Consider the following 120,813-nt stretch of genomic DNA (forward strand, 5'->3'; position numbering starts at 1 on the left):
ATCATTGATGAATTGGACTAACCTGTTGATGACACAGGGCCCCAGAATGAGCAACAGAAGAAGGAGTACTAGGGGCCCGGCGATGGTTGATAGTAGGGTAGTGAACCAAGGGGAGCTATTGAACCAACCTTCAAACCAGTTTTGATCTTTTTGGCGCTCTAACTGTCTTTTATCTAGTCTTTGTTTGAGTTTGGCCATGGTGTCTCGTATCACACCTGAATGGTCTACATAAAAACAGCACTCCTCTCTGAGGGCCGCGCAGAGGCCTCCCTCTCTTAAAAACAGTAAGTCAAGGCCTCGCCTATTTTGGAGTACTACCTCAGATAGAGAAGTCAATGAGTCCTCTAACTTGCTGACTGAATCCTGGAGGGCCCGGAGGTCAGTGTCCATGGCAGTCTGGAGCTCGGTTAGGCCCCGCTGGAGGTCTATAGGTCCTTTAATCAGAGCAGCCGAGCCGGTACCTATACCTGCCACAATTCCCAGTAGGACAGCTAGGGTAAGTGTGAGAGGTTCTCTCTTAAACCTGGGATGAGGGTTGTCATAGGCCTGCAACAAAGTTTCTTCAGGATGGTAATAGATGCGAGGAATCAGCTGAACCTGGACACAGAAATCCTTAGACTGATTAAAAACTGAGAGGGAAACGCAAGGGGTGAGACCGGTGCTGCAAGCCCACCAGCTATGGTTGGAGGGGAGAAGGTACTGATGGTCCCCGGAGGAATTGATGGATAGGGTCTGGTTGCAAAGATGTTGATGGGTAGAAGGTATTGTTCCTATACATAACCCTTGTCCTGTGACCTCTGTGAGAGTAAGCTTTCCCTGGGTCCCCCAACGGCAACTCTCGGCGCTGGTATAATTGGCCTCTCCCAAAAAGGCTATTCCTTCATAGTAGGGGGGGCTTATGGCCAGACAGAGCCAGCAATGCTCTGTGGCGTTCGGGTTGGTGGCATTTAGAGCTAGGAAGGCCCCCTGTACAAGACCAAAGAGCCTGTCACCCGTGGTGGGGGGTAGAGTGCCTGGTGATAGGAGGCTCTGTGTAGCAGTGCTCCTTTGTGCCGCGGGGGGTTGCCTGCTAGTCATTGGGAACAGCTTGTTGCTAGGAGGTCCCTGTTCTGCAAGGACGGGGTCGGGGCCCACTGCCACAGTTGGCATATTGGTGATATCTAGGCGAATGGTGAACAGTACACCTGGATCGTTTCCCGTCAAATAGAACCTTAGTCCCCAGGTTCTTCCTTGTGCCCAATCTCTGGAATTTTTTCCTTTCTCTGTGAATTTTATTTTAAGGGGGTTACACCAGCCGGAGTTGTCACAGCTTTTACTGCTACCGTTACGTTCTACAGTTATGAGGTCCCATGAGGAACTAGGTCCCCAGTAGACTGTCCCCGTGGTTTCACAACCCCATTCTTTGCAATATAGGGATTCCAGCCCTCCGCACCTTCTAGCTTCTGAAAGGGTCCGGCCATCCCGGGGGCACACGTAGAAGGGGGAAGCGGCAAGCCTGTTTCTAGCTCGGGGATAGCTGCACCCTGGGACCCCCCAGGTGATCTGATTATAAGCTTTTGTATAGTCTGAGTCAGGGGGTCTGATCTGGGCCTTGGAGGCCGATACACTGGATCCCGGGATATCCCAGGTTTCAATACCCGCCGCCAGGGCACATACATCAGGTTTAAGATCGGGCCACCAAGTCCAAGGAGGCTGGGCAGCCTGTTTGACCCAGACAACGTCTCCAGTTTGGGACAGTACCTTCCAGGTGAGGGTCACAGGCCGGTGAGGGTTCTTACCCGGTGGACTCATTTTTCCGCCGCCGAATACGCAGCTTAAGAGGATGATCAGTCCTTTCCAGCTCCCAGGTCTCGTTTGGTGCCGGGGGTGGTGCAGGCTTGAGATGGGAAGCATGGACCCAGGCAGCGATGCCATCAACTTTTACTGCGGTCGGGGTGGTCAGCAATACCAGATACGGGCCTTTCCACCGAGGCTCAAGGTTGCTGGGTCGATGGCGTCTGACCAGCACTCGGTCTCCGACCTGGAACGGGTGGGGGACAGCTATGGTACCGGGCTGATATGCCTCTTTGATCTGGTCCCAAATCTGGGTCTTCACAACTTCTAGAGCCTTTAAATGGGTAAATAAGACAGGGAGAAAATTATCATCGGGACCCAGTGTTTCTCCCAACTCAAGTATGGGGGGGGGTCCCCCGTAGAGGATTTCATAGGGAGTTAGACCGTACTGGCCAGGGGTATTCCTGGCTCTGAACAGCGCTAAGGGAAGGAGGGCCACCCAGTCTTTTCCACCGGTCTCTAAGGCCAATTTAGTTAAGGTCTCTTTGATGGTTCTATTCATTCTCTCTACTTGACCTGAGCTCTGGGGCCTATACGCACAATGTAACTTCCAATTTATCCCCAGTTGTGTGGCCAGTCCCTGGCTTTTTTACTGGTAGCAGAGGGGTGTTCCAGGGCGACTGGCAGGGCACTAAGACCCCTAGGTCTAAGAACCTTTGGATGTGGGGTCTGATGCCTTCCCGGGCTTCTTTAGTCATTGGATACTGTCGGACGGCCACCGGTGAGGCACCCGATTTCAGCTCTACTACCACTGGTGGGACTTGATTGGCTAGCCCCATGCCTGCCCTTTCTGCCCATACAGTGGGAAAAAGCTGGAGCCAGGACGGGTCGATAGAGGAGGGAACTGGCTTTTCATGTAGCCGGTATTCTTCTTCTAGGTTTAGGACCAGGCACATGGTAGAGTGATCTCCCCATGTTACTTGTGGGCCCTCTGTAGAAAACTGGATTTGAGCTTTTAGTTTGGTCAGGATGTCCCGGCCCAACAGAGGAGTAGGGCACTCAGGTATGACCAAAAAGGAATGGGTCACTTGCTTATGTCCGACCCTTAAAAGTCTCTGTGTGGTCCAGGGGTAGACTTTGCTGCCGGTCGCTCCTACTACGACTGTCCGCCTGGACCCTACCTTCCCCATGGGTTGGGTCAGTACCGAATGTTCAGCCCCGGTATCGACCAGAAACTCGATGGGGGTCCCCTCCACAGTCAGTGTTACCCTAGGTTCGGGGAGGGGGTCCGAACCCCGACTCCCCTAGTCATCTAGGGATAGAACCTTGGCTTCTCTGATATTCTTTTTCCGGGGACATTCTCTTGCCCAGTGACCCTTCTCTTTACAGTACGCGCATTGGTCTTTGTCTAGAGGGGGTCTTCCATCCCTAGGTGTTTTCTTTGCCCGGTTGCTCAGGTTCCCTGTCTGCCTATCTCTAGACCCTCTTTCACCTACCACTGCGGCCAAAATCCTAGTCAAGTTTTTTTTTTTTTTTTTTTTTTTTTTTTTTTTTTTTTTGGCGCCTATCGCGCCGTCTCTCTCTCTCTTCTGTCTCTCTTTTTTCTCTTTCTTGTTTTTCCTCTTCTGTCTCTCTCTTGTGGTACACCTTTTCTGCCTCTCTCACTAAATCTTGTAAGGAAAAGTCTTGGAGCCCCTCTAGTCTTTGTAACTTTTTCTTGATATCTGGGGCTGACTGGCCGATAAAAGCCATGGCAACTGCCGCCTGCTGTCCCTCAGAAGAGGGGTCAAACGGAGTGTATCTCCTATATGCCTCCATCAGGCGTTCCAAGAAAACCGAGGGGGGTTCTACCGGTCCCTGCAAGACCTCTCTTACCTTAGCCAAATTGGTGGGGCGCCGGGCTGCCCCTTTGAGACCTGCCACTAGAGTCCGGCGGTAGACCAGGAGACGCTCCCTACCTGCAGCTGTGTTGTAATCCCACTGAGGTCGGTTGAGGGGAAAGGCGTCATTAATGAGGTTCTCGAGTTGAGTGGGGGCCCCGTTGTCCCCAAGGACATTTTTGCGGGCCTCTAGGAGAATCCTTTCTCGCTCCTCAGTGGTGAAAAGAATCTGTAGGAGCTGTTGGCAATCGTCCCAAGTGGGCTGATGAGAAAACATAAGAGACTCAAGGAGTCCCGTGAGTCCTGCTGGATTTTCAGAAAAAGAAGGATGGTTAGATTTCCAATTATAAAGATCTGCTGAGGAAAAAGGCCAATACTGCAAAGGGACCAAGCCACTTGGCTCGGCTGGGGGCCCTATGGCTCGGAGGGGCAAAGCTACGGTGGAGTCAGGACCCGAGTCGCCTTTCGGACTGCGAGGTTGGCGGCTCCTAGTCCCTGCAGCCGGTCCTTCAGGGTTGGGGTCACTGGGTGCTCGTCCTGGTGCCGATCTGTTTGGTTGAGGGGCCAGAGGGGGCAGCGGAGCCGCCGGGTAAGGTGGGGTTTCAGAGAGAGAAAATAGGTCATCTGGTGTCGGGAGGACGGGGGGTTGGGGAGGGGCGGAAGGCTTCCTTGTAGGTGGCCTTTGAGTATTTTCTGATCCCGAAACAACAGCGACTTTGCTGGAGGGTGGCACCCAGGGAGGGGGATTCTGGGCGAGGTCTTGCCATACCACGACATAGGCAACCTGGTCCGGGTGTCCTCCGGTCTCCTGAAAAACAATCTTTTTAACTGCAAAAATGACAGTAAGATCAAAGGTTCCCTCTGGCGGCCAACCTACGCCGAATGTGGGCCACTCAGACGAACAGAAAGTCCGCCATTTTCCTTTTTTGATCTCCACGGACAGATTGTGAGCCCTGGTTTTGACATCTTTCCAATGATCTAGAGTAAGGGAGAGAGGCGTAAGGGCACCTTGCCCCATCTCGAAAATTTCCAATAGGGGAACGACGACGCAAAGACCTATCACAACTAAGACAAAAAGAAACCAGAAACGGCGACGAGACCGAGTGCCGTAGAAATAGAAGAAAGAGTCCGATGGCAGAGCGCGCCTCCCGAGACGCGGTGAGACCAAAACACAATAATCCTCTGCCAAGGGGTCCACCAGGCGTCCCTGGTCCTCCCCTGATCCTGGGACGTCTCCCAGGATTGCCGGGTGGTGAGCCCCCGAACACGTCTGTTCGCTACTCACACATCAACCCGGAACAAACCCGAAACCAAAATGTGCGCACCCTGAGGGACAGTCGAAATCACTGAGTCAGACACAGAGACGAGACACAGAAACGAGACACAGAAACGAGACACAGAAACGAGACACAGAACGACTGCTGGCCAGCTTACCTCCCGTTGGTGGGTCGGTGGTCCCTGGGTGGGGGTCTCCGATCCCGGACGAGCCCCCAAATGAAAGACTCCCGCAGTGGGTAGTCAGTCAGTTCAGGGAGACCCTCCCAAGGAACAGCGAGACCACGGCTTCGGATGCAAAAACAAGAGGTTTATTGAACACACAGGTACCCGGGCGACTCAGTCTTTTGAAAGACTGGCGCGCCGAGTAGAGCTCCTGGGTCCTTTTTATAGCAAAAAGCGCGGGTACAGAAGCGAGAAGCAAGTTTAATTGGTCAGTTCAAATAAGCGCGGGTACAGAAGCGAGAAGCAAGTTTAATTGGTTAGTTTAAATCAAGCCAGGGGTGAACTTCGGTCAAGTGGGAGTCCTTGAAACAGCTGAGGGGCACTCTTGAAACTTTAACTGACTTGTCTATTTCTGGGAACTATCCGCCCTTGGCTCCGGGCTGGGGCCCAGGTGCATAACTGCAGATATCTCAGACCTGCCCTCTTGGCTGTACTTTCCCTATACCCTTGTAAAAAGCACTTCCTTCAATTTTATTTTGAGATCTGGCTTGTTAGGACTCAGTGGGTCAGAGTAGTTATATATTGCTGGGTATTCTATTCTTAATACATTCAGCCAATCTATGTCTTTTGATTGGAGACTTAAATCCATTTGCATTCAAGGTAATTGTTGGTAGGTGAAGACATACTATTGCCATTTTTTCATTGTTTTCTGGCTCTGGGCCTTTGGACAGTATCCTACATGGCTGGGGGAGCCAGGAGCCCACTCACTAAGCTCTCACTTTTCCCTGTGGGAGAAATCACACACATCTACTCACAGCTAAAAGAATTGGAGAAACATGACAAAACCAAAGGAACACAATACACTTCTAGTAACTGACCTCAAAGAAATGGAGATGCATAAATTGCCTAATAAAGAGTTTGAAATAATTGTTCTAAAGAAGCTCAGCAAGCTACAAGAGAACACGAATAAATAATTTAATAAAATTAGAAAACAATAGAAGAACTAACAAGAAGTTTAATGAAGAGACAGAAAACATAAAAAAGAACCAAATAGAAATTTTGGAGATGAGGAACACAATCACTGAACTAAAAATACAATAGAGAGCTTTAACAGAAGACAATGAAATGGAAGAAAAAAGCAGTGAACTCTGACAGGCCATTTGAAATTATCCAGGCAAAGGAGAAAAAGAATGAAGAAGGCTTGCAGGATTTATGGGACACCATCTGGAAAGCTAATAACCACATAAGTAAAGTCCTAGAAGGAGAAGAGAGAATGGATTAGAAAGTTTACTTAAAGAAATAATGGCTACTGGCCAGGTGCCAAAAAAACAAAAACAAAAACCCAAAACCAAACAAACAAAAGAAAAAAAGAAATAATGGCTGAGAACATCCCTGATCTGCAAATAGATTCAACCCAAAAAAGACTTCATTGAGACATATTATAATTAAACTGTCAAAAATCAAAGTCAGAGAATTTTGAAAGGAACAAGACAAAAGAGGCTAGTTACATATAAGTGAACCCCTATAAGGCTATAAACAGACTTCTCAGCAGAAACTGCTGGCCAGGAGAGAATGGTATGATATATTCAGAGAACTGAAAGAAAAAAACTTCCAGCTAAAAGATGCTTTACCCAGTAAAGCTGTCCTTCAGAAATGAGGAAGAGATAAAGACTTTCCCAGACAAAAAATGCTGCAGGAAAAAAAAAAAAAAAAAAAAGCTGTGGTAGTTTATCACCATTAGACCTGCTTTACAAAAATGCTAAAGAGAGTGCTTCAAGCTGAAATGAAAGGACATGAATTAGTAACATAAAAACATATGAAATTATAAAACTCATTGATAAAGTTAAATATATAGTTGAATTCAGAGTACTCTTAATACTATAACAGTGCCCCATACCAGCCACCCACCAAAACTAAAATAATACTGTAATTGTGGTATGTAAATCATATATAATTCTAGTATCAAGATTAAAATACATAAGTATTAAAAAAACTATAGCTACAATATTTATTAACGAATATACAATATAAAAAGAAGTAAATTGTAACATCAAAAACATAAAATGCTTGTGGGGATAGTAAAAGAGCTTTTATATGTGATTTAAGGTAATTGTTATGAGCTAAAAATAGACTGTTATAACTATATAATGTTTTATGTAAGTCTTATGGTAACCACAAAGCAAAAACCTATAGTATATACCCAAAAGACAAAGAGAAAGGAATCAAAGCATACCACTATAAAAAATTATTAAATCACAAAGGAAGACAGGAATAGAAGAGGAAAACAGCAAAGGATCTACATAACAAGAAAACAATGAGCAAAATGGCAATAGTAAATCTTTAACTATCAATAATTACTTTAAATGTAAATGGACTACATTCTCCAATTGAAAGACACAGAGTGGCTAAGTGGATGAAAACAAAAAAACAGGACCTACTTACATGCAGTTTACAAGAGTCTCACTTCATCTTTAAGGACCACATAGACTGAAAGTGAAGGAATGGGAAAGATAGTTTGTGCAAATGGAAACCAAAAGAGAGCAGGGGTAGCATACTTACATCAGGTAAAATAGACTTTTATTCAAAAAGTGTAACAAGAGACAAAGAATGTCATTATGTAATGATAAAGAGGTCAGCTTAACAAAAGGATATAATAATTATAAATATATATGCACTGAACATTGAAGCACTTAAATATATAAAGCAAATATTAGCAGATCTGAAGACATAGATATCTGAGATATAGATAGCCATAAAATTATAGTAGGGCATTTAAATACTCCACTTTCAACAACAGATAAATCATTGAGACTGACAACAGGAAAACACTGGACTTGAACTACACTTTAGACTAAATATACCTAACTGACATATACAGAAAATTCCATCCAATAGCAGTAGAATGGATAACACATTCTTTTCATACACACAGAGAAAATTCTCCAGGATAGATCATATGTTAAGCCATAGAACAGGTATTAACAAATTTAAGAAGGTTAAAATCATATAAAGCATCTTTTTTGATCACAACGGTATTATGGATTCAATTGTGTCCCCCCAAAAGTTTAATGTGTTGGAGGCTTGGTCCCCACTGTGACAGTGTTAAGAGAGTGGGAAATCCTATTATGGTAATTGAAAGGTAGGGCCTTGAAGAGGTGATTAGATTGTAAGACCATGCTGTAATGAATGGATTAATAATGGTGGTCAGTGGTGTGTTTCTGAAGGCTTTAAAAGAAGACTAAATGAGGAGGTTAGTTTCTCTCTCTGCTCCACCATTTTTGCAATGTGATACTCTGCCATCACTGTCATCACCACCAAGGTTCTCACCAGATGTGTTCCCTGGACTTGGACTTCCCAGCCTCAGAATCTGTAAGCAAAAAGTTTTGTTTTCTTTATAAATTACTCAGTCCCATGTATTTTGTTATAAGTAACAGGAATGGACAATTCAGTAGCCAAAAAAAATCTGATTAAAAATGGGCAAAATACCTGAATAAACATTTTTCCCAGGAAGACATACAAATGGCCAACGGGTACATGGAAAGATGCTCAATATCACTAATTATCAAGTAAATGAAAATAAAAACCACAATGAGATGTCACCTCACACTTGTTAGGATAGCTATTAACAGAAAGACAAGAGATAACTATTGGGGAGGAAATGGAGAAAAGGGAATCCTTGTGCGCTGTTGGTGAGAATCTAAATTGGTACAGCCATTATGGCAAATAGTATTGAGTTCCTTAAAAAATTAAAATTAAAATAGAAATACCATATGATCCAGCAATTCCCCCTTCTGGCTATGTGTCTGAAGGAAATGAAATCAGTATCCTGAAGAGATATCTGCTTTCTCATGTTCATTGTAGCATTATTCACAATAGCCAAGGCATGGAAACAATGTAAGTGTCCGATGACACGTAAATGGTTAAAGAAAATGTGACACACATACACACAAACACAACGGAATACTATTCATCCCTAAAAAAGAAGGAAATTCTGTCATTTGCAACAATGTGGATGAACCTTGAGGACATTATGCTAAATGAAATAAATCAGACAGAAAGGGCAAATACTGCATGATCTCATGTATATGTAGAATCTGAAAAAAGTCAAACTCACAGAAACAGAGAGTAGAATAGTGATTGCCAGGGGTTGGGGCCTGGAGCAAACGGGGAGATGTTGGTTAAAGGTTACAAACTTTCAGTTATAAGATGAATAAGTTCAAGGAATGTAATGTACATCATGGTGACTGCAATGGTGCAGCCCAGTGACCCTTAGCTAAGAAGATTAGTGCAAAAGAAAGGGAATATCAAGAGAAGGAGAAAAAGACCCTGAAGGCATTGCAGAAGGCTCTGGGACCAAAGATTCCATTTCAGGCCCAAAGACCTAGGGAGACAAAATGCTCTTGGGGAACAGGCCTGAGGTGCCCTCCACAGGTGCACCCCACACCAGCTTCTCTGGCTGTCTCCACTGTGGCTAAATTGACCGCAGGTATGGCTGGAACTGCAGCTTTGGAAAATACAAGCCAGAAGCCTTGGCAGAGTCCACATGGTGTTAGGTCTTCAGGTTCACAGAATGGCAAAGGTGGGAAGGCTTGGGAACCTCCATCCCTGTTTCAAAGGATATATGGAAAAGTCTGGGGGAACCAGGAAGAGATCTGTCACAAGAGTAGAATCACTGCAGACAACCTTTGCTAGAGCAATGCTGAGTGGAAACATGGGGTCAGAGTTGCAGCAGAGAAACCCCATCAGCACCATGCCTAGTGAAGCCATGAGAGCAGGACCACCATGGTGACCCCAAACCTGTGGAGCTACCAGAGTGGAACACCAGCCTGCAAGAGCTAAAGCACCACCTGAGACCAGGAAGGCCATAGAAGCAGAACTGCCTGAGTTGGATCCTTGGGGATCCAACCCCCACTCCAGTGTGCAGAGAACATCGAACATGGATTCAAGGTACCTGATTTGCTGGCTTTGAGATTTAATGCCTGCCTTGCTGGATTTTGGACTTGTTTGAGACCTGCTACCCCTTTCTTTTGGCCTATTCTCCTTTTTGGAATGAGAATATGTACCCTATGTTTGTCCCACCATTGTATCTTGGAAGTAGATAACTTGTTTTTGATTTCATGGACAGGACTTTGAACTTTGGACTTTTGAGTTGAAACAAGTTAAGACTTTGGGGATGAAATGAATGTATTTGTATGTGAGAAAGACATGAGTTTTGGGGGTCCAGGGGTGGAATGCAGTGGATTGAATTATGTCCCCCCCAAAACTCACTGAAGCTTGAATTATGTCTCCAAGTTTCGTATATTAGAAGCTTAATCCCCACTGTGACTGTTAAGAGGGTGGGAAATTCTACTATGGTAATTGAAAGGTGAGGCCTTGAAGAAAGGTGATTAGATTGTAGGACCATGCAGTAATGAATGGATTAAAAATGGTGGTCATGGGCATGGTTAGGAGGGCTTTAAAAGGGGAGTGAATGAGGAAGTTGTCCTGTTGCTCTCTCTGCTCTTCCATTTTTGCAATGTGATACTCTGCTTCACTGAAGTCACCAACAAAGAAAGTTTTCACCAGATGTATTCCCTGGACTTTGGACTTCCTATCTTCAGTAACTGTAAGCAATAAATTTCATTTTCTTTACAAAATACCCAGTTCCATGTATTTTGTTATAAGCAACAGAAACAGATTAATACAGTGACCATAGTTAATATTACAAGGGCACTTCAAAAGGTTCATGGAAAGATTTGTATTATCTTACATTTCTATTTTTCCATAAACTTTTTGAAGTACACTTGTGCTGTAGATTGGATGCCTCCCCCCACCTCATTAAAGTTTAGTCCCCACTGTAATTGCTGAGGGTGGGAAATCCTATTATGGTAATTGAGAGGTTGGGCTTTGAAGAGGTGATTAGATTGTAGGACCATGGCATAGTGAACAGATTAACAATGGTGGTCAGGCCATGCTTCTGAGGGCTTAAATGGCAACCGTATGAGGAACTATTTCTCTCTCTCTGCTCCACCATTTTCTGTCATGTGAGACCCTTGTGTTGCTGTAAAGCCACCACCAAAGAAGACCCTCACTGTAAGTGTTCCCTGGGCTGTGGACTTCCAAGCTTCTGAAACTGTAAGCAATAAATTTCATTTTCATACAAAGTAGCCAGTTCTGTATATTTTGTTATAAGCAACAGAAATCGACTAATACACATAGTACTGTATTAAATACCTGAAATTTGTTAGGAGAATAGATCCTAAATATTTTTACAGTGCACAAAAAGTTGTAAATACTTAAGGAGATGGAAGTGTTAACTAACTTGATTGTAATAATCATTTCACAATATATATGTGTATCAAATCATCAGGATTTATAACTTAAATGTATACTATTTTGTCAATTATTTTTTTAAATTTTAATTTATCAATATACAATATAGTTGATTTTCATGCCCCTTTACCAATTCCTCCTTTTCCTGCCTCTCCCCCCACCCCCATCAACATCATATCTGTTCACTTGTCTTAACACAGTCAAGAAATTGTTGTGATTGTTGTATCTTCTTACCCCCCTCCACACCTCCTGTTCATTTGTTTATTTTCTTATTTATTTTTATTAGCTCCCACAAATAAGTGAGAACATGCAGATTTTCTCTTTCTGTGCCTGGTTTATTTCACTTAATATAATTTTCTCTAAGTTCATCCATGTTACTGCAAATGGTAGTATTTCATTCTTTTTTCTCCTTTCACAAATGGATACCAATCACGTTTACCTTTGGACTGTGATATCTCTCCTTAAGAAACAATGCTGTTGACTGAAATCACTTTGGGTGGATCAAATTTCCTCCTTGTTGACTGCTCCTTGACCAAGTGGTATTCATTACAGGGATGCAATTTTGGTCAACATATGCAAGTCAATAAATGTGATACACCACATCAACACAATCAAGGACAAAAACCGTATGATTATCTTGGTTGATGCAGAAAAGGATTTGACAAAATTCAACATCCCTTCATTATAAAGACTCTCAGAAAATCAGGTATAGGAGGAAAGTATCTCAACACAATAAAAGCCATATACTACAAACATGCCACCAGTATCATCCTGAATGGGGAAAAGCTTTCAGCTTTTCCCTTAAGAACAATAACAAGATAAGGATGTCTACTGTCATCACTCCTATTTAACATAGTATTGGAAGTACTATCCAGAGCAATCCGGCAACAGAAAGGAATAAAGGGCATCCAGATTGGAAAAAATGAAGTCAACCTGTCCCTGTTTGCAGATGACATGATCCTATATATAGAAAAACCTAAAGACTCTATCAAAAAAACTCTTAGAGCTGGTTAATAATTTCAGTAATGTTGCAGGATACAAAATCAATGACCACAAATCATTTGTGTTTTTATTCTCCAATAATGAACTAATAGAAAGAGAAATCAAGAAAGTAACACCCATTTACAATAGTTACCAACCTCCCTCCCCCCAAAAAAAACCCCAGGAATCAATTCAGCCAAGGAGGTGAAAGATCTCTACAATGAGAACTACAAACCACTGTTGAAAGAAATTAAAGAGGACACCAAAAGACGGAAAGACTTTCCATGTTCTTGGATTGGAAGAATTAACATGAGAAAATGTCCATACTACACAAAGTGATCTACACATTCAATGCGATCTCCATCAAAACACCAATGCCATTCTTCACAGAAATAGAAAAAACAATCCTAACATTTTTATGGAACAAAAAAAGACCCCAAATAGCCAAAGCAAAATTGAGCAAAAAAATAAATAAAGCCATAGTAAACAAAACAGCATGGTACTGGCATAAAAACAGACACAGGGATCAATGGAACAGAATAGAAAACCCAGAAATCAACCTACGTACTTACAGCCAACTGATGTTTGATGAGAGCAACAGTAGCATACATTGGGGAACAGACTACCTCTTCAATAAGTGGTGCTGAGAAAACTGGGCACCCATATGTAGAAGAATGAAACTAGACCAGTACCTCTTACCATATGCCAAAATCAACTAAAAATGGATGAAAGACTTTAATGTATAAGACCCAAAACTAAAAAATTATTAAAAGAAAACATAGAGGAAACACTTCAGGAAGTAGGAGGGGGCAAAGACTTTATGAATTAAGATCCCAAAAGCATAGGCAACAAAAGAAAATAATAAACAAATGGGATCATATCAGCCTAAAATCTGCACAGCAAAAGGAACAGTTAACACAGCAAAAAGACAACCTACAGATTGGGAGAAAATATTCATAAACTATGCATCAACAAGGGATTAATATCCGGAATATACAAGGAAACCAAACAACTTAGAGGGGAAAAAAACAAGTAACCTGATTTTAAAAATGGGCAAAGAAGCTGAATAGGCATTTCTTAAAGGAATGTATGCAAATGGCCAACAGACACATGAAAAAATGCTCAACATCACTAAGCTCAGGGAAATGCAAACCAAAACCACATTGAGATGTCATCTCACCCCAGTTAGACTGGCCATGATCAAAAAGACAGAATAACAAACACTGGTGAGGATTTGGAGAAAGGGGAACACTCCTACATTGTTGGTGGGGCTGTAAATTAGTGCAGCCATTATGAAAAGCAGTATGGAGTTTCCTCAAAGTTCTACAAATAGAACTGCCATGTGATCCAGGAATCCCACTGCTGGGTATATACTCAAAGGAATGGAAATCATCATGTTGAAGGGATATCTGCACTCTCATGTTTATTGTTCTATTTACAATGGCCAAGAGTTGGAACAAACCTAAATGTCCCTTGATGGATGCCTAGAAAAGGAAAATGTAGTATATATACACAATGGAAAACTACTCTGCCATAAAAAGGAATGAAATTCTGCTATTCACAGCAACATGGATGAACTTAGAGAAAATTATGTTAAGTGAAATAAGTCAAGTACAGAAAGAGAAATACCATATGTCCTCACTCATAAATGGGATGTGGGGGGAAAAAATAAGCAAACAAAAAAAAAAGAAAAAGAAAAGAAAGAAACAATAATAACAAGAATTTGCTGAACTTTCAAAAGGAGAGAATGGAACTGAGGCTACCAGAGGTGGGAAAGGGGGAGGGGAAGGGGGGTTGGTGAGAAATTGGTAAAGGGCCACAAAAAATGGTTATATTATGTAAAGAAAAATATAGGAATAAAAAGAAAATTAATGGAGATTTAAAATTTTTTTATTTTCTTAAGGGCATGAAAAGAGAAAAGTTTGGAGATCACTGGTTTGGATGGACTGCTTTGTTTCCTTCTGGAGGGCCAAGGGCCATTCACTAGGATGTAATTTATTTTAAACCATATATTTGTTTTACCTAAGCTATTGCAATTAGAGAATTTAATGAAGCAGAAATTGATGTATACTTTACAATTTTATCTATTTTAAGATTGATGAACAATAAATGCTGCAAAAACTTAAATGCAGGGCGGCCCATGGCTCACCTGGGGGAGTGTGGTGCTGATAACACCAGATTAAGAGTTAAGATCCCTTTACCCATCATCTTTTGAAAAAAAAAATAAAACAACTTAAATGCTTGCTTATGTTACAGAGCAAGGGCTTGTTGCTGATGAGCACAGAAGCTAATAGTATGGCACCGGGTTTTGAGAAAAGTAAGGCTTTTTGTAGAGGTAGAACAGCGAGGAGACAGGAGGCGAGGCTCAAATCTGTCTCCCAGGTGTAGGGTCTGGGCATGTTTTAAGGGGTCAGGGAGCAAGGGGAAGAATGAGGAAGTCCTGAGGTGGTGCGGTTTGAGTGGCTTGCTTTAAATTTGTCATTATGGTATGCGAAGTAGTGGGCACCAGATCTTCCTTTTTGAGGGAATTCTCACTTCAGAATTGGCTCCCGCGGTTAAATTTCCAGTCTTTTGGTTCCGCTGGTCGAGAATTTTACTCCTTTGTTGCTCAAGGTCACAACCTTCCTTCCCTGCGCATGCGGAGTGGGTTTCCTGCAAAACAACATACTGGCAGTGAAACCGGTTCAAACCAGTCATGTGGCTTAAATTATGGAAATTGTGTTTAGTGTAGTAGTTTCTATCATACTCTGTCAGTATAGGAGAAATAAATATGTTTTTATGGTACAGTTACTTTTAATATTGTTGATATTTATTAATATAGCTTATTTTAATAGTAATAATTAAATCATTTTCATTCTGACGTCAGCTTTCAGTTCCTATTAATCTGCTCATGTAATTAAACTAACTCACTTATTTTTTTATACTATTTTATTATATGCTGCTGCCAGTGTATATAAAATAATTACCCTCGTGTAAGGTAAATGCTGTACATAGAGCTATTTCCCCTCCCTGCGCATACCAGAGTTCCCCCTCCGCCCTGGGAAACAACCGCCGGCCAAGGTAGTTACCAAAGGAAAGTCACATCCACTTTAAGACAAACAGAACTGTAGGAAGCAGCAGCCCTGAGTAAATGAATTAGCATGTAAATGGAGTTAGCACACGGGTGTTGACTACTCTGGCACCAGGAGGGTGTCTACTCAGCCAGGTCTCCTGTGAGCTCTGAGTCGGGTGAGGGTCTGTGCATAAGCATGCAAAATGATTTACACCCCTACTTTGATCTGTTCACTCTATAACTGTTGTATGTTTCCTGAGTCAGAGCAGATTTCTAGCTGACCAGCCGCCACCAGCACCTCTAATAAACTGCTGTCTCTACCTATGTATGTTCCCAGGTGAATTCTTTGGAATAGGCAAACACTACATGAGTGCCCTTTCAGATTTGGGGCTCCTGTGATACACCTTGTGAAATAGAAACTCATGAAAATTCAGAGAGGTAGATGTTAAGGACTGACAAAAGTGGAAGTTGGCATATTATGGCACATGTCTGACAGGGAAAAGCTTTTGTACAGACTTCAAATTTAGCTCTCTATTGAATATTCACTCGTTCATGAAAAGTGATTGGGGAAACCTTTGAAAGATTCATTTTACTACAAAAAGGAAGAGATTTTCTGAGGTCTGGAGGGATTTGTATTTGAAGACACTTTAGTCAGCAGGAGGTCATGTTGAGCATTCTGCAAACAGAACTGTCTGAAGTCTGCAGCTGCCTGGGAAACCTTCACCGTTTGGGCCCGGCCTGCAGCCAGAGCTGCTGAATGATTTTCCTCATAGTGGCCACTCTGGAGGAACCAGACATGGCCATGCGTGATCTGGGCTGATTTGCTGATTCAAAGGTTGGTGGGTTGTAGGTCAGCTGGGCCAGGTGGTGGGGCAGTGCCTGTAATCTATTTTTAATTCTGTTAATCTTCAGACGAAAGGTGAGTTTGTTTCCTGGTTTGGTTAGAAGGACTGTCAGTGAGAGGCTGGGGTCTCTGTAATAATTACAATGGTTCCCATCAGTGAACACAGCTTATAGAAGGAAGGCCAGGCACTGCACATATATTCTCTGTAGTGGTCACTACATGTTCTGGTCTGAAAATTTGTGCCTCCCCTCCCCCACCCCAGTTCATACTTGAAAATCCTAATCCCCAAGGTGACGGTTTTTGGGGGTGGGGGCCTTTGAGAGGTGATTGGGTTATGAGGGTGCAGCCTTCATGAATGGGATTAGTGCCTTTATAAAAGGAACCCAGAGAGATCTCTAGTTCTCTTTCTGCCATGTGAGGATCTAATGAGAAATTGGAAGTTTGCAACCAGAAGACAGTCCTCACCAGAACATGACCATGCTGGGACCCTGATCTCAGACTTCCAGCCTCCAGAAGTGTGAGAAATGTTTGTTGTTTAAGTCACCCAGTTTGTGGTAGTTTGATATAGCTGCTGAAACTAAGACACTACTATCATGAAAGTTGATTTTTTCTTTTTCAGTTTACAGCTGAGAGAACTGAGACTCACAGAAGTTAAGTAACTTGCCTAAGGGCACACAGCTAGTTGGTGGAGAGCAGCTGGGACTTGTCCGCTGATAGTTTGATTGAACTGTGTTTTCTGCAGTGCAATGTCCCTCTGGGCTCCAGCTCTTGGCAAAGCCTAGGGTGGAACCAAGGGAAGAACATTTGGTGGAGTCAGAAGACCTGGGCTCACTTTCCGATTCCACTTTCTGGTAAGCTGAGACCTAACAGTCACTTACCATCTTTCAGTTTTAATGTCTGTTAGAAATTCGTAGGATTATTGTGAGACTCTGTAAGACTGGCCCAAAAGTACGAATCTTACTTGTTGGGAAGGCTCATCTCGCAAAGACCAGGAGACCGAGATCATTGCAATCAAGCAAGAGGTTTTTTTATTCCAGCATGCTGGGGTCGCTCCGTCTTCAGGACAGAAGCGGCCCTGAACTCTTAACACAAGCACTTTTTATTCAGTTTGGTAGGCAGACTTTGGCAACAGGATGAGTTGTACACAGCTTATTGGTCATCTGAGGTGACTTTTAATTTCGTTGGTGGCCTTCAGTGTGGTGGTACACAGACAAGGAACTGGGGAATTGACCAATAGCCCACCCCTTTTGCGGTTAGGCCCTTCCTGGAAATGGGTGAACTTTGGGCACTTTGGAAAGTCCCTTTCCCCTGGCAATGGAAAGTCCTTATCTTCTGGTAATGGAAAGTCTCGAGCCCCTGGTAGCGGAAAGTCCTAAGTACCTGGTAATGTTTATGCAAAAAGGTTGGGGGTTATCTCTACCTCTACAACTCAAACTGTATGCAATTTATGAGTATGAAGGAGGATTATTTTATCCTATCTGCTGGCTCTTATTTTGTTATAGAATTGATGAAAAATCATGATATCACCTTTTGGTTGCAAAGGAGTTCCCAAACCATCATTTGATCTTGTGGAATTGGGAATTGGGAATTGGGTTATGTTTTTTCACCTTGAGACCAAGCAGGCAACCCTCTTCAATAAAACCCTTCAAAATCTAGATGAAAGTGAGCTGTGGCCTTGGTCCCTCAAATGTGAAGTGATTGAGAATCTGGGAACTGAGCTCCCCAACTAGCAATTAAGGAACTGAGATTAAAAACTAGCAATTAAGGGAGTACAAAAAAGGCAACTGAGCAAATAGGATGTAACTTAATCAATAAGGAGGAACATAAATCAGAGCTACCAGACTTTAAGGATCAAAGAGAATATCCTTGACATGTATCCATGAGATGTTTTTGCAGGATCTGAGACCTAAGTTTCCCACCAGATGGAAAATACTGACAAACACAGACTGCAAGGATCCTAGACTGATTGGAGCCAGAAGATCAGTGATCAGAGTCCTGAAACTGTTTCTTTGTTTCCTGAGAGTCAACCAATCAGAAACATCCACAGGCTGCTCATATAGCCCCAACCCCAACCCACAAGTTTTTCCTTTAAAAATCCTTGCTTGGCTGGCTGATTGGCTCAGTAGGTTAGAGCACAGTGTTACAAAAATGAGGTCAATGGGTCTGGATCCCCCTACAGGCCAGCCATAAAAAAAAAAAAAAAAAAGAATCGTTGCTTGTATGCTTTCACAGAGCTTGAATTTTTCCAGCATTAGCTGCCTGTTCTCCAACCACTTGGCCTTACAATAACAAATGCCTCCTTTCCCTCACTGTAATCTGGTGTCAGTGTTTTGGCTTAGCTGTGCACCAGGTGAGTGGACACAAGTTTGGTTTGGTAACAATCTCTGCTGAATGCTACAGTGAGTGGATTGTCAAAAGTTAAGAGTGTTGGGCTGCAACCACTCCACTTGCTATAGCAATTGCTAGGGTGAAAGGAGGCCACACCAAATGGCAGCTGTTTAAGTTCCCCACCCGCATGGTCCACACAAGATGGCGCCTAGAGGAAGCAAAGGGGGAGTGTCACTTTTAGTTCCCCCCAAATTTTTATTGGTAGTTGCGCTTTTCCGTGCTGGTGATCAGTGCATGATCAGTAGGCTAAGCATAGGAAAGTAAGGCGCATGCACATGTGACCTTTCCAGTGATTGGCTCTCAGTGTGGAAATCCCCACTTGCTTAGATATACATACAAGTGCTCGAAAGACAATAAACGGAACTGCTTGACAGAACCCCCGCCACCTCTGAGTGTTCCTTTGCGGGCTGAATAGGTGGGCGGTGCACTCACCCACCTTCGGGGATTCTTCTTCGGCTTATGCTGCAGAGGGCAACTTATCTGGTCCTGCCTGGTGGGGATAGGGAGTCTGCCGGGGATCACTCGGTGGCCACGGCCAGGGAAATCCGGAGCTCGGGCCTGGCTGACGGAGAGAGCACCCTGACATTAGAGGTGTGTGGAAGTATGTAATATCCTTGCCTGATTTTGGCACTGGGGAAAGAAGTCAGTGTGGACATAGGAATGTGTAGCACATCTTCTTAGATGGAGGCATATTGCCTGTGTGTGTTCCAAATAATCCATGAATTGAATGAATTTAGGTATAGAATTTCTAGGTTGTTCACATTAAACTCTGATTCTGGTTTCTATGTCTTGAGAATTACCTAAGTGTAGAATTAAAAAATAAGGATACATTTTGCATTAAGGGAAGTTCACTCATTCTTTGGATAAGGAAAAAAGAAATATCTAAGTTATAATTCTGGTGGCCTAATTCCCTACTCTAAAGAATTCAGCTAAAGCCTATGCTGACTCACAGAATTGTTTGCTTCTCCCTGATAATTGCTTCCAGTGTTTGTTCTATGTTTGTTTGCTTCTGGCTAGTCTTTTAAAAAAGAACAATTCCAGATATTAAAAATCTATAAAGAATAGTAAGGCCCATGGACTTACCATCTTGCTTAATTAAGAAACAAAGCCCGTCGTATACATCTCCCCGTCACATACACTTCCAGTGGTAAGCACCAGCCTCAAACTTGACATCTAACATTCCCATGCATTTCCCTATATTTTTCCTGCATGGGTATGTTTACCTGTCTGGCTAGGCTAAGTCCTGGAATCCTGCTAACAGTACCAATTGTCTAGCTCTTAATCTTGTTCATGATGTCAATTGTCTAGCTCCACAACCACACCAGTTGTTGGGCTCTTTTACCTGCTGGTAATCCTGCTGACTGTGCCAATTGTTGAGCCAGGGCTGGGTCTGGAGCTCCCAGACCCCTCAAGCCCATTCACAGACTGGGTCATAAACCCTTCATACACCAGGCTGGATCACCAGACCCCACACACACCAGGCTGGGTCACTAGACCCATTCACGCAGGCCTATGAGCTAGGTAACCGGCCAAAAGGTCCTTGGAAGCTGCAGGTTGGAAAGCGTGGCTGTGCTGGGTGGATGCCTGAGACAGACGCCTGCCTGCTTGCTTCACTAAAACTACCAACCTACCTCTCTCTCTTTCTCTCCCCCCCTTCTCTGTCTCCCCAAAGAACACCAGAATAGCAACAAAACTAAAAAGATACATTGGCGCACATGCACGCTAACTCTACACACACACACACACAAATTTGCTTAGAAAGGATGCTGAACCACATCCAACTGGACCCAAGGTGAGGGTCCTGACCAAGGTATTCTATTTCCCCAGCAATCTACCCCTTCAGGGTCCTCGCTGTACAATCTACACTTTCAGAATCTTCAGTGATGTTCCCTTAGCGAGGATAAATTACCCTTACATTCACACGTTACACATTCCATCCCAGTCCCAAAAGTCTTTAGCTTGCTGCAGCACCAACTTAAAAGTCCAAAGTCTCATCTGAAACTGAAGGCAAAATTCCTTTCAACCATGAACCTGTAAAGAGTCAAAAACAAGTTTATCTACTTCCAGGATACAGTGGGACAGATATTGGGTACACATACCCATTCCAGAAGGGAGGAATAGAAAGGAAAAACAGTCCTCAAACAAGTCCAAAACCCAAACAGGGCAAATGTTAAGCACACTGGGGCACCTGGACCCCTAAAACGTTGGGCAACCTCGCTCCTACAGCTCCACCAAGTGCAGACCATTGAGCTGCTCTGGTGCTTGCAGCTTTTCCAGACTGGTGCTGCACATTACCATCAGCCCCACGGTTCTGGGCTCCTGGTGGCAGTCCCACTATCCTGGCTCCACTAGACATTTCCTCAGTGGGGGTTCTCTGTGGGGGCTCTGACCCCACTTTTCTGCTCCACATCACTCCATAGATGATCTCTGCAGCAGCTCCACCCCTGCAGCAGGTGTCTGCCTGAATTTCCAGGCTTTTCCATACATCTTCCAAAATCTAGGTAGAGGCTGCCACGCCTCCACTGCTCTCACATACGGCTGACCTGCAAACTTAACACAACGTGAATGCCACCAAGGAGAGTGGCTGGGATACAGGGAGCAGTTTGCCGAGGGCAATGACACCTCAGGTCTGCCCTCTGGGACAACTCAGTTCTCCTAGGATGGGAGGGGTGCTCTCTCAAACTTCTGAAACACTCTCAGGGCCTGTGATGGGTGGGGCATCCATCCAGACTTCTCAAATGCCTTTAGAACATTTTCCCTATTGTCTTGGCTCTTACCATCTGGCTGCCTCACCTCCAAGATAATGTCTTCAGCAAACAGTTTATCTGCTTCAACCTTGCATTTTTCTCCTGCTCTCCACTTCTCTACTGCATGGCCAGGTTGTAAAAGTTTCCAAATCTTTACGCTCTGCTTCGCTTTTAAAATCTGGCTTTTGAATTACTTAAATCAGCGTTGCTTACACCGGCTACTCACTCAGTCTCAGGCAGTTTTTTGCAGTGTTCACCCACAGTTTAAACAGCTGCAATCGCCCAGTCCATCAAGGAGTGGCTGCCCTGCCTTTGTGCACATCTGCGGCCATTTTGCAGCCACTGTCTCAGGGATAGGCACGTAGCAATGGAGACTAACTTTTCCACCTTTTTACCAGGTGAAGACATACTTGAAATTCTGCAGGGGCACCCATCCTCAGGCCATCTGCCCATCTGCATGTGGCACTCTTTCCCTGGGTTTTACGGCACCCGACTGGCCATTGGGCTCAAGTGGCACCTTCCAAGCCTTCTGCCTTCAGACAAATGCAACATGCATTTACTACATAGTCTCTAGAGCACATTATACCATCCACCCCTAGGTCTCATAGCTGGAACCACCAGGGGCTCTCCCCGTTTCTGCCACTTTACTGTCTCAATTTCTTGTGCACAACAGGTCATGCTTAGAGATGCATGGTTTCCCCTAGCTCACCACTGTGTTGGTCATCTTCCCTGGTGTGAGAGGCAGGAGTGGCCAGTTGCTGCACATTGTCCTCCAGGACATTTATCCATGCTTCCAACAACTCTGCTTTCTGCCTCAAATCTTGATTAGTTTGCAGCATTGTGAGAAGCAGCCATGCTCCGGTCAGCAGAAAAGTGGCCACTGGGCACAACATGCTCAAGGACAGCCACATTTCCTCCCCTTCCCAGGCCCGCCCATCTGCTTCACTAAAACTAACTCCCTTCCTCTCTCTCTCTCTGAAGAACACCAGAATAGCAACAAAACTAAAAAGATACATTGGCGCACATGTGCACTAACTCCACACAGACACACACACACACAATTTGCTTACAAAGGATGCTGTACCACACCCAACTGGACCCAAAGTGAGGGCCCTGACCAAACTATTCTATTTTCCCAACACTACCTAAATGATACATGAGATCATTTTGCATATTTTTAAACTTTATATAAATAGGATAATACTGAATGTACTCCTTTACCTTCTTGCTTTTTTCATTCAAAGTGAAAATGATTTTCGGAGTTGTTCATATTGAGTCAGGTAGTTCTAAGGTCCCTCATTTTCACTGCTGTATGGAATTCCATTGGATGACTGCACTGTGACTAACATAATCTGTTGATGGACAATTTTGTTGTTGCTGTTGTGCTATTACAAACAATGCTGCATTGAACAAGCTTATTTTTGGCTCCTTGTGTAAATGTGGGTTTCTCTAGAATATATTTAGAAATGAAATTTCCATGTGTTGAGTATGCACATCCTCAGCTTTACTAGGTAATGTGATTTGCTTTCCAAAGTGATGGAACCAATTTACATTTCCTCCAAAGATATTTGAGTGTTCCTGTTGCTTTCCATTCTTGCTCCTGGATAATCATTTTTGGCTAGGACAGAGAAAAAATGCATGGTGATCAGCAGTTAGATCAACTCTGCAGGCTTTTGAAATTGGCACCCCTTCAAGAAAAAAACCAGCATCTGTGGAATAAAATCTCAACTCCTTACCGTAGCACTCGTGGCCCTGCCTCGTCTGGCTTCTGCCTACCTCACCAGCCTCACCTTGCACCACACTCACCCGCACTCCCAGTAGCCTTCTTTCTCTCACTGGAACATGCAGGCAAACTCACTTCCATCACAGAACTTGATGTTCTGTCTGCCTGGGACACTCTTTTCCCAGCTCATTACTCAACTGATTTTGTCTCAACTTTTGCATATTAGTCCCTCAGAGAGAAGACCCCTGATCACATAATATAAAATAGTCCTCTACTTACCTTCCTACTTATTCCATGACTCTCATTCTCATTGCTTCATTGTTTTTCTTATTGCATGGATGACAATCTGAAGTTACTTGCTTACTCATTTGTTGTTTCTCTCGCTGGAATATGAACTCCATGAAGGCCATGTACAATTTATAGTGCCTCGAATGTGCTAGATCTGTATTGAATGGGTGAATGTACACATCGATACTTTCTTTACTAGGCAAACCTGTTACCCTTTCCTATCACTTCTCTGACATGCACCATCCCAGCATTTGGCTGACCACTGGTGTCTAGAGTGAAGCGGAAGACTCTGATTGCATCCCAAACAGAGGCTCTGTCCAGTGCTGTCTTTTTCCTTCTGATATGTCCCAAGATCTCATGCATTGGCTTTATCCACAGTTGAACCTTTCTCTTTGGATTAAAGCCAGGCCATCCCCTTCTACGCTCAGTGCCTAAGATGAAACCTGTGACTCCATCACTCATCTCTCCATCTTTTTGCTGGTCATTGTGACCTCTTAAGTGCTTGATGAAGGTTGGGGTTTGTCTGAGTCATCGCTGGACCTGCTTTGCTAACCTGATGGTGTCGGCAACTTCTCAAGGGGTTAAGCATGTATTCATTTACTCATCATCTGGCATTGTGACTTCATGGTCATCATTTGAATCACCTGTGATTCCTGCATCCAGTCGACATACTCAAGGGTTAATTGTTGCTCCAGGGAGAAAAATCTATGATTATTCTGAATTGGTCATTTAATTCACTCACCTTCTTTGCACCCTCTTCCCTCCACCCTTGCATGATATCCAGTTCCTGGGGCTGGGACAGATGCTGTCTTTTTGGTGTTCCCTGTACTTCTTTCTGTCACTCCGTGTATTAGTCTGTTTCTGTTGCTTGTAACAAAATACCTCAAACTAGGTAATTCATAAAGAAACAATACTTATTGCTTACAGTTTCAGAGGCTGGGAAGTCCAGAGTCTAATGAACACATCTGGTGAGAGCCTTGTTGATGGGTAGTGACTCTTCACAGCAAAGCAGAGTGTCACGTGGTAGATGGTGGAAGCAGAGAGAGAGAGGAGTGGAGGTGCCAGTGTCCTTTAAACAACCACCTCTCACGAAAACTAATAGCCTGAGAAGTCACTCACTACCCATCCTCCATGGAAGGGCATTAATCTATTCATGAAGGATCTGCCGCCATGACCCAAACACCTCCCAACACCACCACATTGGGGATCAGATTTCAACATGAGCTTGGGGGGACCAATATATCCAAACTGTATTATTCTGTCCCTAGCCCTTCAAATTCATGTCCCTCTCAAAATATCATCCCAACAGTCCCCAAATTCCATCCCAACAGTCCCAAAAGTCTTAGTTTGTTCCAGCACCAACTTAAAACTCCAAAGTCTCATCTGAGATCAAAGGCAAAACTTCTTCCAGCTGTGAACCTGTAAAAATCAAAAATAAATTTATCTGCTTCCAAGATACAATGCTGGAGTTGACATTGAGTACACATTCCCATTCCAAAAGGGAGGAATAGGCTAGAAGAAATGATAAATAGGCCCCAAACAAGTTCAAAACTTAGCAGGGCAGACATTAAATCTTAAAGTTCCAAAATAACCTCCTGTGACTCCAAGTCCTGCATCCTGGGCACAGTGGGGGATTTGGGCCCCAAAGCCTCAGGTAGTCCCATCCCCATGGCTCTGCTGGGAGCAGCTAACCAGGCTGCACAGGTGCCTGCAGCTTTTCCAGGAAGGCACTGCATATTGCCAGTGTGGCCTTGGTGGCAGCCCAGCTCTCATGACTCTACTATACATTGCCCTGGTGTGGGCTCTCTGTGTGGGCTTCAACTGCACATTTTTGCTCAGGATTATTCTAGTAGATGCCCTCTGCAGTGGCTCTACCCCAGTGGCAGGTCTCTGACTGGGCCTCCAGGCTTTTCCTACATCCTCTGAAATTTGGGTGGAGGCTGCCATGCCTCTGCTGCTCTTGCATTCTGCCGGCCTGCAGATTTAACACCGTGTGAATGCTGCCAAGGTTTCTATCATGCACTCACCAGAGCTGGCGCAAACCACACTTTGGGCTGCTTGAGGCAAGGCTGCTCCAGCCAGAGTGTTTGGGATGCAGGAGCAAGCAGCTTCCTGTGGCAGTGCAGCAGCAGCTCCCTAGGTCGGAGGACAATTATGTCCATCTAGGCCTCTGGTCCTGTGATAAGAGGGGTACCCACCTGCCCCTCCCCCACTTCTGAAATGCCTTCAGGGCGTTTCTCTCATTGTCTTGGCTATTAGTACCTGGTGGCCTTTAGCAACCAATTTATCTGCTGCATGCTTGAGTTTTTCTCCTGAAAATGCTCTCTCATTCTCTACCTCATGGCCAATCTGCAAAAGTTCCAAATCTTTATGCTTTGCTTCCTTTTAAATTATAAATTCTAGCTTTACATCATGACTTTGCTGCCATAACTGAGGGTATGCTGTTACAAGTAGCCATGCAACTGTCTGAATGCTTTGATGCTTAGAAATTTCTTCTACTAAATATTCTGGTTCACAGCTCTTAAGGCCCACCTTCCACAAAGGACACAATGCAGCCAAGTTCCTTGCAAGTTCATAGCAAGGGTAATCTTTGCCCCAGTTTCCAATAAGCTCTTCCTCATTTACATCTGAGATCTCTTCAGTATGGCCTTTAAGGTCTACATTTGTATCAACATTCTGATTACCACCATTTAACCAGTCTCTAGGAATTCTAAACTTTCCCTTGTCTTTTTGTCTTCTTTGAAGTCCTCCAAACTTCTCCAACCTTTGCTTGTTACCCAGTTCCAAAGCTGCTTCCACATTTTATGGTATCTGTATAGCAGCACCTCACTCCTTGGCACTAATTTTCTGTATTAATCCATTTCTGTTGCTTATAACAAAATACCTGAAACTGGGTAATTTAAAAAGAAACAATATTTATTGCTTACAGTTTCAGAGGCTGGGAAGTCCAAAGTTCAGGGAACATATCTGGGAGAGCCTTGTTGGTGGGTAGTGACTCTTCACAGGAAAGCAGAGTGTCATATGGTGGACGGTGGAAGAAAAGAGAGAGAGAGAATGGAGATGCTGGTGTCCTTTAAACAAGCAGCTCTTGCAGGAATTAATACACTGAGAAGTCACTCACTAATTGCCCCCCTTCCCCCCAGGGAGGGCATTAATGTATTCATGAAGGATATGCCCCCATGACCCAAGCACCTCCAAACACTGCCACATTGGGGATCAGATTTCAAGATGAACTTCGGGGGGTGGGGAACAAATATATCCAAACTCTATTACTGCACTTACCTTGTTGTTTTGTCATGATCTCTTTTTCCCTGAGGACAGAGAACTATGATTTCTAGCTTTGTGTCACTAGTACTTGGCATAAAGTAGGTATTGAATAAGTGTTTACTAAACAGATGAACAAATGAATAAATGAAGTAAACTCTAGACCTGAAATGAAACTTTGGTTTACTAATATGTTCAGTTTATATAGAGAGTGTGTTAGCCCTGTTTCTGATAGAAACTGTTATCAGTGGCAGCTGAACTTCAGAGAAGGCGAAGTTTTCCATAAAAGGGTTGAGGTGGTAACTTTTCTTTGATATCTGTCAGTTTTAGTCTCTTCATGCCATAGTACCAAGCACTGAGTAGAGTAGCAAAAATACCCAGAATTTTGCTCCATGGCATGGCATGTATATCTCTCATAGAGATTTCACTTCATTTGTTCATTCATTCAACATTTGTCAGTTTCTAATATGTTTTCATGTGAACAAGAGAGCAAGAGGTTGATTATTTTTCCAATGTGTTGTCTCTTTGCTTACTAGTTTACCACAGAGGGCAGCCTCTGTGTTATTTTGAAAATGACACAATTAGGCATAATCTCTGAAGAGTTTGAATGGATATTAGACTGTTGTTTTTATCTCCCAGTGCTAGTCCTGTAAAGCCAATATGTAAAAAGTTGATGTAAATAGGAAGTTTTCTTTCTAGACTACTCTGTGCATTGTCTAAAGCTGGGTTGCACTACAAGGTGTAATATAAACACCAGTGTTTTTCTTACCTGGCTGTGTACACACATAATCCTTTTATCATCTGCTTTTGATTTGCCAGTTTGGCTCAAATCAAGGTATTCCTAATTCCTGGATTTCGTTCTGTTATAGAGGAAAAACTGATACAGACACCTCTTCTGCCATGTCCCCCCATGCCCTGCTATGTCCGCATCCAGCCTAGGGACAACCGAACAGCTGCTGGAAGCCCCACAGGCCCACAAGCCAGGGTGGGCCCTCCCCCCAGGGCCTCAGCCATGGCCCCGATGTTTGCATCAGCCCACCAGTGACCAGCCATTGCCAGAAACCCCCAGGGTCCCAAGGCTGGAGTGGGGGAGTCTGCAGGCCTTGGTGATGCCCGCTGCCCACCACCCTTTGCAAGCAGTCCAGGGAAGGAGCTGGCTGTGGGCCAACCCCGCCCCCCACTTCGCCTCCCAGTTGCCCCTCCCACTGTTCTGCAACATCTTTGACTGTAAAAAAAAATGTCATAATAAATAATTTTTAAGACACTTCTTTTAAGAAAACATGTAATTTGAGGAGGCTGTAATAGTTCATTGGTTATCTTTTAATTACAGATTTTCTTGCCCGAACTTTATCAAGGGTTTTAGTACTTGATGGATGCATTTTGAAAACAATCTTACTCCTCAGTTCATATTATTTTCGTATTACCTCATATGTATTCATTTAGTTTTAAATTATTTTTATTTTCCTTTGTTGAATATATTACCAAAAGGCACCTTATATCATTTCTGGAATAAGGCATAAAAAAATAATAATATTTGTTGTCTTGCAAGGAAATAAAACTATAAAATAATCAGGATAAAATTACTTGGTTCGAAGTGAAATCTATTTTTTAGTTGCCCTTGGTGTACTTTCTAACATAACTGAAAGAAATCAGTGTATTTCTGTTTTTTCAAATTATTATTAAAGTATAACATTTGCTTCTGAATGTGTTATCAGCATTTCAAATCTTACCAATTTTGTTTGTTTGTTTATTTATTTATTTATTTATTTTCAGTGGCTGGCTGGTAGTACCAATTTTATTTAAATACATCCATTGAAACAACTTATACTCTAAAAGCCTTTGCTTTAATAATTTATTCGTTCATTTTAAAAAATAAGCTGGTAGTAAATTTACCAGTGAAAATGTAAATTCTAACAGTTTCACATTTAGTTGGCTTATTTTATAGCTCTGTAATACACTTTAATTTCTTTTGGGAGTAAAAATTTCATTTACTTCCAATCTTTCAAAATTCTTATTGTCAATGACAAATTCTCCTGTTTGAAATTTAAAAAAACAACAACACACACACCCATACATAAACACAGAAAAAGAACTGGAAAGAAATAGAGCACAATATCTAAGATGGCTATCTCTATATGGTGGGATTTTGAGTGCTTTATTATTTATCTATCTATCTATCATCTATCTATCTATTTATTTATTTATTTTTATTGAATCATAGTTGATTATACATATTTTGGGGGTTTAATGTTGACAAATCAATATTACTAGTATGTATATTGTTACAAATTATACTTATTCTTTATGTCCCTCGTCCAATCTCTCCCTATCCCCATACTCCTCCCCCTCCACCCTCCCACCACTGATAACCCTAGATTTCTTCTCTCCTTCTGAAAGAGTAATGGTTACTCTGTTGATTTGTTGCTTAGATGATCTGTCCAATGCTGAGAGATGTGTTCAAGTCCCCCAATATTATTATAGAGCAGATGCTTCTTCTGTAACTCTGGAATGGGCTTTGTGCAGAGAGACATCGTCTTCTTTTCTTTGGTCTCTGCTGGTGACTCTCCTTGTGTCAATGCACTCCAGTGGCTGGTGGACCATCTGTGTGGTGGTTGTGGCATCTAGCCACTTTCGTAACAGCCATGGTTACTGTGGTGGCTGTGGTGGGCCACCCACATGGAGGTGATGTTTCTGGCATGCTCCTTGGCACTGGCAGTGTGCCTGGTTGTGGGTGGGTGGGTGGGTCCAGTCCCCAGCTCCATACCTCGGGGCCCTGGGCGGGCCCTGAGGCACTGGCAGTGTGCCTGGGCACAACTAATTTTTTGTCCTTTGCTACTTCTAAAATGGGGGAACTTCCTGTGGGCACCAGTACTTGAGCTGTGTGGTTGAGCTAAATTGCTGCTTTGCTGCTGTTTTCCTAGGGAAGGCTTTTTGTGCAGCTCAGGGTTTAATGGTTGACGTTATAGGTACTTCCAACTCTCCAGAGACCAGGTGCACCTTGGTTGTGTAGAAACTCTGATCTGGGCCTGAGTCTTTTCAACAAACCACACCCCATGCAAGTCTATATTCCTGATCAGTCTTCTCTGAGTGGTCCTGCACTGATTGAGGGGCAGATTGGCTGTCCTTGCTGTGCCCCAGTGTTCTCCTGGTGTGCCTGTCTCCCCCACCACCCATGCTCCAAACACTTCCCATGGGATGGGCTGTGTACTGGTCCCTGGGGATGACTCATTGGCCTCTGAATGTCTCCTTTTTTTCAGTTGTTGTGGCTCCTTGCTCCTGTGTGGGTCCACGGGAATACTATTAGTGGCCTTGCTGTCCTATAATCTCCAAATTTTCTACAATGATTTGGCAATACATTTGTTAGCAGAGAAAGCTACCAATGGAACATATTCTAAAATGTTTCACTCGTGTATTAAGAGATTTGCATAGACTAATATACTGGAGATGTCTTCTATGTCTCAGTCCCTGCAGGGTTTTGCCAAACACACTTTGGTGCCAAGTTTACCTGGAGAAAAAACTTTTATTTCTTTATCCATCAGTTACGTGAAAGTGCACTTATGTATGTTCTCGAAAGATGATTATTTTATTTGTCAAAAATGTATAAATAAAATCTGAAATATTTATACACAAAATAATAATAAAAGTCATAATCCTAAGATCAGGAATAAAAGGAGACAAAGGTTGGTAATACTACTTTAAGCTTTAAGTATATTAATAATTTCTTTAACATTTACAACTGGAAAAGCCTACACACTTAAAATGTTTTCTTTTCCCTCAATTAATGTAATGTTAATATATGAGCACCATAAGACTAGAAGAGTTTAATTCTTTTAAAGAGGGCTTTATTCAAAACTGAGATTACCTAAAACATATAGAAAAGCAAACATTTATATATAAAATCTCTGGCATACCCCAATCTACTTTTGATATAGATACATGCTCAAAATAAAATTGTTATTGTTATTTTTAATAATTCAGTTCCTTCAATAAATCTGCCTTGAAATATGACATTGATAGATGATAGATAAATAGAGATAGATATAAATGTTTTCCACTTGGAAACATCTTCATTTTAAATAAATTTTTAAAGAAGCAACATAAATTCCTTTATTACATGTGATAAATTATTATTTATTAAAGTAAGATAATTTGAAATAACATTCTGGCATTAAATATGAAGCAATATGGTAAAAGATATCATCCTTTTATTCTGCTAATCTCAATCTCAATTAATCAAGGACTTATTCAGTATCTACTATGGGCTCAACACCCCAAAAGTAGTTTTGTAATGATATGCAAAAAGATTTTAGTTAGGGCTTTGTTGTGATGTACAGTTATGTACTATGTTTTTTAGAGCTGTACTGATACATTAATTCATTTATCGGTTAGTTTCCTATTATCTCATTTGGTAGAAACAAAAAGTTCAATGAGAAGGAAGTGGCTAAAGGCAAAAAAAAAAAAAAAAAAAAAAGAGAGAGAGAGAGAAAGGGAGAGACATTTAGGATCGACTGAGATAAGAGTTTAGGAACCTGATTTTTACCAAGATAGCAGTGGGAATGAGCAAGAATGAAAATAAAAAAATAATGAATCTAAATCCTCAGTATTAACAAAGTTCCTAGAAAGCAAGTTAAAGCAGAAAAAAAGAAAGAAAAGAAAAGAAGGAAGGAAGGAAGGAAGGAGGGAGGGGGAAAGGGGGAGAGAGGGGGAGAGGGAGAGGGGGGAGGAGGGAGAGGGAGGGGTAGGGGGTAGGGAGAGGGAGCGGCAGAGAGCGCGCACGCGCGCCAGACGGTCTCGGGGCGGGAACGCTCTTGCTTCCGCTCACGCGTCTCCCTCCTCTGCCCTCCTTGTACCTCTTTAGTTGGCTTTTAGTAGGAAAACGATATATTGAGAACTAAATTGTGAATGGTGGGCAGGCATAATCCCTCGTTACACATTAGCATCAAGTTTGGAACTGAGTATAAGGAATGTCCCCAGAAACGAATTTCACCCTCTCCCTAGGAACAAAGAACTGAGAAGCCCCCGGAAGATCCGGAGCCTCGGGGTTCAGGGGCCCCTCGTGTGTCTTTAGGGTCCTCCACCTGCACCCCTGTTCTAGAGCAGGGGCCGTGCGGGGTTGTCACTGCAGATTCAAACCCGGCGCCCCTCCCCGCTTCATAGGAAATACGTGATTTTCTGTAGACTTTGCCGCCAGCTCTTATTGCCATTTCCCAGCGACAGGCACCTGCCTGTGGCCTGCGCGGGGGGACAGAAGGAGAAGCCACCCGTCGTCTTCGGCAGGAGGGGACGTCCGGGCAGACGGCGGTTTCCCGCGTCTCCCGCCCTGCTCCGGTGCGGACTCGGCAGCCCCCAGTGGTGTCGTGAGCCTCGGACGCTCCTGCTTTCGGCTCTGCGGGGACGCTGACCTCCCCGGCGCCTCTGCCGATCTGCTCATGCTCCAGGGTCGGGCAAAGGAGCTGTTGAATCTTCTGCCCGAGAACGGAAGCCAGGCTGAACGGGGCTCGGCGGGCAGAGCCGGCCGGGGAACGCCAGGTCACGGGCGCGGGTCCCCGTCCCCGCCAGCCACCCGAACACGTGTAGAAAAGCCAGGACTGAGCTAGGATGCGTTCTAAGTTCACCAGATGGCACATTTCAGGGCACTTCCTCGTCATTTTGTACGCTTCTGGGGGAACCTCCCAATCTCCTCCCCTCACCCAGAAAACCTCAACAGAAAAGAAAGCACGATCATTCTTAGTTAAACTTTTCATTTATTATATCTCTTACTATTGTCGTTATTATATCGCTCTTTATACCGGAATTGTGGCAGAGGGCAATTAATTTTAGAGAAAGCGAAGAGAGGTAGGAAGGTTGCTTTAATTTTTCCCAAACCTGGCTCGAGGGGAAATTCACACAAATTTCAAGTTTATGAAACAGGCGCCGAATCTTGACCACAGTGGCCAGCAGCAGCAGGTCTTCCCCGCTCAGGTGTCGGAGGGCCGGGATCTCCTCGGGGTGTGGTAACTGCAGCAAAGAGAGAGAAGAGAAACTCAGAGGCGGGACGGGGCACTGTGGAAGCGGGCGGGCGGGAGCAGCCGAGGAGAGAGGCGAGTGTGGGGCCGGACCCTTCTGAAGGCTCCGGCTGGTGTTATTCTGATCTGAACGAGGAAGGAGCTGAAATGCTGTGGAGACTTCACAGACCAAATGGAATCTGGATACTTTCCAAACCTTATCATTTATTCAGGTACTGTCACCAGCATCCACTGAGCGGAGCGCGAGGACGCCTCAGACACCGTCCCTTCCCCGGGAGTGGCCGGCGGGGAGGGTGCGGTGCTGGTGCGAGGCCGGGCGCCCACGGGGAGGGCACGGAGCGGGCGGTCTCCCTCAGAGAAGGGGGAACTGGGATGACCACTATTCCCTACCCTTCTCCTATCTGTGCCTTTACCTCCAGGAGGCCATTCCAAATTAACCTCTGCATTAACCTTCCTTGGCCTCTGCTCTGCCCACGTCCTCACAGCCTTTGATGATTCAAGGCTGATGTCTCCTTACAGCTGCAGAAAGGTGAATGGACTTGTCAGGACAGCCTTGCCTGAGACCTTTCCGCAGACCGCGGCTACAGAGCCACCCCAGGAGGAGCAGTAGCCTCCACGGGGCAGCTAAAAGTAAGCACAGCCACAGGACCACTTCCGCAGGTGTGGTGACCAGGTGACCACTTACCTGCCAAAGGTGCAGCACTTACAGCATCTCTCTGCACTTACACCCCTCCCTCCACAGAAAGGAAAGAAGGAAGAAAAGGGTATGAGATGGACAAATAAGAAAGAATGAATCAGAATCTTTAATTTATTCTTTAACCCCAAATCCCACAAAATGACGGAAAATGTTTCAGAGATTAAATCAACAATGGTTCTAATAAGAAGGATTTCATCACTAGGAATTTTCAAGGAATTCCTGAAAATCAAAAAGCTGATGAGACCATATCTACATTTATCTACAGAGAGATAAATGACCAAATGAAACCACTAACCTAAAACACATAAACTCTGAGGTCAGAGTCAACAGAAATGAGCTAGGAAAGATCCTGAGGTAAACACTGACCTGATCCAGCGGGAGGCAGCCCCTCACCTCCCCCTTTGTATTGAGCGGCAGTGACCACAGGCTGGGGTTGGCATCGGGCACAGGAGCTGGCCTTCTACCCCTCAACAGCACATACCACTTCTCCACAATTATCAGAAGCAAACTTCAGTAAACAGAACATTCAGGAAAACGGATTCGCAAATACAAAAATGAACACACAACTGGGAATCACCAAATATTTGAGGCCATGAAAGAGAGACACCAGATTTATCTATCAGAGAAACTGATACTCAAAGAAACAAAATTAATAGAGGAAGACTTTAGTATGTGTATATATATATATATATATATATATATATATATAGCTAATTATTTTCTAAGGGATTTGAGAGAAGATTGTTGTCAAGGAAAAGAAACAACTAGAGGACTTGGAAGTTAATTCTATGCAAATAGAAAAAAAGATATGTTAATGATTTTAGACTAACCATAAAAATATGGTACATTAAAAGACTGAGTCGGTTAGGTTGAGAAAAGCAACAAAATTCAGTTATATGCTGTTTGCAAGAGACACATATAACTGAAAACTATATAAAAAGGTTGAAAATCAAAGGATGACAAAATATGAATCAGGCAAATGCTAACAAAAAGAAAGCAAGTTTAGCAATTTAACAGTGGATGAAACTATTTAAGGCAAAGGCCATTAAAAAGGAAATTGGGAATAATCCATATTGATAAGATTACAATTTTTATTGTCAAAATAAACTCTCACTGATATACACTGAGTCACATAAGGGGCACAGCTAAAGAGCAAATGAGTGAGGTGGAAGATTGAAGTGACACAGGGGAGAAAGGTACAGCTTTCCAAGAAACTAGTCATTGCCTTTAACTTCCTGACCACAGAGCTTCAAAATATATAAAGCAAAACTTGATAGAAATACTAGGAAAGATGGACAAGTTCACAATCATTTTGAGAGACTTTCATACATTTCTCAGAAATAAACCCATTATATAAAGTGAAAAGGATAGAGAAGTATGAATAAAACAATTAGACATGGAATTTTGTACCAACAAACATACCTTTTTTTGGGTAAAATACACATGAAGCACTCATAAAAATTGTGTAATCAACAGCAAAGAAAATATCAATATATTCTAAATAGCAGAAAAAAATGAAAGCCATATTCCCTGGCCATTTAGAAATTAGCAAGAAAAGGATAGTAAATCTTTTTATCTATTTAAAAATACTATGACTATTGAATTGAAGAAGTCAAAATTGATATAAATTATTTAGAAGTAAAAGAAAATGAGAGCACTACATACTAAAACTTGTGACCAATGACCAAAGAGGCACTTGGAGTGCCAGGGTAGAGGTGAGGGTGGGTCTTGCTAGTTTAGTTAGATTGGTCAGGAAAAGACTCTGAGCAGAAACCTGAAGGAAGTGAAGGAACAGCCATGAGTGAGCAGCAAGTGCAAAGGCCCCATGGCAGGAACCGCAAAAAGGCAGTGTGGCTGGAGCAGAGAGAGTGAGAAAAGAGTAATATAGACAGAATACTGAAATGAGGAGGTCCAGATCATGTCCAGCATTGCAGGCCTTACGTAGGGTCTGGGCTTTTACTCAGAGTAAGGTTAGAGGCCATTAGATAGTTTTGACCAGACTTGTGTATCATTCCACCTAGGGTTAGAATAGTCTTTGGGAAGACTAGAAGCAGGGAGAATCATTAGGAGGCTATTATAATAATTTAATCAACAGATGGATTAGGTACAAGAGGCGGACCAGAGCGACAGTACTGGAGGATGTTAGAAGTGTTAGACTCTGGAGATATTTTGGAGGCAGAGTTTATGTGACTTGCAGATGAGGTGATGTGTGGTTGTGAAGCAGACAGGAGGATAACTAGTCCAAAGTTTTTAGCCTGAGCAACTGAAAGAATGCAGTTGCCTTTTTTTTTCTGAGATGGATGGAGAAGACTGAGGGAGGAGCAACTTTGAAATCTAGTTTGCTATGCTTTTATTGCCTTCTTGGACATCCAAATGGAGATGCTGAGTTGACAACAGAGATCTGCAAGTCTGGAGTTCACGGGAGATCCTAGACATACAAGTTAAAGGATTATCAGCATGTAGATGGTATTTGAGGACATGCAACTCAATGAGATCACCTGGGAGTGAGCATAGACAGAGAAAAGATAAGCCCAAGGACAAGCCCTGGGGCGCTCCAATACTTAGAAAAAGGGGAGGGGAAGAAAAATCAGCCAAGAAAAACGGGAAGAAACAGCCTGTGAGGTGGAAGGAAAATCAAGGGGGAGTAGTGTCCCAGAAGAAAGGGAAGAAGAGCTGTCAGGAGGAGGAAGTGATCGACTGTGTCCAATGGCGCTGAGAGTCATTAGATTTAGCATAAATTAACTACAGTACATAGGAAATACTATGTAGCAATTAAAAAATAAAATAGACTTCCAATATGCTTGAAGATGTAGACACGGAAAAACCTTCAATACTTGTTAAATGGAAAACAAAAAACAGAACCCCGTCCTCAACCAGCATAGTATGATTCAATTCTTATTTTTTAGAAAATATGTATATGAATAATTTATGAATACATGGAAAGGGGAAAGATACACACCAAATTTTGGGTGATGATCACTTTGGAAATGGGGGTTAGAATAGAAAAGGAGATAAAGGGGGAATGTCATTTTTTATTCTCTATTTCTGTATTGTTCAAATCCTCAAATAGGGGACGTATTTCCATCACTTTTGTAATTTTAGTAAACCCAAAGAAAGAGTGATTGTAAGAACAATGGGAAAAGTAAAAATTTTAGTGTCAACTCTTCCCCCAGCAAGGGACATGACTTCCAGGGAATGAGCTTCCAATTGAAAGTTCTTGATCAAAAGGGGGAAACGATGAAGGAAGTAATCAAAATAAAGCAGGTTTCCAAAAAAAAAAAAAAAAAAAAAAATTAGCATCAAATTCTTCCTTTTGCATCAAAATGACTCTTTTTCGGATTAAAATTCATTTCTAAAGGGGGGAAGACTGGAGAGAAGGAGTGGAGAAGAGAGAGGTGTTCATGAGACATTCCTGCCTGTGCTGAATATTGAGATCTTTTTCCACACACTTAAAAATACAGTTTTTTTTAGACATTAAAGACACCTTTATAGTTTGGAGCAACTTCTTCCTTTAAAAATGGATAAAACGAAGGTCCTCAGAGTTTAAGAGACTTGTTCAAAGTCACACAATATACATGTTTTATATATATATATATATATATAGAGAGAGAGAGAGAGAGAGAGAGAGAGAGAGAGGTACATATAGATCTCTATTTATATCTGTTTCTATACATTAAGCTACCTTGTACTGAGTACTTATTTGGTGCCAAGCACTAGGCTTATTACTTCACATTCTCATTGAGTCTTCACAGCAATCTGATAGGTAGGAATCATTATCCAATTTTGTGGATGAGGAACTGAAGTTAAAGTTTACTCACTTAGGCAAGTGGCAGAGCTGAGGTCTGAAACTCTAGAGACTCTGTGACCTGAAGTGAATGTTCTTAACCACTATGCCTTATTGTTAGTCACTGAGAGTGTACTCTGGGCCATGCCTGGGTGAGGCACTGGGGACAATAGACAGAGATTCTGCCCTTCAGGAGCTCGCCGTCCAGTAGGAAAGGCAGCCATGGGGGCGCGTAAGGCAGCATGCTTCAGCAAGCACAGGGATAGAGGCAAGAAGGTGGAAAACCCCGAGAAGGATGTGATAGATGCTGACTGGGAGAAGGACTAGGAGGTCTGGGAAGTATCTCCAAGGAAATGAGGCTTGAACATGATGAGAACCCAGATCTCCTGACCCAGCCCAGGGCTTTCTACCACAGCAGGGAGAAAAACAAACACAATACAAAATCCTAAAATAAAATCCCTAAGGTAGCACTACTCAGTCCTGGAGTAAACACTCAGCAAGTGTTACGTGGATCCAAGTCAGAACTAAAAGGAATTTCAGAAGAAGAAACAATTAATAAGGTTGCCTCAATTCCATATGAAACTTTCACCATGTGTTTTTCATTGAATTCCAAAATTCTTAGTGGATAGTAGATTATGATAAGTATACTCTCTATCGGTAATAACACTAACAAAAGTTAATTTATTTTCTCATTATTCTAAATGCTTTAAACTGTTTTTTAAAACATACCTACCTTCACTTTGGTTCCGACACTGATTCTTGCCTGTTGGCCCATTGCTAGAAAAGTGATGGAAATCTTGTCTTGTTCTAGGATGCGAACTCCAACGTAATGGTTCAAAGCCAGAAAGACAGGTTTAAATGAAACAAACGGTGAGGAAGCGATGGAACTCGACCAATTCCAAGCCCTTACTCTGTTGCCAGCTTGATCTGAATATTGACCTCCCAAGATATTGATGTACACCCTGGGCGGGAAGGAAATTAACAGTCATAAACAGTAACACTATAATTCAATGCACTTGTTAACCAAGGGGAGTAATAGCATGTACGTGGTGGAAATCTCAGGTAATACTAGCAGTGATAATACTGTGACTGAATTCTGCACTAATTTGAAGTACTTAGTCCAATTTGAGACCATACAGATAACCAAAATGTGTCCAGAGGGTGGAACTGGGATGGTAAAGGGTGGAAGGATGAAGCAGGAACAGGGAAGGTTTAGTCTGGAAGAGATACAGGAGAATAGTCTATTCCTATAAGAGGGGAGAAGACCAGTGCTTAGATTTCCACCAGTGGGTGTAAATTCTGGGGAAGCCTGAATTGGTCTCAGTACAAGAGAGTGGTTTTCTAACAATGCCCACCAACTGGGAGCCAGGCAGGCTTCCAGGAGCCCTCTCATCAGGACTGGGTATGGGCAGGAGAGGCTCAGAAGACACCTCTGATATCACTGCAGTAGAGAAGAGCTCTGTAATGGAGCAGAAGGTGGAACTTAGACCAACGGGACTCCCAATCTCCTGCTAATTGCTGAATCACTAATGGCCCACATTTTACCACATTACATACAAATTTAGACCTGCACAGTCTGAGATCTAGTGGCACTAATCACTGTGCCACTTAATTATCTCCTTCTCATACTCTCTCACCTTCTTCTAACTTGGATCACCATCCCCACCTTGAGGACAGAGAATAGGTATAGTTCTGGGAACTCAGAAAGTTGGCTTCACTTGGTAATAAATTATTATTATTATTATTATTATTATTTTAAAAGATGACTGGTAAGGGGATCTTAACCCTTGACTTGGTGTTGTCAGCACCATGCTCTCCCAAGTGAGCCATGGGCCAGCCCTGTAATAAATTATTTTTTAAAAACTAGATAAATTGTCTATGATAGCTCCAAACTAAGATAACTAACATTTCATTTCTCCAGTATTGATTAGTGGTAGTAATCTAATAGCAAAAGCACAAATGAGAAACTGAGGTGATTATTTTACTGTATCTGGGAAGGAGGAGATTTAGTTTTATCTTGAAATATGGGTGAGAATAAATTATCTAGATAAATCAGTCCTTTGTTTATTTATTAAACATTCTTTGAGTCTATACCATGCACAGATACACTGCTATGTATTGGCAAAGATTCGAGATGTGCCTTTAAGGAAATTCAGTCCAGGAAGGTAAATGGACTTGCTATACAGAGGCAGATAGAGGGTCTATGAGAGTGTCAAGGAGCCAAGTCAGAGTGACCAGGAGTTCAGTTTGTGGGTCAGGGGGCTTCATGAAACCAATCAAGAAGAACCATTGGTTTCTTATCTAGAAGCCAATGGATATTGGTGACAATTAATATAGCAATTCACCAAATGTAACATACAATTGCTATTGAATCCAAAAAAATAAGTAGAAATTTTCCAATATACATGATATGATGGTAATGGATTAACCACAGCTTTGCATTAAAACTACAAATAGCTCACAGTGTTCTAATTTATCAAGTACTGGCAGTGTCCAAATTTTGCCAGTTATTGGAGAGTTTCCCAAAATGAGATTTTTATACCTGTAAATAATTTAAAGGAAGAGACTATCTCTTCCTGAAAAGCTTAAAAGCTTAAATTGTATTTGAAGTTAGAAACCAAATTTTACTTTGTCAGGCTGAATGAAATAATATGAAGTCAAAGCGTATCTGTGAATCAGGATTTTAATTTTTAAAAATATTTCGTTTGTATGTTATTGTTGGTTGTGGCTTTAGAAAGCTTATTAGTTAGGAGTGTATCTCAAACAATCACAGTACAGTGCAGCAACTTTCCACTGACAAACTATTTCCATAGATGAAGCAGAATATCATCAGGGCACAGGCTAAAGACTGCCTGGATTCACATTCCAAATCCCTGGAGTGACCATATAATTTATTAAGATTGTTTTTTCTATTCTGCAATTATATAGTGCATATTTTCTTACTGTTAATGGAAAGAATATGAGCTTTGCTTTGTATAGTTACTTGAGATTTTTCTACTGAGAAACTTATGGAATGGCATAAACCACATTACTATCTAAAGATCACTAACTTAAATAAATCTTCTTAGAGCCATTCTTATCATTTAAGAAGAAACACTCAGTTTCAGAAAAGCAAAAATCAATCAATCAATCAGTCAATCAAATGGCAGCAGGAGGAAACTAGAAACCTACCAGACATTTCCATTGGGATGATAGCAGGAACTTCTGCCAGAGGAGTCCAGCACTGCCAGGATGGAAGGGTTAGTGGGCACATCTTCTTGGACTATACAAGTGAAACCATTTATCTTGTTGGGCACTCGGATAATGGCTAGGTTTCCAGATGGATAGCTGAGATCAGATAAGGTCACGTGAGTTGTTCTAATGATCCTTGACTATTCTGGGAATAAATTCAATTTATGAGACAGCCCTTTGAAATTATACAGCATTCTGAAAATGAGAGGTACTATTATTACAAAGGATTTTATTTTTGTTTGCTTTTTTGGTGGCTGGCCAGTATGGTGATCCAAACCCTTGACCTTGGTGTTACAAACACCACTCTCTAACCAAGTGAGCTAAGCTGCCAGCCCAGATTTTATGTTTTTTTATGGGGATCAAAATATATTTATGAGATGGAAAAATCCTCAGGAAAATACTAGCAAATTGGATCTAGCAATATGTAAAAAGGATTATGCACTGTGATGAAGTGGGGTTTATCCCAGGAATGCAAGGTTGGCTTACCATCTGAAAATCAATTAATGTAATATACCATATTAATAGAATAATGAATAATAGAATAATATACCATATTAATAGAATAAAGAGCATGAGATGGAAAAATCCTCAGGAAAATACTAGCAAATTGGATCTAGCAATATGTAAAAAGGATTATGCACTGTGATGAAGTGGGGTTTATCCCAGGAATGCAAGGTTGGCTTACCATCTGAAAATCAATTAATGTAATATACCATATTAATAGAATAATGAATAATAGAATAATATACCATATTAATAGAATAAAGAGCAAAAAACACATGATTATCTCAATAGGCATAGAAAAAGCATTTGACAGACTCCAACACCTTTTTATGATAGACTCAATAGACTTTGAAAAGAAGGGAACATTCTCAACCTGATAAAGAATATGTACAAAAAACCCACACCTAAAAATCATACTTAATGGTGAAAGACTGAGTGCTTTCCCGTAAGATCAGAAACTAAACAGAGGTGTCAGCTCTCACCACTTCTATTCAGCACTGCTCTGAATATTCTAACAATGAAAACTTTAGGAAAGAAAAAGAAATAAAGGCATACAGATTGCAAAGAAAAGTAAAACTGTATCTATTTGCAGATGACATGGTCTTGTATAAAGAAAATCCTAAGCAATCCACAAAACAATATATTAGAGTTAATCAATGAGTTCAGCAGGGTTATAGGCTACAAGATTTATATAAAAAATAAATTGTATTTCTATACACTGTTAGTGAACATTCTGAAAATGAAATTAAGAAAACAGTTCCATTTACAATAGCATCAAAAAGAATAAAATATACTGAGGATAATTCACTGACTGTTAATACTCAGTCCACACCTAGGCTGATCTGAAGTCCAGAGATGAAGTAAATACGAGATTGATTCTGAATCATTTTAAAAATCAGACACAGCCTTCAAGAAAGTTAAGAAGAATTAAAATCAGAGCATGAAATGATAACTAATAATAAAAGTTGAGTAAGTTATTTAAAATTTATTGATATAATTAAAACAAAACCGACACTCTTTTTCATAGGGCCTAGGGAACTAAGACTTCCATTATGCTTCCTATGTCATAAAAGTCATATTTCTGGTTTATTATTGATATTCGACTAAACATTTAGGAAACAATGACTAAAAATGATTTTCTTCTACAAAGGGAGGCCCTCAGTTCATGAAAAAGCCCTCCTTCTTTTCTTTAGTTTCCTCAAGATATTAAATGGCCCTTATGTTGCAATATCAAATGACCTGGTCAATCAGGCAGAAGTCCAAGTGATCAATAACTTAGTGTTCTATGATATGGCTACTGAATTTTGGTATTAAAAAATGACGTATTTCTTATGGATGGGTAAACTGGTACACATTTTCTGGGAGAAAAATCTATCAAAGCATTAAAACGTCCAAATTTCCTACCCAGAATTTCTAGTCCTAGGTATTTAATTCAAGGAAATGAGTAATAAGTATGCAACAAAGTATGCACAGAGCTGTTCATTTGTGTACAACAGCAAAAACTGAAACCACCTTTGTTAGCAGTGAGGGAAAGGTTAAGTGAGTTATAGTATAGTACATCTCTACAGTGAAATTCTGTGTGGTTATAAAAATGGTGTTATATCTCTGTATTTACTGCATACCACATATTCATACCGCATACCACATATTCATATTGCATATTCATGAACATATATATATTCATTATTTGTTGTATAATATCATTGTATAAAGGGGCCAGTTATAAAATATGAATAGTTAAATAATTGATTTTTAAAAGAACTATATATATATATTCTCATAAACAGAAAAAAGTAAGGAAATATACATTTAAAAATGCTAACAACTTCTCTGTGGGTGGCAGATTTTGGAGTAATTTAGAAAATATTTTTCTTTATCTTTCTTTTGCTGAAAAAATAAAGCTAATAAAAATAAGTTGTTGAAAGAAAAGATACAATATTTGTGTTGTCCCATCTGGAAATGAAGTCAGAAACTTGCTCCCATGTTTATAGTGCTTCTCTAAGAGTTCATTCCTCATAACCTGTTCACCACAGAAAAGAAAAGAACATTCAACCATTAATTGTTCCAAATATAAAGTATTAAATATGACAACAAAGAACATTAGTTGGTTGCTGTGGTGATACAAACCATTTCTTAATTTAAATTGGTGGTCTTGCTTCAACAACAGGCCAATCCTTAGCAATCATTTAAAGATTGTTCCTGGGCCGGCCCTGTGGCTCACTCAGGAGAGTGCAGCGCCCAGGCCGTGGGTTCCGATCCTATATAGGGATGGCCGGTGTGCTCAGCGTGGTGCGGACGATGCCGAGGCAAGGATCAAAAAAAAAAGAAAGATTGTTCCTAACCCCTGCAGTATAACTTGATAAAATCTTTCGGGTAGAAATCTGACATTATATATCTATTTGAAGGTTTTTATTTTTAATTTTTTTACTTTATACACATATTACAATAGTCCCCCCCTAGCCACAGAGGGCATGTCCCAAGACCTGCAGTAGATGCCTGAAACAGTGGATAGTACCAACCTATATATGCTATGTTTTTCCTATACATACATACATATACCTATGATAAAGTTTAATTTATAAATTAGGCATCGTAAGATATTAACAATAATTACTACTCATAAAATAGAACAATTATATCAAGACTCAGAACAGCATGCAATTTAAGACTTATAAATTATTAATTTCTGGAATTTTCCATTTAATATTTTCAGACTGTGGTTGACTATAGGTAACTGAAACTGCAGAAAGTGGAACTGTGGATAAGGGGGGACTACTGTACTGAAACAAGACAAAAGGAGATAAAAAACCAGCTCCAGTATAATGGCAGCATCCTATATCCTGATTGTAGTAGTGATGCTTACAAAACTGTCAAAATTCTTAGAACTGAACACCTAAAAAGGGTAAATATTACTATACGTAAATTTTACTTCAATAAACCTGACAAAAACAAAACAAAACAAACTCCACCATAAGCTGCAGCCATTGGTGTCTCTTCAAGGTTGCTCGTGAAGTTCATTTGAGCAGAACACTAACTAGTGAGGTATTCGAGGGTGACGAGAGACATACAGGGAGATATTCCTTGCTACATATTCAAGTTCAACTATTTATACGTAAAGCTCAATAGGAAAATAATTTTTAAAATTTTTTTTTTGTGTGTGTGGCTGACCAGTAAGGGGATCTGAACCCTTGACCTTCAGCACCCTTCTCTAACTGAGTGAGCTAACGGGCCAGCCCAGGAAATGAATTTGTACCCTACAATATTGCATAATAAACTGAAGTTTCAATTTAATTCTGTTTATTCCTAATTTTGAATTGTACTAAAGTGAATACAGGTATTCCTAGGGCTAAAAAAATGAAATAATCTAAATTTTCACATAAATGTTGCCATTTATTTTGGAAGCTAATACATGTTTTCACTTTTATGAAATATGGAATACGTTCAGATAAGTGCTAAAACATGCTGTTTCATTAATGAGTCATTATCAGGCTAACACCTGTGTAATCAACATCCAGGTCAAGAAATTGAGCAATGCTTACACTCTAGAAGCCCCCACCCAAAAGCGTTCATCCCAGTGTTAATATCCTTCCTTCCTAGACATAACCACTGCTCTGATTTCACAGTAATTTCTTTGCATTTCTTTGTACTTTTATCATTTCTAAACAGTACAGTTTAAATTTTTATATTTTACTGTTGTTCTGTATCCTTTTCAAAACTCAGTACCATCAGACTTTATATTTTTTGCCAATATGATTGATATGTACTTATTTCTAATTGTGGTTTGAATTTTCATTTCTCAGGTTACTAGTGAGGTTGAGCACCTTTTCATATGCTTATCGACCATCTGAATTTTCTCCTTTGTGAAGTGTCCAAGTTTTGTGTTTTTGGTGTTTTTTTTTTGGCCCATTTTTCTCTTAAGTTGTGTATTAGTTTCTGTTGCTTATAGCAGAAATCCTGAAACTGGGTAATTTATGAAGAAATACTATTTACTGCTTACAGTTTCAGAGGCTGGGAAGTCCAAAGTCTGAAGTCCAGGGAACACATCTGATGAGGGCTTTTTCCTCATGGTGACTATAGCTATGCAGGGTATCATGTGGAAAATATGGCAGGAACAGAGAGAGAGCGCTTCTGACATGTTCTACTTTTAAAGCCGTCAGAACCATGCCCATGCCCACCACTAAACCATCAATGGATTAATCCATTCACTATGGCATGGTCCTCACAATCTGATCATCTTTTCAAGGCCCCACCTTTCAAATATCATAACAGGATTTCCCACCCTCTTAACGCTGTCATGGTGGGTGTTAAGTTTCCAATACCTGGAGCTTTGGAGAACACAATTCAATCCATAGCATTCCACCCCTAGCCCCCAAAGTTCATGTCCTCACAGGTAAATACGCTTACTCTATCCCCTGTCTTAACTTGTTTCAGCTGAAAAATCCAGTCTCAAGATCCCATCTGTGATATCAAAACAAGTTATGTACTACAAAGGTACAATGGTGGGATAAACATAGGGTACATATTCTTGTTCAAAAAAGGAGAAATAGACCAAAAGAAAGGTGTAGCAGGTCCTGAGCAAGTCTGAAATCCATCAGGGCAAGCATTAAAATTTAAAGCTGGCAAATTGTGTACCTTGACTCCATGTTCGACATCCTCTGCCCTCTGGTGTGGCGGTTGGGCCTCCAAGTCCTTGGGCAGCCCCACTTCTATGACTTTCCTGGTCTCAGGCCACACTTCAGGCTGGCATTGCACTCTGTAGCTCTACAAGTCTGGGGTCTGCATGATGGTCCTGCTCTTACAGCTCCCCTAGGCATGGCCTTTGTGAGGATTCTCTACTACAACTCTGACCCCCCCATTTCTGCTTGGCATTGCTTTATTGAAGCTCCTATGTGGTGACTCTGCTCTTGTGACAGATCTCTTTCTGGGTCCTCAGGCTTTTTCATACATCCTTTGAAATCAGGGTGATACAGATTTGGCATTCAGGGAGACTTCAGACTTAATACCACATGGATGCTGCCAAGGTTTCTGGGTTATAGGTTCTAAAGCTGTGGGTTCAGTCATGCCTGGGGCCAATTTAGCCACAGCTAGAGCAACTGGAACAGCAAGGGTGTGGGAATCAGTATCCCAAGGTAGCCCTGGGCCGTGAGCCCATGGAGGGCACCTCTGGCCTGTTCCTTGAAACCATTCTGTCTCTCTAGGCCTCTGGGCCTGTGATGGGAGGGGAAGCCTGCAAGATCTCTGAAATACCTTCAGGGTCTCCAAAACTGTGACCTTGGGGTTATAAGCTGTGCTCTAACCAAACGAGTTAACCAGGCAGCTCTTTTTTCCATTCTCTTGATAGTCCCTTTCTTGTGTACTAATCTCCCTAGCAAATGGTCACTGGGCTATACCCTTGCTTTCCTCTCCCAAAGACACCTTTTTACTCTTTACATGGCCAGACTGAAAGTTTTCCAATTTTTTGCCCTCTGCTTTCTTTTGAATTATAAATTTTGGCTTTACATCATGGCTTTTCTGCCATAGCTCAGTGTAGGTTGTTGCAAGTAGCCATGCAGCTTCCTGAAGTGCTTTGTTGCTTAGAAATTTCTTCTACCAGATACCCTGGTTCATCAACTTTAAGTTCCACATTCCATAAAATTTTGGGCATGGACCAAATATAGCCAAGTTCCTTGCAAGTTCATGGCAAGGATGATCTTTGCCCAGTTTCCAAAAAGCTCCTTCTCATTTACATCCGATATCTCTTCAGTATGGCCTTTACTGTCCATATTTCTATCAGCATTCTGGTCACTACCATTTAACCAGTCTCTAAGATGTTCCAAACTTTCCCTGGTTTTTTTTCTTCTAAACTTTCACCATCATCTAGGCTTTTCCTAGTCTGCTCCTCCAAATTCCTCCAGCCTCAGCCCAATACTCAGTTCCAAAGCTGTTTCCACATTTTCAAGTATTTGTTATGAGCAAAATCCCACTCTTGGTACCAGTTTTCTGTATGAGTCCATTTCTGTTGCTTATAACAGAAATATCTGAAACTGGGTAATTTATGAAGAAATACTATTTACTGCTTACAGTTTCAGAGGCTGGGAAGTCCAAAGTTCAGGGAACACATCTGGTGAGGGCCTTTTCCTGATGGTGACTATAACTACACAGAGTATCACATGGCAAATACGGAAGGAACAGAGAGAGAGCGCTTCTCGCATGCTCTACTTTTAAAGCCCTTAGAACCATACCCATGCCCACCATTAAACTATCAATGGATTAATCCGTTCACTAGGGCAGGGTCTGCACAATCTAATCACCTTTTCAAGGCCCCACCTTTCAATTACCATACTAGGATTTCTCACCCTCTTGACACTGTCACAGTGGGGGTTAGGTTTCTAATACATAGAACTTTGGGAGACACAAACCAATCCATAGCAGGTGGACTTTTTAAATGTTGATTTATGAAAATTTTTATGCATTTAGTATACAAGCCCTTTGTATGTCATATGTGCTGCAAATATTTCTCCATTCTTGGCTTGACTTCCACAATTTTAATTTTAATTTATCAGATCCTTTATGGGTACTGCTCTTTTTCATCTGTTAGTGAATCTTTCCCTGCCTGAGGTCATAAAGCTATTCTCCCATATTAAAATAACTTTGTAGTTGTGCATTTCACATTTAGATATTTATTCCACTTGAAATTGATTTTTACATATCGTGTGAGGTAGTGGCTCCAATTTCATTAAAAAAATATAGATACCTTTCATAGATTGGATGCCCCCCAACCACATTGAAGCTTAAATCCCTACTGTAACTATTGAGGGTGAGAAATACTATTATGATAATTGAAAAGTGTGGCCTTGAAGAGGTGACTAGATTGTAGGACCATGCTTTAGTGAATGGATTAATAATGGTGGTCAGGGCTATGGTTCTGAGGGCTTTAGAAAGGAGAGTGCATGAGGAACTATCCCACTCTCTGCTCCACCATTTTCTGCTATGTGAGACCCCTGGGTCACTGTCACCATCTCCGAGGCCTTCACCAGCTGTGTTCCTTGGACTTTGGACTTCCCAGCCTCCAAAACTGTAAGCAATAAATTTCATTCTTCTTTATAAAACACCCAGTTCTGTGTATTTTGTTACAAGCAACAGGAACAGACTAATACAGAAAATTGGTACCAGAGAAGTGAGGTGTTGCTTATAACAAATACTCAAAAATATGGAAGCAGATTTGGAACTGGGTGTTGAGGGGAGGCTGGAAAAATTTGGAAGAACAGGCTAGAAAAATCCTAGATGCTGGTGAAAGTTTAGAAGACAAAAAAAGGGGAAAGTTTGGAATGCTTTAGAAATTGGTTAATTGGTGGTGACCAGAATGCTGATAGAAATATGGACCATAAAGGATATTCTGAGGTCTCAGATAGAAATGAGAAGGAGGCTTTGGGAAACTGGGGCAAAAATCACCCTTGCTGTGAACTGGCAAGAAACTTGGCTGAACTGTTTCCATGCCCTAAGATTTTGTGGAAGTTGGAACTTAAGAGAGTGAACCAGGGTATTTGGCAGAAGAAATTTCTAAGCAGCAAAGCATGAAGGAAGCTGCATGGCTACTTGCAACAGCCTATACTGAGTTATGACAGAAAAGGTGTGATGTAAAGCCAGAATTTAAAAGGAAAGCAGAACGTAAAGATTTGGAAAATTTGCAGCCTGGCCATGTGGTAGAGAAGCAGAGAGCATTTTCAGAAGAAAAATGCAATGGTGCTAAAAAGATTAGTACGAAAGAAAGGGATTATCAAGAGATGGGGGGAAAGGCCCTGAAGGCATTGCAGAGGCCTCTGGGGCCAACCCTTCTATTTCAGGCCTAACGGCCTAGGGAGAGAAAATGGGTCTCGGGGAACAGACATGAGGCTCCCTCCATGGGCTCGATGCCCAGCACCACCTCGAATGCTGCTTCCTGCACCCCTGCTGCTCCAGCCATGGTTAAATTGGCCCAGGTGTGGCTGGACCCAGAGCTTTGAAAGATACAAGCTGGCAGCCTTGGTGTTATGTCAGCAGGCTTGCAGAATACCAAAGCCTGGTCACTTGGGAGCCTCCACCCTGATTTCAAAGAATGTATGGAAAAGTCTGGGGACCCAGGAAGAGCTCTGTCACAGGGCAGATTCACTGCATAGAACCTTCACTAGAGCAATGCCAAGTGGAAATATGGGGTCGGAGCTGCAGTAGAAAAACCCCAACAGCATCATGACTAGTGGAGCCATGAAAGCAGGGCTGCCATAGAGACCCCAGATCTGTGGAGCTATCAGAGTGCAATGCAGCCTGGGAGAGCTGAAGTGTGACCTGAGACCAGGAAAGCCATAGGAGCGGAGCTGCCCCAGGACTTGGGGACCCAACCCTGACACCAACATGAAGAGGACATCAAACATGGGGTCAAGGTACATGATTCACCAGCTATAAGATTTAATGCCTGTTCTGCTGGGTTTTGGACTTGTTTGGGACCTATCACACTTTTCCTTTAGCCTATTTCTTCCTTTTTGAGTGGGAGTATGCACCCTATCCTTGTCCCACCATTGTATCTTGGAAATAGATAACTTGTCTTGATTTCACAGATGAGACTTTGAACTTGATCTGAAGCAAGTTAAGACTTTGGGGACAAAATGAATGTATTTGTATGAGAAAAAGACATGAGCTTTGGGGGGTCCAGGGTGGAATGCTGTAGCTTGGATGCCCTCCCCAACCTCATTGAAGCTTAAATCCCTACTGTAACTGTTGAGGGTTGGAAATCCCATTATAGTAATTAAAAGGTGGGGCCTTGAAGAGGGGATTAGTTTGTAGGACTATGCCCTAGTGAATGGATTAATAATGGTGGTCAGGAGCGTGGTTCTGAGAGCTTTAAAAAGGAGAGGGCATGAGGAAGTATCCTTCTCTCTGCTCTACTATTTTCTGCCATGTGAGACCCCTGGGTCACTGTCACCACCTCCAAGGCCTTCACTAGCTGTGTTCCCTGGACTTTAGACTTTCCAGCCTCTGAAACTGTAAGCAATAAATTTTCCTTACAAAGTACCCAGTTCTGTGGATTTTGTTACAAGCAACAGAAATAGACTGATATAATACCCCATTATTCCACCACTGTATAGTGAAAAGATGATCCTTTCTCTATTATCGTGCAGTGCCACCGCTGTCATATTCATGTATACATGGGTCTGATTCTAGACTCTTTATTCTGTATGTGAATTTCTTTGTTTATCCTGCCCCAGCACTATACTGTCTTAATTACTATATTTTGTAATAGATCTTAATATATGGAAGAGCATGTTTTCCTCCCCGCCAACCTTCTTCAAGGATGTCTTGGTTATTCTAGATTCTTTATATTTCCACATAAATTTTAGAGTCAACTTCTCCAGACCTCCCTTCCCCCAACATACACAAACATACAATCCTGTTAGAATTTGACTGAATTTGCATTGGGTCTACAGATCACTTTGGGAAGAATGTAAACCTTAAAAAAAATTTACTCTTCCAATCCATGAATAGTAGGTCAAATTTGTTAAATGGATTGTTCAAATGTTCTATACTATTACCGCCCTGTTTTTGGTGTAGTAGTCCTCTCAATTAGTGAAAGGGGTAGGTTAAATTACCCATTATGATTATGGATTTATTTCTCTTGTTACTTCTGTGAAATTTTGCTTTATATATTTTGAGGCCACGTTAATATGGGCAAAATATTTTGTAATCTTATAACTTCCTGGTGGTTGAAATTTCATCATTATTAAGTGATCCTTTTTATCTCTATTAATGATTTTTAACTGTTATAAGGATATAAATATGAGCATAATCTTTCAGTTAGTATTTTCATAATATATCATTTTTATTTATTTATATTTAACATTTTTACCTTTATATTTTATTTATTTATATTTAATCTTTTTGTATCCTTATATTTAGATGTGTCTCTTGTAAACAGTATATAGGAGGGTACTTCAAAAAGTTCCTGAAATGATTTGTATTATCTTTTAATTCTATTTTTCCATGAACTTTTAAAAGTATCAAAAAAAAGAAAAAGAAAAAAATTAGAATCTGACAGTCTTTGTCTATTAACTAGAGCATTAGTCTATTTACATATAATTACTGACATTCTTTGATGCTTTCCATTTCTCTCTGTTATGTGTTTTTCTCTTATCCTTTCATGTCATTTGGAGGATTTTAAAACAAGTCATTTTTTGTTTCTCTTATACTAGCTTGGAAGTCATACCCTCTGTTTCTACCTTTTTTTTTTTTTTGCTACCCAACAAATTTCAGCAAGCAAATTCAATTCATCAAAGTCTGAAGTTAATCTATTTATTTGCCCTTCTCCTGAACCAAGTACTTTAGAACACTGTAATTGCATTTAGCCTTCTTCCCAATTTGTGTCCTACTGTTGTTGTGCATTTTATTTTATACTGTCTTTTGGAACAACACACGCCATTATCATTATTGTTTTATCAGCCTACTTTTTGTTTTACCCATATATACTATGCACCACTTCATTTTTCTTGACTCTCAGACTAACTACCAAAGAACATTCTTTATAATTTCCTTTAGTAAGGGACTACTAGTGACAAACTCTCTGTCCTTGCAAGGAAATGGGGTGTTTTGGCACACTTTCTTGAAAAATATTTTCATTGGGTATAGAATTCTAGATTGGCCATTATTTTCTTTCACCAAATGAAAGACATTCTACTGCCTTCTAACTTCTGCTGTTGCTGTTGGGAGGTAATCTTCTAGTCTAACTGCTCTCCTTTAAATGTAAACTCAACTTTTTTTTCTCTGCTGCTTTTAAGATTCTCATTTTGTCTTTGGTTTTCTGCAGTTTCATGATGCTGTGTCTAGGAATTTTTTTTTTCCATACTGCTTGGGATTCAGTGGGCTTCTTAAATCTGTGAATTAGTCTCTTTTATCAGAGCTAAAAAATTATCATCCATTATCTGTTTAAATATTACTGTATTAGTCAGGGTTCTCCAGAGAGACAGAATCAATAGAATATGTTATAATTATATGAGAGGGATTTATTAGGGGAATTAGCTCACGTGGCTATGAAGAAAAGCCCAATGAGAGGCCTTCTGTAAACCGGATGCCAGTAGCGTGGCTCAGTCCAAGTCCAAAGGCCTCAAAACCAGGGAAGCTGATGGTGTCCTTGGTGTAAGTTCTAGAATGCAAAAGCTGAAGAGTCTTGAGCTCTGATGTCCATAGACAGGAGAGAAAAGTGTATCCCAGCTCCAGCAGATCGAGAGAGAGCTTCACCTCTTTTCTTTTTTTTTTTTTTTTTGTCTTTTTCATGACCAGCACTCAGCCAGTGAGTGCACCGGCCATTACTATATAGGATCCGAACCTGCGGCGGGAGCATTGCCGCGCTCCCAGCACTGCACTCTCCCGAGTACACCACGGGCTCGGCCCTTCTCTGTCTTTTGTTCTCTCCGGACCCCCAGTGGATTGGATGGTTCCCACCCACACTGAGGGTGGGTCTTTCCCACCCAGTCCACTCAGAGCCTCATACTAATCTCTGCTGGAAACACCCTTATGGACACACCTGAAAAGATTGCTTTACCAGGTTTCTCAGCATTCCTTCACCTAACCAAGTTGACATCTAGAATTAACCTTCACAATTACCTCTGCCTGATTATCTTTTTCCTCTCCTTCTGTTATTCTGAATACATTTTGGACCTTTCATTTTATTTTTGTGTAATATACTCTCTTCTGTATTTCTTACTTTTTTTTTTTTTAACTCTCTTCCAGGGCATTAGTTCTCTCTTTAGTTGGGTCTAACCTGCTTTTTAACTCTCATCTTTTAAGTTTTTAATTTCAGTTATTGTATTTTTCATTTCTATAAATTCATATTTTTTCTTTTTAAATCTTGTATGTCACTTTACAGTTTTCTTCTATTCTCTCCAATATCTTCAAGCTGATCTTCTATTTTCATAAATGTAGTTAGATTACTTCAGTTTCCAAAGTCTTTATGGGTATTTTCCTGTTGGGTAGTATTCCTCTGGGTTTTCAGTTGTGGTGCTGAGTTTCCTTGTGTTCTTGGTTATTTTTTACTGTGTCCTGGTAATCAAAACTGAAAATACGTAGGAGTAACTTGAAGGTTGAATGAGTGACCTTCCTCCAGAGAGAATTGGATTTGCTTCTGTCAGGCAGTTGGGTTTACTGCCACCCCCTAAATTCTATAACACCCAAGAGAAACAAACCTGGTCTCAGTAATTTAATTTCAGGTAATCTATTTTAAGAAACTATGCCTGTATAGAAATGTGCTTATCACACAAAAATTCAGAGCAGTGCTATTTATTAGTATAGCAAAAAAATTGTTAATAACCTGTGTGTCCAGTAACAGGGAAATAGTTAAACCAACTGTATGAAAAATCACATTAATGTAAACTGTATAATGTCATGGAAATATATTTTTACAATTAAGTTAAAAAAGAGACAAAAATTACATATATGATACAATTGCAAGTATATTAACCAAAGGCTATATGCAAGAGAGAAAATCTAGAACAGTGGTATCTAGTAGAACTTTTGATGACAATAAAAATGTTCTGTATCTGCACTGCACTACAGTACCCCTAGTCATGTGCAGCTATCTGGGACTTGAGATGTAGCTAGTGTGATGGAAAAATTACATTTTGAATTTTATTTAATTTAATTAATTTTAATTTAAATAGCCATATGTAGTGTTGCTACCATATTGAGCAGTGCAAGTCTAGAAAATAGTGATTTAGTAATAGTGTTGGGGAAGTGGTTGGGACTTTTGGTGATTTTTCTCCCCTTCTTTTTAATTTGCTATGGATTCCAAATGTTCTTTAATGTACAACTATCACATTTTAAAGTTAATAGGCTTTAACCAAAACATTTATGACACGGTTATAAAGTCCAGTAGAAGTTAAAAGGCCAATTCCATACAATTCTTTTTGATAGTTAAATATGTCATGTAGCCAAGCTTCATGAGAACTTTTTGGGTTTTTTTTATGGCTGGTCAGTACAGGGATCCAAACCCTTGACATTGTGTTTTAACACAGTGCTCTAACCAACTGAGCTAACCAGTCAGCCTATGAGAACTTTTATAATATTAGGTATACTGACCTTTTTAAAATAGCAAGTAAAACAATTACAAGTTAATTACCTTTCCACATGCTACCCTAGAATCACAACAAACAATGGATATGTTACTGTTTTCTAGGTGAAAATCAAGTAGTCTGTCATCAGTTGGCTCTTCTTTTGGAATATCCAGGGAAAGTTGATACGAAATAGTTTTTAAATGCTTTGAATCTAATGGGAAAAGAATTACATGTAAGTACATATATGTTACATTTTCTACAACCTCTCTTCTAAAGTGATATTTCAAACCCCATTACAAAGGCATTAATTTATCAGACTTTTTTTTTAAAGAAAGAAAAATGATGTTCTTTATTAAGTTAGTGAGGGGCTTCTTTTGTTAAAAGATGAGAACATTCCTTTGTTAAAAGTAGAAAAATGACCGTTTTCATAGGTGGAATTTTCTGGCCTTTAGTTTTAGTAAGAAACAGCTGAATATCAAGAAACTTTATTTTAGAAATTTAGTTACAAAAAATAAACAAAAATATATCTTTCCTAAGTATCTTTTCAATAGCTCTGAGTGGTAGAGGAGGAGGCTGATAATCAGAAAGATAAAGCAATTTACCAAAATCAGACAGCCTTTAAGGAGAAAAGCAAGTATATAAACCCAGGGCTTTCGATTCTAAAATCAGTGCTCCTCCAACAGTACTGTAGTTATACTGGCCAGCCAACCAGTACAACCAATGTATGAAGAAAGTAATCTGATTTATTTCGGACAGATTTTCCATACTCAAGCTTGAAAACAACATGGAATGTGTGCTTAATAAGAGACAATGAACTCAAAAGATCTTTGCAGCTATCTGTAAAGTGCTCTATAGATGTTGCTAATTTATTTCAATCAATAATAATAATGAGGTGAAGACTAAGAACTCCAAAAGCCAGATGGCTGAAACACCAGATTTTCTGAGCCATTTTGACTGATGCAAGATTTACTGTGCTTAGAAAAGAAAATTTTCAATATTATTTTTAAATATACCGATTTTATCTCTGGGTCAAACATCTGAGTTTTCTGATATTGTACAGCTGGTCTATAACAGCAATGTTGAACTCACCCGCTTCAGCGGAACTAGTCTGTTCATTTGATATTATTGCCCTTTGTCTGGCCATTTGTCGCTCCTGTTTTCTACAAAAATTTTAAAAAATCACAGATAAATCATAAATGTGGTTGAAGCTTAAAACAGCATACTACAGAGTTCAACTGCTTAACTGCTGTCCCTTGTTGTTTTTATCTGTTATTACTTGTGAATCCAGCCTACTTAATCAGAACACATGGGTCCATATTCTGTTTATTCGACAAATTTTTCCAATATAGGAATTCTGAGTTGCCCTGATAATTTAGGATTGGTAAATCTCTACTTTAAATCAGTGAGTGTGCTGAGTTTCTGGAAGCTTTTGAATCTTATGACATCTACTAGGAATTACAATAGGTTTGCTGCTTTGGCCAATTTTTATTTCTTCACAAGAAACACATCTTTAAAATTATATATTTTGGAAAAAACGAGTTTCATTTTACAAATAGCCCTCCAATTAAGTTGGCCTATCTGAGTTTCAATGTCAAAGGCTCAATGTTACCTTCGCAGGGCTTTTTCCTTTGCCTTGAGTCTATCAACTTCACTACCATGTGCTACGTGAGGATTAATGCTGATTAATTCAGCTTTAGAGCTTTTGGTTTTTTGTTCTTCCTCATAGATATAGTCAACCAGATTTTGGAAGTGAATACAACAGGAGGCCTGAAAAACAAAGAGGTCATTTTCATCCCTTCCATCCCTGATGAAGGTGATTAGAGCTGACAAAAACCAAAAATGGCTACTGGGATTTGGATAACAATCTATCATAACTTTTTTTTTTTTTCTGGAAATGGTTTTATTAAGACATAATTCACATTCCACACAATCCACTCATTTAAAGGTACAATTCATTAGTTTTTAGTGTATTTACAGAATTGTGCAACCATCACCACAATCAATTTTATAACGTAAAACCTGTACCCATTAACAGCCACTTCCCATCCTCCCCCCCTCCCAGCCCACAGCAACCACTAATCCATGTCCATCTCTCTAGATCTGCCTGTTCTGTATAGTTTGTAAAAATGGAGCCATATAGCATGCGGTACTTTTATGACTGTTCTTTCACTTAGCATAATGTTTTTAGGGCTCATCCATATTACAGCATGTTTCAGTATTTTGTATTTCTTTTTATGGCTGAATAATATTTCCCTGTGTGAATATACCACATTTTATTTATCCATTCATCAGTTGGTGGACAGGTTGTTTCCACTGTTTAATGGATCATACTGCTACGAGCATTTGTGTACACGTTTTTGTGTGGACATATGCTGTCAATTTTCTTGGGCATAAACCTAGGAATGAAATTGCTGGGTCATATGGTAACTATATGTTTAACTTTTCAAGGAACTGCAAGATTGTTTTGCAAAGTGGCTGCACCATTTCGTACTCACCCTTAGCAGTGTATGTGGGTTCTAATTTCTCTAAATCTTTGTCAACACTTGTTATTATCTGTTTTTTAAATATAGCCATCCTAGTGGGTATGAAGTAGTATCCCATTGTGATTGTGATTTGCATTTCCTGACAGCAAACACATAACTCTTTTGAGAATGGTGATGCAGGGAAAAGATGCAGAAGAAAATACTACATATGTTTAAAAACAGTGTTTAAAAATAACGCTTCCTCAGTAAACCTGCTTTAGAACTTACACGTATCATTGGTTCAGAACAAATGTCCACACTGGAAAGAAATTCACTTAGGTCACTTCCACAAAATTCACACTTAGGTGATTTCTCCTCCTCTTCATCCTTCAGAGAGAGAGAAAAAAAATGAAGATGTGCCCCTAAGGAGGTCCAGAGGCTCTGACAGCAGTAGGAGCAGGGCCCTGGGTATGGCCAGTGGACATGCAAAGGGACAGCAGGGACAATAGGATGTGCCAACTTGCACAAGAATTCCTGCCAGGCACCCTGGGAGCGCCCAGAAATACTTGGTGGGGAACTTTCAGGGGTGGAGGTCCTGTACTAGAAGGCACCAAGCCAGCAAGATCTGTATATTCCAATATGCGACATCACTTCCGTTCAAGGGCTGGTGGGGATTGAGGAGCCTGAAGTGATGTTTGAAGTCCTCTGTCTGGTGCAATTCACCAGAGCAGAGCTGGAGCCCATCAGGAGCTGTGAGGGTCCTTGGACCACCTCCCCAGTGTAAGAAGAAAGTTGCAGAAATGACTTTACTGTAGACACCAGAGTCCCTTGTAGAGGAGGAGGATGTACTCTTGTAGTGTATAACTAGATGCAAGAGATAAGGATAACACACACTTGGTTTTATGCAAATGTCCTAAGGTGTATAAATATCATTAACCCTTTCATGAATTGCCAAGTAAGAAAAAGCCTTGACATTACTGTGTAGGCCACCATGTACAATGATCAACTTTCTAAAGTAAGTGACAGTCCTTTTTCAATGGGAGTCCTGTGTTGGAGCTCTGAATCCTGTCTGCTGTGGAGGTCATTCAGGAGGGGGATGGCATGAGGAAAGGATAAGGGGAGAGACAGAGTTAGGGGCTCAGGTGATTCGGTGAGGGGTTGATACACTGTGGCCACATCAGTGGCCTGAAGTCATTACTGTGACTGCAGAGGCTCCTGGGCAGGTGGGCAGCTGAGCCTCAGCACAGACCTCCAGGAAAAGACCCAGATGATGACCATCATCAGAACATCTGGATTTGCCATGGAAACTGCTGTGGATTGATTTGTGTCCTCCAAAGTCCATGCATTAGAAACTTAGCCCCACTGTGACTGTTAAGAGGGTGGGAAATCCTATTATGGTAATTGAAAGGTGGGGCCTTGAAGAGATGATTGGATTGTAGGACCATGCCCTAGTAAATGGATTAATAAGTTGATGATTTAATGCTGGTCATGGGCTTGATTCTGAGGCCTTTAACAGGAGGAGTGAGGAGTTAGCTCTCTCTCTGCCCTGCCATTCTTGCCATGTGACACCTGGCATCACTGTAGTCCCCACCAAGAAAAGGCCCTCACCAGCTTGTTTCCCAGACTTTGGACTTCCAAGCCTCTGAAACAGTAAGCAATAAATAATGTTTCTTTACAAATTACCCAGTTCTAGGTATTTTGTTGTAAGCAACAGAAACAGACTAATGCAGAAACCATCCACTGAAACTGGTAAAAATGCCCAACATAGGTCTAAAGAGTGACAGAGGTGGCCAGTGCAGCCAGGGATTCACCACCCAAGAGCAATGACCAACATATTTTGGCTATTGGAACTACCCAATAGTAAGTACTTCACATTGCTGAAAGCAGAATGCTTGGAGAGTATTCTTGCAACAGAGAGATGCTGGTGGAAATCTAGGACAGCTATTAAATAATGGAGCAGAGCAGAAAGAGCACTTGGCAATGCCAGGCCATCTACAAGCTGTTCCATAGAAGGGACGCAGTAGTGGACTCCTCAGCTCATGGACCCTTCACCCCTTCACATGAGGGTGAAGCAAGGTGGAGATGCTTCAAAAGACCACAAATGGGGGTGGGGTCTGTAACTGAAGAGTTTGTGGCTGCTGCCCCACTAGACTATTGTCAGCACTAGACCTGAAAGTTCTGCCTGAGGAGCAGGAGGAGCCAGCTCTGTCCAGGTGCCAGTGCAGGGATATCTCCCTGGAGGAGAGGCCACAAGGCCTTCCCCATGTTCAGGCCCATCTCTGATGCAGGGGAAGAGAGTGTAAGCCCAGCTCAAGAGACTTCCCTGGATATGAGCCTCTATGGTTCAGAAAATGGGAGGTGCTTTGTTTAAATAAAGAATTTCAGGCTTCCAGTCAAGATGGCGGAATAGACGGTCCCCAGTGTCACTCTCTCCTGCAAATCAACCAATTTACAACTATTAAAAAGCAATGACAGCCAAGCTGGGGCTGCTAGAGATCAGGGGAAGAGGAGGAGAGACCTACAGAGTTCATGAAGGCAGGAGAAGACACAATGAGAGAAAGAAAGGACTGCTCCCACAATTTCAAATCCTGGCCACTTCAAGGCTGTTCTGCTGAATGCATGGAGCAGGAGCTGGCAAAAGCTGCTGCTGTGCCCTTCCTATGAAGTTGCTAGAGGCAGCAGGGGAGAAGAGGGCCTGGGGGCCACCAAGACTATTAACAGGATTCCCGTGGACCCACATAGGAGCGAGGAGCCACAACAACTGAAAAAAGGAGCCACTCAGAGGCCAGTGAGTCATCGCAAGGGACTGATACACAGCCTGTCCCATGGGAAGTGTTTGCAGCATGGGCAATGGGGAAGATGGGCCCACTGGGGAAACACTGGGGCACAGCAAGGGCAGCTGATCTGCACAGGTCCCTATCACAGCAGGACCACTCAGAGGAGACTGGTCAGTAATATAGAACTGCAGGGGGTGCAGTTTGCTGAAAAGATTCAGGTCCAGACCAGAGTTTGCACACAACCCAGGTGCACCAGACCTTACTAGACCCAAAAGTACCTACAAAGCCAACCATTAAAATCTGAGCTGCACAAAAAACCTTCCCCAGGGAATCAACAGCAAAACAGCAATTTAGCTTAACCACAGAGCTCAAGTGCTGGTCCCCACAGGAAGTTCCCCCATTTTAGAAGTAAGCAAAGGACAACAAATTAGTTCCAGTGCAGAGTTTAAGTGGTGGGAACAGCAAATAATCCAACACAGAACTGAAGGAAAAACAAAATACCCACAGACCAGAGACAAAGTTTGAAACTAGCAAAGGCCTCACTTTACCAAACAACACCTGTAAAACCTAGAAGGACCAGAAACCCCCTGGGCCCCCAAGCCAGGGAGCGGGGAGGACTGGGGGCCCCAGCCATGGCCCCAGCACCCACAACCAGCCCAATGATGACCACTGAGCTGCCACAGGAATTGCCCCAGGCCCCTGAACCAGGATGGTGGGGGGCCTCGGGCCTCGGCCATGCTCACCTGACACCTGCATCCAGCCCAGTGATGACCATCAAGCCACCACAGGAAGTGCCCTGGTCTCCCCTGCAGGAATGAGGGGGGTGCCACAGTCCTCATCCACACCCTCCCTCCTTCCTCCTTCTCTCACCCTATTTCCTTCCCCTCTCCCTCCCAGCTCCTCCTCAACAACATCTTAGAATGTCAAAACAGATGGAGCCAGGTAACGACCCCTCCTCCCACATCCAGACAAAGAGCACACCCAAAACACCACTTCCACGTGGGTGGCCCACCACAGCCACCACAATAGCCACGGTTGCCATAAAAGTGGCTAGATGCCACAACCACCGTGCAGAATGCCCACCAGCCACTCGAGTGCATTGACACAGAGTCACCAGGGGAAACCAGAGAAAAGAAGAGGACGTCTCTCTCCACAAAGCCCATTCCAAAGTGACAGAAGAAGCATCCGCTTTACAATAGTAGTCGGGGACCTGAACACACCTCTCAGCACTGGACAGATCATCTAGGCAACAAATCAACAGAGTAACTGTTACTCTTTCAGAAGGAGAGAAGAAATCTAGGGTTATCAGCGGTGGGAGGGGGAGGGAGAGAGGGATGGGAAGAGATTGGACAAGGGGCATAAAGAATAAGTATGATTTGTAATAATATATATGCTAATAATATTGATTTGATCAATATACATCAATGTTGAACCCCCAAAATATGTGTAATCAATTATGATTCAATAGAAAGATAAAAAATAAAGAATTTCAGCCTGAAGAGTCTATCGGGTGATCATAAAGCTAATAAACCTGGGTAAATATAAATAGTACATGTTTACTGATATTGTATTACATGACATATTTAATGTGTTGTCCTCATTAGTACTGCATAGTTCAATAATCTATGTACATAGTACAAGAAGGAAATGAACACTATGTCAGTGCATCTATACCGTGTCCGTCCACATGACACACGCATCTGTGATGCGCTGCCTCCCACAACTGCCATCTCTTGCTGTCAGTGAATGAACCTGCATCTTTAGCTACTCTAGATGAAGTCATCAAGGGGGTTCAGATCTGGGGACTATACAGTTCTCTCCATGTCGCCACGGCGTGCAATCCAGGTTTGGAAATAGTCACTCCACTGGTATGACTATTCCACAATGACTGACAGTCATTCCACTATCAGTCCTTCACCACTCTGGTATAGTAGGGTGGTTTGCCATCCTGTCAGAATTGCTGAGGAAACCTTTCCCTTGTCCGTCAAGCACAGGCATTAATTGGTTGCTTAACATAATCAAATATGGCAAACGATCACTGTGTTTCTAGGCTTTGTAGTCACTGTTATGGGTTGAACTGTGTGCCCCCAAAAGATATACTGAAGTCCTAATCTTGGTGTTATGAAGTCGTCCTTAAACTAAATTTTAAAAAAGAGAGAAAATAATGAAGATGGAATAGGGTATTTTTACCATGAGAATGGTGAATGTGGCCTTATTTAAATATACGGTCTTTGCAGATGTAATCAGGTTAAGATGAGGTCATTAGAGTGGGCTCTAATCCAATATGATTGATGTCCTTAGAAAAGAGAAACATTTGGACACAGACATAAAGAGAGAACACTGGGACAACTGAGACAGATTGCGGTGATGTGGCTGCAAGCTAAGGAATGCCAAGGATTACTGACAACCACCAAAAGCTAGGAGAGGCGAGGAAAGATTCTTTCTGACAGGCTGGCCCTGTGGATACCTTGATTTGAGACTTCTAGTCTCCAGAACTATGGGACAATAAGTTTCTGATGTCTTAAGTCACCCACTTTGTGGTACTTTGTTATGACAGCCCTAGGAAACTAACCCTAAGTGCTATTCCAAGTAAATGAGTTCATTGTCTCTTTTTTTTTTCTTTTGAAGAATGTTCATTGTCTATTGTACAAATCGTTATGTGGCTTTTTACATCATTTTTACAAGAATAATAAAAAGTATGAATTAAGATCACCTTGAAATTAATGCCTAGATTAGACCTTTCTTCTTTGTACGCCAGAATGGATGGTGGCCCGATGCTGGGTAATGTTCTTAGAGAAGGCTCAAATAGTGTTATGAAGTCTTCCTTAAACTGAATTTTAGAAAAGAGAGAATAATGAAGATGGAGCAAGGTATCTTTACCATGAGAACAGTATGTTAGTTGGTACAATAAACATTTCTTACCTCCAGCTCATATAAAATATTTAGTTTTGGTTCTTCTGGATTAATTACCCATTTTCCTGAAGAGAAAGGGTAGACTTAGAAGGAAAGTTGAAAACCTTTGTGCAGTGTGTTCCATTTTCTCTAGATCAGAGATTCTCCCCCCACCCCACTTTCCTTGCCCACCAAACACATGCTGTTAAAATGGCCTGCGTCCCCACATTTCCCCATCTTCTGCAAATATTCTTAGGGAAGTGCTTTTCTAAAGGGGGTGGGCACTGCGCAGGTTAAGGTTGGTTCCCTCCTGGTAATTTGGCTTTGCCAGCAAAAGGGGATGATGCCAAACGTATGTTTACCTCTTAACTTGGAAGCCAGACATTCGGGTTCTGCTTCCCTCGCTGAAGTGAGTATTTTCTTCCCTGTGAAAAGAGTGTACATTTGTCATCAAACCTGACAAAGTAGAAGTTGGATATAAAAGAAAATGTCTCTTGGAAAAATAAGTACCCTGACTGTGTTTGCTTTATCTTTGAATTTTTTGCCCTTTTCCAAATAACATTATATCAATAACAAGGAACAGACAGGAAGCTCATCACTATGTGCCACATTTAAAAATGTTTCCCTGTTCCTTTCTAGTCCTAGAATACAGTCATCCTCCTTACCTGTGGGGATATGTTCCATAACCCCCAGTGGATGCCTGGAACCGCGGATAGTGTGGAACTCTCTATGTATGAGTGTACTTCAAAAAGTTCGTGGAAAGATTCATGTTATTTTTCAGTTTTATTTTTCCACAAACTTTTTGAAGTACCTTTATAATATGCATGAATTTCTTTTTTCCTCTTCACGATTTCACTAAAAGATTCGTTCCTACCATAGATCTTAACAATCTCAGCATACGATTTTTTTTTCTTAAGTTGAGAACTTTCATCTTTTATCTTACAAGAAGCACTTTATGGCTTCTCTTTGGCATGTTCGAATTGCCAGCATCACTAGTCTTGTACTTTGGGGATATTAAGCAAAAAAAGGTTACTTGAACCACAAGCACTGTAATACCACAAGAGTTGATCTGATAATTGAGGTGGCTACTAAGTGATTAACAGGTGGGTAGTCTTTACAGCGTGGATACGCTGGACAAAGGAATGATTCACATCCTGGGTGGGATGGCATGAGATGTCATCATGCTACTCAGAAGAGTGCGCAATCTAAAACTTGAATATGAATAAATAAAATATGAACTGTTTATTTCTGGAATTTTTCATTTAATATTTTCAAACCACAGTTGACTACTGGTAACTGAAACCATAGATAAGGAGGAACTTCTGTACCACATAGATGAATATATTACTTGGTTATAATCATGCTTTGCATATCCTTTTACTTTCTGCTTCTTTTAAATACCATCTGTCCACTTTATGTTTGTTATTCCCAGTGAGATTTTTCAGGCAAGCGGGTACTGGGGGGTTTCAGGTCAAGCCAGAGAACTAAACAACCAGGAGTACTTCCTTTGTAGATTCCAGAGCAGCACTGGAAATGGGGAAGAAGACCATCAACACATCAATAATGTCTAGAAAAGAGCAATGTAAATGTCTAGAAGATTTAAAGCAGATCGGATTGGAATGATGAAAAACCAATCAGAGCAACCTACAAAGAGACAGAGGCAGAGGAGGTGGGTACTGAAAGGTAAGGGACCCATTTTTTCCAGCACAGCCAGGGACAGCAAGGGCTGCTGTTGGGAGAAAGAGATAAGGTTCAGATTATCTATTGGCGAGGGGGAGGGAGGGAGGTAACCTAGAGTATCTGAAAACTTTTAAAACATGATTTAGGCATTTTGTCCAACAGAAATTCCAGCACAGGTATAAAAAAAATTAATGCACAAAGATTTTCATTAAAGTATTACTTGTTATAGGGAGGAGCTCAAAACAGAAACAAAAACAGTAACCCTGAAATGTCCAGCAATGTGATTACTACATACTCCTAAGTCACAATAACTGTATGAGAGGAAATGCTGTGCAGTCATTTCAAAGAAGTAGATCAATCGTTCCTGACATGGAAAAATGACCATGATACACTGTTGTCATGGTCCATGTGGGCTTCTATAACAAAATATCATAAACTGGGTGACTTATAAACAGAAATTTATTTCCCACATTTCTGGAGGCTGGGAAGTCCAATATCAAGGCACTGGCAGATTCAGTGTCTGGTGAGGGCCTGTTTGCTGGTTTACTTACGATGCCTGGTGACGATGCCTTCAAGCTGTGGCCTCAGTGGTGGAAGGAGCAAGGCTACTCTCTGGGCCTCTTTTATAAGGGCACTCACTAGTCATTCATGAGCACTCTGCCCTCAGACCTAATCACCTCCCAAGGACCCCACCTCCTAATACCATCACATTGGTGGTTAGGTTTCAACATATGAATTTTGGGGGGACACAAACATTCAGACATTACCATTATTCCTCTGCTCCCCCCACAACCAAATTCATATCCTTGTTACATACAAAATACATTCATTCCATCCCAATAGCCTCCAAAGTCTTAATTTGTTCCAGCATCAACTTTAAAGGCTAAGTCCAAAGTCTCATCCAAGTATCACCTACAAGTAATATGGGTGAGACTCAAGGTATGATTCATACTTAGGCAAATTACCTCCAAGCTGTGAATCTGTGAAATCAAACATGTATATACTTCCAAAATACAGTGGTGGGACAGGCAAAGGAAAGACATTCCCATTTTAAAAGGGAGAAATAGAAAAGAAGAAAGGTGCAAAAGGTCCCAAGAAAGTCTGAAATCCATCAGGGTAAATAATATTAAATCTTAAAGCTCAAGCATGGTCTTCCTTGGCTGCATGCTCTGCCTTCTAGGCCAACTGGGGCAGAGGTCCCCCCCTCCAGACCCACTGAGGCAATGGCCCTGCTCCTACAGCTTTGAGTGGCCCTATCTCCATGGTGGGGTTCTCTGCCAGGGTCATAAACCCAAGGTTTGGGGGGCTTCTTCCTAGGAGATCTAGGCAGTGGTAGCCACACCTCCACTGCTTGTGTACCCTGCAAGTTGGTGGTGATGGCACCATGAGGAGGCTGCCAGGATTTACCACCGGTGCTTTCCAGAGGGGTGGCCACCATGGCCTGTGCTGTATCGGCCTGTTGGAGCCATACCTGGGCAGCCAAAGAGCATGGTACCAAAATGCAGGGAGTGGAGCCTTGAAATTATCCTAGGCCCTTGCTCTCTGGGCCTGTGATGGGAGGTGCAGCCCTGATAATCTCTGAAATGTCTTCAGGCTCATTCATCCATTGTCCTGGCATTTGTTTAGATGGATATCTAACCTCCCCACTTTATTGATAAATAGCTCCTGGCTTGGTTGTGATGGCCCATCCAAACTAATCTCCTTATCAAATTGGGCCACAACCTTCTTGTTCTCTCCTGACAAGCTTTCTCATTTTTTAACCAATAGGGATAGGCTGAGAATTTTCCAAATTTTTAAGTTTTGCTTCCCTTTTGATTAACAATTCTGTCTTTAAGTCATTTCTCTCTTCTCACATTTTAGTATAAGCATTCCAAAAAAGCCAAGCTGCACCTTCAATACTTTGCTTAGACATTTTTTCAGCCAAATATCCAATTTTTTAGAAATTTAATACATGCTTTATTTTATTTTTTACTTTCCTGCAGACTAAAAAGTTTTTTAAAAAAATTAACTTCATTGATTTTGAAACATTAATCTTTTCACAGCATTTGGACAGAGCCTGACTGTATGCAAATTGGTTAGTTTCAGTATTTGGATGTCGGTAGTAATATTTTTGCAAGTTTTAAGTCATCCACACAGCATGTTAAATTGTAGTGCCTCTCTTCTGACAGATTCCAACCTTTTTATTCTCTGCTTTCTTTCTTTGCTACAATAAATTGATCCTTTAAAGCATCCAGGTGCAAATGAATTGATGATCTTCTGCTGTGACTGAAAGTGATGGCATCCCTTCCCCCTCCTTCTCCACATTGAAGTCCTTTCTCCTTCTGAGAAACCCACATATCAGTTAAACTCATCTGCTAATCAAAAGCTTGTTTGAAAAATTCTTGCTGGTTAGAAGCAAAGAAAAATGTAAAGGTGTCTAAAAACAGGGGCTTTGAATGTCAATTATTTCCTTCCTCCCGAGGTCCTGGCTCTTTGGGTTGAATTTAACACTGGTAGAGAGTTTACTAATGAGCTATGTATCTTCAAAGTTTTCTTGCTGTTCCTTAGTGTTGTCTTCTTTCAGACCCAAGAATTTCTCTTCAGTATTTTTTGTAAGGTAGGTCTAGTGTTGTTGAATTCCCTTAGCTTTTGTTTGTCTAGAAAAGACTTTATTTCTCTTTCATATTTGAAGGATAGTTTTGCTGGATAGAGAATTCTTGGCAGACAGTCTTTTTCCTTTAGTGCTGTGAATATATGATCCCATTCTCTCCTGACCTATAGGGTTTCTATTGAGAAATCTGTGAGAGATGTACTGAGGGTCCATTAAATGTTATCTGTTTGTGTCCTCTTGCTGCTTTCAGTATTTTTTGTTTTTGGTTTTTGATAATCTGATTATGTTTCTCAAGGTGTTCCTCCTTGGATTGAATTTGATTGGTGACCTCTGAACTTCCTGTACCTGGGTTCTGTCATCTTTCTCCATACTTGGGAAATTTTCAGCCATTATTTTCTTGAATATGCTTTTCTACATCTCTTCCTTTTCCCTCTCCTTCAGTATGCCAATAATGCACAGGTTATTTCACTTGAGGTAGTCCAATGCTTGCTGTATTTGTTTCTTTTTTTCTTATTCATTTTTCTTTTTCCTCCTCTGATTTGATCATTTCATATGTTTTATATTTGAGCTCACTGAGTCTTTCCTCAGTTTGATTAAGTCTGCTGTTGGAGCTATCTATCAAGTTTTTCAGTTCAGATAATATATTCTTTATTCCTTGAATTTCTATTTGTCTTTTTTAAAAAATTGATTCCCTTGTCAAGTTTTTCATTCTGCTCCTGGATTGTTTTCTAGATATCATTTAATTTTCTATCTGTATTTTCTTGTGACTCTCTAAACATCCATAAGAGGGCTACTCTGAATTCTATAAGACATTTCATAAATCTGCTGTTCCTCTGGATCCACTGCTGGTGCTTTGTTTCCTTTGATGATATCATAGTTCTTTGTTCCTTCTCAAACTTTGTGTCTTTATGTTGATGCCTGGGCATTTGAGGAGACTGCTACATCTTCTAGGTTTTATAGGTGTTCTTTGGTGGTGTTAGACCTTTACTGGTTAATATCAGAGGTCGGTAGGGTTGGGTTTTTTTTCCAGTTTTACACTGGATTTTTAGATACCACTGCCACTTAAACTCTGCACTGGAAATAATTTGTTGTCCTTTGTTTAATTCCAAAATTGAGGAAACTTCTTGTAGGGACCAGCACTTGAGTCCTATGGTTGAGCTAAATTGCTGCTTTGCTGCTGATTCTCTGGGGATGGCTTTTTGTGCAGGTTAGATTTTAATTTTTGGCCTTTAAATTACTTCCAGGTCTTGAGGTCAGATACACCTGGGCTGTGTGGAAATTCTGGCACAGGACTGAGTCTTTCCAGTAAACTACACCCCCCTACAGATCTATGGCCCTGACCAGTCTCCACTTAGTGGGCCTGTGCCAACTGAAAGGCAGATCAGCTGCCCATGCTGTGTTCCAATGGTCCTTAAGCAGGCCAGCCTCCCCTTTGCCCCCACTCCAAATGCTTCCCATGGGGTGGGCCATGCACAGCCCTTGAAATGACTCACTGGCCTCTGGGTGGATCCTTTCTTCAGTCATCTGTGGCCCCTTGCTCCTATATGGGTCCACATGAACCCTGTCAATACTCTTGCTTGCCTGGGGGGCTGGTATGGTGCATTCTGAGGCCCTCCTCTCCCCTGAAAACTCCACGCAACTTCACACAAAGGGCTCAGCTATGGCTTTTGCTGGCTCCTGCTCTGTGCCACAACTTCTTCTCACCCCTCACTGGGTTGTCCCTGAAGCAGCTGGGTCTTGAAATGGTCAGAGCAGTACCTTTTCCCTCTCACTATAGCTTCTCCTGCCTTCATGAACACTATGGGTCTCTACTCCTCTTTCCCTGAGCTCCAGCAGTCCCAGTTTGGCAGTCTTTGCTTTTTAATAGTTGTAAATTGATTGGTTGTGGTGGATAGTAATGCCAAGAATGGTCTATTCTGCCATCTTGATCCAAATATCCAGTTTTCTCACTCACAGGTTCTACACAAACACTAGGATACAAACACAATTCAGACAAGTTCTTTGCCACTTTATAAAAAGGATGGCCTTTCCTCTGCTGTCCAATGACATATGCCTCATTTTCATCTGAGATTTCATCACAATGGTTTTTACCATCCCTATTTCTACCATTCTGTTCAGGACTACTTAGATATTTTCTAATAAGATTCAGGATTTCTCTACAGCTCTATTCTTCCGAGCCCTCACAAGAATTGTTCTTCACAGTCTGTTATGGTAATGTAAGCCTTTTCTAGCATGCACCTCAAAACGCTTCCATCCTCTACTCATTACCTAGTTTCAAAGTCACTTCCATATTTTTAAGTATTTGTTACAGGAGTAACCCCATTTCTTGGTAGCAATTTTCTGTCTTAGTCTGTTTAGGTTGGTATAAAAAATGTCATAAACTGGATAGCTTATAGACAATAAAAGCTTACTTCTTATAGTTGTAGAGGCTGGGGAGTCTAAGATCAAGTTGCCAGTAGATTCAGTGTCTAATGAGGGCCCATTTCCTGGCTCATGGATGGCGTCTTCTAGCTATGTCCTCACATGGTGTAAGGGTTGAACTAGCCCTCTGAGGCCTCCTTTATGAGTACACTAATTCCACTCATGAAGCCTCCATCCACATGACTTACTCATCTCACAAGGGCCCCACCTCCTAATACTGTTGGTGATCAGATTTCAGTATACGAACTTTGGGGGACACAAACATTCAGACCATAGCAACTTAGCAACTGCTAAGTAAAAGACATTAAAGAAGAGATAAAATTGCCACTATTCACAGCGAATGCAATTGTCTAGTAGATTTTCAACTGACACAATATTAGTATTAATAAGAAAGTTCAGCAAGAGGTTCAGATACAAGATTAATACATAGATATCAATGGTCTTTTATACATTGACAGTAACCAATTAGAAAATATAACAGGAAAAAGATTACAATTGTTACGTTAATTAAGGATGGCAAAATACCTAGGAAAAACTAATAACTGCATGAGTTTTATATATATATGTGTGTGTATATATATAACTTCATATACATATATATATATATGAATATCTAAAAAAAAAAATAGAGAGGCACACCAGGTTTCTACAAAGTTAGACTTAATATTAAAATGATATCAATTATTCCCAAATTAATCTATGTAGTCAATGTAATTCTGATGGACTTTTTCAATGGAATTTGACAAGTTGATTCTAAGATACTTCTAGAAGAACAAATAATTGGGAATATTTTGAAAAGGAACAAGGAAGGCAGAAATTGTTTTATCATATATTAAGTATATGATAAACCTATTGAAATGAAGACAGTGTAATATTGGTATAAGAAAATGCCAAAAGTTCAGTGGAACAGAATATACATACATATAATATATGTATGATAGTTTAGTATAGAATAAAGACACCATTTCAAAACAGAGGGGAAAAGTTGGACCATTTAATAAGTAGTATTGGGACAAAATTTGGGGTAAAAATGATGGATATTTTCTCAAGCCATTCACAAAAATAAAGTCCACATTGATTAAGGTATTAAAAGTAAACAATAAAATCCTAGAAATTTTAGAAGAAAATATAGAAAAATATGCTTGTAATATTGAGTTAGGAAGGGGCTTCTCTAAACCATAAAATACAAGAATCACAAGGAAAATATTTACTTACATCAAAATTTAAAATTATGTATGATAAATAACTACCACAAGCAAATATAAAAGAAAAAAAGACAAATGGGGAGGAATAATTTGCAACATATAGAACATTCAAAGTATCACAGACATGTAAAGAGCTGCCAAAGACAGACAGACAGACAGAGAAAGAAAAGAGAAGACAAGACTATGGAAAAATGGGCAAAACATATAAACACTTGTTTGTTTGCTTAATTCAAAGAAGATATTCAAGTTGACAAAAAACACAAGCTGGTAACAAGAAGTTCAACCTTACTAGTAATCAAGGAATATTGTATAAAATAATAATAAGATATCGTATAATTTCCACCTACCAGTCTGTCAAAAATTTTAAAGAGTGACAATATCAAATACCGAGAAGGGTGGGAAAGGGTGGTCTCAGCAACCCTTTTGGTGGAAGCGTGCACTGGGTCAGCTCTTTAGGAAGGTGACAATTAAAATGCATAACTTTTTGCCCAACAATGCCACTTTCTTGGCATCTGTCTTAAAGAAATGCTTGGACGTGTACAAAAGAGGAGGAGGCTCATTGTAACACCTTGGGTGTGACAATCTGGGAACAACTTTATGCACCAATTGGAGAATTTTAAAGTAAACAATTGTATATCTATGCTATTTACTGTTATGCAACAATTAAAAAGAATGAGAAAGACCTATAGGTACTGACCTGGTAAAATTTCCAAGGAATATTGTTAAGTGCAAAAAGTAAGTAGAACCATATATTCAGTGATACCGTTCATGTAAACACAACAAACAAAAAGGGCCAAACTATTGTCTATACTTCTATATGGACATAAAAGCTAAGAAAAAGATTTGGAAAGATACACATCAACATGATAGTCATGGTGACCTCTGAAATTGGGGGTAATGGTCAAAAGAAACTATTGGGGTTTTTTTGTATTTTTTGACTTTTTAAAAATAAGGCTATGTTTATATATTAGTTACACCATTGTATCATTAAAGGCTTAGAAATGAAATGGGAGTGTGGTGTATGATTCCATTTCTATTCTATGCTTATTTCTATTTTCTTCTCTCACTCTGCATTGAGCCCACGCCAGTCAGGTTTTCATTACAATTAAATGAAGCTGGTCCTGTCAACATCACCAATGACCTCCACATACTAGATCCAGTAGTCAGTTCTCAGTCCTCACCTTCCTGACCTCTAAGTAGCATTTTACTCAGTTGATCATTTCCTCCTCTTTGAGACACTTTCTTCCGGGGCATCTAGGACACTTCACCAGTTTACCTTCTACATCATTGGATGCTTTTTCTGAGTCTCCTCCTCGTGTCCCCAACTTAATAATGGAGGGATGTGGGGCTCAATCCTTGGGCCCTTGCCCTGTTAACATCTTTTCTCAGCAGCCAGCAGTCATTAAAATATAAATTAGGTTGTCATTCCTCTGCACAAATCCTCCAGTGACTTCTCACTTCACCCCCAGTGAAAAAGAGTTGGTCCTCATTATCTCTTCAACCTTTACCCCTAGGCTTCTCTTCCTTGCTTACTACACTGGCTGCCTGGTTCTACAAGGAGGCACTTGCTGTTCCTTTTGGTGGAACTCTTCCTTCAGAGATTGCCATGGCTCATTCTCTTGCCTTCTTCAGGTCTTTGCTCAAATAGCATCTCAGTGAAGGTTTCCCTGAGCATCTGTGTAAGCTTGCAGCCCTCCCACCCTGATACTTTCCATCTCCTTCCCTGCCTTATTTTTCTCCTTAGCACTTACATCATCTAATGTATTATATATTTACTTAATTTTTGTGTATTATTTATCTTACCATCACCTCCACCTCCTACACTTCAAGATTATTGAGATAGCAGATTTATTTGTCTTGTTCACTGCTGGTTCCCTAGACTAGGGCTTGGCCTATGATAGGTGCTTGGTATCTGGTAGATGCTCAATAAACATTTGATGAATAAGTGACATAACATAAGACTCGAATATAAAAGTTAAAAAAACTCTACTGGGATCAATTAAATTTTAATTTTTACATTATCTGTTTCTTAATGGTTTGACATTTAAAAAATAGTGTGCATATGTTACTTTTATAGTAAAAAAATAAAGATATGTATCAAAAATATAATGACAGATGTATTAGTCCATTTCTGTTGCTTATAACAGAATACCTGAAACTGGGCAATTTATAAAGAAATAAAATTTATTTCTTACAGTTTTGGAGGCTGGGATGTCCAAAGTCCAGGGGACACATCTAGTGAGGGCCTTATTTGGTGGTGACTCTCTACAGTGATGCAGAGTGTCACAGGGCGAGAATGGCTTGAGCAAGAGAGAGCTAACCTGCTCACTAGCTCTATAAGAACCATGCCCATTACTCCATGAATGGATCAATCCATTCACAAGGGTACAGTCCTCACAATCTGATCACCTCTTAAAGGCCCCACTGTTCAATTACCATAAGAGGATTTCCCACCCTCTTAACATTGTCACGGTGAGGATTAAGTTTCTAATACATGAACCTTTGGGGGAGACATTCAACCCATGGCAGCAGATTATTTCTTGATATGAACATAAATGGCATGTATTGAATACTAAGTGCCAAGGAGTTTAAATATTTAATTTCATTTTGATCTTCATAGTAATCCTGTCACAGTATTATTATTACCATGAAATGAAGAAACTTAGACTCAGTGAGGTTAAGTAACTTGCCCAACACTACAGTGTTAATTTGTGTTGGGGCTGGGATGCAAATCTAGCTCAACTGGACTTCTACACCAGTGATATTTCCAGTATGCAATCCGACCTCCCAGCTAAGAAATCAAACTACTCACTTGACTGCTTTTTACCAAATAATTCTTGAAGCCAACTTTCTTCTGTTTGTACTGATACTGGAATTCCTTGATACAAATGGGAATAGATATTTCTGAAATTAAGACAAAATGTTAGGTTTGAGTTTACCTATATATTTGTAGTAGGTCTTCTAAATATCGTATATTTAACAATCAAATAACATACCAGATGTACATAGAATATCCTGATTCTATTTTCTTTGAAATATTTTCTTCCATTCTTATCTCTTCAGTAAATTTAGGCACAGTGTCTTTGCATCAAATCTGTTTTTTGGAAAGTATTCCTAAATCCCAAAGACTTCCAATACTGTATTATTTCCCTGAGGGAGTAAATTACTACCACTATATCTGTACACATTTGGTAGCGTTGTTCTTGTTGGCGGTGGGCGTGTACATTTAAACATTCACTTGAATAAATTGTTCATTTATACTAGTTTAAAAATAATCCAAATTCTTTTTAAAGGGCAGATGTTAAATTAAATACATTGTAATTAAATAACCTGTATTCTTCCTACAAATAGTTTAATCAGTTATTTATCATTGACATAAGACGAAGGCAGGAATTCACTAGTTAAAATAACTCTTACTGGTAACAAATAAATAATATTGCTTCTCAAGCTTCTTTGCCTCTTTGAATTTCAATTTTTAAAATAATTTGCTGGATCTTCTAAAATTACCAAACCATATTTTTTTCCAAACGATTTAGTCAATTTTCAGATTGTCATTTTTTCCCCTTTCTCAGTTCTCTTATGTCTCCACCTTCCTTTCTGATGCTTCCTTCATCATATTGCATATTGCATGTGGCATATTGCAGCAGTGAAGTGTTTCTGTTTTTTTAACTCTGAAATGACTGTCCTGTAATAGGCTAAAAACTCCTCTGCTGAGGTCACCTGTGCAAGTCTCTGAGGGAATCTTGTTTATCTAACCTCCCAGAGAAACAAGTAATAGGGACTATGAGTAAAGGAACATTAAAGATAAATCCCTAGACAGCACTTAATGCTCCCCCGCAATTCAAAGCATTATTCATTTAGGTCTCTTTGCCTTCCTTAAACCAACACCAAAGACTGTTTCTGAAATTCTGTGTAAAGATGGAAGACAGAGGGAGGACAGTAACAAAATTAACTTTTACTGAGAACTCACTATGTAATAGTACCTGTGTAGGAGCTGCTTTACTCATGTGATTTAACTTATCTTTACAAAAGCAGTCAAAGCAGGTAATGGTATTTCCTTTTTACAGGCAAGGAAACCGAGGCTCATAGAGATTAGGGAACCTCTCAAAAATCACAAGGGACTCCTGTCTGGCTCCAAAACCTGTGTGTTTGCCTACATTTATCTGCTTCCTAAAGTTTGCCTCATTTTCAATCAGAATAAGTAATGAGGCATTTAAAAATAGAAGTTGAGCCAACATTGGTTGTATTTTTATGAATTTTAGGACATATTTCTTCAAAAACACTCAAATCTCACCAAAATCACCAGAGAATGCTTTAAAATGTAAAAAGCATCTTCTCAGGAGGATTTATGAGGAAAAAAGAATTTAATCTAGGAGAGACAGGTTCCCATGGATTTGAAATCATATAGAAATTCCAGTCAAGGGCCGGTCCGTGGCTCTTGGGAGAGTGTGGTGCTGACAACACCAAGTCAAGGGTTAAGATCCCCTTACCGGTCATCTTTCTTTAAAAAAAAAAGAAAAGAAAGAAAGAAATTCAAGTCAAGATGGCAGCTGAGTACATAATTCTCCTCCCCTTTCTTTTCAAGATCTTCCTGAACTAACAGACTCTTTAAACAAACAAATGAAGAACAGCCCTGGAAAATAAGAAAGGGGTCATCCATAGACAAGTAATATTGAGGAAGTCCTAAAAGAAAGAAAATTAACGGCTGTAAATTGGTGGAAAACCAGAGCAAAGAATACCACAGCTAAGTGAATAAGATTCCCCCAGAGGGAATTTTGGTCTGGCCAGTTAGCTCAGTTGGCTAACCGGCCAGCCCAGAATTCCAGGGTTTGATCCCTGTACTGGCCAGCTGCCAAAAAAAAAAAAAAAAAAAAAAAAAAACACCAAAAACCCCAAACCAAACAAAAAAACAAAGGGAATTCCTGAGAAGCTTCTAGCTCAACTCAACCAAACACAGAGAGGAGGGATCTGGGGGCTGTCATGAGAGTCCTTCAAGGAGCGAACTTGGAGCAGCTGGCCAAGGGGGATACTTCTTTTCTCCTCATACTGGGCAGTTGCTGGCAAGTGCTTTTATTTCCAAATGAAGCCCAAAGAACAGCTATTTTAAAATAGTGGGTGCCTGCCTGGGAAGGTCTTAGCGCTGAAAGGGATGTAGAGCAGAGTTTGAGTTTACCAGTCCCTTTAGGACAGTCAATAGCGTGGAAGAGAAAGAGCAAGCAAAATAAACAGAACCGACTCTGAAAGAAAAAGGAGGACTACAAGGAACAAGGGAGAACACTAACGCAAGAGCACTTCGGAGTTTGTGGAAAACAGAATTAAAGGATAATACAAATCTTTCCACAAACTTTCTGAAGTACCCTCATATATTATATTATATAGTTCCTTCAAAGAGATAAAAACAAAAAACCAACAACAAAAAACCCAAACTATTTTGAATAGCAACAATCAGAGAACAAGAACCGGTTCTTGGAAATTATGAATATGAATTCCAACATGAAAAGTTCTGTGCAAGGGCTGTATAAGTAGCATGCAAACATCAAAAATGTTGAAGATGGGCCGAGCTGTGGCGCACTCGGGAGAGTGCAGCGCTGGGAGCCCGGCAACGCTCCCGCTGCGGGTTCGGATCCTATATAAGGATGGCCGGTGCACTCACTGGCTGAGTGCCGGTCACAAAAAAGACAAAAAAAAAAAAAAAAAAAAAAAAAAGTTGAAGATACTGAAAATATGAAGGAAAAGTTATGAAAGATGAAGAATATATCCCAGAGTCCAGCAGTCTCCAGTAGGAGATATGAAAGCGAGAAAAAGGCAATGAAAGGGAGGAAATGTCAAATGTCAGAGGGGTTTGAGAATCAGACCGACCAGCAACACCGGACGCTGGGAGGCAATGTCTTCAGAGCACTGAGGGCACTGGTTTTAAACCTATTCTTTTATGCCTGGCTATGTTATAAATATATCAATTATGAGGGAAAATGAAATTTCTAGGCAGGCAAGAACTCAGAAATTTGACCACCCATAATACCTATATGAAAAAATCACCTGAGGAGTTTCTCCAACAAAAGGAAAAGGAATAAAAGAAAGGAAGTGGATGGCAATCAAGAAAGTGCGCCACGGAGCCCAGTGCAGAAGAACCGAGGACAGTGAGGACAGCGGAGAGCTGAGAAGTTCACCTCCTCAAAGACAAGTTTTATGGACATAGGATCACGTTCTCTTGTCCATGGATCCAATCACATTATTGAATTCTTACATAATGTTATGCATATTGTTTACTGGTCTTCAACTTTTGAAATCAACCTGCACCCAAAACACTAAGGGATAATTATAATTAAGTAACCACAACACAAATGCAATAAAATTTGGCAAAGTAATATATCTTTATATGAATATATTATATGTTTTAATATAATTTTAATATAATGTATATAATTTGCTGTTAATTGGGAGAGAAGAGGTGAGAGGAAAGACGGAAAGAAACAGAAGTGGATTAATGTGTTAATTTTTCATAATAGAGTCAATGATACGAAAGTTGATAAATCAGGAGGTAGAAGTTTAAATGCTTAGAAGTCCTAAATGTTAGAAAACCTAAAAATAACTATTAGAAATGGAGAGATCGGAAGTCAATAGTTATGTCAGAAAGGGATAAATCACTAATGAAAGTATGTTACTTGAAATTATAATGGAAATAAAACTGAAACTGTTAATAAGATATTAACCCTGGTAAGTGGGAGTTAGGGGTGGAGAAGGGCATGGAGAGTTTCAATTTTATACCTTTGTGCACTTTAATTTCTCTTTAATTGCACGCATTCATTATCATTTATTAAAAAGTTGGATTAAAAGGATAAGTAAAGACATGGAAGTGGGGACAGAGCAATTCTCCTTATGCTTAAGAATTTAAAAGTTGCTTATGAAAGCAAAGGTAGGGTAAACAATAATTCAAGATTGTGGACCAGGTTTGCTGTGAGATTTCAGGGAAGACTTACAAAGATGTTCCAAAAGTTGTTTCTCTGATATCTTCCTATTATAGTTAAAGTGCTTGAAGGCTAATAGCAATAACAAGAAGAGAGAGAGAAGAGAGACAGACCATAATTTCCACTCTCCTCCACAAAAGGTGTCCCTGGTCATTCTTGCATTTAGCCAATAGAGACTATGTTTAAACTTTCACAGCACTTACTATTGTACACAAGGCATATATTTATTATCTCATGTTACACTGATAAGTGGACGTGTCATCCCTACAGCTAGGTAATAAGCTGAAGACAGGCAGGGACCTTGCTTGTCTTTATCCCTACCAGTGTAGATTTTTGAAAAACCTTTTAGAATAAATAAGTTGTACATTCCCTGGATTATTTTACTCTACGTGCTTACATGTTTATCCAAAAGGTAAACATTACTAGCTTCAAAAAATAATATGAAAATTGAAAACATTTTCTTACTTATCTAAATTCGTTTCAGATGTGTCTTTCCTAAACGTATGAAATATTTTAGGAAAACCTGTTGAATGAAACATTTCAAAATTTAGTTACTCCTTCTAAATCAGTGATTCTTAAAAGGGCAATGTGGGCCCCCAGAGGACATTTGGTAAGGTCTGGAGACATTGGGGGAGAGGCCAGAGACGCTGCTTAACATCCTATAACGTACCGGACAGCCCCCTCTTTCCCCCTCCTCCAACCTTCCAAAGAATTATCCAGACCAAAATGTCAATACTGGGGAACTAGTCTAGTCCAGTCTAAGTGACTGCTCTGCCTCTCTTTTTCAGGAAGTGACTGCAGCGGCTTTAGTGAGGGAAGTTAATCTCACAAAAGGGAGCTGTTTCTTACAGGACTATTTTAGTAGCACAGAGTCCTTACGGCAGTAGGCACTACTTCTCCAGGAGCTACGAAAGTGTGTGTGCATGCGCGTGTGTGTATCTGTGTGTGTGCGTGCGTGTGTTTGTGTGCACACGCGTGTTTGTGTGCGCGCGTTTGTGTGCACGTGTGCGTGCGTACACACGCGTGTGTGCGCGTGTTTGTGTGCGTGCGTGTTTGTGTGTGCACGTGTGTGTGCGTGTTTGTGTGTGCACGTGTGTTTGTGTGCGCGTGCGTGTGTGTTTGTGTGTGTGTGTGTGTGTGTGTGCGCGCGTATGTGTGTGTGTGTGCGCGTGTTTGTGTGTGCGTGCGTGCGTGTGTGTGTGCGCGCACTCCATACAGCACTGCCCAAGTTTCATCTTTTATGAAGCGTTTCTCTGTGTCCTAAATGCCGGACCACAGCAGCTCAGCCGAGATTGCGTGCCCTGCACTGAAGACAGTGGCATTAGGTAGGCTGGGTGTGTGCGGGGTGGTGCACGCGTTTAGAAACCAGACGCGCGGGTGGACAAAGGCGGGGCCGGGCCAGCCCCGGAGAAGTGACGGGCGGGTCGGCGGCGCTGTTACCGACTGAGGTGCTGGAGGAGAGGCTCCCGCCCGGCGTAGGGCTGCCCTCGCTCGGCGTCTCTCCGGGACTCAGCGGCGTCGTGCTCAGGCTGGGGCTGATGACGCTGGCCAAGCGGGGGAGGACGCCCGGCAGGTTGTCACTGCCGTCGTCGACGCCCATGGCCTCCCAGAGGTCCTCATCGCTGAACGTCCTGGGGACCTCAGACTCCTTCTTCAGCTCTTCCCTCGCCGCCGCCTCCTCCTCGTCCTCCTCCTGCTTCTCCTCCTCCACCTCTTTCTGCTCCTCCTCAGGCCCTCGGAAGCCGCTACGCGAGCGCGGGTCGGCCATGGCGGGCGGAAGCGGGTCCCCTGCTCGCGCGGTGGCCGCCGGCCTGTCCCGGGGCGCGCGCCGCGGCCGTGCGTCCGTCTCCAGGCGACGCCCGCCCGAGCCGTCCGGCCCCCGAGGGAGGAAAAGCGGCGAGGCCCCCGGTGATGGCCCGCTCCTCTCCCGGCTCAAGTGGAGCCGGTCTCCCTTCCTTCCTCCCTCCCTCCCTCCCTCCCTTTCCTCCCTCCCTCCCTTTCTACCCTCTCTTCCCCCCTCCCTCCTTCCCTCCTTCTCTCTCTCTCTCTTTTCTTTTTTTAGTGGGGTGGAGGAAGTGGCTTCTAGCGATGGACACTCATAATGCCACTTGGTATCGCAGATGCTGGAGTTTGGTTTTTGAGTGGACAGATGCTTGTGGGAACTTTCGATAAAACTTTAGTAACGAAAACAGGTGCCAGCCCTTGGGCCTAGTTTGTTGATTTGATTTTTTTTTTAATTGCCTTAAATATTAATGATCTTGATTAGTGAGATTTTTGGCAGCTCTTAAATTTCGAGCCCGAGATATTTTCCGCCTTGCTCTAGTCTGGGTCCTGCTTGACGCATGTTCCATCCGTCCATCCTGGAGGTAGAAGAAGCCTGAGGCATCTGGCCACCTAGGTACCTCCTGCGTCTTTCAGGGGCTTTGTTTCTGTGGCACTTAAATTTTTGTAAAATATTTTTATACACACAAAAAGGTATACAGAATAATGTAATGGATATCCAGTTGACTGACCCTTAGGTTAGGTGACCAGGGTTAGGCCTAGAAGTCCTCTTGTATAATTTCAGCTAAGTCACTTGAGTCCTTCAGCCTGAGTTTCCCCGGGTGTAGACTGGGAATAATAACACATACGGTAAGATGTTTGTGGGTATCAGTGAATGTGAGATGGCTGCCTACAACTGTCAACACGTTTCATCCAAAGACCACCGGGAACACATGTGCAGTGAAATAACTAAGTTGGGTTTATTACTTGTTGCAGCAAGATGTCTCAGAAAGAGGATGTTAGAAAGCTCCTATTACAGGATTTAGGCTTTAGTTAGGTGATTTGGGAGAGGACCTAAGGAAGCATGGCAATTCTATGATGGGGTATTTTGTGGTGGCAGGTTGACCTTATTTTTGTCTGTGCTTAGTTAAAATGATGAAGTAGGCTTGTTTGTTTCATTATTTTTTTCATGGTGTCATAGTAACCTTGTTTGAAATTGTTATTCTTTGAGAACGTTTCTGTCCAACAGGAGAACAAAATGGCCTGGCTGTGTGTGTCAGATCAGCTTGTAATAGTAAGGTCTAGCTGTGAATAATAGATCAGTTCCAGGTGTCAGGGGCTTCTAGTCGTGAGCCTTCCAGCCCAGGGGATGTGTACTCACAGGGTTCTCAAGGGAGCAGAAAGTGAGAAGTTAGGTGTCTAGATTCACTGAGCAATGTTTTGTGACTGTCAAATCAAAATCCTATTTATTGAGCCCTCCAGTAGAGGCATGGTTCCTCCCCTCACTAACCTCCAACAGCACCCAAGCATTTATCTGGCAGGAGTCGAGCAAGCTATCAGAAACTAGGACAGAACAAGGGAGGGGTGGCACAGCATCGCCCCAGCACTCCAGGGAGTCAGAGAGAAATACACAGACTATTTTTGAAAGAAGAAGCGATCTTGCAGGCTAGCAGAGCAGTTGGCACAGATGAGAGGGGACATTTGAATTGCTTTGGAAGGAAGGATAAATGTGGGTGGCTGGAGAGGAACGTGAAAAGCAGTACAGCAGGCTCAGGGCAGGAAAAAGAGCCAGCACAGGGAACTGTGTGTAGGGATGTTGAGATTCAAATGAGATAAGTGGAATTAAAAAAGAAAAGAAAAGAAAAAGCCCAATACTTTCTTTGCGATAATAGTATTTTGATGCTGGAAGGGATGGTTCTTAGAGTTCATAAATTCAACTGGCTCCTACCTAGGGGAAGCAACTTGTTTAAGAGGAGACAAGTGTGTTTCTGTTTCCAGGGTCCTCAGAGAGCTGAATGGAGGTGAGGATGTGGGGTGAGGTGGCGCTGGCAGAGAGCAAGGGTGACACCGCTTGTGCTTCCTCGGAGTTGTCTGCCTCTAGCTCGTTACAGCGTTTTGTCAATTGTGTGGCAAATTAATTTTTTTAAGTCCTCCTTGTCTAGAATCTTTGTTAAAGCCTTTTTGAAAGTCGTAGGGAATCTCCTTTCCTTGGATTCACCTACTCCAGAAACAAGAGTGTCTTATTTTCCCATGAGGGGACGTCACTCTCGTGTTTTGGCCATTCAGAGATGAGATGAGGCTCGGCCACCTTGTGTTCCCTCCCCCACTGCAGCGTCTAGCTGGAGTCAGGTGCTTGGGATTCAAGAGCCAGGCACCACCTCTGATGGACTGTGTGACTCTGAGGTTTTTGAGCCTCAGTTCCTTGATCTGTAAAATGGAAATATCAGTACCTTTCTACTTACTTCACAGGGCTATTTTGACATAAAACTTAATTATTATTTTTCTTTTTAAGAACAGATCTTGCATTATATTATATTTATTTGTTTCTTTATTTATTGGTGGCTGGCCGATAGGGGGACATATTTTATTTTTTTAGGACAACATAATTATGTTTAGAAAACAGTGTTATGTAATCTTTAAAATAATGTCTTGGGTGCTTACATATAAATGGATTTTTTTAAAAAAACATTTTTTCTATCACAGGTGTATAGTATTAGGTCATTGTTCTCTATTGTCATCATTTGACACTCTGTTTTCCTTTCTATTTACCATTTTCCTTCTAAAGAGTGTCATGAATACCACTACGTTGAGAAAGGCAAGAGAGTGAGATTTTTGTCCAGTTCAAACTTTATTTACATGCAGAATATTTTGGACAATTATAGACACCTCCCTCACACGTTCGTGCAGAAAGCACAGTGTCTCTTCTGAGTGCTTTTGTTAAGCATCGCTCTGATTTGCAGCAGAGGCAAATAGTAAAGAACCATTGCCTTGATGATGGCTGATATAGAATGTGCCTGGCTGCATTAGTTGTGAGGGGCACTTTTTTTTTTTTATTGAATCAAAATTGATTATACATATTTTTGGGGTTCAACATTGAGATATGTTGATCAAATCAATATTACTAGCATATATATTGTTACAAAGCATAATTATTCTTTATGCCCCTTGTCCAATTCCTCCCCATCCCCTTTTCCCTCCTCCCCTCCCCCCTCTAATTACCCTAGATTTCTTCTCTCCCTCTGAAAGAATAATGGTTACTCTGTTGATTTGCTGCCCAAATGATCTGTCCAATGCTGAGAGGCATGATCAGGTCCCCCAATACAATCATAGAGCAGATGCCTCTTCCGTCACTCTGAAATGGGCTCTGTGGAGAGAGACATCCTCCTTTATCTCTGCTGGTGATTCTTCTTGTGTCAATGCACTCCAGTGGCTGGCGGACCATCTGTGTGGTGGTTGTGGAGTCTAGCCGCCTTTGCGGCAGCCATGGTCATCATGGTAGCTGTGATGGGCCACCCACATGGAGGAGATGACTTTGGCATGCTCCTTGGCACTGGCAGTGTGCCTGGTTGTAGAGACTATCCGATCCCTGGTTCCACACCCCAGGTCCCCATGCGGGACTTGAGGTGCTGGCGAGGTGTGCCTGATTGTGGGAAGGGGGTCTGGTCCTCGGGCCCCAAGGCACTAGTGAGGTGTGCTTTGTTGCAGGAGGGGGTCCGGTCCCCTTCTCCATGCGCTGGGTCCCCAGGTCGGCCCCAAGGTGCTGGTGCGGTGTGAGGGGCAATTTTCTAAATGTCAGATCCTCCCTCCCCACAAGCTCCTTCCAGAAGGTGATCTCTGAAAGCCCATTTATGCCTCTTAATTAGCAGTAGCATCCACTTTTTCTCTGTCCTTAATATTTTGTGTGGACTGCCTCAGGGAGGTTTGATAGGGGAAGGGAGCAATGTATCAAACTGTCTTCTCTCACTTCCTAAGTCCCTAAATCCTCTCTGCTCCCCGACTTCATATCCTCTCATTAGTTCTTTTGAAGACAAGTCCAGCTTCATCACCCTTTTGGCCCCGTCACTTTTAATCTGTAAGCCTAACTGTAATTCTTATCTCTGGACTGTCCCTGCAGTCACAAAGAAAGAGATGCCCTTTGTCTTCAATGAAACTAACAACTCCAGGGTCATTCCTCCTCTTCCTGCCTCCTACAAGACTTTGCAGTCATTCATTGATTCAGTATACTGAATAATTTGTCATTTAAAAAATAATTATTGAGGGCCGGCCCCGTGGCTCACTCGGCACTCTCCCGCCGCGGGTTCGGATCCTATATAGGGATGGCCGGTGCACTCACTGGCTGAGTGTGGTGCGAGTGACACCAAGCCAAAGGTTGCAATCCCCTTACCCGTCACAAAAAAAGAAAAATTAAAAAATAAATAAATAAAAAATAAAAAATAATTATTGAGTGTGTGCTATATAGCGACACTGTTCTCAGCTCTGGGGAAACAGCAGTAAACAAGGTTTCAGCTCTCACTGATGATGGTGCTTACATTGGGGAAGGACCCACAATAAGTAATTACTATGTCAGAAAGTCAGACGTGCTATGGAGAGGAATAAAGTGTGGGTGGGGGGGTACAGGGAGGGTACAGAGTTGTGGGCAGGAAGTTGCTTTTCTTTATTCAGGTGGCCACAGCCAACCTCTCTAGTAGGCTCCTATTTGAGCAAACCCTTGAAGGAAGTGAAGGAGTGGCTGTGAGCATCTCTGGGGGAAGACTGTCCCAGGCACAGCAGGAGCCAGTGCAGCTGGAATAGGGAAAGCAAGTGATCAGTTGTGTAGGGCTGTGGCTTTTCCTCTAGTGAGACGGGGACCTGTTGGAGAGCTTTGAGCAAGGCGTGGTTTACATTTTGAACTTAGACTCTGCTAGACTCAAGTAGGCTAGTCTATTTATTAGACTTACTAGATTTGGGGGAAGCAAAGGCTTAATTAGTAGGGAGATCCAATAGAAAGCGAATTAATTTGTTTTCTGTTGCTTATCACAGACTACCTGAAAGTAGGTAATTTATAAAAAAATGAAATTTATTTCTTACAATTTTGGAGGCTGGGAAGTCCAAGGTCAAGGGGCACGTCTGGTGAGGGCCTTCTTCTTGGTGAGGACTCTGTACAGAGTCCTGCGGCAATGCAAGGTATCCTATGGCCAGGACTGAGGCAAGAGAGCATTTCCACGTGCTTTCTTCTTCTCCTTAAAAAGTCCCCAGCCCACTCCCTGACAACCCATTAAACCATTAACACATTACTCCATAAATGTATTAATCCATTCATGAGGGCACAGTCCTCACAATCCAATCACCTCTTAAAGGCCCCACCTTTCAAATACCGTAATGGAGATTATAAGTTCTAATATGGGCTTGAGGGGACACTTAGACCATAGCAGAAGGTTATTGTACTAACAGGCAAATAAATATGTTTGAAGTGCAGTCCCAGGGGCAAAAGAAATACTGTTGGGAATACAAAGATTAATAAGGAGAGCTCCTTTCCTCAGGGAGCAGAGAGGGAAGAGAGCTATGACCAATTCCCAAATGACTCTGTCACAAGATAAAATGTAACCTGCACCACCACACAGCATAAATGATGTCCTGGAGCTCCATGAGATTCCTCCTGGGTGGGGAGTGAAGAGAGGAGAATCAGAAGATACTCAGGAAAAAAGAAAACTACAGGCCGATATCCTTGATGAATATAGATGCAAAAATCCTCACTAAAATACTAGCAAACAGAATACAGCAACACATACGTAAAATTATTCATCATGATCAAGTGGGATTCATCCCAGGGATGCAAGGTTGGTTCAACATACGCAAATCAATAAATGTGATACACCATATTAATAAACTCAAACACAAGGACCATATGATCATCTCTATAGATGCTGAAAAAGCATTTGATAAAGTTCAGCACTCATTCATGACAAAGACCCTCTATAAGTTAGGTATAGAGGGAAAGTATCTCAACATAATTAAAGCCATATATGCCAAACCCACTGCCAATATCATCCTGAATGGGGAAAAGCTGAAAGCCTTTCCTTTAAGAACAGGAACTAGACAAGGATGCCCACTCTCACCACTCCTATTCAACATAGTGTTGGAAGTACTAGCCAGAGCAATCAGAGAAGAGAAGGAAATAAAGGGCATCCAGATTGGAAAAGATGAAGTCAAACTGTCCCTGTTTGCAGATGACATGATCCTATATATCGAACAGCCTAAAACCTCTACAAAAAAACTGTTGGAATTGATAAATGATTTCAGCACAGTAGCAGGATACAAAATCAACACACAAAAATCAGTAGCATTTCTTTTCTCCAATAGTGAACATGCAGAATGAGAAATCAAGAAAGCCTGCCCATTTACAATAGCCACCAAAAAAATAAAATACTTAGGAATTGAGTTAACCAAGGAGGTGAAAAATCTCTATAATGAGAACTACAAACCACTGCTGAGAGAAATTAGAGAGGATACAAGAAGATGGAAAGATATCCCATGCTCTTGGATTGGAAGAATCAACATAGTGAAAATGTCCATACTACCCAAAGTGATATACAAATTCAATGCAATCCTCATCAAAATTCCAAAGACATTTTTCTCAGAAACGGAAAAAACTATCCAGACATTTATATGGCACAATAAAAGACCACGCATAGCCAAAGCAATGCTGAGCAAAAAAAATAAAGCTGGAGGCATAACACTACCTGACTTTAAGCTATACTACAAAGCTATAATAACCAAAACAGTATGGTACTGGCATAAAAACAGACACACTGACCAATGGAATAGAATAGAGAATCCAGAAATCAACCCACACACTTACTGCCATCTGATCTTTGACAAAGGCACCAAGCCTATACACTGGGGAAGGGACTGCCTCTTCAGCAAATGGTGCTGGGATAACTGGATATCCATATGCAGGAGAATGAAACTAGCTCCATACCTCTCACCGTATACTAAAATCAACTCAAAATGGATTAAGGATTTAAATATACACCCTGAAACAATAAAACTTCTTAAAGAAAACATAGGAGAAACACTTCAGGAAATAGGACTGGGCACAGACTTCATGAATACGACCCCAAAAGCACGGGCAACCAAAGGAAAAATAAACAAATGGGATTATATCAAACTAAAAAGCTTCTGCACAGCAAAAGAAACAATTAACAGAGTTAAAAGACAACCAACAGAGTGGGAGAAAATATTTGCAAAATATACATCTGACAAAGGATTAATATCCAGAATATATAAGGAACTCAAACAACTTTACAAGAAGAAAACAAGCAACCCAATTAAAAAATGGGCAAAAGAGCTAAGTAGGCATTTCTCTAAGGAAGATATACAAATGGCCAACAGACATATGAAAATATGCTCAACATCAGTCAGCATCCAGGAAATGCAAATCAAAACCACATTGAGATACCATGTCACCCCAGTTGGGATGGCTAAAATCCAAAAGACTGTGAACGATAAATGCTGGCGAGGTTGCGGAGAAAAAGGAACTCTCATACATTGTTGGTGGGACTGCAAAATGGTGCAGCCTCTATGGAAAATGGCATGGAGGTTCCTCAAACAATTGCAGATAGATCTACCATACGACCCAGCTATCCCACTGTTGGGAATATACCCAGAGGAATGGAAATCATCAAGTCGAAGGTATACCTGTTCCCCAATGTTCATCGCAGCACTCTTTACAATAGCCAAGAGTTGGAACCAGCCCAAATGTCCATCATCAGATGAGTGGATACGGAAAATGTGGTACATCTACACAATGGAATACTACTCAGCTATAAAAACGAATGAAATACTGCCATTTGCAACAACATGGATGGACCTTGAGAGAATTATATTAAGTGAAACAAGTAAGGCACACAAAGAGAAATACCACATGTTCTCACTTATTGGTGGGAGCTAAAAATTAATATATAAATTCACACACACACACACACACACACACACACACACAAAAAACCGGGGGGGGGGAAGAAGATATAACAACCACAATTACTTGAAGTTGATACGACAAGCAAACAGAAAGGACATTGTTGTGGGGGAGGGGGGAAAGGGAGAAGGGAGGGAGGTTTTGGTGATGGGGAGCAATAATCAGCCACGATGTATATCGACAAAATAAAATTTAAAAATAAATAAATAAATAAATAGAAAAGTTAAAAAAAAAAAAAAGAAGATACTCAGGAAGGAGATAGTCATTACCTGGCATGCCCTGGTAGCACTAATTCTAACCCAAAGCCTTAGTCATTAGAAAAGTAATACATGCTTATTGCAGAAAACTTGGAGAAAATAAAAATAAAAGGGGAAAAAATAACTATTCACAGTTCTAGCATACTGAAGCAAACACTATTAACATTTTGAAACATTTTCTTTCAGTCATCTTTCTCTGTCTATGTGTTTTATACCTTGTCATTATATGCAATTTTATATTATACTTTTTTTTTTCACTTAGCATGACATTGTAGACATGTTCATATATTTTATTAGACTTTTTGTCACATCGAGTAAATATATCATGGTTTATTTAATTATTTTTGCATTCAGTTAGGTAATTATTCAACAAATATTCAATTTCGATGTTTTAGACTCTAAGGCTACAGCAGGGAATAAAACTGACAAGGTCCTTACCTTCATGAAGTTTATATTCCAAAAGGAGTTAAACAGAGTTCAAGGAGGAACAATAGCTCCATGTGTAAGATATAAATGTGTGCTGTTTTAAACCAGTAAGTTTGCTGTTAATATTTCCCGTGCAACAGGAAGCCAGTACAGTCAGCTCGTGTCCATCTTGGGCTCCTGCACTGGATCCTCTCTTAGCCTTTTGCATGGCTGGTTCCTCCACGTTCAGACCTTAACTCGCATGTCACCTCCCCATAGGAAACTACCCCAGGCCTTCTTCACGTCACCCTCTTTTATTTTTTTCAGTCTCTCCTCTAGAGCCTTCAGAAGGAACTGGCCCTGCCGACACCTTGACTTTACCCTGTTAAAACTCTTTTCAGACTTCTGACCATGGGAGGAAGGAGACCTGTCAGAGGAGTGGGCAGGGTGAGAGCAAGTTAACCCACTGTATTAGTCTGCTTCGGCTGCTGTAACCAGGTACGGCAGGCCGGCAGCTTAAAGAACAGAAATGTATGTCCTCACAGTTCTGGAGGCTGGAAGTCTGTGATTAAGGGGACAGCAAATTTGGATTCTGTTGGGGGCCGATCCTATCAGATCTGGGCCCTCCTTATGATCTTGTTTAACCTTAATTACTTCCTTAGAAGTCCTTTCTCCAGAGATAGACACACTGGGGGTTAGGGATTCAACACATGCATTTTGGGGGCACAGCAAACATTCAGTCAATTCCTATGAAAATACAACTGATATTCTTCACAGAAATGGAAAAAACCTATCTTAAAATTGGTGTGGAACCACACAATACCCCTCATAGCTAAAGCAATTTTGAACAAAAAGAATCACGTTGGAAGCATCACACTTCCACGCTTCAAATTATACTCTAAAATTATAAGTAACCAAAATAGCATGCTACTGGCATAAAAATGACATATAGACAAATGGAACAGAATAGAAAGCTCAGAAATAAATTCATGCACTTAAAGCCAACTGATCTTTGACAAAGGTGCCAAAAAATACACTGGGAAAGTATAGCCTCTTCAACAAATGGTGCAGAGAAAACTGGATATCCACATCCAGAACATTGAAACTAGACTCTTATCTCTCACCATACACAAAAATCAACTCAAAGTGGATTAAAGACCTACATTTAAGACCTGAACTTATGAAACTACTAGAAGAAAACATAGAGGAAACGCTATACAAAATGGGAATGAGAAGCGCTTTTTAAAGCTAGACTACAAAGGCACAGACAACCTGCCTTGAGGAACCAAGGAGCCAGGGTTTCAGGTGAGCCATTGCGCCACCCAGTAGCCACCAAGGCCCGAGAAAAGACTACTGGATCTTGGCAATTAGGTTATTGGTGATTTTTAAACAGCAGTTTCCATGACAGGGCAGAAGTCTCATCCTTCAAGATCTTGATGTTAGTTTGGGTCCTCCAAGAAACAGACACCACCATGGGAAGATGCCTGTGAGGGGCAAGTCGGGCAACAGCAGGAGAGGCAGGGGGCATGGGTTGCGAAGTGGGTCTGAGTCTGGTGGAGGAGGGGAGGGAAGGCAGGCTTGGAGGGAGAGCATTAGCCCCCAGTTCTATGCAAGCGTGGCAAAGCTGTCCCCAAGCCAAAGTCACCTGTCAGAGGAATCCATGTCCTGCAGGAAGGGACCGCTCTGGCCTTTCCACTGCATTCAGCTGTGGCTGGGAGCTGCCTGTGGGAGCGTGGCCTTGCAGCCAGTGTGGCTGGGCTCAGAGCACAGCAGCTGGAGCCATCCATCATCTATGTGCCTGCAGCAGGGACTGGAGCCACCCGCTCAAGTCTACCTCTCCCTCGCAGTCTCCCCTCTCTCCTCTCCTGGGACAGTCATTGTCTTCTTGGTCTTCCCAGAGCACGCTTTATCACTCCATCAGAACACTTTGCAGGTGGTGGTATTGAGAAGGACAGTAGTAAAATGGCATGGATTTGAGGAACAAGACTACCTGGGTTTAAATCCTGGCCTCAAAACTGACCACTAGTGGCTGAGCTAAGATACCCATCCTCTCCATGACTCAATCTGCACATGTGGAAAATGGGAAACATGAAACATTTTTAATCTTCCCCACAAGTCTATGAAGTGGGCACTAATATTCTTTGTACCTGTTTTAGAGGCTGGTGGTGAGGATTCAATGGGTTAATATATGTGATGACTTAGAGCATCTCCTGGTGCACAGTAAGCACTGCACTATCTGTTCACATTTCTCGTTGTCCAAGGTCTTGCAATTAAGATGCGACATAAGTTTGTGGGTGGAGGCAGCCATGTAGGTGCCTCTCTCAAAACCTGTCAGTAATAACAAAAATAAGTGCCAAGGTCAAGGAAAGAGATTTACTAGGCATTGGTAGTAGATACCTGAGTGTGTAGGCTAAGAAGAAAGTGCCAGCTTAGTTGTGAACCCCTTGCCAAATTGGACTCTGCCACCTGTGCATGTGTGGGAAAACTATAGCGGTACATCTGTGAGGAGGGGAGGTGTGTACAGGTGTTCTCTTTACCCACTTTTCTGGAGTGCTGTATAATTTTTATTTTCATCCTTCGATCCCAGTGCTCACCATGCACCATGTCCTGGACATCCAAGAGTAGCTTGCCATGGTGTTAAAAGCTTGCTTTATTTCTTAGCTTGGGATTTAATGAGGAGGGTAAGGCACGTGGCATGTTACTGCAGCAGAGGCCCTGTGAGTGTGTCTCAGGAGTCTGGGTGGTATTTACACGTTCACCCTGCCCCGTCATTGATGTGTATTTGCGAGTGGGTCAGCCAGGGTTCAGGTGTAAGCTGGGTTAATAAACTGCCAGCCCCTACTTCTCCAGCCGTGTCTCTTAAGACTTTCCCATTCCTTCCGTGTTCAAGTCCTGCGAATGTCTTCACATCCCTGAGTCTGCCGCGCCGTCTCTCCCCTCAGGACTGGTAGCCTGCTTTCTTCTCTCTGCACACTCTTCTGTGCCTCGCCTGCCCAACACCAATGAGGCTACACCCCCACTGCCCCTGTGCCACTCCTTTCAGAGAACAGATCACAGCAGTTTCTGCTTGTGTGTTTGTCTATTGATACTTTCTGGTTTTATATGGAGGATATTGACATTAATAGATAAAAATAAAGCACATGTATTTCACAGCACCTAGCTTATAATTTAGTAGGACCAAAGTCCTTAGTTTTTAGCAGGGCCAAAGCCCTGTAGTTTAAGGAATAGTCCAACTTTTTAGAAATACACTTGGAAATGCTAAGATTGGGAAAAACCAATTTAACTCTCACAGGACTGAAGTCCTTGATGTAGATAAGAAAATTAGAGCACAGCAAAAATGATTGCTATGGGGTCAGTTGCCCCTGGAGCAGCTAAACCTAAATGATGGGAAAGTATATGAACTAAAAGCCTCAAGGATACTCTGCTAATTAGTGGTTGGTTCCACATTTTTCCTTCAGCTGTTTCAAGTTTCTTGGGGACCTAAGTGTTGCTATGACAATTATCTCATTGTTTTGTATGTCACATAGCTTAGTTTTATGACTCCTTTTGATGGTAAATTGCTTGAACTATTTTAAGTTACACTTGCTTTAATGAAAATTGTCATGTAGCCAGTTTGTTTATGTTTTCACTATGACTGATTAACCACCTGCGTTTTTTCTGTAACTTTCTTGCCTGGACAATAAAAACTGAGAGAAAACCTGATTCGGGGTTACTCCTGGGATCTTGTCCCTTGAAGGAATTCCCCTGGGTTTAACGCCTTCAGGCCTCTCATTGCTCTGGAGAAATGGGCTTTGAGTAATCCTTTGTGTCTCTGTTACCCAGGGAGAGTTGACAGGTTTAAATCTCACGAGGACAGGAAATGTATCTATCTTGTCCTCCATTGTCCCAATGGGAGATACTTCATAAAATTAGATGGAATCACACAAAATTAAATGGTTTTTAGGTATAATTTAATGTAGCTCCTTACTTCATAGGTAGACAACTGGCTCAGAGGTTTGGTGGTTTATCTCAGCCCATGGAACTGGTTAGTGGCAGCACAGGGACTAGAACTCAAGTCATCTAGTTCCCAGGGCAGTGTTGTCTTCACAACACCGCAAAAACTCCATGTGTCCTTGGCACTATTATGATCAACTTAGGGCAATTTTTAAAAATGCAAACTTTTTACTAAAATCTACACACAGGAAAGTATAGAAATAAAAAGTGGAAAGCTTGGCAAATTTCATGAAGAAAACACATTGCGACAAGTTGTAATGATTAAATGTTAACTAGAATATGTATAATTAATGTAAACCTCTTCATACACCTTGTGTGACAGTACAGTCAGATCATTGTCTTTCCCGCTTAATCACTTAAGCCCTCACGTGCGTCGTTGGCACAAGCTGACCCACACAGGCTGACACTCTGGGCTTTCTGGAGAGGATGACCCTACTCCCTGGTTGCAAAGCACGTCCAGGGTACCTCTCACTTGGGGTCACAAAATTACAGCCCTTAGCCCCTGCTGTTCCCATTGCAGCTGCCTCTGTTGACCAGTGCAGGCCTGGTCCGGTATCTACCACCTCACAGACCCAGAGCCACTGTCCACCTTCCCTCCCTGGGTCTGGCACTTAAGGGAAGCAGTTTTTTCTTTTGAACAAGCAGGGGGCAACAGGCCTGAAAAAGGGCATGCCTTTTCCCTAGACGTTGAAGCCACTTGCCCTCTGACCGGGTGATAGAGCTTTTACGAGAGACACTCCTGGGAATTCTCCCAGCCCTACACATGCCCTCAGGGGGTCTGGTGGATTGAATAGATCGTCACAAACTCCTCCCCTCCTGGTATGTACATTCCTTGCAATGGAACTTTTCTACTTCTCCCATCAAGAGGTGGAGTCCTTTTCTCCACTCCTTGAATTTGGGTTTGGTCATGTGATTCACTTAGCCCAAAGGAGCATTAGCAAACAGGATGTAATTGGGAGGCTCACCTGATACTGCTGCTGGGAGCCCTGAGAGCATCGTGTGGTGAAGGCTGGGCTGGTCTGCTGGGGGATGAGAGACCCCGTGGAGCCAGGACAAGCTGCTGCAGCTGAGGGCCCCTAGACCCACCAGCCTGCCAGCCACATGTGAATGACATCCACAGCTGACCCTCTACACCTGACCACGGGATGATCCAGCTGGCCCAGAGCAGAAGAACTTCACAGCTGAAAGACAGAATGGTACACTAAATCAAATGCTGTCTTGTTTTGGTTTTAAAAGTTACTACATTTTGGGGTTGATGGAGTTTGGATGTATTATCCCCTCCAAAACTCATGTGGAAATTTGATCCCCAATGTGGCAGTGTTGGAAACTGATTGAGTCATGGGGGCGGATCCCTCATGAATGGATTAATGCTCTCCCTGGGGGAGGGGGGGTAGTAAGTGAGTTCTTGCTCGATTAGTTCCCGTGAGAGCTTGTTGTTTAAAAGACTCTGGCACCTCCTCTCTCTCTCTTGCTTCCTCTCGCCATGTGATCTGCTTGTACCCGCCGGCTGCCTGCCACTTTCCGCCATGAGTAGAAGCAGCCCGAGGCCCATGCCAGATGCAGCTGTCCCAGAATCGTAAGCCAAATAAACCTCTTTCCTTTATAAATTACCCAGTCTCAGGTATTTCTGTTATAGCAACACAAAACGGACTAAAACAGGGGTGCTTTGTTAGGGGAAATAGATGCATAGGTTAGCTGATTTTCTGTCCTAGCCTAGATAGTGCAGTACCTGGAACTTCTCTAAAGAAATGTATTACACATATTTAATAGTCTTCAGATACAGTACCACCCTAGGAGATGGAGAAAGACACACACACGTATACCCACACATACAGGAGAGGACTTACGTGTCCTTTTTTTAGTGTTAAAAGCAAAATACCTGTGGGGAGCAGGAGTGAGTTGGGTGTTAGGGGGAGTGAAGAAGTATTTACAGTATTACGCAAGGTGTTTTTAAAATTAAATAAATATCCACATCATGCTGAGGAACTTCTATTACATCCTCTACTTGTGGCCTAGAGGATTAAGTCCCCTTCCCTCTCAACCACATTCCCATGAGGTTTCCGGTCTCTCAGGAGGTGGGAGGAGTTCCCCTCATGCCTGATATGGTGCACCTCAGAGCAGCCTGGAGTGCTGTCTGCCCCCGTTCACCTCTTGTGCCCATTGGTGGGGGTAGGGTGAGTGGTGGGTACAGGGAGTAGAGAGAAGGCGTGGGAGACAGGTCTGGAGGAGGAAGTGGAATGAGGCTGCATGTCCAGAGGAGAGCAAACAGCCTCAGGTGATCTGGGGCAGTGCCCGGGACTTGTTCTGGCCTGTCCGGATGAACACAGACCCAGAAGTTCCTTCCAGTCCTCACTGGTTGACTCAGTGGAAAAGTTGTGGGAGCTTAGACTTCGAGTGCAGAACACAATAGGTGTAAGCAGCTGAAGGGGTCTGGGATTTCCAGAGACAAAAAAAAAAAAAAAAAAAAAAGGCAGGGTTATGTAGGAAAAGAACAGCATAGAGAAAAATCTAGATTAGTTATAGTACTGTACCAGGGATGACTTTTATATGGAAACTTTCCAAAGGTTTAAATTTCCCCTTGTTTAATTTATTAGCTATCCACTCTCTCTTTGTTATTAGTAGTTATAAAGTCTTCTGGAGGACAGTGGTCCAGCATTTATTTTCTCTACTCTTTCTTGTGGAGACCCTATTTCATGGAATTTAGATGAGGTCAATCTCTCAAAATCTCTCTCCATGATAGGCGTGGGCACATATTTTTCTGATTTTATAATTTCTGTTATATATTTGCGTGTGTGTGTTTATATGTGTGTATATTTATATATGTATTTATATGATTAGTGATCTTATAAAAGGGCTAGAGGGAACAAATGTTTGTCCCTTTGCCCTTTTGTCTTCTGCCATGTGAAGAAAGGCAGCGTTTGTCCTTCCAGAAGACACAGCAACAAGGTGCTATCTTGAAGCAGAGATGGGGCCCTCATCAGACATGGAACCTACCAGTGCCTTGATCTTGGACTCTCCAGCGCTCAGAACTGTGAGACATTTGTGTTGTTTATAAACTACCCAGTCTGTGGTATTTTGTGTAGCAGCACAAGTGGACAAGACAGGTGGATTTATGGGAACGAGTGCACGAAATATCAGCCTTAGAGAAGGAAACAGGATTGAAGTTCTAGGAAGGAAGCTCTTCCCTCTGAAGAAAGTATAGGCCATGTGGTTTAACAAAGAGGAAAACAGTGGTTCCAACAAAATTGCAGTGTATTTATTTCTCTCACATGATAGTCCAGAAGAAGGTGGTTTAGGTTTTTGAAGCAGCTCTGATCTTTGAGCATCCAAGGACCCAGGTTGTATGCATCTTATACTCCACCATGCCTTAGGGTGTGCTCCTCACCTTCACAGCTAAATGCCAACCAGCATTCCAGCTGGGGAGGGGGGAAGAGGAAGAGGAGGGCAGCCAGGTTTGTGTTTATTTTTTTGTTTTTGTTTGCTTTTTTTTTTTTTTTGGTAGCTGGCTGACATGGGGATCTGAACCCTTGACTTTGGTGTTTATCAGCACTGTGCTTTAACCAATTGTGCTAACCGGCCAGCCCCTATTTTGCTTTTTTTTTTTTTTTTTTTTAAGAATTTAATGGGGAATTTGATTGCATCACTTCCATTCACATACTCCTGGTCCAAACCAGTTTGCATATCCATATCTAGAGGCAAGAGAGGATTGGTTATGGTGTTTCTCACTGGGAAGCCATCTGACTTGCTAAAAGTTGGGATAGCATATAGGAGTGGGAAGTGATTGTAATGGAAGGAAGAAGAAGGGTGGAGTGGACTCTGAGGAACAATTAGCAGTCTCCATCATGGTTAAGAGAGGTACAGAATGACATCTGTCTGAGAGTGAACCAAAGGCAAAATGTCCACCAAGCTGAGAGGGTATCTGAGACCAAAGAACAAAGCAGGCAATGCAACACAGTAAAGCAAAGAATCTTATTAAAGGGTCAGTTACATACAGGATGATGGATCATGGGGGAATGACCCAAAGGCAGATGCAAAGTTTCTCCCCACACCTCTGGTTGCGCCCAGGTTTATATAGGAAGTTCACACAAATCAGTGAGAAAAGCCAAGAAGCAATGACTAAGAAACAAGCTAACATCACTAACTCCAAATGTCTTATGGCAATGATTGCTATCTTTGGTAGTCTTGAGATGCAGGTCACCACATTGACTGTTGCCATACTAGTACTTAATCATTAAGTTCTTTCTTTGTAGTCAACAAGCTGTTTCTACCTGTTGTTCAAACTACCTTACCCCTAGTCACTGTGTAACTTTCATGGGCAAAGTTCACACAAGGGACATAGCAAGTGGTAAGAGCTTCATGATGGAGTAAGCTAGACACAGAGAGGAGACGGCCATCTGCAAGCCAAGGAGAGAGGACTCAGGAGAAACCAAACCTGCAGAAACCTCGATCTTGGCTGTCCAGCCTCCAGGACTGTGAGAACATAAATGTCTGTTGTTTAAGCCACCTGGTCTGTGGTACTCTGTTATGGCAGCCCTAGCAGGCTAGCATATCTCCCCTCACCCTGCACTCCCTGGTGTCAAGGCCATTGGAGAAGTAAAAGGCAGAACAGCAAGCCCCCCTTCCCCAAAGCCGTGGAGTTCAAGTCTATCCTATGTTAGAGGAAGGTGGGAAGGGTGGCAATAGGAGTGAGATGAAAATCACATATAAGGTGGGATCTTGTAGAATCCATTTTAAAATGACCAGAAGACTGTTAAAAAATGATTTTAAAAAAAATTAATAAAATACAGTGGAAAATTATCACTGGAAAAAGTTACGTTCATACCCTCCATGATCTGAGACTGCAAGATAAACCATGACAATAGATTATTTTAATATACCAAAGAAAAGGAAAAAATAATGAAAAAAAAAAAAGATGGAGTAAACTGTGCTCACAGTCTCACAACATCTCATACCCAGGACGGGCTGATGGGACAAGGAGGAGAGACAGCAGTATGGCTTCTCACATAAGCAGGGGTACCTGGTGTTTCTGTGTGTCGGGGAAGATGGATTCGAGTGGCAGCTGTCACACTAGAGTATGCATCAGAATTACCTGGAAGACTTGGTAAAATATGGATTGCTGGGCATCACCCCCAGGTTTTTAATTTAGTTGGTCTGGGGTAGATCTGAGAATTTTCGTTTCTATCAATTTTCCGGATGATGCTGATGTTACTGGTCCAGGGATCAAACTTAAGAACAGTGTATCTTGTGCCCAACTAGCTTGTCTTGGCTTTGCTTCTAAGAGCTGATGAACTGGGGTGTGTGTCACAGGAATATTATAACTAAGCCCTGCATTTTCAGCTGTGGAATTTGAGTGCTGAGGTTTCACTGCAGAGTAGACTAGGTAAATTCCTAATGCAGACAAGCATATCACTTCACTTCGGATTTCTTAATACCTAGTTTCTCACTCCCTTGCTAATTCCAATAGAATGTCCTGGAAGGCTGTTCAAAGCTCTTCACTTGAAGCATCTCTGATAAGCAGATTTCACTGCATGTTACTTCCCAAAGATATGTAGCATGTTATTTTTATAGCTTTTTATTCATATTTTAATGAGAACTTTATGATTAGAGGTCTTGGTTCTTCAGGGCAAGATGGAACATGATTTATTTAGTTGCTTCCCTTTTTTTAATTTTAGGAAAGATATTGAATTTACTAAGTGAGTTAACTGAGTTCCCATATATTAGTAATAGAATGGAATTGAAAATAAGGACAGATCACTTTGAAAATAATTGTGTTTCCCGAGGAAATTACTATAAACTAGATGGAATCTATTTATAGGCTTCATTTTTAATTATTGACATCTGCAATTTAGCTGAGGTGTTGTTTTGTTTCCAATTCTAGGCTGCATTTAGCAGGCAGCGGGGAAGAGAGGGGTGATCTTTAACCCCCAGTATCGAAGTCCGCCCTGAGCAGGATATCAGGGGACACACAAGGAAAACGGGAAGGAGTCTGAGTATGAAGGCAACAAGAAATGTGAGACAAGCAGGGACAGAAGCGAGGACCAGAGAGGTGGCCGCCATTCAGCTCGAGTCGCAAGCAGAACATGGCTCATGCAGTGCAGTTCTTGTTTTCTCAGTCACTAGGAATTGAATCTCGTGGACACAAACGGGAGGCACAGTTTCAAAAGAAAACTCGGTAAGCATCTTGATGTTAGGTTCAGAGCTAGGTCACTCCAATCATTCTGTCAAAAGTCCAGGCAAGGAATCTGAACAGATAGAAAAACAAGTCAAGGCAGGCAAAAGTCAGGTAGGACTGTGGCTGCCACCCAATATTGTCCCTGAGGCATTAGGGGAATTAGATCTCAGATAAGGAGAAGTAATTGTCAGCCCAAACTTCACCAGTTTTCTGGGCAAGCATGTTACAGAGGCGGTCAGGGTGGTTTTTTGGCAGTTAGATGCTGTTTCCAAGAAGTAGGTGACACTGCCTGGGCTGACAAAGTGACTCTCCCTGCTGCTGAAGTCTTTGGGACACCCAGGCTGAGGTTGAGAAGACCCTTCCTTTAAAGCTACCCATCCAGAATTCCCTGATGAAATGGAAGACCTCAAATCCCAAGAAGACATGAGAGTCTTGTCCTCTGAAAAGCAATGCTTCTTAAACACGTTTTATGGAGTCTGGGGTTGTTGTCTTTTGGGAACAATGCAAAAATATGTTGTGTTTTGCATTTCAGAATGTATGGATTTACTTCACTGACCTGATAGAAACTTGAATTTGATGACTGTAGATGACTGTGGAGAGTATTAAACAGTGTTTTTCTCCAAATATGTCTTTTTTGCTACTTTATCTAATGTTGAATTTTTTAATTAAAGCACATATTAGTCTGTACAGATCAATAAGTTTACACAAAATGAACATGTAACCAGTCCCAGATCAAGAGACAGAATTTTAGCAACCCCGGAAACTTCCCTCTGTCCCTGCCCCCCACCATCACTTTCTAGTCATTACCCACCTCCCAAGAGGAACCCCTGTCCTGACATCTAACAGCATTGATTAGTTTTGTCTGTTTTTATATTTTCTATAAATAACATCATATAACACATACTCTTTTGTATCTGGTCTCTTTCCTCCTTATTGCTGTGTGTGGGTGTAGATTAGGAATTCTTGATGCTGTACAGTATTCTTTGTGTGAATATTCCACAATTTATCCATTCTTCTGTTGATGGGTATTTGGATAGCTTCCAATTTGAGGCCTATTATGAGTCATGCTGCTGTGAACGTTCTAGTACGTGGCTTCTGGTAAGCATGCGTTCACATTCTGTTAGTACTTTAGTTGTAGAAATAGAACACCATCACCAACACCCCTGTCTTCATCCATTTGGGCTACTATAGCAAGTACCTTAGACAGACTGGCTCATAACAACAGAAATCTATTTCTCAGAGTTCTGGAGGCTAGAAGTCTGAGATCGGCGTGCCAGCAGGCTCAGGTTCTGGTGAGAATCCTGTTCTAGAGTGTAGACTGCTGTCTTCTCAGTTTGTCTCACATGGTGGAAAGAGGGTAGTAAAGCTCTCTGAAGTCCCTTTTAACATCCTTATGAACTCATTACCTCCCAAAGGTACCACTTCCTTATATCATCACATTGGGGGTTAGGATTTTAACATATGAATGGGGGGGGACAAAATTCAGTCATTGCAACCCTCTTTGAATCAAGAACTATTAGTTGCCATGAGAAATTAAAAGAAATCAAATTGATGTCTCTAAGAGCAAAGCTCAGGTGAGGGGGAAGATAGTCAGTGAGACTTTGGAATCTTATATGGGCAAAGGGACTCTATCCAAACTTCAGCCCTCTCCATATATTCTCTTATTTAATCTTCCAACAGTAGTTGCATTTTTTTTTCCATTTTACACATGAGGAAACTGAGGCATACAAAGGCCAAATACCCCCTGCCCCCCAAGCCACCCATGCAGCAGGCGGAGGAGCCACAGTTGAACCCAGTGGTGTGGCCTCAGCAGCCAAGCTCTTGCCACTGAGCTACTCTGCCTTTCTGTGTCTCCGTCCTCCTGTCCCTACAGTAGGGGACCCTTCTCCTCCACACGTAAACACGCCTCATCTTGCCGTGGTAAATTCAACCCACCCTTGACTGCACATCCCCTTCCAGCCACTCCCCGTTCTGCCCTTTCCTGCCGCGGCTTGAAGGCATCATCTGCTCACCTCCTCTCTCCCCTCACCTCACACACACCCCTCGCCTCCAGTCTGACTTCAGCCCCCACCGCCCAACCACACCCATGCCTGCTAAGCTCACCATGATATTGCTCCTGCTAAATCCAGTGGATATTTTTTGGTCATCATGTTGTACATCTCCTCTTGGCAGGTTCCAAGATTGGGGATCACCCTGTCCTTGGAACTCTCTCATCTCTTGGCTTGAATACCTCCCATTCTCATCCTGCCTCTCTACTCTCTCTTCTCAGCTCTTCTGCTTGGCTAATCCTCTTCCCTGTGACCTTCGAATATTGCAGGGACTCATGGCTCATCCCTGGGCTCCCTTTACTTCCAGTTCCATATCTTTTCCCCAAATAAGCTCATCTCCACCTCGGCCACATTTATCATCTATACCCCGAAGATCCCAAATATGTACATCTAGCTTAGGTCTTTCTTCTGAGTTACAAACTTATATATCAAACTGCCCATGCCACCTCTTTGCCTGGTGTTTCCTGAGTGCCTAAATTTTGCTTCTCAGAAATGAACTCACAGTCTTCCCCACCGTCAACCTGCTCCTTCCCTGGGGTTCCCGTTATCAAGTCTATGACACCATCAAAAATCCAATTGCAAAGAGTCAACTTTGACATCTTCCACTTCTTAGCCCCTAAATATAATCATTTACTAAATTTCTGCAAACTTTCCCCTAATTGTCTCATATCTCTCCACTGTCCTGACCCTAGACTTAAGTCACCTTTATTTCTGGCCCGTGTTAGTTGAAATCACTTCCTGAAAGGCCTGCTTTCCTTCATTCTTATCACTGCATTCTTCCAATTGCAGCTAGAGTGATCACTTAAAAAGTGCAAATCCTTATCACCCGCCTCCCATCTTGAAACAATGGCATCTTATTCATGGGAAAAAGGTCAAAACCCTCAACACAAGTTGTGATGCCTTGCATGATCTGGCCTGCTTCTCCAGCCTCCTCTTTCCTTGGTCTCTACACACAGCCACACTGGCCAACTTCCAGTCTCTCACACGTGCCCAGCTCCCCCACACCACATGACCCCTTCCTTCTGACAGTGAACTCATCCTGGTGAGCTCCCCTCAAGTTCACTTCCTTTGAGAATTCTTCTCTAAGCTTCCAGATGACCTCATGACTCTTTGTTATATGTCTCAGAGCCTCCACTACGTTTCTTTTAAAGAGCTTTTCATGATTGTGATTATTTAAGTATGTAAATAGTTTCTTAAAGCCAGTCTCCCTGACAGAATGTTAAGCTCCATGAGGGCAGAGACCAGCCCCGTGACTGCCCCCATGTGGCTGTCCACCCTGTTCCCAGCACCCAGCACAGTCTCTTGCCTCTAATGGGCTCCAATAAAAGAATGAATGACTTGCTACCTTCAGAATTTTCAACTTTATCTCTTCTGATTTTTCCTTATTTATATTTTATCTGAGATATTTAGAATGCTAACAAAAGTAAGAGTAGTTTATGCTAATTTGGCCTGTGTGGCTACCATATTACCAATATAAAAAAGTGATTTTACCAAAAAGATGCTCAACGTCATTAGCCATCAGGGACACATGAAACAAAACCACAGTGGGATACTTCTCCACACGCCCTAGGATGGCTGTAGTAAAAAAGACAGACAATAACAAGCACTGGGAAGAATGTGGGGAAGTTGCAACACTCATATGTGGCTGGACAGAAGGCAGAATGGCATGGCTGCTTTGGAAAACAGGCTGGTGGTTCCTTAATATGTTAAACATGGAGTTACCAGACAACCCGCTGATTCCACCCCAGTTCCACCCAAGAGAAATGAAGACATGTGCACACAAAAACTTGTACATGAATGTTCATATCTGCATTATTCATAATAGTCATAAAGTAAAAACAACTGAAATGTTCATCAACTGATAAATGGATAATTAAAATGTGGTATATCCATATAATGGAATATTATTTGGCAATAAAAATAAATGAAGTACTTACACATACTGCCACATAGATGAACCTTGAAAACATTATGCAAAGAGAAAGAAGACAGTCACAAAGAACCACATGTTGTGTGATTCTGCTTGTATAAAATAGGCCAAATAGGCAAATCTGTACATACAGAAAGTAGATTAGTGGTTGTCTAGAATCAGTGGAGTTTTGAGAAAAGGGGAGTGACTGCTAATAGGCATGTGGTTTCTTTTAAGGGTGATAAACATGATCTAAAATTGATTGCAGGCTTCCCGTCAAGATGGTGGAATAGACTGTCCCCAGTGTCACTCTCTCCCACAAATTAACCAATTTACAACTATTAAAAAGCAGCAACAGCCACGCTGGGGCCGCTGGAGCTCAGGGAAAGAGGAGGAGAGACCTATGGAGTGCATGAAGGCAGGAGAAGTCATGATGAGAGAAAGAAAAGACCACTTTCACCATTTCAAGCCCTAGCCACTTCCAGGCTGGAGCTGCTGAGTGCACAGAGCAAGAGCTGGCAAAAGCCACAGCTGTGTGCTTTGTATGGAGTTGCTTGGAGGCTGCAGGGGAGAAGAGGGCCTTGGTGGCCCCCAGGCAGCAAGATCACTAACAGGGTTCCTGTGGACCCACATAGGAGCGAGGAGCCACAACTGAAAAAAGAAGCCACTTAAAGGCCGATGAGTTGTCACAAGGGACCAGCACATGGCCCATCCCATGGGAAGTGTTTGGAGTGTGGATGGGCCCACCAGGAAAACACTGGAATATAGCAAGGACAGCTGACTTGCTCCCCAATCAGCACAGGACCACTCAAAGAAGACTGGCCAGGAATATAGAACTGCATGGGGTACAGTTTGCTGAAAAGTCTCAGGCCCAGAGCAGAGTTTCTATACAACCCTGGTGTACTGGACCTCATGAGACCTGGAAGTGGCCATGAGGTCACTTACAAACCCAACAATTAAGACCTGAGCTGCACAAAAAGCCGTCCCCAGGGAGTCAGTATCAAAACAGCAATTTAACTCAACCACAGGGCTCATGTGCTGGTCCCCACAGGAGCTCCCCCCTTTTTAGAAGTAAGCAAAGGACAACAAATTAGTTCCATTGCAGAGTTTAAGTGGTGGGAATAGTGAATAATCCAACACAGAACTGGAAGAAGAAACAAAATACCTACAGATCAGAGACAAAGTTTGATATTAATCAGTAAAGGTCTAACACTACCAAAGAACACCTATAAAACCTAGAAGGACTGGAAGTCTCCTGGGCTCCCAAGCCAGGGAGAGGGGAGGGCTGGGGGCCTCAGCCATCCCCCTTGACATCTGCAACTAGCCCAGCGATGACCACTGAGTGGCTGCAGGAAGTGCCCTGGGCTCCTGAGCAGGGGTGGTGGGGGATGATGGCCTCAGCCACGTCCCCCCAACATCCACAACCAGCCCAGCAATGACCACAGAGCTGCCACAGGAAGTGCCCAAGGCTTCTGAGCTGGGGCAATGGAGAATGCCAAGGGCCTCAGACATGCCCCCCCCGAGATCTGCAACCAGCCCAGCGACAACCACCAAGCCACCATAGGAATTGCCCCAGGTCCTGAGCTGGGGGAGGTGCCAACAGTTTCAGCCATGCCCCCTGACATCTGCAACCAGCCCAGTAATGATGTCCAAGCCACCAGAGGAAGCACCCCGGGCTCACAAGCTGGGGATGTTGGGGGCCAAGGGCCTCAGCCACACTTTTGACACCCACAAACAGCCCAGCAATGACTACCGAGCCACTGCCAGAAATGCTCTGGACTCCTGAGCCAGGGCGGTGTGAGGCTGAGGGCTTCAGCCACACCCCCCCTGACATCTGCATCCAGCCCAGCAATGACCCAGCCACTGTTGGAAGCCCCCTGATCTCCCCTGCCAGAATGAAGGGGCTGCCACAGGCCTCAATCATGCTTCCTCTCCTTCCTCCTCTTCCCACCCTGTTTCCCTCCCCCTTCCCTTACCCCCCTACAACTGCTCCACAACAACATCTTCGAATGAAGCGTGGAGCCAGGGGGAGCCAAACCCAGCTGCAAACAGGTAAAGAGCACGCCAAAAACACCACTTCTACGTGGGTAGCCCACCATAGCCACCGCAATTGTCATGGCTGCTGCAAAAGCTGCTAGTCTCTATAGCAGCAGTCACAGCCACTGTGCAGATGACATGCCAGACTCTCAATTGCATTGGCACAAGGAGAGGCACCAGCGGAGCCAAAAAAAAAAAAAAAAAAAAGAAGAGGTCCTCTCTCTCCACAAAGCACTCTTCAGAGTAATAGAAGCATCTGATTTATGATAATAGGGGAGGACTTGATCACACCTGTCTCAGCACTGGACACATCATCTAGGCAACAAACCAACAGAGGAACAGTTCATCTATCAGATGGAGAGAACGAACCTATGGTTATTAGAGGGGGAGGGAGGGAGGGGAAAGGGGGAGGAGGAGGGGAGAGATTGGATAAGGGGCATAAAGAATAAGTATGATTTATAACAATGAATATGCTAATAAATAAAATAAAAATAAAATATTCATATAAATATTGAAAGAAAGAATAAATAAATAAAATTGATTGTGGTGTTGTACATCTCTGTGAACATACTAAACACCGTTGAATTGTACACTTTAAGTGGGTAAATTGTATGTTATGTGAATTATATCTCAATAAGGCTGTTTTTTAAAAAAGGAAAGGAAATGGTTTACTTTTAAGGGTAAACTGAAGACACCCCACCCAGACATGATTAACAACAACTAATGTAAAAACAATACAGAGCACTGACCCTGCCACCTGCATGTGAGTCTTCACTCCAGTATTCCTCTCTCTGCCGATCATGCACCCCTTAATCTCTATTTGTTTTTATGTCCTCCCCTCCCTTGAATTTGAGGCACTGCACTAACTCAGAGCAGCTAATAATAAATTTCCCTCTTCAGCTTGTTGGGAGGATTAAATGATTTAATACATGCAATGTACGTAGCATTGTGCCTGTTACATGGTAAGTAAATATTAGCTATTTTTATTATCCTGACCAAAAATTAGCAGATTTCTCGGTACAGACAAAACAGAGCCATGGATTATGCTTCACAATTTAAGTGGCTGCTATTTGTGTACTTTTGACAGGTCTATTCCATGTCCAATACATTTGTTTCCCCGCCTCTGGGAAGTGGGGGGAGGGGCACAGACCTCCAGTCCACCCTCAACCCTACAACGGGGTGTAATAATACAGGTGAACGCTAGGGGGCAGCATGCAATTACAATGAAGAAAAATCGACACGAAACGCAGACCAGAAGATACAAAATGGGTAGCATTAAAGGAAAGTGAAATGCCCCCCTTTAGTAAAGTATACTGTGGTGTTCGTCTAGAGGAGGAAATGTCACTGCTGTATCAGAGAGGTATTGCTTCTGGACGAATAGCTGCAGCATTCCTCGAAGTCTACCTGCCATAACCAGGACCTGTACCATCTCTCACACGTGTTCACACTCGGCCTCTCCCGTGAGCCGCGGACGGGGGGCGTGGAGGGAAGGCATTCGGGAGCCTGCATTCTCGGTGTGCTGCCTTACAAAGCACTTTCACATAATATCCGGTCTCTGGGAGGCCCAGCACTGCTTCAGATCCTAGGCCTCCCTGAGACGTCTGATGGAGTATATGTGCCCGACACAGCCCGAGTCTCTCAAGGGCAGGGACTATACCCCATCTTCACCTTTGTGTCCCCGCAGATTGCAGTGCTTGGCATGTCCTAGTGAAGCTGGATACATGTCTACTGGACTAAACTGCTCCACGAGCTGAAGCTGGAAAAAAAAGAGGGAAAATTATGAGCACTGTGTGCACGAGCAATGAGACTCTAAAATGGGACCCCCTGGTGAATTTTCTTTAGTTACTTTTTCTATATTACAAAAGCAGCTTATACTCATAATGGGAAAAGCAAGTAAAAAGAACACTTAAAATACAATCCAATCCACGCAATATTAAGCTGGGAAATGCCACAGTTCTTTTCAACCTATTTCAGAGTATAATATTTAAATATACGTGTGTACATATAATATAGTGTTTACATTTATGGCAGCATGGAACATGGTATTTCACTGTATGATGATATTATATTTAATTAATCCCACTTTTTTGCGAAATTAGGTTGTTTCTAAATTTTTGCTCTTTTAAAGAGCAGTAGTAGTCTGGTGAATAACCTTGCAGCTAAATCTTAGCCAGTGTCTTAGGATAAATTCCCAGAAGCACAATTTCTGGGTGATGGGTAATTTACATTGTCACCAACAGTGACAGTGCCCCTGACCAGATGAAAAGTTTTAATTAAACATCACACCAGAACGCTATAATCTTGTCTCAGTAATGTCATCGCTGCTTAAAATATTTGGTGAACTCTGCGTTTGGTGATCCAGACTATGACTCACACAAGAAAATAAATCTTAATTGCTCATCTTGCTTTTGATCTTTGTTCAGGAAAATCTAATTTACCATGAAAGTTCAAAGAAAGCAACCATAGAGGATATTCATAAAAATGTGTCACCAGAGTCAGGAGGTAAGCTAGAGAAGTGCTTCCTACACCATTTGTAGTAGTGCCACCTCAGAGAGTAAGTGTTAGGTGTCCCAAAGGCCAGCATTTATTGTATGGGTCCTGATGGGACTGTTAAAGTTGGGTCATTGCATGCCATGTGCTCTCCAGGTGCATCCCTCTGGATTCTTTTCCAATTTGGAGGTCATTCCTTTTTATTTCACCTAACATTTTCTCTAAGCCTTTTTGGAAATTAGAATGGAACTTCCTCGTCGTCTGAAGACGCCTTATAAGTTGCAACAAAAAGGGCCCTCTTGACTGCTTTCTTCCTTAAAGGTTCCCAAGCTCCTCTTTCTTTAGAGCTTAAAGATATACACAAATAAAGAACTAAATGCTTAAAAGTATATTCACTGCGGTTTCTTCATGGAAGGGTAAGACAAACAGTAGCACCAAATTGGAGTTTAGTGTTTCTATACAGAGGAACTTAGAAGTGACTATTGATTGATGGGAGTAGGGACAGAGGACTTGCGTTGGTTTTTACTAAGGTTATGTTTATGTGGAGAGGACTTGGGGGAAGGGCTTATTGGGTTTATTGAGGGAGGGGGCTAACAGTAACTCAAGCCTTCCCTTGGTGCTGCCGTTTATATTACTGCATTGCACAGAAATCCTCAGTGGCTCTCAGAGGTTTTCCAAATAGAGCTTTGGGCTGATATGCAAGGCCCTCTACAATATAGTTCTGGTGAACATCCCTGCTCCTTTCACAGACCCATATGGATGCCACAAAACCTCTCACCTAGCTACTCCTCCAGCCAGTGCTGCAGCGACCAGCATTGTGCAGGTGTGGCCTGACAGCTCTGGCTTTAGTTGCGCTGAGAATCGCTCACTTTTCGCCTGACACCTCCCTGGTCCTGTAGTGTGGAACATGACACACTTACTTTCTGGTTGCCTTCTGGACATGTGAGGGACCTGCCATGCTGTGAGGTAACCTCCGATGAACTGGGGATGGGAACTGGAGGGCAAAGACCCCTTTTCTGTTAGGAAGGCAGTTATGAGGTTCTTCTATTTGTCCCAGGCCCTCATTGACTCATTACAACCCCATGGAGTAGGCACTGTCCCTGGTTTGTGGATGAGGACACTGGGGCTAATATTTCATAAAGGGAGGGTAATTAGGAGTGTCTGAATTTGGGCCTAGGTATGTGTCTTCAAAGCCTGGGCTTCTTAATCACTGCGTTAGTGTTTCCCAGTGCAGTCATTGCAATTTACCACTAGAATTTTTGCCACTTTTGTGTACTTCCTGTATTATCATTTACTTAATGTTTTTCTTGAAATTGTAGCTACCATAAGTGGAGAGCTAGAATCACCCACCATAAATAGAAGGTACCATAAATATAAAGTCAAAGGAATTCCTGGTCTCTAGCCTGGCTGACTCTGAATTCTAGAGCAGAATGATTTTGGAATAATTCCATCCCTTTTAATTGCTTGATTGCCATGATAGGCCTCTCTCTCCTCTATCTGACTAGGCCCTAGGACCTATAAAATTGGATTTGAAATTGGATTGAAGCCAGAAGTGTGCTGGTAAATGTTTAACAACCTGCTCTCCAAAAAATAAATGTATGTATGTATACGAGTACACACACACACACACACACACGCACACACACGTTTCAGATACATCTTACTGATATAAAGGAACTACAGCAAACAATTTACAAAGAAGAAGAAAATATGCAGTATTTTTATTGTAAATTCCATATAGTCGACCAATTTCCTCAGAATGTTTTCATAGCTTTTGTTGACCCCTTGTGTCTGTAGCCAACCTGTGGCTGAACTTGTTTTTTTTTTTTTTATTCTATTTGCAATGCAATAATTCCAAGTATGACCCACTTTTAAGTTAAAGCTCTATTATCAACATTTTCTCCTTCACTTTCTTAAGTCTAGACAGCAACAACAAATAGTAATAATAATGATAAAACAAGCCCCAGTCTGTAGCATTTGTCACTCCCTGTGGTGTAAATCCTCCTACTGTGGCCTGTTTTAAGCTTCCAGTGTGACGTGACTGAAGGCGGGGCTGGGAGATGAATGGTAGCCCTCCTGTCACTGTATTCATGCCACACAGATACAACAGACATGGCAGGAAGAACCTAGATAATAGTAAAATGTAGGAAAATAATTGGGGAGATGTGAATATTTACTACCTATGCTTTTAGTATAATTTATTAAATTGTAAATCCATATAATTTAATCTTGAATAATAGCTGTGTTTATCAACTGGCTCTGAAGATTCCTGAGAGTTTGACCCTTGTAAGTTGGTGTGTGCCAGTTCCAGTACACCGTGGATTATAGCCCTTATCATGAAACCAGAAAAGCTGCATTTGCTTGTCTCGTGGAGCCACCATGCAGAATAATTCCTGCCACTCTTAAATGTGTGTAGTCCACTATGCTTTGCTTCAATAAAGTAGCAGAGTTTGTCTCTCCTCTTACTTCTCTGAACTCATCTCGTTCTACTTTTCTTCTGACTCTGCTCTCTAGAACACACCAGACGTGTCCACCTCAGGACCTTTGCACTCACTATGTCCCCTGCCTAAATGTCCTTCATCCAGATTTCTGTATGGTTCATTCCCTCACCTCCTACAAGTCTTTGCTCAAATGTCACCTGCTCCATGAGGCCTTCCCTGCCCACCCTATTTACAACGGCAACACCTCCTCTCCTCTGTCCCTACTGGTCTTCAATGTATTACACTGTGCACAGTCTTTGCATGGATTTTGTTTATTGCCTGTTTCCCTCCATGTAGGTAACACAAAGGCTAGATTTTTTGTCTGTTTTATTGGATCCTCAGTGTATAGAACAGCGTCAGGCACAACATAAGTAGTCAGTATATGTTTGTTGAACAAATGGACGATTGAATAGTGGATGCCCAGTAAATGTGTATTGAATAAGCACGAATAAATGAATAAATATAAATAAATGAATGTTACCTCAAGTCCTGGAGGCACCAGGTTACCAGGGTTTTTTTTTCATATGTAATAGCTTTATTGAGATATAATTCATATACCATACAATTCACCTATTTGAAGTATACAACTCAATGGTTTTTAGTACATCTCTCATCAATTTTAGAACATTTAAGTCACTCCAAGAGGAACCCTGTGCCCATTAGCAGTCACTCCCCATTACCTTCCAATTCCCCAGCCCCAGGCAACCGTTAATTTATTTTTTGTCTCTATAGATTCTCCTATTCTGTACAGTTCATATAAATGGAATCATATAATTTGTATCCTTTTATATCTGGCTTCTTTCACTTAGCATAATATTTTTAAGGTTCATTCATGTTGTAGCATGTACCAGTAGCTCATTTCTTTTTTACTGACGAATAATATTCCATTATATGTATATATCACATTTTATTTATTCATTCATCAGTTGATGGAAATTTAGGTTGTTTTCACTTTTTGACGATTATGAATAATGCTGATAAGAACATTCAGGTACAAGTGTTTTGTGTGGCCGAATGTTTTCTATCCCTAGGAATAGAATTGCTGGGTCATGTAACAACTTTATGTTTACCATTTTGAAGAACTGCCAGACTGTTTTTCAAAGCAGCTGCACCATTTTATGCTGCCCTGAACAATGTATGAGAGTTATAATTTTTCCATTCTTACCAACACTTGTTAGTATCCATCCTTTTGATTATAGCCATCCTGGTAGGTATTAAACGGTATCTCATTATGAATTGATTTGTATTTCTCTGATGGCCGATAATGTTGCATATCTTTTCATGTGCTTATTGGCCATTTGTATATCTTCTCTGAAGAAATTTCTATTTAGATCCTTTGCCAATTTTAAAATTTGGGTTGCCTTTTTATTGAGGTATAAGAGTTCTTTATATATTCTGATACTAGACCCTTAGATATTTAGTTTGCAGAAAAAAATTGGGATCTACACTTTCACTTTCTTCATGGCGTCCTTTGAAGAACAAAAGTTTTTAATTTTGATGATGTCCAATTTACTCCATTTTTCTTTTGTTGTTTGTGCTTTTAGTGTCATATCTAAGAAATGATCGCCTAACCCAAGGTCACAAAGATTTATGTGCATGTTTTCTTTGAAGAATTTTAGTTTTAGTTCTTGCATTTATGTCTTTGATCCATCTCAAGTTAATTTTAAAATGTGGTGTGAGGTAGGAATCCAACTTTGTTCTTTTCCTTGTAAATATCCAGTTGTCCCAGCACCATTTGTTGAATAAAACTATTCTTTCCCTATTGTCTTGGCACCTTTATGTAAAAAGGAGGAGATTTTAAGTCAGATTCATGTGACCAGACTTGTTTCTTTGTTGATGTATTTTGGTGGAAGCATTGAGAATTCTAATCAAAGTCTCTTCAGCTATAAGATGGAAAATCCATTCAAACTGGCTCAAGTTTGAATAAAGGGAACCCCTAGTACTTAGACTGTGGTTTTGAATCATTGTTTCCAACAAAAATTTAAGGTTCTTTAGAGACATAGTTGATTATGCTTTGAAGGCAGGGAAAGAACAAATGAGCTGAGCTGGGAGCATCACAGATGACTGTAATCTGTGGCCATGTCAAAAGGACCGAGGAACCAAGCTGAATAAGCATCACCAGGCCAAGATGGAAGGGTATGAATATCAACAAGGGTAATAACTGCAATAGATGAAAATATATCAAAAATGATTACACCCATGAGTTCATAATGATGTTTTTTGAAATGTTACTTCATTGGTTACTTTTCAAGGATGCTAGGAAACTACCTCATTATTTTGAAAACTCATAAAGGAAAACGATCAGCATTTATCTTACCTTTCCCTTGTAAAATGTACCTCAGAATAACTGGGAAAGATTTCTCACTGTAGAACTTTTCCAGCTAACAAAGAAGGAATGATAGATTTGAAATATCATCCTGTAATCCCTAAGAAGTAAATACATGCCATCAATGGCTGATGACATGGGATAAACAGACAGATAGACATTATATCATTTCTGTTTTGAAAGTGCATACCACCTCCTATGAAGCAGCCTTGTTTTTTAAAGAAAATCAAATCTGAATCTGATCAAGCCTCTTGTCCTAACTACTAATTTACAAGAAATATAGGGGGCAGAGGAATATGCTAAATGATATTGTGGGGATGCAGTGAGACTATAGGAAACTCTGCTATAGGAAACCCTGCTATAGGAAACCTGGGTTCTTCAATAAATAATTTTTTATGAAGAAGAGAGTTTGAGGGAGAATCTACAGATTAAAAGAGAAATAACCATGGCTCATTGGTTAGAACATGGTGTTATAACACCAAGGTTAAAGGGTTTGTATCCCCGTACCGGCCAGCCTCCCAAAAAATAAAATAAAAAATAAAGAAATAAAAGAGATGTAATCATTTCATCAGTAGCAGTATGTAAGAAGCTTATATATAGACCCCAGTTCAAACAAACAGACTATACATCGACCAAAGACATGTGTAGTCTACTCTGACTGGATATTTGATTATATTAAAAAATTATTATTGATTTTTATAAGTGTGGGAATGGTATTAGTCCTAATCTTTTGACACTATGTACTGAAATATATATAGATGAAATGAAATGATATAATGCCTGGTATTTGATTGAAAAAAATCCACATGAGGGTGTAGATGACAGTGTAGGTGAATCAAGATTGGCCAAGAGTTGATAATTGTTGAATTTGGTGACGATGCGTCAAATTCATTGTCTTATTCTCCTTTACTTCTATTGAAAATTTACGTAATAAAACGTTTTTAAAAACATTATACATCTTGATGACAGTAATCACAGAATTAAAGTAAGAAGGAGGGAGGAAGCTTAAGTGTTACTTTCTTCAACTTTGATGGTGGAGTCAATAAAGATGGTCTAAAATTGGGAAAGGGGGAAAAGTAATAACAGGAGCAGTTAACTGTGAAGATACAATAGGCCATCTCCAAGACACCTCAAAACAGGAAATGGAGTGTCGCTGGGCCTCCTGGGGAGGGGATGGGACCTGAAGGACAGGCGGCGTCTGCGCCCCCAGCACGCAGCCTGCTGCTCCCACGTCTCTGCTTCCTTCACTTGGGCCCTTCTCTCATGTCGGCACAGCCCCGACCTTCCAACCACTGACTGACTGTCGTCGGCTCTCAACAGTGTCTGAGTGGTTGCAGCTCAGCCGATGAACAGCTGGCCTTGGGTTAGGTCTTATCAGCTGTGGCCTGCTGCGTGAGTGTGTGGGTGTGGGGACTACTAGGGGATTGCATGGGGTTTTCCAGGAACTGTGGGCAGGGCAAATTCTCTGGAAGGAGCAGGTTTAATTGTGGGCAGGGTTGGTCATGAAATTTAGCAAGTACAGGGATGGATTAGAGAAAGGAGAAACTAGAATTAGGACACCAGATAGGACACTGCTGAACTCAGATATTCACCAGGTACCTCCCATGTGTCTGACCTTGTGTTAGGGGTGGGATGTAGGGATAAAGGAAATAGGAGAGAAGGGATTGATAAACGTGTTTGGTGAGGATGAAGTTAGATCAGGGATGTAAAAGCACAAGACCAAGCACAGAGCAATTGATGGATGTGTATAGGACTTGGAGGATGAGATCAGGAAAGAAAAGAGCACACCCAGAGCTGTCTCCTCCAGTCCCTCAGGGGACAGGTGAGAGGAGGGCTGACAGGTGAGAGAGGGCAGCAAGTGGGCCACACTGTGGACGCGACATCTCCTCCTCATGCTGTCAGCAGAAGCTACTGTAATCCCGGGACTCAGGCAGACGCACGCTTGTTCAGTGTCATGGAAACTGCATTCTGAGCTGCCGCGTGCCTCCTACTTGATATCACTGCACCAGGGACTGGGATCAGTAACTAGAGCAGTTCTCAGAGCACGGCTCTCAGGGTTAGGCTCGCGCCCTCAGAATATTTCATTCAGGCTTTCTCGGAGCCTGGAAAAACTCCATAGCTCACTGAGGAGTAAACCTCCCTGGCGCCTGGAGTGTTCCAGGCTGAGCCGGATCCGATGCCCTTTTTCCACTTCAGGGCTGGATATGCACAGATAGTCATATGCAATGAATAATCACCAGGGCCTTCTAAATATCAGTTGCTTCAGCCCTTGCTCGTAGGCACAATTTCTGAGGTTACAGGCTCCCTTTCTTACTTTATTTTAATAGTGGCTATTTCCTGACCACCTTAACTGCACAATTAAATAATCTGCCCTGAAAACTCTTGTCTTTATAAGGACATTGCTCCTGCTATTACTGCCTCTTTCTCCCACATCTTCCATTTCTCTCTCTCTTCTGGCTCCTTTACATTGGCATAATACCTTGCTCTAGTGGCCACAACTTTATAAACACAAAATAAAAACTCATCATCAACTCCTCCAGTCTCCTGCAGCTACTGCTTTGTTTCTCTGCCCTTTCTCAGCATAACTTATGGAATGTGTCCTCTATAGCTCCTGCCTCCCGTCCTCCCTCCGCCGGTCCTGCTCCCTCCCTAATGTGCTCTACTCGAGGCTTCCATCCCCTCCCCTCCATGAGACTGCCCCTGACAACTCACCGTGACCTCAACTGTCTTAGCAGCATTCACCAGCCGACTCTTTTATTCTACTTGAACTGGATTTTTTCCCTGGGGGTCTGTGACAACACACTTTCTAGGATTTCTTCCCACCTCAATGGCCCCTCTACTCAGTCTCTGGTTCCCCATTGGTCTCTGAAATGTTGGCAGTCTGAGGACGTGGGCCTGAGTCCCACTCTCTTCTCTGTCCTTATAAACCCGCCCCGCAGCCAGGTCTTAGTGTACCTCACAGTACGTTCCATACACACGGTGACGGTCCCCTAATGATGTCTCCATCCCACTTCTCCTTGGAATTCTGGGCTCATATTCACAATTCTCTGGTTGATGCTTTAACCACGTGTCTCTCTGGATTTCTCCCCTGAGCTGGCTCCTTCCCTAGAGGAATAAGAAGTCAGTAAATAAATAAGAAGTCAATAGATGGGACTTACCAGCTGCTCTGGGGAAGAACCTATGATTACCCTTGATTCTCCTCTTTTCCTTATTGCCATCATCAGCCGCTCCCATCCGTCCAGTTCTTTACAACCCCTGTCAACTCTGCCTTGAAAACAGCCCAAGTCTGCCTTCTGTCTGTCCCCACCTCTCCTCACCCTTGTCCACGTCATAACCGTCTCTCACCTGGGCAGATGCAATCGCTTCCTCAACGCCTCCACTCTTGCCCTCTGCAATCGTTTCTCTTCATTGAGCAATTACAGCTAGTTTTAAAAACCTAAACTGGTTTATTTATGCCCCTTCTTAAAACTCACCCAATGGCTTCCCACTGTGTCAGGAGAGAAATCCAGACCTCTAGCTCGTCCTGACTGCCTTCCCCTCAGACACTCTCCCCATCCACTGCGCTCCAGCCACACTGGCGGGTCCCGCTTCAGGCCCTCGGCTCTTGCTGTTCTCTTCTTGCTGCTCCCCTCTGGGTGGTTTTTGCACGCATTTGCATTCCTCACCTTCTCTGGTCACTCAACCTGAAGTAGCCACCAAGTCCTCTCCAGCACCTCTGCCCAGTCCTGTTCTCCGCAGAGCACTTCTTGCCCTCTGATAACTTCTTGCTTATTTGCTTGTCTATTGTCTGCCTCCCCCACCTGAACATATGTTCCCTGGGAACAGGGACCCTGTCCGTGGTCGTACACTGCTTCATCCCCATGACCTAGTATGGGGCCTTCTACATAGCACGTGCCATCAGGTCTGGATTTGATTCTGCCCAACTTACAGCTAGTAAGTTAGCCTTTTACTATCTCATGGATGTTGGTAGAAGACATGAGATCCTGGGTCAGAAACAGAGGACTTGATTATTCCCAGCCCAGCAAGCAGCATGAACGTCAGCATGTTTGCATCAGGTTATCTCACTGGGAAGACACGATATGGGCCAGATGGATACTGCACACACAGTGAGTTTGTGCTGCAGGTGAGGAACACAGAGCTTGGAGAAACCGCAACTTCTATAGTGAGCAGTAAGCAAGCCTTCTCTTTGTCCCCAACGGAGACATTACCTCATCCCTCATGGTACCTGCTGAGAACAAAACCCTGAAAAATGCCCAGGTTAAGAGCAGTCAGACCTTGTATCCTCAGCATACCCAGCAAGATGCATTGGGGCACGAGAGTCCCATGGAGGAGGGTTTCTCCAAGAGGCACACGGTAAATGTATGTTGAGTGAATGAATGAAATAAATCTTGTCTACTGGCCAGGTATTGGTGCCTGCAGGTGGACTCACCTGAGGCCAGCACCTGCCTGGAGCCCTGCCTGTCACTCACTCTTGAATTCTCTTCTACTGGTGCTCTTCTCAGCCCTCGTGACTCCTCATAGCAGGAGCTGAATGCTTGCTGAAACTGGTAGCTCTCTTCTGTTACCTCAGGAGCCAGATACCATCTTCTGCTTGGGAATGGGTTTTCCCCCAGCATCTGAGATCCATGTCCTCAGAATCTGCCCCACCCCACCACCTCACTGCACTGTTACACGGCTCAAGACTGACCCTGTCACAACACACGACATGAGGAGTGTTAACAATGGTGTTAATGATGGCATTTTCTGGCACCTATTGAATGAGTAAGACAAGGAATGTTGTTAACTGCAGAGCTCTACTCCTCACCCTAGAAAGTACTCCATGAAATGGCAGCACTGACCTTTACCATAATCCAGAGTCCAGTCTTATGGTTTGGAAAGTTTAATTATAGGTATGGGTTGACATAATTTAGTGATGCTGACTGACAAATAGAGCTCTCAAAGAGTGATGGAATATCTGAAAGCCAATGGATTTAATTAGCAGAAATGTCTACAACTATCAGACAGTTGGACCATTTACAACCGTCTACCAAGAGTCTTCTCACCCTGTAAGCAAACTGCATGGACAGTCAAATTGTATTCAGACAGTCGTTTGGCAGGCATGCAGTGAGGCCTCACAGTGTGCAGAGCTGGTCAGATGACAAGAAGGTTTAAGGGCTTCACACTTTGAAAGCCTGATGCATCTGTCTCCACATTAGAAACATACAGTCAGCCTGAGCCTCATCCTTGTCCCTGTGGAGTTCCTGGTTGTGGACAGCCAGCCTTTGCCTCATGGGCTCTTTTTCAATGTTTCTAGAGTGGACAGTTCTCCCTTTTGGATCAACTTGGATCAACACATTCTTTTTCTTTTTCTGAGTTTTACTTCCAATCATATTCTATTATTTTACAATACAACAAATATGTGAATATATTTATACACACATATATGCACATACATACATATATGTACAGTTGACTCTTGAACAACATGGTTTGAACTGTGTAAGTCCCCTTACATGTGGACTTTTCACTAACTGTGTGTACAGTACTGTAAATGTATTTTCTCTTCCTTATGATTTTCTTAATATTTCCTCTTTTCTTGCTTCCTTTATTGTAAGAATACTGTATATAGTACACACAACATACAAAATATGTGTTCATCGACTGTTTATGTTTTCAGTAAGGCTTCTGGTCAACAGCAGGCTATTTATTATTAGCAGTTAAGTTTTTGAAGAGTCAAAAGTTATACACGGGTTTTTGATTGCACAGGGGATTGGCATCCCTGACCCCTATTGTTCCAGGGTCAATGGTATATTAAACACTTGGAAGTTTTCTGTAATAGCCCTCTCCTGTCTCACTTTCAATGGGGCACTGTGAAAATAAATGTATTGTTATATGGAAAACATTGGACAAGACAGCCTCAAAGTGTATCAATGATTATTTCTGGGAGAAAAGTTTGTGAGTGATTTTTATTTTCTTTACGTTTTTCTGTATTAATTTTTTTTCTTTTACAGTAATCCATACATTACTTCTATAATAAGAAGAAAAAAAAAAGAAAAAAGAGCATGGCCTTTGGAATTGTGCAGATACAGATGGGAATTCTGGGTCTACTCTCTTCCCTCTCTGTGGCCGTACACACGCTACTGTGCCTCCCTGACGCTCAGTTTCCTAATCTGTAAAGAGTGGGTGTGACACTGCCTCCCTTACAGGCTGTTAAGAATAAAGTATGTGAAGGCCCCGATGCATGATTGTCACCCACCAAATAAATTTCCTTCCAGTGTTTCAGTTCATTTCTAAATTTAAATGTGAAACATGCTGTAACTGCAGAATTATGAAGATGCTGCATATGCACACAGTGGGTCTGTGTGAGAAGGAAAGGCGGGGAAAGAGGTACGAGAGCACAAGCGCTAAAAGGGTGCACAGCTCTGTGGTGTACTTAATACCACTGAACCGACCCTTAACACGGTTAAAACGGTGAATTTTATATGTATGTTTTGCTGCAATAATATTTCTATGAAAACTGCCGAGAGTGACAGCACCACTTTCCTTCCCCGCACCCTTTGAGCCCTGAACTTTCTCAACTAAAGATGCAAAAGTCTCATTTTGTGTTTTCTTACAGAATTTCAGTCATAGTAAATGCATTTTTTCAAAGGGACGATTTCTACCTGTGTTAATTCTGCTCTTCTAGTAAATACAGACCAAAATGCAGTATGGAAAGTGTTTTGTGTGTGTTTTAAAAAATACTAACTCAATGTATGCATCTTTCACCATTGGAACAGCTGGTTCTACAATCAGGGCAGCAGGCTGGGGGCCAGGGGTAGGGATGGGGAGCACGTAGAAGAGGAGACCCACTTGGACTTCCTCTCTGCAGGCCTTTAGGCCTCACTTTCAACCACTTCTTCCCATGCCCTCTCATGGTCTCAACAGAAGTTGTATCCATGGACTTGTGGCACAATTGGAGCAGATGCTGGTGAAAATCCGCCAAGCTCCAGCCCTTTGCTGCCCTGATGTTCATCTGCTGCTGCCCCAAGTGATCTGACTTGGCAGGCATAGTGGTTGACATTTATCAGGGTCCTGCCATGTACTCACATCCTCTCCTTGGAGCGTGACCTCTGTGTTTCTCATGGTGACCCTCTGGGGTGGATGGTGTTATGCCCATTTTATAAATGTGGAAACTGAGGCTAGTGACTTGCTTGAAGCCTTAGTAACTAAAGTTCATAAGTGGCAGAATCAAGATCTAAATCTTGACCTGTTTATCTCCCAAGTCCACATTCTTTTCATTATACTTGGCAGGTCACTTGTTTTAGCTGCAGCATAAAACTAGGGAAAAAAGAAAATAAGCTACCGGGGTTGGACTAAGTCAGTGGTTCTCAATACTGACTGCATATTGGCCTCTCCTGAGAATCTTTAAAAAGCACCCAGAAGTTCAGCCTTGTAGCCAAAGATTCTGACTTAGGGACTGGTATACTGTTAAACTCCCTAGGTGGTTCTAAAGGACACATAGGTTGAGAACCCCTTGTCTGCACCAGCGCTTTGAAGCTTGAACATGCATCCAAATCATCTGGGGATTGTGTTAAAATGCACACTCTGACTCAGTAGGTCTGGGGTCTGAGATGTTGCATTTCTAACAAGCTCTCAGGGGCTGCTGCTGCTGTTCTGTGGACCACACTCTAAGTGGTGAGGGTCTGAATGATCTCTAGGTTTCCATCCCCTTATAGCATGTTGTGACCATGGAGAAAGTTCCAACACACATGTTCTGTTCTGCATTCACCAAGAACTCTGCATCCCCAGAGCCTGTTTATCGTTATCTGTTACAAATAAGCAATATTTCTGTTGGTGGCCAATGTGTGAAAGCCAAAACAAATAACGACGGATCACGTGACATGGTGAAGGGCATGGACTCTGCAGTGGGATGCTAACTCAGCTCTGTTGCTTACCAGATGTATGAGTGTACACAAGTTGCTTAATCTCTCTGAGCCTTAATTTCCTCGTCTCCAAAATGGGGATAATAAGCCCTTTTTGTCTCATTGGAAGGATTAAATGGGTTAATACAGACAAAGCATTTTGCACATAATAGGTGCCCAATAAATGGCAACTACTGTGATCTTGGTGGACTTTGCAAACTGATCTAATATTGTTATCCAATTCCCTGCAGGTCAACAGAACCTTGATCTGTTCCCTCTGCAAGGATCATCAAACACAGAGCACAGTCTGCCTTTGATCTGAATATCAGGTGACACAATGACATAAGAAATTTCAAGGCATAGGTCCTTCAGGCTAGTGTGTCTGTCCTTCTCTAGAGAATGACAGGCGCAGAGAATGCTTTGTTTCCTCCCTTCTCTGGATTGTTAGATTTTATCTCCCCATCTGTCTTCCCTGCCTACCTGCGGCAATTTCCCCAGTGGCTTTTGGTACAACAGAGAGCATTAACTCTTAAGATACTGACTTCAGTGCTGCTGTCAGACTAGTCTGTTAGTACTAATTAATCCAATCAGATATTAGTTGGATGTCCAGGTGCCAAGGATGCGGGGATGAACAAAACCATCAGAGTCTCTCTCACCCTGGAGTTTGTGGAAGGGAGGCAGACGCTGATCAAATAAAATACACAATTGCAATTGTGGTAAGTGGTCTGAAAGAAAAGGAAGGGTGCTCTGAAAGAGAATATTAGATAGAGCTGTGACACCACTGATTTCATTTAACAGGAGCCTTCTGATTGCCTGTGTGTGGGATGGCTTGGAGCAGGGATTACGGAGGACGAGCAGTTAGCAGCTCTTACAGTGGTCCAGTGGGCATGGGGAGAGGTTGACGGAATGAAGATTGAGAGCAAATTCCCTTTATTTGCCCTAATTATTGTAAAATATTGGCTTGTAGTTTTAATAATTTTGTAAGTTTTTCCATTTTACTCAATACAGAAGACACCATGTCATCATCACAGAAAGTTCTAGCCAGTTGTGTGGTTTGGGGCCGGTGGCTTCCCCTCTGTAGGTCTCATTTATTTATTTGGGCACATGATAGTGGTGGTGAATGTTAGTGTCAATGATGTCTAAAGTTCTTTTTGCTTCATCATTTGGGGACTCTAATAACACAAATAAACAGTCTTCACAAATAAGAAATGTTAAGCTTCAAATTAATAGCAGAAGCAGAAGGTTTAACAATATGGGGAACTAGATTTCCCATCCTTGAAGCCCCCTTTCACGGATCAGTGAAATTATAATCGTACCTTCAAGCACTGGCTGCAGAATCAGGAAGGGTCAAGGCCGCAAGCCTCTCAAGCCAGAACTGGAAAGCAAGACTGGTCCCTATGCCCAGCACCACGCCAAGCGCTAAGTTTTGGGAATCTGAGAGGCAGCTGGAGCATGACTCACCTGCTAATGCTGGGTCAGTCACCCCAGAAGCACCTCACTTGAAGGCTGGCTGGAATGATTTACACACGGTAAATTTAAAATTAGATAGCTCAGTTGTCTCACAGAAATGGGTAATGAAGTAAAAACATTTAGAAAATAAATGTTCAAATGTTGTAGGTTAGGAAACTTAGGACCAGAGAGGTCAACTGACCAACTTAGGGTCACATTGCTCACAACTTGGCAAGTCTCAAGAAATGAATGAAGTTAGATACAGGAAAATTTTTTCTGGAAAATTACTGGGGGTGGTATAGTAAGGGAGTTGCATGACACTGCTACCACAGAGAACTCAGACGTTAGCTTGGATAGGTTGGTAGAGCTGAGGTTCTACCTGAGAGAGTTCTAAGATGGTGGCTGCAATGGCCTCTTCTCTAAAGCTTCCCGTTACCCCCACTGGAAAGTTCACTGCAAGGACTTCACCCTCTCCATCCTCTCAATCATCAGGACTCAGGGAACTCAAGAAAGATTGGGAACCCCTGCTCTTAACATTGGTTTTTAAAGAAATTTTTAAAATATGGCATAATGCAAGTAATAATATAACATATATCCAGGTTCCTGCCACCCAGAATTGACGACTGTTAACATTTTCTTCCAGGGTGTTTTGAGAACCTTTTCTTTTTCAGAATGGCTCAGGCATCACAAAA

At 41.9% G+C, this 120,813-nt stretch overlaps 1 protein-coding gene and 1 pseudogene across 1 annotated transcript; both read right to left on the bottom strand.

Annotated features, from left to right (window-relative positions):
- Positions 1–16,030: 16,030 nt before the first annotated feature.
- LOC134370638 (guanine nucleotide-binding protein G(I)/G(S)/G(O) subunit gamma-5-like) lies at positions 16,031–16,236 on the bottom strand (annotated as a pseudogene).
- A 16,183-nt stretch (positions 16,237–32,419) lies between these two features.
- ERICH6 (glutamate rich 6) lies at positions 32,420–78,725 on the bottom strand. Its single transcript, XM_063101448.1, has 14 exons — positions 78,392–78,725; positions 77,423–77,480; positions 72,805–72,896; positions 62,459–62,521; positions 62,127–62,182; positions 61,918–62,034; positions 56,716–56,814; positions 55,575–55,732; positions 55,055–55,125; positions 54,031–54,176; positions 42,848–42,933; positions 40,350–40,505; positions 37,912–38,140; positions 32,420–32,689 (listed from the first exon to the last, which is right to left on the bottom strand). Exons 1-14 carry the CDS (start codon positions 78,723–78,725, stop codon positions 32,420–32,422), a joined length of 1,935 nt encoding a protein of 644 aa, XP_062957518.1.
- Positions 78,726–120,813: the final 42,088 nt, after the last annotated feature.

This window comes from Cynocephalus volans, chromosome 1, assembly GCF_027409185.1.
Source record: "Cynocephalus volans isolate mCynVol1 chromosome 1, mCynVol1.pri, whole genome shotgun sequence".
Taxonomy (NCBI): Eukaryota; Metazoa; Chordata; class Mammalia; order Dermoptera; family Cynocephalidae; genus Cynocephalus; species Cynocephalus volans.

What these genes read in the sequence shown, in the direction of transcription:
- ERICH6 (XM_063101448.1), bottom strand. Translation starts at nt 78,725, where the DNA reads ATGGCCGACCCGCGCTCGCGTAGCGGCTTCCGAGGGCCTGAGGAGGAG. An exon ending in CATCCCAATGGAAATGTCTG is followed by an intron (nt 38,141 to 40,349) that starts GTAGGTTTCTAG and finishes CTTCCCGCCCAG; the next exon opens with GGTGTACATCAATATCTTGG. An exon ending in GTGTCGGAACCAAAGTGAAG is followed by an intron (nt 32,690 to 37,911) that starts GTAGGTATGTTT and finishes TCTTTGCTGCAG; the next exon opens with TTACCACACCCCGAGGAGAT.